The following is a 144,179-nucleotide window of genomic DNA, read 5'->3' as shown; positions in this document are numbered from 1 at the left end:
ATTTGGGTGGGGCAGAGTGATGGAGAGGTCAACCCAGAACTCCCACCAATGTGCCTGGGCAGTTCTGGCCTGTCCTGTCCCAGCCAGCACCAACCAGATAAGTTCCAGTCATACAAGGGTTGAGATAGCTCTGCACCTCTACCACATCACAGAGGTTGCTACTGAATATTACATAAAAATTGCAGGAGAGTTTGATTGTGTCTGATGAGACCTTAGGAAATCATAATAGTGCTCTATTCATTTTAGCACTGAAAACCCAAACCCAGGGCTTTAGGAGAGCTGTGTTTATGGTTCCGTCAGGCATTAGAACTGACCTGTGTTCTATTTCCCCCATTCTTTACTATTCCTAGCTTAGCAAAAACTCTATTTTTCACCTAACTAAGCCTCCTGTTGCATTCATGTAGGCTTTAACCTTTGACCCGCATGCACTTCTCTAAATTGTTTTTTGCAATCCGATGAGGATTCCCCCATGGAAAATTCTTTTCCAGCTGTGAAAGAAAAGCAAAAAGAAACACACACCCCTTTGCATTTGCAAATGGCTGCCAAGACGTGAGGACATCTGTTTCCAGTCGAAAATGTGGGCTTTCTTCATTCCTGCTCTAATGTAAAGGATTATTCCGGCTATGCTAGAAGAAGGTCAGAACCACCAGCAACATTTATTTCCAGAGCAACTGCAAAGCACACACATTCTTTGCAGTTTTTTTTTCATTCACTGGAAATATTTTTTAAGAGTTCACACAAAAAAATAAAACAGCACTACTATGCCTCTGGATACCAGTCACTGGGGAACAGCAGCAGAAGGGGGCTCATGTCCTCATATTCTGCTTGTGGGTTTCCCATCATAGGCATCATAGACCAGTGTGAGAAACAGGAAGCTGAGCTACACATGACTTTGCCCTCAACCATCAGGGCCCTTCTTATGTCCTTATAAATAAAATACAAAAAAGAAAAAAGAAAGACCAGATTCAGTTACTCATATTCCAAATGACTATCTTGTTGTACAGTATAAACACATTGCTAGATTCCAGACATCCCTTCCCTGGTAGGTTCATATTTGCAAGAGCTTCGACAGACCATGGCCCTAACCAAGGAAAGTAAACCTCATAATTTTTGGAGCTATTGAGTTTATTTTTTATTTGTTATAAATTTATTTATTTGTTTTTCAGATTAAAATTTTACAGTCACATATTGAACATACAACATAAAAACAAGATTCAAAGGAATCTCTTGGAATTCCCTCCTCCCCTTTGTAGGTCCTGTTAGTAATCCTTTCCTCCCACATCTTTTATGGTAATCCAAAATCTTTTACCGCTTCCATTATCTCCAGAATTCAGCCTTAAAGTACAAGTGATATTCCAATCCTGCTAACGATTTTAACTGTTTACAATGGTTTTTAAGATAGTGTCAGGGAACTGCCATCGGAGAGTCAGGTGGTGGAAGGGCTCCAGGAGGCTAGGAGACCCTCGGATGCTGAGGAAGGAACCAGCAGGGGGAGAGAGAGAGTTCCTGCAGAAACTCAGTCGGAGGGAGGGCTCCAAGATACTTCCAGTGAGAACAGCGGAGAAGTCTCAGGACCTCCGTTGGGGACGCCTACTCCGCGCAGGAAACTGTCACGCAGAGAATCCAGAAGGAGAGTTTCCGTTAAGGAACTCTTATGTTGGCGTAAATTCCGGAAGCGCCCACTGACGGATTCTGCCAGCGATTGAGGTAGCCATGCACCCATGGCTCCGTGGTCTGGGAGAGTTTTAGAAACTGATTGCATGAGTTGAGAACTCAACCATTTACGCACAAGCAGCCCCTTAACCCATAATAGCAATCCGTCAGTCCTTGACGCTGCATGTGCGAAAGAGAGGCATCATGAGCAACCCAACTGGAGACGGAGCAGCGGGAGGAGCTGGAGCGTGACCAACTCTGGAGGAGAGAAACAGAGCATTGGAACACCAGCTGGCACTGCTAACGGCGCGTCTCGAGGAGAGGAGAGCTCAGGATTCACAGCCCCATCGCAAGGAAGGTACCGGGGTTGGTACAGAAATTCGGGGGGGACCCAAGAAGCTACCAAGCCTTTAAGACAGAAATGCAGTACGCCCTGAACCTGCAGTTTGATGATTTTGCCGATGAGGAATCAAGAGTGGCTTTTGTGATTGGGCACCTCGAGGGAGGAGCTAGAGAATGGGTGAGGCCCCTGATGGCATCAAACAATGATGCCCTAAAAGACCTGAGGAAATTCTTTATCGCGATGGACTTGATGTTTTCCAGCCAGATTGAACAGGGAGCGGTACGGAGACAGTTAATGGCTTGCAAACAGGGGAATCAGTCCGTCCAAGAGTATTGGACACAGTTTACCATGCTCATACATAAATTGGGGTGGGACCTGTCTTCTGACCCGATTCAAATGCTGTTTGAAGAAGGGCTAGCCCCGGCGGTGAAAGATGAACTTTCCCGTGCGCCCCGTCCGGAGTCCATGGATCAGCTGACCAAATCGGCGCTTGCGATTGGAGCGCGCCAAGAGGCAAGGGCTCTGGAGAAGTGGGAAGGGAGAGGAGAGCGTTGGAGTGATTTCTGCATTCCTGAGATGCCGGAGCAACCTTCCCCGCCAGTGGAACCAATGGAGATTGGGACTGCGCGCGCGCGCGGAATTTCAAACGTCAACGAAAGGCGGAAGAAGGAGGGGAAGAGCGCCAAAAAATGCTTCCTCTGTCAACAGCCAGGACATTTTGCCAGAGTGTGCCCACAAAGGAAGGGATGGCAAGGAATGGTGGGGGCTGTTGGGACTGAGGAGGAGGGGGTTAAGGAGCAGGTAAAAGCCAATGCCTGGCTGCCAGCGACAGGGCACAGCAGCCAGGCCACGGATCAGTGAATGTGCCCAAGCCTGAACCCCCAAGAGCGGCTCTAGTCGTAGAAGTGCTGCTAGAGCTACCCAATGGACATCCACTCACAATAAAAGCCCTGTTAGACTCAGGCAGCTCCTGCAATTTCATGAGTAAGGAATTTGCATCAGAGCACCAGATACAGACGCTGCCCTTAAGTAATTCCTTGCAGGTGACCACGATTGATGGGAGGGAACATCTGGGAGGGGAAGTGAGCCAACAAACAGTCCCCATGACAATGAGGGTGGCAAGGCACACGCAAGTCATTGCATTTCACGTAGCCACCCTGGCGGGGCCGCCCATCATATTAGGAATGAGCTGGCTGGCGTTACATGACCCGCTAGTGGGATGGCACCAGCGGACAGTCTCTTTTGGGTCAGCTCATTGCCTAGAACACTGCAAGGGAAGAGAAACTCAGGGGGTGGCCAGGGCAAGTCTGGCAGGGACGGTGGTGGGAGAAAAGGGAGAAATACCACCACAATACGCAGACCTGAGTGATGTCTTCAGCGAGAAGGAAGCAGATAGACTGCCCTCGCATAGACCCTTTGACTGTCAAATTAACCTACTCCCGGGAGCCCAGCTACCAGTAGGCAAACTGTACGCTATGTCGGACAGGGAGATGCAGGAGTTAAGGGAGTTCATAGACAAGAACCTGAAACAAGGGTTCATCAGGGAGTCAAGAGCGGTGGGGGGCAGCCCAGTCTTTTTTGTGGACAAAAAGGACTCGAATAAACCCAGGTTGGTCGTGGACTTCCGGGCCGTCAATTCGGTGTCAGAACCAGTGGCCTTTCCCATGCCCAGGATTGACGACATTCTGACCAGGGTGAGGAAGGGAAAGATTTTTACCAAGCTGGACCTGAGGGGGGCATATAACCTGATATGGGTGAGGAAGGGGGATGAATGGAAGACCACCATGTTCACCCCCTTGGGGGCCTTTGAGTATCTCGTTATGCCCTTCGGATTACAGGCGGGCTCAGCATGCTTCCAATCCTTCATGCATCACGTGCTGGGACCTCTGCTCTATAAGAACTGTGTGGCCTTCTTAGACGACGTGTTAGTCTACTCAGAGAACGAGGAGCAGCATGTCCGAGATGTCCGGGAAGTCCTAAGCAGGCTGCAGGCAAACCAGCTGTGGGTAAAACTGGAGAAGTGCCAGTTCCATACCAGAGAGGTGGAATTCCTGGGGTACTGTTTGTCAGACAAGGGATTGGCCATGGATCCCAGTAAAGTCCAAGCGGTACTGGAATGGAAGACACCCAGAACCAGGAAGGACGTGCAGAGATTCCTGGGGTTTGGAAACTTCTATCGGAAGTTCATCAAAAACTTTGCCCACTTAACGGCGCCCATCACCGATTGTCTCAGTAGTAAGAAGAAATTCGTCTGGACGGAAGAGGCGCAACGAGCTTTTGAACAGCTAACAGGAAACTGTCACGCAGAGAATCCAGAAGGAGTGTTTCCGTTAAGGAACTCTTATGTTGGCGTAAATTCCGGAAGCGCCCACTGACGGATTCTGCCAGCGATTGAGGTAGCCATGCACCCATGGCTCCGTGGTCTGGGAGAGTTTTAGAAACTGATTGCATGAGTTGAGAACTCAACCATTTACGCACAAGCAGCCCCTTAACCCATAATAGATAGGTTATAAATTTCCCCCATTCCTTATTAAAATTTTGGTCTTTCTGATTTCTGACTCTTCCGGTCATTTCAGCCATTTTGGCATAATCCACCAACTTGATTTGCCATTCTTCTCTGGTAGGGACTTTATCTTCTTCCCATTTCTGGGCTAATAACATCCGCGCAGCCGTGGTCGCTTACATAAATAGTATTTTCTGCTACTTTGGGATTTCAGCACCTAAACTTCCTAAAAGGAAGACTTCAGGGTTTTTTTTTTAGAAAAGGTTATTTTAAACATTATTATTTTTTCATCTCATAATATATTATTTCCCAGAATGAGCTATTCAGTTTCACTTGGTTCAGTTATTTCCCATATTTCGCCAATCCTGCTTGGCTCCACTGGAAGCTGGTCTGTTTCAAGGCACGATTCAAAGTGCAGCTTCTCACCTATAAAGCCCAACACTGCTTAGGTCCAGGCTATTGGAAAGACTGTATTCACTCATAAGAACCTGCCTGGTTTCTTCAGGGATGGCCCTTCTCTTGGTCCTGCAACCCTCACAGGCATGCTTGGGGGGTGGGGAACCAGGAGAGGGCCTTCTTGGTGGTGGCTGCTCCCAAGCAACTTAGGAACTCCCTGCCTAACTAACTCCCTCCTTGCTGTCCTTCTGACAGCAGGTGAGGACCTCCTTGTCCCAGCAGGCTTTGGGGAACTGGCTGCTTTTAATGAGGGGTGGTGCCATGCTGTTTTTGTTGTAATTGTATGCTTTTAATAGATCATAGACATATATATTAATAGTTCTGATTCTATTAATGTTTAATTGTTTTTTAAAGATTGTGGTGTGTCCCCCCCCCCCGGCAAAGCATGCTGGCTGGGGCAAGTGAGGGTTGGAGTCCAACAACATCTGTAGGGTCAAAGGTCCTCCATCCTTGTGCTTGTTGTCATTGTTGTTTAGTCATGCCCGATTCTTCGTGACCCCATGGACCAGAGCACGCCAGGCACTCCTGCCTTCCACTTCCTCCCACAGTTTGGTCAAACTCATGTTGGTAGCTTCAAGAACACTGTCCAACCATCTCGTCCTCTGCCATCCCCTTCTCCTTGTGCCCTCAATCTTTCCCAACATCAGGGTCTTTTCCAGGGAGTCTTCTCTTCTCATGAGGTGGCCAAAGTATTGGAGCCTCAGCTTCATGATCTGTCCTTCCAGTGAGCACTCAGGGCTGATTTCCTTCAGAATGGATAAGTTTGATCTTCTTGCAGTCCATGGAACTCTCAGGAGTCTCCTCCAGCACCATAATTCAAAAGCATCAATTATTTGGCTATCAGCCTTCTTTATGGTCCATCTCTCACTTCCATACATCACAACTGGAAAAACCATAGCTTTAACTATACGGACCTTTGTTGGCAAGGTGATGTCTCTGCTTTTTAAGATGCTGTCTAGGTTTTTCATCATGTCCTGAAGATGCTTCACAGATCCCATTGTGAAGGCAAATGACCCAATTGTGTGACTGCACAAATGAGCTCCCGAAGAATCAGGTAAGCAGCCTGAATTCACTATATTTAAATATACATGAATTTAAAGGCTAGATTCAAAGCTGTCGGGAGCTTATTCTAGTATATTAGTTCTACATGAGAGGGTGTTTATAAGGACTTAATGCTTTCCTGTGTCCCAGAATATGAGCTGGAAGATTATGATCCATCTCTGAAGGAGATGAGTTACCAAGGCAGCAAGAAGTTCAGCTGGTTTGAGTTACAGTCAGGGCAAGCCCTTTCATTATGTGCAGAATTGGTATTTACAATATGTCATTGTATAGGTTTTTTGTTTGTCTTTTACAAAACCTGCCCCATAATAAACCTTCAATCATGATCCACTGGAAGTATGTGTATCTAATTACGGTGTATTTCAGGACATGGTCTACAGGCTCATGAGGCAGCCACCTTGGTGAAGCCAGGCAGCTCTTGGTTTGGACAGTGTCTAACTGCTTGGGGACTCTGTGTATGCCATCTGGGGCTTTTAAGATAGAAGATAGACAGAATATAAGTAATATAGAGAAACAATAAAATAAAAAGTAAAACTTGGATTTGCAACATGATGTATAAAAGGGTTCTGACGCATCCTTTTGTTTACCAAAATGCTTTCCCTTATGTAATTTTATTCAGTGCCACACATATTTCGAGTTCTTGAACCATAAAAAATAAAGCTGAAATATTTGGGCTTTGGTGAGTCTGTTGAGGTACAGCAGCAAAACAAAACTCTGGTTTTCTTTGCCCCTTCTGGATTCTATTATCTTAACTCATGAGCTCTATTAGTGGAAGGATCAAGAGGAAATGACTCATTTTTCTTCAATATTACAGTTGGCATTTTTGGATCATGCAATGCTTTTTTCTTAATCTGATACACACCTAGCAAGAGGATAAATTAAGACCCATCTAAATGCCATACCAGAATTATCATCTGTTCCCTTAAAGAAAGCTGTCAGGTGACTGGCAACTTATACTGTTCATCATTTAATTCAGAGCTGGATTTTCCTCGTGACTGCTGTGAGTTATACATTTTGCAACATATGCATAATTAGTGTTGCATACATGCATTTCAAAAATATGTACACTGGACTCTCTTATTTCATTGCTTGTACGTGAGACAGTACATCATACAATACTTGGCTTTCCCCCCCTGTGCTCTCACACACTTTCTCCAATACAAATATGAATATAGAGCTCTCATTATTAATTTTCTCCATGCATTTTGCTGACCGTCAGGAATGTAGACATTCCAGCCAATTTAGGCTTGTCAGTTTTTTGTGTCTGAAAGTCTTTTACATTCCCTCTATAAGACAATAAGGTTTATTGCTTTTGCAATTGTGATTATTGTTCTAAATATAAATGTAACTTTTTATATAAATAATAATAATAATATAGATTCCCTGTGACAATGTTGCATGGAAGTTTAGCCCTTGATTTTGCAATGCAAAATGAAAGAGCTGGTTTGGAGGGAAATACAGTGGTACCTTGGTTTACAACCATAATCCGTTCCAGAGGTCTGGCTGTAAACCAAAACAGGTTGTAACCCAAGGCGCGCTTTCACCAATGGGGCCTCCCCCCCAAAATTGGTTTTAATCCCCCCCAAAAATGAGTTGTAATCCCCAAAAAGGGACACACACTTCCGTTTTTGATGTGGTTGTAATCCAAAATGGTTGTAATCCAAAGCGGGTGCAAACCAAGGTACCACTGTAAAGCAGAAGCATGTTAAATAATTGTTTTCATTTTTTAAATCATCCGCAAAGTCACCCCCAATGTTTCAAAATGGAACAAGGACCTTGGTTCAAAGCAGAAACACCAAAATGAATGAAATCAAATCCAATTTGAGAGGGAACCCCATGACTTTCATTGGATCTTTGCACATCATTTTAAGTATGACTAAAATTAGGCTAAACCACCTAAGTCTCTTAACAAAATAATAGGAAATAGGGATGCAACGCTGTAAGAAAGCACGGACAGATATTTAGAAGAAATCTCTTCATCTTATAGCACAGAACAAGGCTGACCCAATACATTTTGGCACCTGAGGCAAACCACAAAATGGTGCTCCCATGCCGCAACCAGGAAAGAAAGTGTATGACAGAAGATCTTCATTGAAACAAGGGTGGGAGGCAAGCAGCAGCGCCTCCTATTCCCCAAGACGACACTAGAGAGGCTGCCAAGGAGGGGGCAGATCCTGCCTCCATGAAACTGTTCTTGACACTGCAACAGCAGTAGGCCATGCATTCAGTGAAGGCCAGATCTGCTGCTCTGTGGATCCTGCTTCCTGATACAGTTTCCTCAACTTGCTTCATAGGTGGGGCCGGCCCTGGTTCAGAACTAGTTAGTAGCTGAGAGGACAATCTGAGCCCCAGGCACTGGCATCCTACGCTATGCCACTGAAAGCACAAAAGGGAGGGAGAGTGACTTGTGCTCAGGTCCTGCTTAAGGGTTTCTCATAGGTTGGGCACTGTGCAAAACTGGATGCTGGACCAGCTGGGCCATTGGCCTTATCCAGCAGGCTCTTTTTTATGTTCTTGCGTTCTTAATAAGGAAACTTTCCAGTGCGGTAAGCTGGTTTCCTGGGTGTGTCAGGCAAAGCCACCTAGAGGGAAACAATGCAGAGAGCAGCAATTCCCAGCATAATAGTTGTGAGAAATCCTTGACATAGAAATTGCACCCAAGAAAGTACAAAAGGGAAAATGTCAGTTGAGTGAGTAGATTCCTTGCCTGTGGTTTATTGTTCAGCATTCAAGCTGAACACAGACTGTTCCGAATACACTGAAAGATGTTATGTAACCCGGAGACAGTTTGACTAATACCTCTATTGGAAGTGTTTATATAATCTGTTTGTCATATTGCACTGCAAGTCCCGGGCCTTGTGTACATCTGTCTATTTTGAGCACAGAAATGCTATTGGCAGGCCTATTGTTTGCAATATCCCCTCAGCTATTTGCAATACAAAGCCTGTGCAGAAATACTGTATGAAGCATAGAGGCTGCAGTGGGGCATTGCAGAAACCAATAATCCCTTTTAGGGAAGCAATGCATTGGAGAGGAAAGCAAATAAATCCTGGTGGGGGAAGCTGGTTATTCTTATGTAAGAACAATTACTATACTACCCTTTGGAAGAGATTCCAGGGCACTTTACAAGCACACGCACAAATAAAACATAATACCATGTTTTTGTTTTGTTTTTTTTTAAAAAATGCATTACTTTACATGCACTAGATGAAATCTTGGTGGCATAGACGAGCTAGGAATACTAAGGCCTGACAGATTGTTTTTACTAAAGAACATTAACCTATTTAAGAAAAAGGGGACTTTGGGATCAGTTCCAGATTCATTTAGCTTCAGCAATAACCCTATGATGATGATCATTATTACTCACATTTTTTTGGATGGAAAATCAAGATTGAGTAACGTGGGAACCAGGTATCTCAGTGTGCCTGTGGCACTGAGTCTAAATGCCAATATTATATCACACGGACTTGTAATGACTCCTGGGTGGTATTAGTGTACTAGTTCTCAAGTGAATAGCTTAACTATCATCTAGTCTTTTGTTTACTCTTAGGTAGAAAAATAGGTTGCCTAAATGACTAGCTAAATATATTTATTGTGGTTGTTTTTGTAGCATAGAATCATAGAATTGTAGAGCTGGAAGGGGGGTCCCCACAATTTAAGAAAGATATCGACAGGCTGGAATGTGTGCAGATGAAGGCAGCCAAGATGATCAAAGGTGTGGAAATCAAGCTTTATGAGGAACAGTTGAAGGAGCTGGGTATTTTAGCCTGGAAAAGAGGGCACTGAGAAGAAGAAGAAGAAGAAGAAGAAGAAGAAGAAGAAGAAGAAGAAGAAGAAGAAGAAGAAGAGTAGTTTGGATTTGATATCCCGCTTTATCACTGCCCTAAGGAGTCTCAAAACGGCTAACATTCTCCTTTCCCTTCCTCCCCCACAACAAACACTCTGTGAGGTGAGTGGGGCTGAGAGACTTCAGAGAAGTGTGACTGGCCCAAGGTCACCCAGCAGCTGCATGTGGAGAAGCGGAGATGCGAACCCAATTCACCAGATTACGAGTCTACCACTCTTAACCACTGCACCACACTGGCTCTCAGAGGAGATATGATAGCCATCTTCAAATATCTCAAAGGCTGACACATGGAAGAGGGAACAAGCTTGTTTTCTCCTGCTCTGGAGGGGAGGACTGGAACCAATGGCTTCAAGTTACAAGAAAGGAGATTACGACTAAACATCATGAAGAACTTTCTGACAGTAAGAGTTGATTGACGGTGGGCCAGACTCCCTCAGGAGGTTGTGGACTCTCCTTCCTTGGAGATATTTAAGCGGAGGTTGGGTGGCCATCTGTCATGGATGCTTTAGTTGAGATTCATGTGTTGCAGGGGAATCAGACTAGATGGTCCTTGGGTGTCTCTTCCAACTCTATGATTCTATTAACAACCTTGTCGTTGCAATAGGATTACGGAGGAAAACACAGCCAAATACTCTGATACCAGAGTCACTACAAAAAGGCAGTTGGTGGGGAAGGGCAGGGGGATTAGCAGGAAAACATTCAGCAGCCTGGGAGCAGCATCTTCTGCCAAAGGAGACCATAACTGAAACCACATTAGCAACAGAAAATGATGTGGCCTTATTAGGTAGTCTGCACTTGCTCACTCAGAAATAGATTGGATCCAGCAGCGTAACTGCTTAGTGTTTGTCCATAAATCAGGGGAAAGGAATATGACAGAATGAGGAAATACATCTATTTTAGGACATTGCTGCCAAGTTTGAGAGCAGTCGGCTCTGCTTACACAAGATGGTGAGGAGCCTAGGTAAACACCCTGGCCAGAATTGGGGGGGGGGGGGGAATTATGTGGGAATGTAAAGACTCTTTTATTTACCTGCAGTTCTTTGTCTTTGTTACATATGGTATCATAGGAAAGCCTCAGTTCAATAAAGTCATTCATTTGCAGTGTAATCCTATATTTCCCTAATCAGGAGGTTTTTTAATGTTCAATGTTGTATTTTGTTTTTGTATATGATGGAAGCTGCCTATGGTGGCTGGGGCAACACAGTTAGATCCATAGGGTACAAGTAATAAAATTATTATTATTATTAGCTATTGTGGCTATTCAGAAGTAAGTCCCACTGAGTTCAATGGGGCTTACACCAAGGTGTAGTACTGCAGTCTAGATTGGTTCACTAGATGGAAAGCTTATTTTTACTTCACAGACTGCATCTTCCAAAATCCATCCAGATTGATTGTAGAGCATATTTTAAGTTCCTCGTGGAAAATTCAGATTTCTAGTGGAATCTTTTTATTGTACTTTCACTACTTGAGGTATGATCTATGGCTGGCCATGGCATCCGCACTACAATCCAGCAATCAGATGGTAACAAGTGAGAAATGGGTCCCCGAATGCATGTTTGGGCTAAAAATGGCTTCCTAGTCTGAAAAGGTTGACTACTACTGAACCACAAGAACATAAAGCTGCTCTTGTGTCCTAAACAACAGCTTGATCTATAGAGGTTAGTGGGAGATGTATTGATCCTGTCTTTCTTCAGTCTGTTTGCAATGATCGTGTCCTGGAAGAAGATATTTCAAGAAATTCATCATGCATTATCTGTTTTGGGGACCGTGAGGACGGCATCATATGAAGCCTATCAATAAATGTCTTGCTTTACAATGCTGCCACTTTTGGGCAGCTTCCAGAAAATTAAAGCAGTAAACACAGTAAAGCATCAAACATTTAAAACCTCCCTATGGGGGGCTGCCTTCAGATGTCTTCTAAAGGTTATTTGTTACTCATCTCCTTGAGATCTGATGGGAGGGCGTTCCACAGGGCGGGTGCCACTACCGAGAAGGCCTCCTTGCCTGGCTCCCTGTAACCTCACTTCTCACAGTGAGAGAACTGCCAGATGGTCCTCGGAGCTGGACCTCAGTGTCTGAGCTGGCCAGTGGGGGTGGAGACACTCCTTCAGCTATCACTGTACTGGGTCAAAGCCATCTAGGACCTTAAATGTCAGCAGCAACACTTTGAATTGTGTTCAGAAACATACTGGGAGCCAGTGTAGATCTTTTAGGACTGGTGCTATATGATCCGTATCTGATAGATCAGATAGTCTGTTTTACTGTGAATATGAATATTCACATTAGTGCCTGAATATTCTGCAGGCGTAATTACAGAGCTGGGGAAGGGCCATAGCTTAATGTCACAGCATCTGTCTTGTTTACAAAAGGTTCCAAGTTCACCTCCTGGCATTTCCAGGTAGAGTTGGGCATGAAATCCTGGAGACCCACTACCAGTCAGTGCAGACATACTGAGCTAAATGAACCAATAAGTCTGACTCAGCAGAAAGCAGTTTCTTTTGTACCTATCAGTTTTGTTCACTAAGGTGTTTTACTCAACATGATCCAGCGGTGTTTCTATTTGTGGGACCAGGGTAAAGAGGATACTTCCTTTTAAGAGGCAGAATTTTGTATCTGTGAACTTTGCATCCTTCTTGTGGGCAGGTGGGAATGTTTCTCTACCTCGGGGGAAGGTGGGAGGCCCAGGCACAGCTAATTAGCTGGGAGGGAGGGAACAGATGAAATCTATTAATATTCTAGATGAAGGCAATGGAATTAAAAGCCTGGCTCCTCAAAAGGCTGGAGATGAGCTGGATGAAACTGGCAAGGAGCCCTAAATTCTGGTGAAAGCCCCAAGTCCTGACAAAAGGGTATATTTGTATAGTGCTTTTCCAGAGAACTTACCAAAAGTGAGTTGCTGTCATTTCAATATTGTTCCACTACCCTCAGAAGCTTGGAGAGGTGGCCCAGGAGAGGGCATTTTCTGTGGTAGCCCCTAAACTGTGAAATACCCTCCTGACAGAGGTGTACCTGGCACCTTCATTATACAGTTCTCAGCAAATGCTAAAGACACATCTCTGTATCCAATGCTATCCCTCTAGAAAAAGAGGTGCCAGAACTCACTGGAAAACCTCCTTTGTTCTCTTAGAATGGCAATGGTGCCCACCTGAGAGGTGCCGGAACTGAGTTTCCAGTGAGTTCAGGCTAAGAAAAAGCTCTGTCTGTAGGTATTCCAGTTTTTGACAAGTGAGATGTATAGGGCTAGGACCCACCTTATTTCTATGATTGCTAGAAGTTGTGTTAAACTGTTGTTGTTGTTTAAATTTATATACTGCTCATCATCTGAGGATCACAGGACAGTTTGCAGTATAAAAACACCAAAATACATAGCATAATAAACATTGCAATGACACTCCCTTCCATACACACACAGTTCAAAAGGCCACAGACCATGTTTTAATTGTTGTAATCCACCCTGGGACCTTAGAGTCAGGGGTGGGAAAGCAACAAGAAGAGGAGGAGGAGGAGGAGGACAATGAAACAACAGAAAAAAAGCAGCCATAAGACTAGACTGTGACTTGTTTCAGGGGAAGGTGTTCCTGATCTATGGTCCTAAGGAAAATTCCCTCCAGCTGCTCTTTGACCTGTGAGGGAAGCAACCAAGATGCCACCAAAGACCAGCTTCCTGGAGCAAAGCTTTCAATCTGTTCTCCCATGGAGATTCTGGCAGGGCTCCCTATCGTGCTGCTAGAGCTAGTTTAAAATTCAAGTTACACAACACCAAGTGATGCGTTTCCCATCACCTGTAGTTTGGCTCCATGGCCCGGTGCACTGGTTGAACTGTAGCACACTCGGCAAATGCAAGTTCAAGCTATTATCCAACAGAAACCTCTTATCTGTCTTTCACCAAAGTCACCGCAAGGGTGGAGTCGGCAGAATAGTGCTCCGGGGCTTCCTCTTTTTATTGCTCTAGATTTCTATATCAGATCTTGTTAAGACTAGAACAGAGCTAGCTTCTGACTGAAAGGAGGATGTGAGGCTGGGGAAAGCTTGCCAAATGTCATTGTGATGAGCACAGGCATCGTATTATTTTTGTACCAATTAAATGAATTGCAAATAATACTCATGGAAATGAGTTCAAAGAACAAACTCTGCAGTGATATTCCTCAGAACCTCTTTGCAATTATGCCTTCAGTTACTTCCTTTTACAATCTGCATTCTCATCTGTCATCTCATGGCAATACACACAGGGCATCGCCCTGATATAACAGCTCGGAAGTACATGAGCATAGCCTGGTTCTTTAGTTGGGGATATGAATTTCCACCCAGGGTTGATCTAGATGCACATATGGTCCACACTCAGGCTGCATTCGGATGCGAAGTTTATTGTGCTAGTTTTCCTGGTTATTCCATCCCAAAGTCTAACGCTGCTCTTACACTGCAGTGCCATTCTCAGAGTCCTTAGCAGCCAGGGAACTCTGGGAACTGCAGCTCTGTGAGGGAAAGAGGCATCTCCCAGCAACTCTCAACACCCTTAACAAACTGCACTTCCCAGGATTCTTGGGGGGAGGCAGTGGTGTAGCATGGGATGCCAGTGCCCAGGGCCACATGGAGTGTCATGGGAGGGAGGGAGAGAAACGGAAAGAGTAGACATGAGCATTCAACTGCCTAACAGCATCTGCGTCACCTTGGAGATCACAGCCACAGAGGTAAGAAAAGAAGAGTTGTTCCATTGTCTGGAGAGGTAACTTCATGGTTTGCATGGAGAAGCCGTTTTCAACTGAACTGTGACAGAAGTGCGCAGGTGTATTGAGGCAGCACCAGGTGTTTTGCTCCCCTCACAATTTTGCTGCTGGGTTAACCGCACCTGTGTCCCCCTCCCCCATACACGCTATGCCACTGTTTGTGAGGAGATGGGACTATTTAAAGTGGCATGAGGAAGCTTTGACTGTATAGTGCAGTCTCTGCAAAACGTCCAGTGACACTCTTCCTTTTCTAGGGTTCCTTGGGAGGTAGGAAATGATATCCCAGTCCTGCTTCATGTTTCCTAAATTTCTGCTAAGAGCCAGCTGCCTGACAGGGACGTAAGGTTAATAGGAGTAGGTAGTTGTCCCTGTTTCTGAACCATACATAGACCCAGCTCAAGAGATTTTGCTGCCTGAGGTAGAACAGCGTGTGTTGTTCACACACATACAACCAAAAGTACACAGTACCCAAAGCCTAGCCGAGGTATTTTGGCACCTGAGGGAGAAAATCCCACAGAGATGTCTCCCTGTGGCTAAAACTACAGTAATAGTAAATTCATAATTGTTAGCCTAATGTTAGGCAGCCTAATGCTAGAGCCGGCCCTGTATTCTTTGAAACCCCAAAGGTCAAATATATGATGGCAGGATGCCTGGGGTGGTTGATGCTCAATCTGATACTTACATCTAGCAGCCGGTTACTGGAGAACTGAAAAATGTGAGTGTAGAAAACACAGCAAATGTGTAGCACAGAATTGAACATGCTTGCTGAGGATTTTCAGCCACTAGAGCTTCAATCCTAATCCCACTTTCCTGGGAGTAATCTTGTGGAATTCAATAGGATTTCCTTCTGAGTAGACCTCATTAGGTTTGTGCATTGAGTCAACAACAGTGCTGTAACTTGAGCTGTGTGAATTTCCAGGGTGTCTTTCCAGTTCAAAATGTCGCACAGGAGTGAAAATGGTTGGGATGGATAGATACCTTTCCTTCTGTGTGGTGCATTAGTTAGGCCCAGAGAAATCAGAAATGGAAAACATATTTTCAGCCCAGGCATGCTTTTCTGCCAATGGCAAAGCTCCCCCCCCCCCCAGAGAGAAATATCAAGTGCTTAGCCTTATCTCATTTTAAAATTGCTTCTACTACTACTTGTTCCAGAAACAAATATTTCTTCCTTTGAGGAAATATTTTGATGCTATTCCAAGGAGAGTGTCTTCATTCTGAAATTCATTTGAATGCTTTGATGAACCATTTTATATAACTTAATTATCCTGCTCCAAAAATTCCAAAACCTTCTACACTGGCCAGGCTGACATCATCATCATCATCATCATCATCATCATTATTATTATTATTAAATTCATATGCCACCCTATATCCAGGGGTCTCAGGGTGGTTCACAGAACAAAATCAAAATATAAAACCTCAAAATATATAATCCAAATAAAACACACACACACACACCCCCAAAAAACCCACATTTTAAAAGGTCATAGGATGTCAATCAAATCCACCAAAGGCCTGGTTAAAAAGGAATGTTTTTGCCTGGCCCCTAAAGGTGTAAAATGAAGGCACCAGTTGAACTTCCCTGGGGAGAGCATTCCAGAGACGGGGAGCCACTGCAGAGAAGGCCTATTCTTGTGTTGCCACCCTCCGGACATGTCGAGGAGAAGGCAGACAAAAGAGGGCCTCAGAAGGTGATCTCAGGGTCTGGGTAGGTTCATATGGAAAGAATCGGTCCTTGAGGTATTGCAGTCCTGAGCCGTTTAAGGCTTTATAGGTCAAAACCAGCACTTTGAATTGGGCCCGGAAACTAATTGGTAGCCAGTGTAGTTGGATGAGGATCAGTGTAACTGTCTTGATCCGGTGAGCAACTTGGCTGCTGAATTCTGCACTAGCTGAAGTTTCCCAACCCTCTTCAGAGGCAGCCCTACATATAATGCACTGCAGTAACCTAACATTGAGGTTACCAGAGCATAGACAACAGTAGTTAGGCTATCCCTGTACAGATAGGGGCATAGCTGGGCCTTTGGGCCACTGAGGCCACCTGAACCTCGAGTGACAGCGAAGGATCCAGGAGTACCCCCAAGCGACAAACCTGCCCCTTCAGAGGAAGTGTAACCACGTCATTAACTTCTAGAGACCTGCCAAGTTTACCTTTTCCTATCAAAATGCCCACAAATTGTAAGAATGTGTCAGGAAATGTGGACTAGAGCCCCTGCTATAAGAAGCATCAGATGTTCACTCCACATTTGTGAGGGAAATTTCGGGGTGATGGCCCCCTCGTTGTACTGTTTCAGACACCTGCAAAACAACATCTGTCTTAGGAAGACATAGGCTGTGTGCACACCATGCATTTAAAGGACACCCCTATACTATGGATAACTAATTTGCATCGTTTTCATGTTCAACCCTTAGGGCATCCTTCAGGAACCAGATGGTCTCCTGATGTGTTGGGCTACAATTCACATTAGCAGCTGTGCTTGCTAGGGCTGATGGGAAGTTCTCATCCAAAACATATGGAGCAACCAGATTAGCCAAGGCTGACTTAGGTATTTTTTTTATTAAGCAGCTCATAAATCCTTCCAAATAAAATAAACAGAGCAGCCTTCCCAACCTAATGCCCTCCAAATGTGTTGGATGAGACAACGCCCATCATCTCTGATTATTGGCCACACTGGCTGGTGCTGCTGAGAGTTGGGAGACCAAAACATCTGAAAAACACCAGATTACGGGAAGGTTGGGTGAAAGACGGGTGGTTTTTTTGCACAATGAGCAGGTTTTTATTTTATTTGTATTTTTTTCCGCCAAACATTGGTCTAGACGTTAGTAATTCCCCAAGTTCTCCACAGTTGTTCAAGTTGTGCTTTCAATTAATAATTAGGCTGGTTGTTGCTCAGCTCTAGATGATTGCCTTCATTCATGTCTCAAGACTTCCAGGGATGGTGTCCAGATCAAGGGAAGTATTTGTACCATTCTGTTCTGTCTTGGACAGACCACAACTGGAATACTGTGTCTAGTTCTGGGCACCACAATTTAAGAAGGATATAGACAAGCTGGAATGTGTACAGAGGAGGGCAACCTAGAGGATCAAGCGTCTGGAAACCAAGCTTTATGAGGAATGGTTAAAGGAGCTGGGTATGTTTAGCCTGGAAAAGAGGAGACTGAGAAGAGGTATAATAGCCATCTTCAAATGTCTCAAAAGCTGTCACATGGAAGATGGAACTTGCTTTTTTCCCCTCCTGTTCTGAGGGTAGGACTGGAACCAATGGATTCATGTTGCAAGAAATGAATTTCCAAATGAACATCAGGAAGAACGTTCTGTCAGTAAGGGTTGTTTGACAGTGGAACAGTCTCCCTTGAGAGCTTGTGGACTCTCCTTCCTTGAGGATTTTTAAGCAGTGGTTGGATAGCCATCTATCCTGAATGTTTTAGCTGAGATTCCTGCATTCCAGGGAATTGGACTAGATGACTCTCAGGGTCCCTTCCCACTCTACAATTCTATGATTCTTTGGCTCTTGGAGAAAAGGCAGAGACTTTCCTTCTTTAACACAGGGTGTATTTACTGCTAAGCAAACAAAGATGTCTGAGAGGAAGGTATCAATTATTATAATTCAGCCTTCTTCAACATGGTACCTTCCAGTTGTTTTGGACTTCAACTCCCATAATCCTTGACCATTGGCCATGCTGCCTGGGCTTGAAAGGAGTTGTAGTCCCAAACATCTAGAGAACATCAAGCTGGGAAAGGCTAGTATAATTTCTCTTGAGGTGACCAAAATATGGATGGATTCCTTTAGAAAGGAAACATGGAGCTATTTCATGGAAGCTCAACTTATTCAGCCTCCAGTCAAACGGCTCAGGGGCCTGACACCTGCCAGCAATTAGAAGAGCAGATGCCAACTAATATACTCCAGGATGAATGTCACAAAAATATAATTATTTTGCCTGACTTTGAACTATCCCAAACTGGGAATGAATCAAATGGAAGAAAGTACTTCCTTATTGCCCAACACTGTCATAGAAATGTCTGCAGCATCTGCTGTGTCCCCCTTTGGAATGCTAAATTCAGAGCATAGTAGTGGGACATTGACCACGTACAAAAATAGCCATACAGTTGTGGAGTTCGTGGCTGTAAATAGATGATGCAAAGAATGGTAGCTGGAGGGAGGGAAGAAAGTACGACAGTCAGAAATTTGGAAGACGGAGGAGGAGGAGGAGGAGGAAACAGATTGCATTCTTTTTTTATGGATGCACAAAGTGAATCTGAGTAAGAGTGATTTCCAAGTGACAGCTGAATAATGTAAATCTGAAGTGTTCACATTATCCAACAGAAAGCAACCAAGTGGCATTAACAAATAAATAGTCAGCATGCCTCATGATCTAGCCTGAACATGAACTCACATAGGCTGGTCACAGCCACACCAGACGTGTCAAGTACATTGACAGTGCATGGGTTAATTCTGGAAACGGTAGTCTGTTAAGGGTGCTGAGAGCAGTAGCTGTGTGAGGCATAAACTGCACTTCTCATGATTCTTTAGGGGAAGCCATATGCTTGAAATGTATGGTGGGGATGTGGCCTGGGAATTCTCCAACTGTATATGACGAAAATGCTGCTGTTGACATCTGTTATGAAAGAAGAGAACCTTGTGAGGAGCACTCCCTGACTGGATATTATTGGCTGGCGTGCCTCTTTCGTATCTGTCATTCTGATCTAAACACATCTGAACTGACTCCTGAGGTGAAAGGGGCTAAAGCAGGAAGCAAAACAACATGCCTTGATGGAATTAGATCAAACTTGTGCTGTTTAGAAAGGCCATGCATGGCAGGGGTTTCCCTTAGCAGAATGCAAAGAAAGGTGAAATGTCTTTCATAAGAACCAAACATGGACCATGATTTAAGTGTAGGTTTTCTGCAAATCCTGCTACTTGCTATTTAATTATTGTTGTTTCTGTTTTAACTAGTTATTTGTGCTTTTATCTTGTATTTTTATATTGTAAACCGCCCCGAGATCTTTAGATGAAGGGGTTCCTCCTCCCAGGCCCCATTTACACTCTCCATTTAAGGCAGTATCATACCAATTTAAACTGTCAGGACTTCCCCCAAAGAATCATGAGAAATGTAGTTTGTTAAGAGTGCTGAGAGTAGTTACAAGACCCCATATCCCCCTCACAGACCTACAACCCCTCTTTCCAGGAAACTCTGGAAAGCATAGCTCCATGGGGAAAATATTGGCCTCCTAACAATTCTCAGCACCCTTAACAAACTGCAGTTCCCAAAATTCTTTGGGGGAAGCTATAGCAGTTTCAAGTGGTATGATACTGCTTTAAATGTATAGTGCAGATTGGGTCTTGGGGTTTAATTTTGTGTGTGTGTTGATCTGGGACTCAGTTTATCACTGCCTGCTGTGCTATTGCTCATAATACCAAGTTTCAGGAGTTATTTATAACATGAGCACTTGAAGTTCTCTGGGCAGGGGCAGGGATGAGGGTTGTTATGCCATCAATTTTGCCGTTGGGTAAATTGATGCTTTGCCTAATCCACTTTGAACTTATAATATTATTTAAGGTAATCATGCAACGTTAAAGCAGCTATAGACTGTTTGCCTTAATGCCAGGGGTGTGGCTTGCTTGCTAAAGAGTTAATTATAACATTCTGGAATGGGTCTCAATGCATCAGCACACAGGATGAGGAGATGAGTTTGACATTCCTGAATCCTAGCAAACTTTCCCCGTAGATTCAGAAGTGCTGAAAGAGTGCTGCAACAGTAACAGAGACCTGGGACTCAGCTATGTTAGTAAGGAAACAGCGATTTGAATGCACTACACACATGCAAAAACAGGTGGCGCCAGAGAGCAGGAAATATTATAACATGGTTTTCCATAGAGATTTTTTACTTTTGTTGTAACAATCTAATTTCTGATTTATTTATACTGGGAGTTCCCAACCCCCCTTGCATGTAGATCCACCCCTGATCTAACCATGCATCAGATTCTTGACGTGATAGAAGGCATTGGTACCCCTCCAGACTTCAGGTTTGTGTTGGGGTGAGGGGTTTTCTAAATGCTTTTCTGAATATAAAACCACCTTTCAGTCAAAAGCTGGTGCAACAGGGAGCAGACTGCAACAGAACCTCTGTCCCTGATGCACTGGTTTCTTTACATGCAAGGAGCTGCTGTTTTTACAAAGGAGAGCCTTAGGAAATGGCATTCCGTCACACGCTATGTGAGGTGCAACCGGCCATTTTAAGACTTTGGGATTCTATATCACGCACCTCTTTTTTACTGCTGCATGTATAGTCCAGGCCAGAGTTTCAAAACAGAAGAGAAGCAGAGAGAGGAACAAAGGAGAGATTGTATGTCATAGGAACCAGTTCCTAGGGGCTGAGGTCCCTTTGCCCCCCCTCCATAAAATATTTGAGCCCCCCCCCCAAGTTGATGGGCATTGCTGTTCAAATGGTGAGTGAACACCACATCTTATGATTGATTACGTAGGGTGGAGCTTATTCAAGTTGGTACCCCGTCATATGGCGAGCCTTCCCTCAATTTTAGGGCACGTCATCCATATATAATTGGATAAGAGGTCACAAAAAGGGCAATGCTATTTATGGTTTGTTTGTTTGTTTGTTTGTTTAATTCCCCCCCCCCTTATTTTCCCTCACAACCACACTGCGAGGTGGGTTAGACTGAGAAACAATAACTAGCCCGAGTGAGCTTCATGACTGAGGGGGGATTTGAACCCTGGGCTCCCAGGTCTTAGTGTGAGACTCTAACCACACTGAGAGAGAAGGATTGATTCTACTAGATATGGCCAAACTTGTAGCCAGAGTAGTGGATAAAATGCCACACTCAGGGATTTATTTTTGCAGCCGGAGCTCACCAGAACTCAGTGGGCGCCATTTCCATTGTAAGAGAAGAAGGGAGATCCATGAGGACCTCTTTTTTCTAGAAAAATAGCATTAGCAACACTCATTATCAAATTTTGCCTTTTCATGCAACTTTCAGGTCCAAGTCAAGCATTTTCCTTCCAGCGTCATGCAATATGGTTGATGATGCCTGAAGTTCACACAGAGAGGACAGAAAGCACTCTTTCAGAAGTTGCATACGATGTTTCCTTGCCTCTCCCCCTTTAGGTTCTTCAGCCGGCAAAGTGGGTCAGCCCTGCTGAGTCACTTTTACTTTGAAGCTGGCATCCACTGAAGTCCTGAATGTGGCCAGAGATGCCTTGCACTAGCAGCAGCTGGGCCTGCCCTTTTTTTCTGACTGCAGCCCTTTGATTAAAGAGCGACTTTCTATTGAGGGTGTATCCCAAAGGTGAACCAAGCAGAAGATTCCTGCACAAAGAGATTAAATAAAAACTTGAACTTTTTGGATTGCAAAGGTTCAGCCAGCTCCTGAGCCAGCAGCTCTCAGGGGGAAACCACAGATAGAATTTTGTCCTGAGCTTGATGCTATCTAAAGCTGCACCTCTCCATTTCATAATGTTTAACCTATAATTAGGTGGCCATTACAGACCTTCTAAGTGTCCCTAGTTTCTAGGGACAGTCCCGGATTTATAGAAGCTGTCCCAGATTCTGATTTGATCCTGGAATGGCCCGCTTTTCCTTAGGATGCCCCTATTTTCATCAGAAAAATGTTGGAGGATATGGAATAGGACATCCCCTATTTTAATTGGAGAAATGTTGGAGGGTATATCATTAGCGTGGTCAGTGTTGGAGTTGTTGTGGTGTCTCAGGAATGGATTCAGAGAGAGACAGGGGAAGACTCTGCTCATTCAAAGGGTCTTTGTGCCCAGACCTACCTATATGATGAGCCAGACAACAGCAGTTGGGATTTGTTAAAAAATGGGCAACCATTTTATTGAATAAACATTAGGATCTATAAAGAGTAAAAGACCAGTAATTATTAATGAACAGTGGGGGCTCCTATAAATCTGTGGCACATGAAAAATAAATCACACATTAAATGACATTTTTATTTTATTCTGAGAACAATCTCTAATGTAACTCCAAACGAACCGTTAACAGACCTGTTTTACTACTCAGCGAGTGGAGCCTTTGGGGCAGAATCTGATAAGGATCTGGTCATTTCCAGGGTCTCTCTTACGAAATGGCTTCGTTGGCATTGGCATCTGCCTCTGGAGGGGACTGTGCCACCCAGCTCTCCACTTCGCTGGAAAATGAAATCATGTTTGGAGCGGTTGGAGTGGGGATTCATCATTCTGTGAGCTTTTTTCTTTTCTTTTGTTCGTTTTTACTGTACTGCGTTTTGCACAACATGTTTTATTGGCTGCACTTGACAACCATACAATTACACCTCATGCCACCAACATTTATTTGATGAAAAGAGGGACATCCTATTCTATTATTATTATTATTATTATTATTATTATTATTATTATTATACTATTTATACCCTACCCATCTGACTGGGTTGCCCCAGCCACTATGGGTGGCTTCCAATATATAAAGAAGTATAATAAAACATTAAACGTAAAAAACCCATTTCCTATACAGGGCCATCTTCAGATGTCTTCTAAAAGTTGGATAGTTACTTATCTACTTGGCTCACAGGTCACATAACTCCATACCCTCCAGCATTTCGCCAATGAAAATAGGGACGTCCTAAGGAAAAGCGGGACATTGCAGGATCAAATCAGAAACCAGGACAGCTTCTGTAAACCTGGGACTGTCCCTGGAAATAGGGGACACTTGGAGGGTCAGGAATAAGCTCATAGCTTAGGATCAGTTTGAAGAGAAGGCCCTGGTGTTTTATGCCCTCAGGCACTCATATCCCCTTTTTTGCCATTTATAGGAAATACCTGGTGGACTTTGAGTCACTTCTTTCTAGTGGATAGGTAATATGATGTGCTCTTGTGGTTCCTGAAAGGTTGCCCAGAAAGAAATGCAGTCTTGAAAAAGGTTCCATACCCCCATGTAGAACGATGAGCAGAGGAAACGACCCCATTCTCCTGGCATGTCATTCCTGCTGAACAAATTACCAAAGCCACAGCAGTCTGGAAGTCCGCTTTCTGCTTTAATTACCGGTAGTCATTTCACAGCACCCGCCATCCTCTCCAGTGTTAGTCAATATTAAACTATATCACAATTACCTTTTAAGAACATTCATATATTCTGGACTTAGGGGAAAGTTGCCTCGCATTAATGTTGATGGAACTGTTCCTTCCCCATCACCTAGTATTATTGGGTGTGGATTTTTGCAGAAGAAAGCTTTTATTTATTAGACAAATTTAGAAAATGTGTGTGCCCGAAGTATCCAGTATGTAGGCTGATGGGGGGAAGGTCCTCTGGATCTGTAAAAATTTTTGGAGGTTAAGGGCTTCTGTGACTCAAAAGTCAGCCGGAAAGTGATTCTTTTGCAAATCCTATGCCTTAATCTTGTTTGAACTTGGACTCTGATTCCAATGCACACCACAAGTTTGCTGTGAATAGCTGACTATTGGTTATTCATGCGTGATCGGGGGTTGTTGACTTAGCATAGCTTTAACTGATTCTTATCAGCCGAGAAAGTTTCCCCCTGCAAGCTATAGAGGTAGGAACTAGGAAGCGAATAGAAGATAAATCATTAACTCCCTTTGAGCCAAGGAAAAATAGACGACAAATTCTTAGTTCCAATCAGTCCCTTTAATCCTGTATATACACACTGTTCCCACAACACACCAAGGATGTGGGATCTGCATCGCTGGAGAAAGTTATTAAAGTAAGATACTTCCGCCGCCATTTGCAAGTCAGCGAGATCTGCTTGCTGCTCTGACTTTCTCTTTTTGCAGAGACTAGGGTGGGAAAGCGTAGCCAATTAATCCTTCTGCTTCGTCAATTAAAAGCTGTTGATCCATTTTTTTAAAAAGGTGCTCCAGGCCAGAAGATAGTTGAAGACTTCTCTAATGCAAATGCTTACAATACAAATGGGACGGTTTGCACATAACGCAAGCACTCTGAGCCCAAGCGAAGCCTCAGGCTGGAGCACTGCCTGCTTGCTTCCTGGCTTGTCATTATATACCAATCAAGAACTGTGGTTTAAATTAAATGCTGGTTTGTTAAACAAGCCAGCTTTATAACCCATGGTTTGAAGTGAAGCTGAATCATGACTTATTCCTCCTTCTGACCATGCAGGTGGAGCAGAAAAGAAGGTGGGATGATTGAGCCTGAGGCTTTGCTTGAGCTTGGAGAGACTTGTTCCCATAATGCCAAATTTCGGTTTGGTGTTAAACAAAAAACAGACCTAGGAGTGGCTGGAACCACCTTAAATAGACAGCCCTCTCCTTCTCTTGCCATGGAGAGAATGCCATACCCTTCAAATGTCCTAATTTTCCAGGGACAGTCCCAGAATTTACAAAAGCCATCCCAGCTTCTGATTTGATCCCAGAACATCCCTGTCAGGGTGCTGTTAGCAGCTCCTGGGCTGGTTGCCCAGTAAAGTATAAAGACAAGGAAAAGTTTCTTACAGTCCATTTTTATTTCAAACTTTTACAGAGAGAGGCTATAGAACCCAACCTTTTGTATAATGGCATTGTCCCAAGTGAATCTCCACACCCCCCCCCTTCTCTCTCACTTCCTCATTCGTCATCACCATCACCTCCTCTAGGGGTGATGCTAAGTGTCCCCTGTCTTTGAGCTCTTTGTTCGCCTACTTTTAAGGCTCACTGGGTTCTGGGAGATGGAGGGTCTGGAATGCTTTCTAATGATGATGTGTCAGCCAGCCACTGGTCCAGCTCTGCCTGCTCCTCCTGTCCCATTATTTCCCAACTTTCCCCCTCATCTACCTCTGAGCTCTGACCTCCCACAAACCCCTGTTGTAAATCTATACTGTCTACCTCTTCCTCCTCCCTGGAAGGGTCAGGATGGGGAGGCCGTCTCCACCACTACTCCTCCTCCTCTGCCCAGTCCCTGACAGTCCATATTTCCTCTACCAGTGCTGCTGCTGCTGAGCTCAGGGTGAAGGATGAACTGGCGCTTGTTCTGAGCAGCAGCAGCAGGGAGCATCCCGTTGCCTCTCTATGCTGCTGCTGCTGGCCTCCTCCCTTGGGCAGCTCATAGTGGCTGCTGGAGAGCAGGTAAGGAGCAGGAGAGGCTACCACCACCAAGGTCCTGCCTTGTGTGATATGCCAGCTCTGAGGGGCAGGCAGAGGGCAGGGCCGCCCTGGACAGTAAGAAAGGGGGAGCAGAACAGAGCACAATGATTCTTGATTTTTTTAATTAAAAAAATGCTTCAAGTGTCTGCATCTAATCTTGCCACTTTCAAAAATCGATTTATTGGTGTGTGTTGCAGTTACCCCAATAGCACAATAAACTTCTTAGCCTCCCAAACCATTAAAAACAGGATAAAAATAATTTCAAAATCTTTACACCGATATATCTGATACTTATTTTTTTGCTTCACATTCCTCCTGAGCATTATGGTTGCCCTTTTCTGAACCTTTTCCAAACCGATAGCATTTTTTATTTTATTTTTAGGTAAGGTGGCCCCCAAAAGTAGCACTGTTGGCCATTTGCACCTGAAAAGAACAAGGCCATGATCTACTCACAGGAAGAAGGCAAGCTTGCCCCAGCTCACACTGCACGGGGAATAATATTTTTGAGCCAATTCAGAAACCTCCTGTACTCCAAAACACCATTCGCACTGGCCCCTTGATCCCCCCTAAAGACCTTTCCCATTGAAGGCTTACAGCAGTAGCATGTGGGGAGAGGAAAAGAGAGAGATGTTTTCATTTCTCCTCTCTTTAAGTGTCCTGATGTGGTGTCTAGGATGGAAAGCTTGGTGACCAATGAGGAATGCAGTTCTCCCAAGGGCTCCTGCAGAATGGCATGCCAGGTGCCATGGCATTTTCTCTCCCCATATGCTGCTTTCGTTCCTGCCGAGGCCAGGGAAATCGTTTTAAGTGGAAGGATGTTCAAGTAACCAGAAGGTAGGCAAAGAGCATGTTTTGGAGATAGGTGAAAGCTGGGATGCCTTCCTCAATTGGACTTTAGTCCAAACCAGAGAACAATTTGGGGGCATAGAAAGCTTACCCCGTCTCTGAGGAAAACTTCATGAACCCTGGAAACCTGAACTCCAAATATTTTACCAGCTTCTGTAGAGTGTATTGTTAGATCAGCATCAGAGCTGCTCTTTTGAAAACCAAGAGATAGCAAAATGACCTCTTGTTTTCTGATGTGTTGAGAGTGTGGAATTTTCATTTTGAAATAAAGTTCAAAACGTAGGCACACATCACAATACAAATAATAATAATAATAATAATTTATTATTTATACCCCGCCCATCTGGCTGGGCCTCCCCAGCCACTCTGGGCGGCTTCCAAAAGAATATTAAAATACTATGATACATCAAACATTAAAAGCATCCCTGAACAGGGCTGCCTTCAGATGTCTTCTAAAAGTCTGGTAGTTGTTGTTCTCTTTGACATCTGGTGGGAGGGCATTCCACAAGGAGGGCGCCACTACCGAGAAGGCCCTCTGCCTGGTTCCCTGTAACTTGGCTTCTCGCAGTGAGGGAACCGCCAGAAGCCCCTTGGTGCTGGACCTCAGTGTCCGGGTAGAACGATGGGGGTGGAGACGCTCCTTCAGGTATACTGGACCGAGGCCGTTTAGGGCTTTAAAGGTCAGCACCAACACTTTGAATTGTGCTCGGAAACGTACTGGGAGCCAGTGTAGGTCTTTCAAGACCGGTGTTATATGGTCTCGGTGGCCGCTCCCTGTCACCAGTCTGGCTGCTGCGTTCTGGATTAGTTGTAGTTTCCGGGTCACCTTCAAAGGTAGCCCCACGTAGAGTGCATTGCAGTAATCCAAGCGGGAGATAACCAGAGCATGCACCACTCTGGCGAGGCAGTCCACAGGCAGATAGGGTCTCAGCCTGCGTACCAGATGGAGCTGGTACACAGCTGCCCTGGACACGGATTTAACCTGTGCCTCCATGGACAGCTGTGAGTCCAAAATGACTCCCAGGCTGCGCACCTGGTCCTTCAGGGGCACAGTTACCCCATTCAGGACCAGGGAGTCCTCCACACCTGCCCGCCTCCTGTCCCCCAGAAACAGTACTTCTGTCTTGTCAGGATTCAATCTCAATCTGTTAGCCGCCATCCATCCTCCAACCGCCTCCAGACACTCACACAGGACCTTCACCGCCTTCACTGGTTCTGATTTAAAAGAGAGGTAGAGCTGCGTATCATCCGCATACTGATGAACACCCAGCCCAAACCCCCTGATGATCTCTCCCAGCGGCTGCATGTAAATGTTGAAAAGCATGGGGGAGAGGACAGAACCCTGAGGCACCCCACAAGTGAGAGCCCAGGGGTCTGAACACTCATCCCCCACCACCACTTTCTGAACACGGCCCAGGAGGAAGGAGCGGAACCACTGTATGACAGTGCCCCCAGCTCCCAGCCCCTCAAGACGGTCCAGAAGGATGTTATGGTCGATGGTATCAAACGCCGCTGAGAGATCCAGCAGAACTAGGAAACAGCTCTCACCTTTGTCCCTAGCCCGCCGGAGATCATCAACCAGTGCGACCAAGGCAGTTTCAGTCCCATGATGAGGCCTGAATCCCGACTGGAAGGGATCCAAATGGTCCGCTTCTTCCAGGCGTGCCTGTAGTTGTTCAGCAACCACTCGCTCAATCACCTTGCCCAAGAATGGAAGATTTGAGACTGGGCGATAATTGGCCATCGTGGCCGCATCTAAAGATGGTTTTTTAAGAAGTGGTTTGATAACCGCCTCTTTCAGCGGGTCTGGGAAGGCTCCCTCACAGAGGGAAGCATTCACCACCCCACGAAGCCCATCGCCCAGTCCTTCCCGGCTAGCTTTTATAAGCCAGGATGGGCAAGGATCAAGGAGACAGGTGGTTGGTTTCACTCGTCCAAGCAGCCTGTCCACATCCTCGGAGGTAACAGATTGGAATTGATCCCATGCAATTTGACTAGACAGGACTCTAGCACTCTCCTGCCCCGGCCCTGCTCCCACGGTGGCGTCTACCTCTTCCCGAATCTGAGCGACTTTATCTGCAAAAAACTTTGCAAAATCATTGCAGGAGATCATGTGGCCCGTACTGGGCCCCGATGTAGCAGGTGGTTCCGCTAAATTGTGGACCACCTGAAAAAGTTTCCTGCTGCTGTTTTCTGCAGATGCAATAGAGGCGGTGAAGAAAGTCTTCTTCGCCGTCGCTACCGCCACTTGGTAGGCTCGACATTGAGCTCTAACCTGTGTCCGGTCAGCTTCAGAATGAGTTATCCGCCACCGGCGCTCTAGCCGTCTCAACGATTGTTTCATTGCCCTCAGAGCCGTGGAAAACCACAGGGCTCTCCGGGCTCCATGCAATCGGAGAGGGCGCTTCGGAGCCAAACAGTCAATAGCCCTGGTTAACTCCACATTCCAGCGGGCCACCAGGGAATCAGCTGAAAGGCCATCAACATGGGATAAAGCATCCCCTACCACTCTCTGGAAACCATTTGGATCCATTAAGTGGCGGGGGCGGACCATCCGAATCGGTCCCACCTCCCTGCAGAGGGGAAGGGTCGCGGAGAAGTCCAGTTGCACCAGGAAGTGATCTGACCATGGCACTTCTTTTGTTTCACTTTTAGTTAGTGTCAGGTCACCAACATCCGTAGAGGTAAACACCAGGTCCAAGGCATGTCCGCGGCTATGGGTTGGGCCAAACTTATTCAGGGACAGCCCCATGGAGGCCATGCTTTCCATGAAGTCCCGAGCGGCCCCTTGTAAGGTCGTGTCGGCATGGATATTAAAATCCCCTAGGACAACCAAACTAGGTGTCTCCAGGAGAACATCCGCCACGACCTGAAGCAGCTCGGGCAGGGAATCCTTGGTGCAGCGGGGAGGTCGGTACACCAAAAGGAATCCTGTACTGCCCCTATTGCCCAACTTCCAGAACATGCACTCAGAGAACTGGGTCTTCCCAATAGGACGCCTGGTGCAAACTAATGACTTCCTAAAAATCACTGCAACCCCCCCTCCCCGCCCACAAGGCCTGGGTTGCTGTGCGTAAGAGAAACCTGGTGGACAAGCAGCAGCAAGAACAGGCCCATCCGCTTCATTCAACCAAGTCTCTGTTACACATGCCAGGTCAAATCCCCCATCCATGATCAGGTCATGGATGGCAGTGGTCTTATGAATCATTGACCTGGCATTGCACAGCAGCACCTTCAGGTCATGTGGGTATCCCTTGCTGATTCTAGTATCCAAAGTCACCCACTGATGAAACTCCCGAGTACGTGAGTAATTAATGCTTATGGGACAACTCTTTTCTGCTCTTCTGTGTTTCTGGGTCAACACCATAGCAAAGAAGAAGTTTTAGGATTGCTACTGTTTTTTAACTAGGTAACTGGATTAGGGAAGCAAAGCTTGGTTCTCTACTGCTCTCTAGTGTGTGTTTTTTGTAAAAATCACAAAACACAAACATTTAAATCCCATTGATTGAAGGCGAGCATGGCTCCTTGCTTGCTGTTGCTTGTGGTTGAAAACTCACTTAAAAAACAGCAGGTTAATCTCCCAACACGGGCTATTCATCAGTTCCTCAGGCTGAACAGCTTTCTCCTGCCGCCACCTCTATTAAATACATTCTCAGTTGGTTGGATAGTAATTCCATACCGCCAGTGATTTGAAATGTTTGCAGCTGACAGCAGGTGATGCCATGTGAAATGCAGATGGGAAGGCAAATGTTAATTGAGCTGAGCAGCCTGCAACCTTCTTGAGGGCTGCGGATGCTGGAAAACGGTAGTCTAGTTCACAAATCTGCTCCCCCCCCCCCACTAGCAAACGTGTCGAGGAATTTGGCCATGGGAAATACTGAATGTGCTATAGTCTTAAGAATCCTAAGCATGTAAAAACAACAACAACAACGGAAGGCAGGGATAGCACAGAGATGTGTAAGATTATGTGTGTCATGGAGTAAGAGGAGTTTTCCTCCCTCCCTCATAATACTAGAACCCAGGGCCATCCCATAAAGCTGACTTCTGGAAGATTCAGGACAAAAGAAATTCCTTCATCAGACATAGTGAAACTATGGAACTGACTGCCACAAGATGTAAGGTAAAGGTAAAGGGACCCCTGACCATTAGGTCCAGTCGCAGACAACTCTGCGGTTGTGGCGCTCATCTCGCTTTGTGGGCCGAGGGAGCTAGCATACATGTGGCCAGCATGACTAAGCCACTTCTGGCGAACCAGAGCAACACACAGAAATGCCATTTACCTTCCCACCAGCGTGGTACCTATTTATCTACTTGTACTTGATGTGCTTTCGAACTGCTAGGTTGGCAGGAGCAGGGACCGAGCACCAGAGCATTAGCCTTGTCCTCTATAATCATAGAATCATAGAGTTGGAAGAGACCACAAGGGCCATTGAGTCCAACCCCCTGCCAAGCAGGAAACATCATCAGAGCACTCCTGACATATGGTTGTCAAGCCTCTGCTTAAAGACCTCCAAAGAAGGAGACTCCACCACACTCCTTGGCAGCAAATTCTACTGTCGAACAGCTCTTACTGTCAGGAAGTTCTTCCTAATGTTTAGGTGGAATCTTCTTTCTTGTAGTTTGGATCCATTGCTCTGTGTCTGCTTCTCTGGAGCAGCAGAAAACAACCTTTCTCCCTCCTCTATGTGACATCCTTTTATATATTTGAACATGGCTATCATATCACCCCTTAACCTCCTCTTCTCCAGGCTAAACATGCCCAGCTCCCTTAGCCGTTCCTCATAAGGCATCGTTTCCAGGCCTTTGACCATTTTGGTTGCCCTCCTCTGGACACGTTCCAGTTTGTCAGTGTCCTTCTATAAATCTTTCTACCTCTACTCAATTGCCTTCAATATGGGGGCTGTAACACAAGAATGGATTCTTTGTGACATCTGTATATTGCATTTATTAAATAAGCATGAGGACAAAGGTATCCCATCAGGTGTTTGTGGAATGAACATTTGCACCTGCTTGCCATTCTGTTGCCCACCTTATCCTTACAGGAACAACCAAGACACCTGAAATCTCACTTGTTCACCATAGATAGCTTCACATTTATTAAACTAAATCTGCATTTAAACATAAACACCATAATAAAATATCTGTACACTACATCTGTTACAAATATAGAGAATATTTCAAGTGGTTTCACATACGGTAAGGTAGGTATAACACACTCTAAGCTGTTAGTACATACAAGACAATGATTCAACACTGATTGTTTCCAGTTACAGTATAGTACTTTACGAAGAGTCTCTCTCACTCTACGCCCATGTAGTATCTGAAAGTAATTAATGATATCAAAGGACTTCTTTTTAATTAAGCTGCGCTGAGCTACCGGCTAAGAATGTCTGAGGAAAATTCCCTAATTTTATTTTTCTCTTATTCTGAGAAAAAGTGAATGTATTCCTAAATATTCTAATTCAGGTTTGTTTTTTAAACTGTCTGTGTCATAAAGTAGCAACAATTCAATATCAACAGCCTTCTGGCGTTTTCTTGAAATAGTGGAAAACAGAAGGAACACCTGTGCTCTTAAGATGTATGAACATCTCCCCCCCCCTTTTTTTTTTGCACCAAGTGGTTTAACGTTGCTGCAACAGCAAACACAACATACTGCTTCAGGAAGAGAACCTATTTTTTTACCATTTGAAATTTTCTGTTACACACATTACGCTTTACCTAACTCAGCTGTAAAAGTTGCAAAGTTTTATTAAAGTGTAGTGCAGAACCAAACGTTCTTTGACAGACATTTCCAGTGTGAAAAGGGTGTTTTGCGAAGGTGAGCAAAGTGTTTCCTGAAAGACTTCTAAAAGCTATTTTTTAAAAATGCTAGTTCAGTGCTATTCATTGCCCCAACTAACTGCAGTTGCGGTGCAAAATTTTGCTTTAAAACTAGCCTTCCTTTGTAGTATCAATAACGTCAATGCACAGCCAGTTGATGGGGGCTGACAAATCTAATTCAGAATTAGCAGTACTTCCGGAATAGGAATTTCACTCACTCTGAAGCAGCTTCCTTGCCTCTCAGTAACATTACAGAGCCAAATCAGATTTTATGCTTCATGATTACATTGTTATTAGGAAGGAAAAAATGCCACTTTCAGGCAAGGTGTAACAACAACAAAGCCGTAGACCAGGGATGTCCAGCAAGTCAATCACGATCTACTGGTAGATCCCGGCAATGTTTTGTTAGATAGCGGTAAATTTTTGGCTCCCTTTCCTCTGCATTGGTAAATCTGACTCCTGTCCTGCCCCCTCGTGCCGCCCTGCATTGTTGTTTGAACTCAGGAAGGGAAGACGAAGCTCCGTCTTTGTGACTGTTTTCATCCATAGTGATGTGAGTGACTTAACCCCTACTTCCCCTTCCAAAAAGCAGACCTCCCCTCCCCAAGAAAGCCTGCACCTTAACCCCCCCAAACAACCTTGACCTGACCCCCCACAAAAACAGGGCCTGCCTTCCTCCCAAAGAAAGCTCAACAACTTTGAGCTGAACCCCTTAAAAAACAGGGGTAGATCATTGTCAGATTTTAATTATGAAAGCAGATTGCAGTCTCTTGGGAGGTGGCCACCCCTGCTGTAGACCATGGGTAGGCAAACTAAGGCCCGGGGGCCGGATGCAGCCCAATCACCTTCTAAATCCGGCTTGCGGGCGGTCCAGGAATCAGCGTGTTTTTACATGAGTAGAATGTGTGCTTTTATTCAAAATGCTTCTCTGGGTTATTTGTGGGGCATAGGAATTCATTCATCCACCCCCCCCCCCAAAAAAAAATCGTCCAGCACCCCACAAGGTCTGAGGGACAGTGGACCAGCTCCCTGCTGAAAAAGTTTGCTTAGACTGTGAAAGGGCTTGCAATGGAAACATTGCCTAGACGTGGAGCGGAACTGAATGCATGGTGGGTGTTTTCCCCTCTGCAGTGTCTCCCCCACAAAAAAAAGAAGCCTACCCACCTAAAATCTCTGAAGGGGCAGCATCTATCACAGGAGGAAAAAGAGGTTCACAAAATGTGAACCTTCCCTGCTTGGGTGAGTGGACAAAGATATTGGGTGATGGAAATTGGAGCGCTATAGGAGAGGCCTTAGAGGGTGGGTGTTGTTAGAGGAGTAGGGAATGTTTTGCAGGCTACAAGTATAAAGACATGAGAGAGTAGTCCTACATATCTGCTCAGAAGTAAGCTCCACTGTGTTTAATGGGACTTAACTCAGGCTTAAACTTAAGGTTTGGCTTCTGAGTTATAACACGTTTAGGATTGTGCTAGCAGATCTTTATTTACTTTTTACCTGATTCATTTACCTGATTCTTCCTGATAAATCCTCCATCCAACAAACAGCAGCTCCTGTTTGTAGACTAATGCATGAGTCTTCCTTGTTTACCTTCAACATCCTAGTGCTACTCTTTGAGCGTTTCTCACACTTTCACTCCCCAAAACTGTGGGCTGTTTGGGCCGGTTTTGTTCACATTGCTCAAAGAACTAAATTATGATCAAGCATTCAACATCATGGACAGTGGCAGGGATTTGGGACATTACGGGACATTTGTTCATAGGAAAGTTAGTACAACCTCTTATGAAGTACTACTTTCTGCATAAATAAACTCTGAAGCAGAGCAGCAATTAAGAACAGTATTCATCTTTCAAGTACAGGGTGTACCAGATATCTGCAGTATGTTCATGTATACACAACATAAAAACAGCAGGCATGGGCAGACTTTAGCCAATCTAATCCTCTATAAACTCAAACTGGATGCGACCCCTGGATTTTTCTACTTCTGCTGGTGGGAGCAACAACATTCTCAAACCACTGCTGCATTTTGCAAGTTTTCCCTGTATTGCAGATTTCACAGGTTCACAAGACAAACTCTTGACAGTGAAAGCATGAGATCATAGGGCTGGCAGGGACTGCAGGGACCAACTAATACAACCCCTTCCCAGAAGCCTCCTCCAGCCTGACTTGCTGCCACACATTGGCCCATGTCATTAAGACCACTGGGTATTATAAAGAGAAAGCAGATGCCAACAAGAAGGTGGTGGCTGGCTATATGACTCCATTTTGGCTCACTGTTGGAGGAGCTCAATGGCAGTGCAGATGCCTTGTCCAAAGAAAGTTTCAAGGTTTAAATGCTGGGGTCTTCAGTTAAATGGATCCTAGATTGAGGCCCAGGAGAGCCACAGTCAGCACTGGCAGTATATGATTGGATGCACCAAGAGTCTGACTTAATATGAGGCATTAACTTGGGGCTGGGGGAAGACATCCATGGTGGCCCTCCAGCCCCAGGTCAGAGATGTGAGTAGTAGGGCCACAGGTTTCTTACCTGTGCCTTAGAGCCTAGGCAAGTGAATCAAATTCACATGCTTCAGAGGCAAGGAAAGCTCCAGGTCTGCTAGTTCATCTCAGCTGCAGGAACATCCTTCTTAAGCCCAAATTCCAATCATCATGAACAGGTGTCACCGTGGCTCCTACAGAGAACTTAAGTACAGCAAAGTAGCAAGGGCAGTCCCTTGTTTCCTGCAGAAACTGTGTTGCCCGGGTGCTTCTTGTACCCTAAGAGGCTCCCAGGCACATGTGCAAAGACATTACGCATTTGGAGTGAAGACTACAACCGTTCTGATAGACAGGTTTACATAGCAGCTAACTAACTGCTTTGATGAAATCTCTTGAGATGGAAAACATTCTTGTAAAAGATCAACATCTCATTCCTTGATTATTTCTGGAGTTCTGGAACTCCGCTTAGAGTCTTGTTAACTGTGGCTGCCTCAAACACCTATTTGGCATGCCGCTATACATACTTTCTTAGTTAGGCTTGCCAAATATTCTAAGTCAGGTGCCACAATGACACAACTAGGTATTTCCAAATCGTTTCCTTTAAATTTGTCTTCTAACAGGGTGGCGGACCTTAGCATCTCAAATTTCAGTGGCACCCTGTGCATCACCCAAATACGTGCCGCCGTCGCCTCTCACTTTCCATTGGAGTAATACTGGCATGCCTGCTCCGGCACCCTGAAAGCTCAGTGCACAGTGTGACCATCCCAGTTGCCATACCCCTAGAGCCACCTCTACTAACAGCAATACAGTCAACTTTCTCATTTCTCTCTCTCTCTCTCTCTCTCTCTCTCTCTGCAACCATATACTGAATGCTTTAATTTTAAAATTAATTAAGGATTAGCAATTTCCATGATGACTGTTAGGACATGTGTTTTATAGGGAGAGTTCTTATGGAGGTTTATTACACTCTGAGACTTAATAAATGAAATCTGGAGCGTGGCATTAAATATTGAGAGCCCCATTTAGTTCTGTGGGACAGAACACACAGCTACACCACTGAAAGGGGCTAAAGCTACCCCTCCCCAAAGTCTATACCTCTGATCCTGGACAGCATTTCTATCACTGCCAGGGATTCCATAGGGAAGGGAGAAGAGTTGCACTGTATCTTTGCGACTTTTGCAACAGACAGGCATTGCTAGCACACACATATCCTATTCAGTGATTGACGTTTTGATACCATTAAAAAAAGGCCAGGCAGTCCAATCCAGTCTTATGATTCTCATGAATATCCAGCAAGCTTCCAACACGACCCTTTTAAAAGTGTTGCTCCCTAGCAATAATATTGCAGAAAGGAACTTGTCTAAGTTTCACAGATGGACACAGCTAAAGAACAGTGGTAAACTTAAATCAGACTGACTGACACACAGCCTTGAGAGGTTCCTTTGTTGTCAGAGGTCATGACTGGCTAGCTGATGTTTGGAAATTTAACGTTGCCAAAGCCAAAGATCACACATTTTCGGAATTTCAGAACATACCCTCCCAGCCCACCATCACACATCAAGTGTCTCATAATTACTTTATCCTTTTTCTCCTTTCATTGATTCCCTCCCCTTTTGATTCTATTAGTACTGCTCTCAAGTTCCACTGTCCTATGCTACAGAAACCAACCTCTGTACCTTGACAGCAAGAAACTATTTCTACTGCGTATAAAAATAAGATCATTTGTTGTTGTTGTTGTGTTTTCCACCTATGATGTCAAACAATCTGGCAGCTGCAGTAAGCAAGAGAACAATATAAGCATTTCCATTCTCTTTGCTGTGTGGAATGTGGACAGAGTAACTGTGCTGACTCGAATTTTCGGGGAAGAGGGTTCAAGAGAGAACAGTCAGGGTCACCGTTCCCTTCGTCCTTTTCAGAATAGCCACCGCTTCTTCGTGTGTGATGCCTTCCAAGCTTTGCCCATTGACGGCAATGATCTGATCCCCTCTCTTCAAGCGCCCATCTTCTGCTGCCGCACCCTGAAATTGAAAAGCAGCCAAGTACTGGATTGTGCCTGCAGCTTACTGCAGCACCAGTTTATACAGCAATTAAAACAACAACAACACACACACAAGTTGGGGTGATTGTTTTTGACCCACGAGTAAATTAGAAAAGATATAAATTGAAATACAAACTGTATTTCTGTATTTGAAATGTTAATTCCGAGAAGTGGGAGTCATAAATTTAAACTAGCACGGGGACAAGCAAAGGAGGACAACTTCACCCAGGTGTGGTACACAACACAAAAAGGCAATGATCTATCCCTACACCAGGCACGTCCAACTCTATAGAGACTGTGATCTACTCCCAGTATAATAAAACAGGAAACAGGGGGTGATCTACCCACTGTCATTGCCCATAGTTGTTGAGCTTTTTTAGGGGGAGTGAGTTCTCACTCCTTCACACACTCTGCCTGCAGATGCAGGGAATCAAGGCATTCACAAAAGCACCGGTGGCAGCAAGGGGAAATAGCAACGAGGGCGGGGCACGTCATGATCAACCAGGATCATGTGATCAACCAGTAGATCATGATCGACCAGTTGGACATGCCGGCCCTGCACTAATACTATGCAATGGAACGAAATGACAACCCCCCATCACCCTCCTTCTCTCTTTCTTCCCCCTTTCTTTCCTCCCAACCGCAAGAGGCTTATGACACTCACACCAAATGTGAACGAGCTGTGAAAAAACCTCTATGAATTGAAAGTGGAGACACTATATGTACTTCTCCTTGTTTGTTTGGTAACGCAATAAAATCTTCAGTAACAACTTAATTAAAGCAAAAATTTGATCTTGGCGCATACCTTTGCAAACACAGTCTTAACATAAATTGGCAGATCTCCATGAGGACTTCCATACCCGCCTACAATGCTGAAGCCCAAGCCATCAGGTCCCCGATCCAGAGTGATGGTTTTATACTGTGGAGGTCTGTAAGGCAAGATGCGGAAAGGTGAAGTCCAGCAACAGCCACTCTGAACCAAGGATGGGCAGATCTTTTTGCTCCAAAGGTCACATGAAGAGGTGACTGGTTGGTCACGGGAACATATGCCAATGGATGGGACCATTCCCCCTCCCCCCGTTAAGATACCAGTTTCAGCATAGCCACTCACCCCAAATCATCTTGAAAGATGCTGTTTGTTGTTAGGCCAGCAAATGAAAGGCTAGATGTTGGTGGATCTTGCTGCTGGCTGGTTATGACACTGACATCTCCACCAGCTACGACCTGCAGGTTCAGTTAAAATATAAATGAAACGAGTACACAGATTATCACATGAAAACGGCATGCAGAGAAGCCCCACAGTTGTTATGGGCAGGCGAGAGAGCGTAGGACATCAGAATTGGTGGGAGAGTTGTGCTTCTTATATTCTCACTTGCTTCTCCTCCCTGCAAAATCCAAAGGATTGACCTGTGCATGTTCCTCAGAGGGAGAAGCCCAAGGAGCTTGAGCACTTCACTGGGAGAAGTGTGCAAGTCTCCACTTCAGGTGTTGATCAGGATCTGAGGCTTTTGTATGTGCTTGCAAGGACATTTTTAAGATGCAGATGGAAATATGAAGCACTTCCTAGGTGATTTACAAACACAATAGCAACATTACTGTTTCTGGTTCCCAAGCCAGACAAATGGTGCCTTGCTTTGGATATGGACAGGGTTGCTCTTGTGAGAATGCACAAGATTTTGTAGCAGGAAATGGACTAAAACAGATGGGGCAACATCAACTGAATGTTTCTGTGTCCTTCATTGTTTTTCTACCAAATGCACCCCGAGAACTATATAGTGTCTGAAGCCACACACACTTCGCCATATGTTTCCGATTATTGTTTTCTTTAATTCATACATGCTTGTTTCAGAGACAGATTTGCACCTGTTGTTCCACTCAGAACCATATCTGGCAACTGTTCCCATTTTAAAAGGGAAATCCCCTTATTCCTCACAAGGATTCCTCACAAGAAAAGGGAAAAGTTGACAGCTATGTTCAGAACTCAGAGCAATTGCTCTGTTAAGACTCACAGATACACTGCCTAAAAACATGAGGGTCAGTTTGTGCTTGTGTTTTCCTTTGGAGCAAGCTTGGCTTTTTCTCTTACCAACATGATTTTCATTTCCTATTTGGTCCCACCCGCATGCTTCAGACAGGTTAAATTTATTCAAGTGCTTTGCAAGTTTAACATTTCTTCAGTGCCCTCTCCTTTTTTTTTTTTTTACCGATCAGGTGTTTTTTTAAAAGTTTGAAACACTTTTCTAGAATAGTGCTGGGAAGCAACTTTGCAACTGCCACAAAGGTAACTTATAAGGGCTGTGTGCAGCTTCTGTGGCTGCAAAGAGGAATAATGCATCTCAACTGAGCCTGATGCTTAGAGGTTGCACATCTAACCACAGCAGGCTCACACCTATGCACACCGAGACCCTTAATGTCCTGTGCTTTATGTGGAAATGTCCTAAAGCAAACAGGCCTGAATTTGGAAAGAACTGACAAGTTTCCAAGTGTACCCATGGCTTTTGGACCATCTGATATCTTGAATGCCCATGAAGATCCAATTATGGCTTGCATGTGTGACATAAAGAAACTACCTGGGCTCCCATGGCTCAGAAAGTAATATTTGTGCTTTGAAAGCTGTTTAGATTTTTTCCCCCTCCTGCTACCAGCCACACAGTGGACTGGGCAAACAGAAGTTCGCACAGTGGACTGGGTAAAAAGCTATTCCCTTTAACAGGGAATCGCTTGCCTGTTCATCCATGCGATCAGCTGCTAAACACCTTCAGTTATGCTTCCAGTTCTCCCCTATGCATAGCATTGCCTATAATTGCAGCCCAAAGCTGTTTCAGGAAACACGTTGATTACAAACCGTGTGAAAAACAACAACAATGAAACATTGTGGCTACTAACCGTTCATCAAAATGGATAAACCATTCCATGGACAAAATATATTAAATTACAGCCACTGGAAGCTAAATTCTCCTCAGACCCTTGAAGGCTATAATTTCTGTCCTTGAAAACAAAGTTTGAATAAATGTTCTGAATAGCTCTGCGGGCAATCTTTATTTTTGTCTCTGTTGTGGTTTTTTTTACCTGTATTTCAATAGTGCCAGAAGCATTTTTTAACAAGCTGACAGCCTGAGAATGAGTCATTCCTTCGGTTGGTGTTCCACAGATGCTAACGATCCTATCCCCTACCTGGAATATAAAAGAGGGAAGGGTGGGGGAAGAGAAGTCAGATGTCAATGATATCAAGTTGGCCTCTTGAAAGTCACTGGGCAAAGAGGACTTTTAACAACCCCCTTCCCATTTCAAGGCAGGTTTGAAACTGCTTCCCTAAGTACAGATCACCACAAATACACATTCTGCATTGCCAAGTGCTTGCCACAGAACTGTAGCTCGGGAAAGCACTTTATGTCTGTACCATTAAAAATAAGGTATTGCTCAGGTGGTGGTTTATTTTGTGATCAGCTTCTCCTGTCCATTGCAAATACAGATGGAAAAATTCTCAGTAGTGATTCCCTTCTTCCCTTTGTGACGATGCTGGAAGCTTCATTGTATTGTGAGGGTTTTGAAGATAACAAGGGACAAGTGTATATTTCAAGGGTTTTTCAGCCTTTGCTGATTGCAGGAATAATAGCAAAAATAAAAAATAAAAAATAAATGAGAACTTGCTCCTGCCTCCGGAATTATAAGCAGGCAAGGAAGATGGTCTTTAAAAAGGTCACTCATGAAGAGTATAACATGTGGTGGAATAGTAATGTAATAAAAAATATATAAGGGAAATGATATATAATGAAATGGGGAAAAATGTTTAAAATAACCTTTGTTAAAAAAAACAGAAGCTTTTTTACTAGGAATTATAGGTACCGAGATCCCAAAAGACCAGAGGAAATTGTTCATGTATGCTACAATGGCCGCTTGGATGCTGCTCACCCAGAGATGGAAGGAAGAGACAACCCCAACCAAAGAAGAATGGCAAATCAAGTTGATGGACTATGCCGAAATGGCAAAATTAACTGGGAAGCTCAGGAACCAAGAGGACAAGATATTTTTAAAAAGAATGGGAAATGTTTATAATGCATATGCAAAATCATTGCAGACAGGTCAAAACATGAGCAGGATTCTAAATACAACTTGTAATATAACAGAAAGTACAGATAACTTAGGAAGATGAAAAATATGGAGAAGTATTGATATTCAGTTGAAAACAGAATTAAGAGGACCCATGGATGGGATGGGGGGGAAGTCAGGTGATTCAGAGTAATCTTGATATGTGAATTCTGTATGATCTTTGGATGTATGTTTATTTTCTTTTTTCTTTATTTTTGAAAATCAAATATATATATATATATATAGAGAGAGAGAGAGAGAGAGTATAACGTACGATCTGGCCACAAGCCAGGTGTTTGTGGGTTCACAGACTACATCCACAGGTGCTTCCCTCCCTTGGGAGCCTATTTCAGTGTCTGCACCATGAAAAACTGCTGCTTCGGCACAAATGCCCATCCATGCAAAAGACTTCTGAGGCCAAAGTCCTTCTCTAGCAACTTCCCTGAATGCAGCCCGTCAAAACCGTGCTTGTGAAAACAAATGACATACTAGCAGCTGGTGTGCGTAAACAAAATTGGGTTGGGGAGCCTGCTTGTGAGGGTGTGGCGGAATCAAGTTGGGGAGTCAACCTGAGGTGGATCCACCTTCATTCTGCTTGCACCATCAAGCACCCCTGCTTGAAATTTTCATCCATCCATGCTGTGTCTTAAGATTTCTGAGCCAACCAAGTGGGAGGGGTTCACAGGTTTCTGCATTCGACACCATCCTTTCTGAGATGTTCAATGTGCTCTGCAACTGATGTAGTTTCAATGTGGGAACGGGCCAAGAAATGGAAAGACCCTGCCTTCTTCCTTTGAAATGAGTCTACAGCCTTTCTGGAATTTGCCACACCATTTGCTAGACACCCCCACCCCCCAAGACACCTATTTGAGGGTGAAAAGCAACCACTGAAGTTGTTATCTTGAAGTTAGAACATTTCATTTTCAAGGTTTTGTTTTACTCTTTTCTTACCCTCAATTTCTGAGTTTGAGCTGCAACTCCATTAGGATGCATCATGGCTATAAAAATCGGAACGTCTCCAAGAGGGCTTCCGACGCCACCAGCAATACTAACTCCCAAGGAATCTGAAGGGCCCTGTAACACAAAGTCAACAACAACGAAAGAAAAGCTGCTATTATTCAACACTCGAATCATTTTGTGCAAGTTCTAAAATCAGAGCTACAACTCCCTTCATCCCCATCTACGGCCAAAGGCTTCCCATCTAAACTCCCACATTATTATTATTATTATTATTATTATTATTATTATTATTATTATTATTATTCTGTCCATCTGACTGTGTTGTCCCAACTACTCTGGGCTGCTTCAAACAGCTTGACATAAGACATAGAAACTTTACTTGCATCAGCCACTAGCCATAGCAATAAAATAAAATACAATATACTGAGGATAAAGCTAAATGCTTAGATATGAAATACGTTCTAGACGTATCATCAATACAAATGACAGAACTGATATATAATCTTTTAACCACAGTTAAGACATGTGAAGCAACAGGCTTTCTTTTGACCTGAGCAATGTTAGAAAGTTGATCAAATAATATATCTGAATTGTCCCTACTTTTTTTGCAGTTTTTGCTGTCACCTGGTTATCTTGATAACAGATTAAAAACTCCCCTATACAAGGCTGCCTTCAGATGTCTTCTAAAAGGCAGGTAGTTGTTTATTTCCTTGACATCTGACAGGAGGGTGACCCACAGGGTGGGCGCCACTATCGAGATTCCCTGTAAGTCCACTTAACGCAGTGGGGGAACCACCAAAAGGCCCTCGGAGCTGGACCTCAGTGTCTGGGCCGAACGATGGGCGTGGAGATGCTCTTAAGGTATACAGATCAGCACCAACACTTTGAATTGGCTTGATTCAGCCAAGTTAGCATCTCATTGTTACCTTTGTTCTATTCCTACTGCCCTAATTCTTTGTAACCAATCCAATGAACCCTAGTCTACTGTACAGTGGTACCTCGGGTTACAGACGCTTCAGGTTACAGATGCTTCAGGTTACAGACTCTGCTAACCCAGAAATAGTACTTCAGGTTAAGAACTTGACCTCAGAATGGGAACAGAAATTGCATGCCGGCGGTGCGGCGGCAGCGGGAGGCCCCATTAGCTAAAGTGGTACCTCAGGTTAAGAACAGTTTCAGGTTAAGAACGGACCTCCAGAACAAATTAAGTTCTCAACCAGAGGTACCACTGTATAAACAAACATACCCACATTTATCAGTTCACCGTTATCTGCAATACCAGTGGGTTTTTTAAAATGTGGAAGTAAAAATGAAACAGCTATATAAAGAAAACCAAGCTCCCTCTAGTGCTTCTTTGCACATATAACGTCCAATCTCTGAGCCTGCTGAGGGGGAATAGCACGGCAATCTGTGAATCTTGCACTTTGTTTAATGCTGCCTTTAGCATTAAGTATTTAATGGCTGCAACTTTGCACAGTCTAATAGGCTTGTTTTCTGTGAGGTATTTTCGCTGCTGCAACTGTATCCCACATCTTCTGTAGGAGCTCAACTTGATGCTTTATTAGCCATTGTGTTCAGCTCAAGGATTTTAACGTCAGCATCTCAAGGCCCAGATGGCGTGGGGCCACATTATCTGAGCAGCTGCGTCTTCCTGCATGTTTCATAGCAACTGCATTGCAAAGCAAGCATTCTTGTCAGTTAAAGTTTCCACACTGGAGAGCATCGCTTGTCTAGTTTTATTCCCCTTGCTGTTTTGTGCAGTTTAAAACCTTTATTTAAAAGTTCATCGCAGGAAGTGGAATTTGAACACAGCTCTTGCACCTACTTTATTCTCTTCCTGTTATGAAGCTCAGTGTTTGTGTTTTGAAATGATCTGAAGATTCCTGACAAAGATGAGGATAAGGAACAGCTTTGTAAATAGATGTGCATGATCAAGGGAGATTTGGGCTTGTGCTTCTTCCACAACACATCCATCTCCATGCCATTTGGCAAATTGTTTCTGGAACAGAAGGTGCTTACAAAGGCAGCTAGTAATATGGGATTATTTTAAAGTAGGAAAGCAACAAAACCAACCTGCCCACTGGGCATGCCTCAGCTTTTCAGAATGCCAGCAGGAGCTCTCTGGTTTCCAACCAAAAGCACGATATAAATTCATAATGCAAATGGCGGTATGTTTGTAAAAGGAAGAGATACAAAACATTCTGAAGATTCAGATTCTGCAATTCCTAAGTAAATAAGACTACTGATAGGTTCACCCAAAAATCAGGCAGAGAAGCAATTTTCAAATCTCCAAACCTAACTTTCTTTCCTGGGATAAATAATGGGAATTTGTGTTATGTAGCTTCAAAATATGTGTGAGAGGTCTACTGATGAAAAAAACACAAAACTAATAAAATATAATGCAGTCGAAATCTTCCATTAAGCAGAATAGCCAAATTGATGCATGATGCAATCCTGCATCTATTCAAGTTAGTAATCAATTCTCCTTAATTTTATACCAGCTTCTAGGTTCTACTTACCTTTTTTATTTCGACTGTTCTTAATCCTTGTATTTCAGATGCTACTGTTAAAAAGGGAAACAGCACTGTTATCACTGGTGTTTTCCACTTTGAAACATTATTTTCCATGCACTCCAGAACATTTTTTTTTTTTATCACTGTTAAAGCTTACATTGTTTTCAAAGCAATTTAAGGAACCTGGTAGCGCTAGTCTCTAGGTTTGCTTGTTTACTTAAAAGCAAACAAAAATTATAAATTTTTCCTTAAGCACATCTCCCTCTTTCCTTCATGACATTTGTTTGGTCATTAAGTTGCTGCTGGAAAGTCAGGGTTATGTGCTACATCAGAGGCAATGGGGAACTTGCTTGATTTTTCCCCACAGAAATAACCAGTGCTTTTTTTGGGTAAAATAAAAATAAAAAATGAAGTGCTGCTACTTGTATCTTGATAAAAGTGTTGTGGGTACCAGCAAAAAAATGGCTGCCCCGGCAACAGAAAAAGAGGTGGCAGTACTCCCATACTGTTGAATACTGCCACAAGAAAAGCTAGTTCTTGATTGTTTCAATTAGGGGGGGCAAAAGAAAGATTGGGATCTACTCAGTGCTGGATTTACATATAAGCTAAACAAGCTATAGCTTAGGGCCCCACTCTCTTGGGGGGGGGGCAAAAAATTAATCACAGTCTCTGGTTAGTATATCTGGTAGTTCTAGTCAAAAACAAAGTAGATCAAAATCTGCCCATCATCCCTGGCTTAAACATTTCATTCCTAGAGGGAAATTTTAATCAATGGCCAATAAACAAGAAGAGAGTTTTGTTTTGTTTATTTCTGAAGTCACTGAGGTTCTGTCATGAATATCGCTTTCATCCCCAGTGCACAAAATCTTTTTATATGTATACTTTCAATTGATAAGATAATTTGTTATATTTTCATACAATAATGAAATATCAACTGTTATCTGAATTGTATGGAGGCAAAATAAATAGAAGGAAAGAAATACCATGGAAACAATACTGAGGATTACTAAATTACCCACAGTAATGCATATGGATATACAATGGTACCTTGGGTTACATATGCTTCAGGTTACATATGCTTCAGGTTACAGACTCTGCTAACCAAGAAATAGTACCTCAGGTTAAGAACTTTGCTTCAGGATGAGAACAGAAATCATGCTCCGGCGGCATGGTGGCAGCAGGAGGCCCCATTAGCTAAAGTGGTGCTTCAGGTTAAGAACAGTTTCAGGTTAAGAACAGACCTCCGGAACGAATTAAGCTCTTAACCCGAGGTACCACTTTATAGAATCCCATACTTTCAAATTCCAATACAGTATGAAAATGCCCCATTTCTCAATCAATTGGTTTTCTTTTTGTCTACCTTCTCTGACTGGCCAAATTTGTTAATTTTATCTTATATATAAATTATCCCACATTCTTAGGAAATAATCTGATATAAATGGATTATCTTTATTTTTCAAGTTCTGCCTTCTAATGGAAATTCCTACTGTTATTAAAAGGTGAGTAATAATTCCTTATTCTTCCATTGGAACTACTGGATTTCACAGACACAAGCACAATTAAGGGATCTAATGGCAAGTCATAGCTCGACATTTCCTGCACACAGCCAACGACCATTTTAGAAGCATCCAATTGACGTGTGACTGCCGACACACAAATATTTTTTAAATTTTGGAACATGACCAATACACGTGAGCATGAAAGCACAAAATGCCATGTGATTGCTGGGAGAACAGCATGTATCTAACAGCACAGAAATAACTGAGAAGATATTAGTTACAGAATTTGAACAGCAACAGCTGAAACTTACAGGAATTCTTCTTCAGAGTACTTTCATAACTTTCTGGTGGGTTGGATCCCGAACCTGGGAAACTGAATGATGACAGGCTGCCGCTTCCCTCGCTGACCTTAAAGAGTTACACCACTGAGAATTACTAGAATCCCTTAAGTCCAGTTTTCTTTCCACATCAACAATGGCATGTTCAGATGTCCAGCTTAATAATCCAAAATACCAACAAGCTTCGTGCAACCACACTCAGCTAGGTCACTCCTCTCTTCATACAAGCCAGGATATGAAACCAAGGTTTAAAGTTTGTTTAATATCCTGATTTCTTTGGAAGCCATTAACCACAGTTTCCTAGTGAGGATGCAACAGGAAACTATAGCTAACTTGTTTCCTGGCTTTCTTGCAGAGGAAGGAGCAAAGTGGCTGCATGTAGCTTGTTCATAACTTGGCTCACTAAGCTGATATTTCATCATCCAAGTACAACTACTGTCTCATATTTCGTAAGTAATATTTTACTTGGACCATGTCTGCCAGTTGTGCTCAAGGACATGGTCCCCCCTATGGGAGTGAAAGTACAAGTATGAATGGCAAACTATGCAGCATATTAGAGCAGTCAGAGCAAGAGCTTGGCAGAGTATCTTGTTTGGCGTAAAAATACTGTGTACCGGTAGAAGGAAGCACTTTTCTGGAGTGAAAGAACCCTCCAGATATGTGAGATATTGTACTCTCTTTCCCTGCTAAATCAGACTTCTCAGCAGCTATCTTGAATGGAGATGTAACCAAGTTACTCAGAGAGAAAGACAACGGTCAATTCTGTTCCCTGTGCAGAGCAACCAATCAGGCATGCACAGCCCTCCTACAGATGCAGTACAGCTGCTAACAGTGAGAAGAGGGGTTAGCACCAGAACATCCCTTCAGGCACAACATAGTACATGGGAGGAGACAGAAAGGAGGGGAGGGGGACTAGATCATACCCCAAATGTTTAGTTGTGACAGCAAAAATCATACAGTTAAATCCCAACTTAGTTTTCAGTACATTTGTAGATGTGCCTTGTCTTACACAGCATTGGGAACAGGGCTGTGCTACACAGCAGCTTTGAGGATCTAAGCTGTTAAAAAAAAAAAAAAAGCTAGAATAAACCCAATATGGCTATGGGTACATAAAACTGCCTTTTATGTACTTGACTTGGAGTTTATTCATCTCTGTTCAGCCTCTACAGAAAAATCACTGCCACTGCGAAATCAATTCCTTTTTATTTGCTTATATAATTTTAACAATGCTTGTGATGGTTCCAAATGAAGCCAATGCAAGCAATTACAAACCTGGCTGCTCTGAGACGTTCTCCTCTCCGAATGGAATGGGCCTGCCTTTATTCTTCCAACTTCTAGTCTGACTGTACCTAATGAGCACTAGAGAGCAGGCATTATTTGTAAGACACAGATTCCTTAACCCAGAGTATAATGATGTCAAGGCATATCTTAGTTAAAGGAAGATCAAGGGCCATTTCACACAAGTCTTAGCTGAACCTTCTGTAAGTGTTGTCCATTGTGTGATTACACCCGTGCTGAGAAAATTGCATGAACCTTGTCTAAAATCACAAAGGAGCATGTAGATTGCACATTGTCCATGCCTGCCAGTTGGTTCAACAAGGACATAGAGGGAGGTCCCTACAGAAGCAATGGCATAATAATGATGGTACATCAGCTGTATTTCACAGCCAGCTATGCCCATTAACAAATTGCTGTTTGGACAAGGTAACAAAATTATACTTTGAGTGCTTTAAGTGGGAGAAGCTCTTCTCTAACTGCAACATCGAATGGCATGTGAGAAGAATAAATTCCAAAATACACAGAGAATGAAGATGTATTCACCAAATAAGGAATGCGACCTGAAACCTGTTTTGGAAAACCAAGCAAAACCACCTTCAGCCATTCCAGGCTTTGCTTCTGTACATTCCAAGTCCAACAGAAGTTTGCATTAGTCCCTACTTTAACCCTCAGCAAGGACATCCACTATTGATGTCTTCAGTGACCCCAACGTTAAGTGGCTAAACCTAGCCCTTCTAACATCTAGCTAGCATTTCTTTTCTGCCCAGAGTATCACATAACCCAGTGCTAATGCTCCCCCCCCCCCTTTTCATCCCCATCTATGAAAACGCCACAGCAACATGATGCTTGCAAGTTGCTTCAAAGCACAACGTATAATCCTGACTTTGACAAGTAGGAACGATAAAGGAACTTCATTTAGAAACAGTAGCTTTTGTTTCCACTGCTGGCCATGCACTGCAGTGCTAAATCAGAAGTAGCAGCATATTTTAATCCCCCGGAACAAGTGAATATCTTTTAATCCCCAGTCTGTCGGTTCTGTATGTGCTGAACGCAACAATGAAAGCAGGGTGGGTGGGTGGGTGTGCAAACGTACCTAAAAGGAACTGCTTAACTTAGGCCTTTCATTTGCTTTACAAATATGGAATGTTAAAAAATGCCAACCTTAGCATCCCTTAAGAAAATAACAGAAGAGACCGGGAATGATCAGTAGGGGTGGCCTCCCAGCAGCAGAGTCACTCACACTTAAAGGAATGGTGGTGGGGAGGTTGATACCCTCCTACCAATGTGCTGTTGTAGTGCCAACCTTCCCATCACCCTCTCTTCCAAGAAGTAGCAGCAACTCCACTGCCAGGAGGCCCTTGTGCACAGTGGCAACCTCTCCTCACCAACGCCGCCCCCCCCCCCCCCCCCGCACAAGACTTGTCCCTAGAACTACGAGGAAGTCCCTGTTACATCAGGTAAGAGGCCCATCAGATACCTATGGGAAGTCCACAAGCCAGATGGGAGTGCAACAGCACTATTCCCGTTTGCGATTCTCGTTTTGGAAAAAGAGAGGACCCAGTATCCATTTATGCAGTTATGTTTTTCTCTATCATTCTGCCATTACCTTTAACAAAGCGGCCACCGCTTCCTGGTTAGCATTTCGAACATCTTCCCCATTCACCATTAATATCTGGTCTCCCTGCATCAGTCTCCCATCCAGATCTGCTATGCCTCCTTTGACAATGTCTGATACAAACACTCCAGTGTCATTCCTGCAAAAAAAAATAATGGAAGTATATTTTGTTGGGTTTCTTTATTTAAAACATTATATATTGCCCTTCAAGAAGACATTTCCAAGGTGGTTTACTATGAACTTATGAATGTATTCATTACATAGTTACCTGGTTAAGAACGAGCTTTTAAAAGCAATGATCAAACAAGTATTTTGGTGGGTAACATGAGATTTCAGCACTTTCTTATATATGCATACAACCTAACAGGATGGATTCTCATATGCAGATCTTACAGCAGAATATGGTGTCCTGGTGAATAAGGGAGACCAAGGTAACAATGCCGTAGACACAATTGCTCCTTACGCCAAATATGAATTTATTTCTGCAGTCATAAAGTGTGGAAACTAAGAATGACAACATGCTGAATTTAGTAAGAATGGTTCGTGTATGTCAGCAGAGGGGACTAGTGGGCCAGATTCCCTGGCAGGCCAAGTCTGACAGGTAGAAAGGGTTGTTTACCTGTCAATTATCTGATGTCACGATGACATCAGGTGATGCTGTGCTTTGAAGTCCTTATTGTTGGAACTGGTGGCTCAAACAAGAACCTGTGAGTCCTGGAAGACCTGCTCCCTGCCTTGGAGGCCTTTTCCAATCTGGAAGGAGGGTATGGCTCTGACTGACTCCAACTACAAAAGCTGAAGCTGCTTAACAGACTCTAGGGCCAGGGTGTTGTTCGGAGGTTTTTGCAGTGGGATTATTGAGGATGGTTTGAACCGATGGTTTGAATAGAGGAAGGGCAAATAAAATTGTGTGTGTGTGTGTGTGTATGTGTATGAGCCAGGGAGTGCGAGGCTATCTAAAAGTGCTTTGCCAAGGCAGCTGTTTTTCTTCTTTCCAGATCACCTGATTGGTGCATGTAAAAATGTTATGTTCCAGTGGTTACATTTGTGTTAAGAGACTTAGGAGTAATGCATCTATCAATAGCTTCTTCGTTCTTGTGGGGTGCTGAAGAAAAGGATCTTCTTTGTCTTGTCCTTTTCTGAGCAAGTTTGCTATCTAGTCAAACAAGGAAGCTTAGAGACTTAATAGCAGATGCAGTCCCAAAGGGGACAACATTTCCTCACCCCTAAGCAGTAAGGGTAGACAGCTCTTATTTTAGTTGTACAAATGAGGAAGTGAAGCTGACTTGCAGCATGGCTAAGCAAGAGGTGAGAGGTGCGTTGAAACGATATCTTTGTTGGGTCTTATCTTGGATTAGACAAAGTGAATATTGCATTTATATAGCGGACAGATGTATAATCAGAAGTTCTTTATTTTCTGAATCTTATTTTTCTATCTTTCTCTTTTAACCTCTTTCCTACTCTTTCTATTTATTTATTTATTTTTCTTTCTCTATTTCTCCCCCCTGCCTTTTGTGTTTTTATTGTATCTAGATACTGGTTCGTTTGAAAAAAGCAAGGGGGGGGGGGAGAGATATTAAGCTTTGTATTTTTCTCTATAAACCTTAATATAATGCATTTCCAAATAAATAAATAAAGGTATTTCACATTTCCAGAAAGAAAGAAAGAAAGAAAGAAAGAAAGAAAGAAAGAAAGAAAGAAAGAAAGAAAGATGAACTATATCTCCCAGGTCAAAGTTGCACTCACTAACAACATTAGTGAGAGAAGGTGAAATAAGAATTCCCTCCCTTGGCATTAGGTTCAAATGCTAAGGGAGGCGATTCTTATTTTACCTTCTCTCAGCAATGTTGTCTCTGCATTAGCTTGCACACAAACAGGGCCGGATTTAGGTTTGATGAGGCCCTAAGCTACTGACGGTAATGGGGCTCTTTAAATGTCCTGCTCTCCTTTGTAAACAACAAATTGTCGCTGTTTTGTGTTGAATATATGCTATATGGTAATTTATGGACCTAATAGGTATCTAAAGCCCTTTGCACATAACAAATAGGATCCTACACAACACAAACCACTTTTGCTGTATGTAAGGTAAAGGTAAAGGTACCCCTGCCCGTACGGGACAGTCATGTCCGACTCTAGGGTTGTGCGCTCATCTCACTTAAGAGGCCGGGAGCCAGCGCTCTCCGCAGACACTTCCGGGTCATGTGGCCAGCGTGACGAAGCTGCTCTGGCGAGCCAGCACCAACGCAGCACACAGAAACGCCGTTTACCTTCCCGCTATAAAGCGGTACCTATTTATCTACTTGCACTTAGGGGTGCTTTCGAACTGCTAGGTGGGCAGGAGCTGGGACCGAACGATGGGAGCTCACCCCGCCACGGGGATTCGATTTGCTGTATGTAGGTTTTACTTTATTTGTTATTTATCTTATATTTTGGAAATGTACATCCAGGTTTTTTTCCGCTTTAAATTATTTTGGGGACCCCAAGAGAGTGGGGTCCTAAGCTATAGCTTGTTTAACTTATACGTAAATCCGGCACTGCACACAAAGACCAAACCGACTTCCAGAGGCTCTCCTCATGTACCCACCTCTTCCCAACAATACTTAATCCAAGGCCTTTGCCTGGCTTCTTCTGTAGCTCTATACTGAGCACATCATACATGTCTTCTTCCTTATACTGGGCTTCGTCCCTGTAGACAGTGAGGCGGACTTTCTGAGGCGTCTGTCTGAGAACGTTTATGGCCTCATCGTGCGTTGCGTTCCTTAGGTTGATTCCGTTCACCTGGGATTCAATTGTACAGCAGATGTCAGAAGCATATAGGCCCCCTCTACTCTGCCTTTCTCCTTGCCCCCCCCCCCGCCGCCACTCCCACTTTCAGAAGTATGCAATGTAAGGATGGCTTGTACGTTGCACAATGTTATACCTCCAAGATTTGATCACCAGCCCAGAGCCTTCCATCTTTGGACGCTGCTCCTTCTTCATACACCTCATGGATAATAATTGCGCCCTGTGGATTTAAAAGCAAAATATAAAACTTGCTAGACCTTTTCGTTCATCATTCAGTTCAACTATTTTGAGCCTAAGAAAAGAATAAAAGGGGGTTTTGTGGAGATCTCAAAGGAATACAGATGAATCAAATTTTACTAAGGAATGGGAGAAAGTACGTAATGTATCTGAAAAATTATTGTAAAGGACTACACACTTTAGGAGGTTTGACAGAAATCTTGTAGTAAAAAAATTGAATTATGGACTGATTAAGGTTTTATAATAATTGGAATTAATGAGAAGATGCAGAAGGAAAACAATAACAAAAGGTACCACAAAAGGGGGGGGGGAGTCCAAAGGGATACATTGTTTGTATTCTGTCTTTTTTTGGGGGGAGGTCTTTTTTTGTTAGTAATTGTAAAATTGAAAACGCACACACACACATACACAAAGTAATACACATGAATAGTGGTGCCTAGAATAATTCTGGTACAAAAGTAAAAATTGTATTTAAATAAGTTTTCATTTGCTGTCCTGATGAAAGTGTGTGGTCAAGAAAAACAAAAAGAGGGAAAGCACCAATGTTTGTGTGTGAGAGAGTGAATGAGTGAAATTTCAATGGTGCACGGAAATAAAGATTGCATTTACATACCGTATTTTTCGCCCTATAGGACGCACTTTTTCCCCTCCAAAAATGAAGGGGAAATCTGGGTGTGTCCTATGGAGTGAATGCAGGCTTTTGCTGAAGCTTGGAGAGTGAGAGGGGTCGGTGCGCACCGACCCCTCTCGCTCTCCAGGCTTCAGGAACACATCCGCAGCCTAGGCAGCCCTGCGGGAGGTCCCGCAGGGCTGTCTAGGCTGCGGATAGCAGCCTGCCGCCCGGCGCGAGGAGCGCCTGGAAGCAGAGTGTCCCGCCCGCCGGACAGACATCTGCAGCATGTTGGAGCCCTGCGGGAGTTCCCCGCAGGGCTCCCCACACTGCGAATAGCAGCCTGCTGCCCGGCGCGAAGGGCACCCTGAAGCAGAGCGCCCTGCACGCCGGATAGACATCTGCAGCGTGGGGAGCCCTGTGGGAGTTCCCGCAGGGCACCCTATGCTGCGGATAGCAGCCTGCCGCTCGGTGCTCGGGGCGCCCTGAAGCAGAGCGCCCCGCCCGCCGGACAGACATCGGCCAGCCCCACAAGCTCGGGGGACGGCAAGGAGGCGCAGCGCCGCCATCCCACTGTTCCTCGACCTGGTTCAGTTTCCCTGACCAGGTTTTTTGGGGGAAATAAAGGGGGGGGGAATTCCTTTATTTCCCCCCCAAAAAACTAGGTGTGTCCTATGGGACGGAGCATCCTATGGGACGAAAAATACGGTAATACATTTCAAAGCACCCTTCTTCGGGAGCACTACAGATTAGAACAGCAACATTTCACACTTCAGAAAAAATGTTAAAATGCTTATAAAACATAATAAGGATGAAACCCATTATTTAAAATGTATTTTATGTGGCAAGTGGCAACAAATACATTTAAAAACTTTGTAACACTTGTACGGATGCTAAAAATAATGCTCCAATACACACACACACACTCAAACAAACAGAATTGCGGGGGGACACCCCTGCCTAGTGCAATTATGGACATAAATTTTATCCCCCAACTTAGAGATCAATTGTTCCCATCCATTTATTTGAGTCGCATTGTATACTGTATTTTTCTGTGTATAACGCCCTCTTTTATAAGATACCCCCTATTTTTGGGGCTCCAAATTAAGAAAATGGGAGAGGGGGAGATTGCCCAGAGTTGCTAAACTCTTTTGGGGAGGATTGCCCATACTTGCAGAGCTTTTTCGGAGGAGATTGCCGAAATTCACTCAACCACCAGACTTCCAATAACACACTAACAATCTCTGGCTCTCGGCAGCAACCAACCCCACGTTCCCCCTTTTCACTATCTGTGTATAAAACGAGCCCCAATTTTTAGTATGATTTTTATAGACAAAACCCTAGTCATACACAGAAAAGTATGGTATGTCAAAGAAAGAAGCATTTTCCTTCTTTAGTTTGGGGTTATGAAAGGCATTCGTTACAAACCAGCAAAGTATCGGCTCCTCCTACTATGCTCAAGCCAAGACCGGTGCGTCCCTTGGAGATATCGATTGTCGTTTCACAACCCGGGATGATTGGGCATGTAGCTGGGTCAGATATCAATGTGGCTGGAGTTGAGGACCTGCTTGTGTCTAGAAACAGAAAACCGACTAGTTATAGCTATAGCTGCTCTCCTCCTTAAAAATCCTTGTCTACTATGGACCTAATCCTTTTATTCATTAAGGTGAAGAAGGCTTTTATTGTCCATTCTCCCACCCCCAACAAATGCCCACATATACGGTTCGCCTCAATGCACATAAGAAAACCTGTGATGAGCTCTGGCCCCAAGAAACAGAGATGCCACCTGAATTCTTGCATGCTTCTTTCTCTCCTGCAAAGTCTGAAATCTCTCAGAAATACAAAGTTATGTTTACAACTTATCTGAGAGAAACCATCTCTTCTCACACACACATTTGGCTGGATGCATCAATGTTGAAAAAACTATAAAATGGGATGGTTTTAGATGTTGTTTTCAACTTTTTCCATGTGGGATGTCTGCCACTCCCACTTTGGCTGAGGGCACATCATATTTTGTTTGTAGGGTCTTTAATTACTTTATTCAACTGCTTTGGCCAAGGGTCAGCTAGTGTATGCTTTTGTTTTGTTTTAAAAAATGCAACCTATGATTTTTCTCTTATTTTCCTATTCCTTAATAGACTACTTAAATTGGATTTCTGCAGTGATCTAGTCATGCCTGCTCATTCAACCAGCTTGGACTCATGCCATAAACTGGTGAAGTGAAGGGCACTAAAATCACAGAGTTACATCCAGCTGATGATAAGTAAACTTCCCTACTTGGAAGAAAACTAATAATTTATAAGTGCCTTTGGCTTGCTAGGCAAAATCACAGGTATGCAGGTTCCCTAATAATAATAATGTCACAAAGCGACTTACAGCAATATATAAACATTAAAATCAATTACAACAAAGCCAATTAAAAAAACACATTTATACAGACAAAAGACAGGTCTTACAGTATCTGCCACACTAATGGAGTACTTAGAGTAACTCATATTAAGGCCCCAAAGCCTGGGTAAAAAGGCAAGTTTTTGCCTGCTGCATAAAAATAAAGATGGTTTCTGACAAGCCTCCATGCAGAAAGCCTTGTTCCTGGGCTTATGAACCATAGCTTGTTTTAACAATGGTTTGTTATTTTATCTAAATGTAATAGCTTTGCTTAGACATCCTTTATTTGGCCATCCCACCCTAGACACTCACTAAGGGAAAGAGGCCCAAGGAAACAGCAGCTTGAAAACAAACCAAGCTTTGGAGAAATAAATAAGCTGTGGTTTCTAGTCTTCTCTGCACATTTGTCTCGTGGTTTGGTGAACAAAACCATGGCTAAAACAGACAATGGCTTAGTTCTACGAATGAATGTCACTGAATTCTTTTCCAAGACTTGGGGTAACTAGAAGATTCTTACTTTTAACCGACTCTGGTTCTGGTGATTCAGAAGGTGAAACAACGGCTGATTGTTGGATATTAGTTCTCTCACCCGAAGTAGCACTGTAAGTCGGTGTTTGTGGCTGAGCAGCTGTCTGACTCTCCTCTTCAGCTGAATTGATTGTGAGTTTCACAGTGGGCTTTGATGTCTTCAGCAAACTGATAAACTTGAACAGTAAAAAAGAGCAAACTTTCATGTAACAAGCCAATATAGATACATGATTTTTTTTATCATTCTAGAGTACAGAAAATCGTATAGCAGGCATATTGTAACAGATTTCCAAAAGCATGCATAGGAGTCAAGTCCCGGGGACTGAGGTCCTGTTGGCTCCCCCCCAAATCTGAGGGGGCCAGGGGCCCCCAAAGTCAATGGACATTGCCATCCAAATGGTGCATGTGCCACATCTTCTAACTGATTATGTGGGGTGCTGCCTCCCCCCATATATTTTATTAAAGTCATGGTAGACACCGCTTCTTTCAACACATAACTTGAGGGGTTTTTTATATTTTAAAATGCCCTGTGATCCTCAGGTGAAAGGCAGTGTAGAAATTTAATAAATAATAATGAAATAATAAATTCAGCTGCTTTAAAAAGGGAGCTGGAATCCCTGCTCTGCCCTTCCCCTCCAAAGAGCTGATCACAAGAACTGCAGTTAATAGGCTAAATACACATGCAACCATCAGTGCTCCATTTATTATTATATATACCGTATTTTTCACTCTATAGGATGCACCGGACCACAAGACGCACCTAGCTTTTAGAGGGGGAAATCAAGGGGGGAATTATCCCCCCCCAACCCCAAAAAGCAGTGGACAGGCTGCTCGGGGAAGCCTGGGGGGAAGCCCTTGGTTTCTTCCCCAGCCCCAAAGGGCAAAGAAGCCAAGACAGCAAGCGGGATCCATCCCTCTGGCTGTCTTGGCTTCTGCCATAGCCACGCAACCTCTCCAGCCGGGAGCTAAACTTCTCCAGTGAGGCTAAAGAAGCGTGGCTAAAGAAGCCAAGGCGGCGAGTTCAATCCATCCCGCTCGCTGCCTTGGCTTCCTCTTTAGCCTTGCACAGCCTCTCCCAGCTGGAGAGGCTGCGCACAGCTATGGCAATTCCCCCACCTCCTGCAAAAGCCCACAGGAGCCACGCACCCTTTAAGGAGCGCGCGGCTCCTGAGGGCTTTTCTACGAGGAGGGAGAAGGGACTGACTGTCCCTTCTCCCTCCTGGGGAAAGGCCCGCAAGAGCTGCGCAAAGCTTGTGTGCAGCTCTTGGGGGCTTTTCCTGCCTGCCTCACCCCCTGCATTCGTTCCATAGGACGCACAGACTTTCCCCCTTAGTTTTTAAAAGGGGGAAAGTGTGTCCTATGGAGCGAAAAATATGGTATATGTTTATTCTGCCCTTCCTAACAAAGGACCCCAGGGCAGCAAACAACAAAACAGGATTAAAAACATTTAAATATCCTCACAGCGAAATAATATGCCCCACAAGCCACTTCAGCTTCCCAAAAAACCCAACATAAAGTGCTATTTTGGGTTCAGAAGTGTGACAGGAAAGAATGAGAAGAAAGAGAAAAGATTTAGCAACCCTCCTGAAACAGACAGAGCATCCCTGGTGCCGTAGCACCCTGACCAAATGCCTAAACAGAATCCTGTTATCTGTATTTTTATGCCCTTAAATGGTTGTATAGAACAGGCGTCAGTAAGTCGCATGCTGTAAGGAATTGCTCAAGTACCTTTTCTATAGGATACCCCACAACAACTTCATCGTCCACTGCCAGAATCTGATCTCCAACTTTAATTCGGCCATCCTGAAATAAAAATAGCAACACTGGGATGGGATGGGGGGAGGGGCAGAAGGTTTTCCCATCTATTCACTTATTACCTTATTCTCTGAATGGGTCACAATTTAAAAGCCTTACCTTTCCTGCTGCACCATGCTCTGTTAAGCTCTGAATAACCACACCGTTAAATGTGTCTTCTTCACCAATGGCAATACCTATGCCTCCTTGATCCTAAGAAATACAAAGGGACACCCAGAGGTATAGATGAATGTCAATCAAAGCTGTCTTAAGTATGAATGCTTGAGGAGTGCTATCTTCATTAATTTCTTTAAAAGATGGCCCAAACGATCTGCACCACTCGAATGCATTGATCAAAACAAGTTCGCTCCTCTGAAACTTGTGGCACCGTCCCTGGCAGTTTAAATGTTGCAAGGTGCATATTAAATACTTATTTCAGAAAATACACATTAAAAAAGTGAGACAGAGAGACTGACTGGTGGTGGCATTAAAGCAGAGATTAATGCAGAAAGGACAGAATTATGGAACATATTCAGAGAGACCATGTGCATCTATATGGTTTAGACATTTGTTGCTCTTGAGTATTGGCTCTTGAATAAATAGGGATTTTTTTGTATGCTTGTAATTTGTTTGATTACAGTGGTACAGTGGTGCCTCGCAAGACGAAAAGAATCCGTTCCGCGAGTCTCTTCGTCTAGCGGTTTTTTCGTCTTGCAAAGCAAGCCCATTGACGGCTTAGCGGATTAGCGCTATTAGCGGCTTAGCGGCTTTTAGCAGCTTATCGGCTTAGCGGATAAGCGGCTTAGCGGCTTAGGAAAAGGGGGGGGGAAGGGGGGAAAAAACGCAGGAACTCGCAAGACATTTTTGTCTTGCGAAGCAAGCCCATAGGAAATTCGTTTTGCGAAGCACCTCCAAAACGGAAAACTCTTTCATCTAGCGAGTTCTCCGTCTTGCGAGGCATTCGTCTTGCGGAGCACCACTGTACCTCTGGTTGCAAATCGGATCCGTTCCAGAGCCCCGTTTGCAACATGAGCAGAATGCAACCTGCATCTGCGCATCTGCGATTTGCCGCTTCTGCACATGCGTGTGACATCATTTTGAGCATATGCGCATGCGCGAGCGGCGAAACCTGGAAGTAACCATAAGTAAGCCGCGGGACGTATCCTGAAAGAACGTAACCTGAACCAAACGTAACAAAAGGTATGACTGTATTTGTTCCTTTTTAAAACACACACACATTTGTATACCACTTTATACCCGCAGTTCACAACACACACACACACACACACACACACACACACACAGAGAGAGAGAATAATGTTCCTAGGTAAATCCATGCTTAGCATAAGAGTATGCACTTCATAAAGCAATTCAGTTAAAAATATATTCATTGCAGATAAGTACAGGTATAGAGAAAGGCCCCATTTGTACAAAACAAAAAAAGAGTGTTTAGTATTACAAGAACTAGCCTTGAGCACTGAGTTCCACACAATAAACTGTGGTTAATCTTAATTATAGTTAGTTGAAACAAGGGGCTGAAGCTAGGTTGTTTTAACAAATCCTAGTTATCATTTCCCACAGCTTTTCTAAATCTAGACAATAAAGCAATATGTGGTTAATCTAAAATTAAAGTAAAAAAAAAATTCCTCCACACCAGAGGACTGATGAAAGAGAGAGTGAGAGTGTGAGCCCGAGGCCTGCTACAACTCATTTTCATGGTTTAGTTATGTTTTGAATGAAGCCAAACACATTGCTGGATTTTGGGAAGTCTAAGACTATGCACCAGCATAATGACCACACAGATAACCCCATGCGATCCAATATAAAATGGGAAAACACGTGAATCTTGAGAATGAAACTGAGTGTTGATTATAAGATTGAAAACTGAGACCATTAGAGAAATTTGTTCATTCAGAGTAGGAAATGGTCCCTTCCCCTTCAGACTAAAGAAATTACAGACAGAATTCTGTTTGGGGCCATTTGCATCAGCATCTACTCACTTTAGGCAATTCCACATTTTTAATATTCTTATATAAACTCAAATCTATAGGAAAAATAGAGCTTGGATCATTCACTTCACCCTGAAAGAAAGAAAAATATTGTATCAAAATTTATCAATACAGAAAAACATAACATGCCATGTTCGTTATAGAGGTCACGGAACCAATACATCTAATGATATCCCGGCAACAACCAATTTACGCACATCCAATTGACATGTGACCATGCACATGTCAAAAAAGGTAAAGGTAAGGTAAAGGACCCCCGGACTGTTAAGTCCAGTCAAAGGCGACTATGGGGTTGTGAAGCTCATCTCACTTTCAGGCCAAGGGAGCCAGCGTTTGTCCACAGACAGCTTTCCAGGTCATGTGGCCAGCAGGACTAAACTGCTTCTGGCACAACAGAACACCGTGATGGAAACCAAAGCACATGAAATCACCGTTTACCTTCCCGCTGCAGTGGTACCTATTTATCTATTGGCACTGGCGTGCTTTTGAACTGCTAGGTTGGCAGGAGCTGGGACAGAGCAACGGGAGCTCACTCTGTTGCAGGGATTTGAAATGCCAACCTTCTGACTGGCAAGCCCAAGAGGCTCAGTGGTTTAGACCACAGCGCCACCCGCATCCCTTCATGCGCACGTGCATTGCGGCAAGCTGGACGTGGCAGGGGAAAGGGGCAGGGCAGAATGGGTTTATGTGTGCTTCGTCGTTGCACACGATGACCCAAAACACAATCCCCACGCAAATTGGGGGTCACCTGTACTAATGGCAATCTCATTTCTCTGTGTGCCAGCCCTTATGGAGCCAAAATGTCACTGTCCACATAGGATATAAGGTATTTGAGGGAGGGGGGAAGAAGCCACTGGGCATGTTCATTGTTCAACAAGCTCTTAACTGGCTACTAGGGACAAAAATGAAAAGCCAGGGTGGGAGGGGCAATGGAGCAGGATATTCTGGAAGCAGCAGTGCTCTGTGCAACAACATTTTGTTTAACGCAAACTTCCCTCCCCACCCCCAATTTCAGATTTATATTAAAGTACCTCTGTTAAAACAAGTCTTGCTAAAATCTACCTTGATCCCTCTTGTTTAGAAGCTATTTACAACATACTGAAGAGTATCTCATTTTTCCCATCCCTGCCATTATTAATTCTATCACATGAAAATAAATATGAAATACAAATTGTACCTCTTCATACTGAAGTAGCCCAGAAGCAGAAGGTGAAGTCTCTGTTGATTTCCCAGGACAAACGGCCATCTGTTGGACAGCATCTTTGTTTCTATAATATAAGGAGCAGAAAGTTTTCAAATCGAACTCTACAATACTTTTGACACCTAAAGCATTTGCTTTTTGCTTTTTGAAGGACATACCCACAATAGTGGTAAATCCTGAAAAGCATATATATCATTCAGGGAAGCTTTTAGCAATGCTTCAAAAGTTGAATTATATGGGGAAAGATACTGTTGAATATGCATTTAGATATTACAAAATGTTAAAAATAAATACAAACATTAGAGGTTGCTTACCTGATAAATATGATTTTTACTTTAGAAGGTGCACATTTTATTATTGAAGATGCATTCTGATGAGTCTTTCCATAGAGAACTTGTCCATTTATCTAGATAAATCAGAATGGGATGGATACTTACTTTAATTATGAATACCAGCTTTGTTCCACAGACAAAAGCAAACTTGATTTCTTTGTCACTATTGTTATTAAAACTGCTATTCAACCATTATGGTTGCAATGCACTAATCCTGTATCTCTATACTGCAATTGTTATCTCCTTTTTGTAATATATAAAACAGCTGCTGGTTTGTATTTGGCTCTCGACTAGCTGAAATCGTCCTTCATTAGGTTGCAGTGGGCTGGCTGACTTTGGGAACATCATTATCAATTTCCACTAGTGATTGATCACCTCGTGACTCACTGTTTGTCAAATGGAAAAAAAGGCATGAAGACAGCAGGTTTATACAAGCAAGTAAAGGTAAATCAGCCCACTCCAACCAGGTCATTTTGTAAATGAGCATGGAAATGAAAATAAAAGGTATTTTATGCAGTCCCTGGAGTGCACTGAAGTCCCCATTGAACAGAGTAAGGATTTGCTTCTGATTAAACATACATGGGATTGTTCTGCTATTGCATACTGTGTCTAAACAGTGTGCTTAAATCCTCAATATGAGGCCAGAAACACTTTTCACAGCTTTTACAAGTGCACCAATCACACCTGTTCCTGGAAAAGGGAGATGTGACCATGTTCACACATGCCTTGGTCACACTGAAGTTTAGTGCAACATACTCTACATGGGGCTACCTTTGAAGAATATTTGGAAGCTTCAGTTGGTTATGACATGTTCCTGCCTGTCTATACTGACTAGCGCCCATTGTTTAGAATATGTGACCCCCCTATTTGTCCAAGCTCCTAGACCATTTCTGAGCCCAATTCTAAGCATTGGTGATGATTACCCTGAGAGCCCTAAATGGCTTGGTACTGTGATATTTAAAAGAATGTCTTCTGAAAAATCCACTGATGTGTATTGGAGTGCTGCTGCTCCATGTATCGCTTCTGTTCAAACAATAGCTGTTGGATACACAGGATGAGGCCTTTTCAGTTGTTGCCCATGGACTGTGCCCCACTCCCCCGCCCCCGACATTTTGATAAATAGTTAAAATATATATAGTTAAAATAGTATCATTTCACTGCGGTTTTGTTGTACAAACTGAATGACACTGCTGGCTCCTGAACACTTGTTTTCCTACCAGTTATTTTTAATCTTGTTATTTACTTTATTTTAGATGTTATTTTTTTGTTGTGCCTTTCAACTACTGTCATGAGCTATCTGGCTAGGGTGTGTCTCCCAATTTATGGGGCAGAAAGAGATATGCATAAATCTTTTGCTTTAAAATATATATATATATTTCATAAATAAACACACCCACACCTACATAGTTAACCTGCAGTATTTATTTACTACAATACGTGTGAGAACCATTGGCCTACCTAGTTTTTAAATAAGGGTTAAACAGAATTGTGGAGGCTAGCTCAATCAGCATTAGCCAAGGTAGCTAAATAAAGTCTCGTGCTCACTCTACCTCTGAATATACAGTACTGGTGGCAGACAAATTGTAGAGGGGGTAGCTTCCATGTTGATACCCTGTTTGTGAGCTATAAGAGTAATCAGACTGGCCACTGATGGAAACAAAATGGTGGGTTGGATAAACTCTAGATTAAATGTACTATATCTTAGTCCACCTCTTTTTCTATTCTAATCCTGTTATATTCTAACATTCAGCACTAAACATCCTATAGGACCTAGTGCTGAGTACTGAATACTTCAAAAGCTTCCATTTTCTTCTATCAACCCAAAGAGTAGTCCAATGAATGATAAAATGAATTGTGTATCTTCCTTCATCTGAGACTATGAAATCTGAGATGATGTTGGCTACTTCTGTGACATTAGTCCTGGTATAACTTTGGAGACCATGAAAGGAGAAATGGAGTGAGACGTCAGACAACCAGACATAACTAAAAACCTAAGGGGAAAGCTTCAGGATGAATGACAACATATTAGCAGTACAACCCTATATATAAATCCCATTGAGCTCAAAGAGGCTTACTCCCAATTAAGTGGAACAGGACCACAGTCTTGCTGTTTCATTAAATCATGGCTTTCTTTCTCTCAAAACCATAGCAAAGGTACGTACTTCTCCTGTTTCACAGCATCTATTTACTTCTTCAGGACTATTATAGTTGGAAAACAATCCTGACCACAAACATAAAATTTATAACGGGAAGCCAGTATGATTGTAAAGAAAGGCAATACTGATTAAAAGAATGTGCTGTTAATTAAAGGCTGCATTTTGCACCAATAATCGAATGTCCCCACCCCACCCCCCGTCCTTAGAGTCAGCATGTTTCATTTTAAGTATAATTACTAGACACTTACTTCCAGTAACTCGTCTGCAATCTGCAGTCTGCCATCTTTTCCAGCTGCTCCATTTGGATCAATTCCCACTACAAAAACGCTCATCTTGGACCGGTCTTTGTTCCCAGCTAGGCTGAGTCCTAAGCCAGTCTTCCCTTTCTCCAACTCTATCATGTGCAGATCTCCAGACAGATGCCCATACCGCTGACTGATCTTTCCTAGTCATAAGGAGAGAGAAATTGGGTGGCAAGGGAAGAATTTATCTCCGAAAACTTAAGAAGAACACAAACTTTGGAAATTCAGCAGTCGTTGTCATAAACCCATAATCTCACACAGACTGAAACAATTCAAATAGGAATCTATGGTTCTTTTCCAATAAAATTATCTAACTAGAAGAAAATGCCTCCAGGCACTTCAATTTATCAGAATGGAAGAGTAGAAAATCTCTCCCTCACTGCTCTATACAGTCTGCCTCTCTCTCTGTGTGTGTGTACACACACACACACACACACACACACACAACTCCCACACATATTTGTGTTTTTAAGATGTTTTCTAATAGCAGCAATTATCTCACTTGGACTATAATGGAAAAGACAACCAGAGAATAGAGCTTAATATGCTTGTCCATTATGCAAAAGACAGAATCTGAATTCATACAACAAAATGTACATAGCAAAAAATAATGTTGTTTCCACAAGTTATTCATGCAAGATAAAAAAAAAGGAAGATGACCTTCACTTAGTATATGAAGATGTAAACAATTGTGAAAGGTTCTCTCAAGAAGCAAACTTACTCCAGCTGTATCCGAACTCATCTTCCTTATCCAGCTCTTCCAGGTATTGGTTGCTGGAACGCTGCAAAACTTCACTGCTCATTCCTGGAGACAGTGAAGGAGGCGGCAGAAGCAGGTTACAAGACGAAGTCTTTTCTGGCTCTGAATCTGACTGGCTAGATGCCTGTGGAGAGTAAGGAAAATACAGTGGCTGGGAACGTGCAGACTGGCACTGGGCAAAGAAAATGCATGAAGTGATGACAAAGAAAGGGCTGGGCCTTTGAAGTTAAAATACTGTGCAATAATAGAACGGAAAGGCAATCACAGATGGAAAAAAAAACAGCATGGTAAATGAAGGTTCAAATGCACTTAAAGCAAAGCAGTTACTAAAAGCCAAATTCAGTGAAGGTTTATGTGCTGGGTGGCCTACATACCAAGGACTTACATAGACGTGAAAGTGTATTTCCAAAACAAAAACAGCATCATATAAGGAAGGAAGGGAGATAATTTTACTATTCCCAAAGAAAAGTGGCGAGATGTGTTGTTTTGAGGATTCACACAGAAAAGTGCCTTTGTTCAAATGGTGGGGAGGGGGAGAAGTGAAACTCACACAAAGCTTTAGCAATACTAGTTTGGATCCAAAGTTCCCATGTACAGAACTCTGCTCACTGTACATGCCTACTTCTGTGTCCCTGAAGCCCTCTTGAAACAAGGCACAGAGAGTTGGCGGACCTCTCCAGAACACAGCAGAAGTTGGTTTGGGAACCTGCATGAGAGATTGTGGGCATTGTCTCCTCCCCTCTCCTTTGGGAGCTTCCATTCGCCAAAGGGACACTCTGGAAACAACTCTGTGTGTGTGTGTGTGTGTGTGTGTGTGTGCATTTAACTTTATTTCAATACTTAGCGTGTGCATATATAATAACTATATGCACACAGCTTCAGATTTTGTGCGGCTGAATGTTTCCGAATACAACCGAAAACCAAGGCGTGACTTCCGATTGGCTGCAGGAGCTTCTTGCACTCAATCGGAAGCTGCGGAAGACGTTTGGCTTCCAAAAAATGTTCACAAACCAGAACACTCACTTCCAGGTTTGCGGCGTTCGGGAGCCAAAATGTTCGAGTCGCAAGATGTTCCAGAACCAAGGTACGACTGTAAAGAGTCTGGACATTGTTTAGTCTTTTTAAAGAAGCTATTGATCACCTAGAAGAGTTATTTGGCTTCCTAGCTGTAAGCTACATATCATCAACAATTTACACACACAACAACAACATCTTAGCCCTCTTGTATGCAGAGGTATGGGGCCTAACTGTGGCAAATGGTTTCACTAAGGTAACATAGGAAGATGCCCTATAAGAGTGAATGGGAGCAAAATGATTGGCTTCGGGGATCTGAACAGGGAGTTCTTAATAAGAACAACGGTGACCTTAATTACGAAGAGTTGGCTCTCCAGGTATTGCTGGAATTCCAGCAATGATACCTGACGGTCGACCAAGCTGCCTGGGGGCTGATGGGAATTGCAGCCTGACAACTTCTGAAGAACCACAGCCCCCCCCCCATCACTACTATAAAAGATGCAGAAATAAATACAAATGTGGCAACTCCCGAATCCTTCACCGTAGTATCCTGTGGGTTTCAGACAACGAATTTGGGAGACAGTAAATACAGAGAGAGCAGCATCACTCTGAAAGAAGCAGGTACACTTGGAAGAAGCACGTGGTCTTTTGAAATGATCAAGGGGGCAAAATGGGGGGTTGAGGACAGACAGCACACAAGGAGTGCAGTACATACACTGACTACAATAGTTAACTACAAATTAGGACAGTAACCGTGAATTAAAACAAACCTTAAATGGTGTAGGAGCAAAGGGGTTACATGGGGAGCAACTGGTGGTAAATCTAATTGGATTCTGCATATCCTATGGTAACAGAAAACATCAGGCTGTTTATTACAGTATCCTTGGAAGAATGCTACTTTTTTTACTGTACAAGTATTCTTACATAGGGAATGGGTTTTATATAAACTTTATTTTTTTTATCACATCAGAATGACTCTACATTTCTTAAAGGGCCTAACATGGCTTATCATTACCAGTCATAGGCCCTATCCAATATGTATTTGCACAGGCCTTGGAGCAAAAAAAAAATCCTTCTTGGGAGAAAATTGACAAAGACAGTTCTGCAACCTGAGAACAAACATTTATGCATCAATTCACTTTTGCATGCAGATGTACATGAAGTGAAATGCCATAACAGCCCCTCCAAAATCTGTTCAAGGGGAACCCCCAACTAGATTTTGAAGGTGGCTCAGGGGCTGCAGGAGGGAGGAGAGGAAAGGAAGTTTAAGTCCTGTTCTGTGAGCAAAAGTGGCTTCTACTCACAGAACAGCAGTACTGGAGAGAACAGCAGAGAACCCCTTGTCTTTTGTTTGTTTTGAGAATCTAAGCCATGGGTAGGCAAACTAAGGCCTGGGGGCCAGATCTGGCTCAATCACCTTCTAAATCTGGCCCGCAGACGGTCCAGGAATTAGTGTGTTTTTAAATGAGTAGAATGTGTCCTTTTATTTAGAATGCATCTCTGGGTTATTTGTGGGGCATAGGAAATTGTTCATTCCCCCCCCCTAAAAAAAAAAAATAGTCCGGCCCCCACAAGGTCTGAGGGACAGTGGACCAGCCCCCTGCCGAAAATGTTTGCTGACCTCTGAGCTAAGCTGTTAGCTTATTAAAAGAAAAGTAAGTTTACTTCTATTGCCCTTACCTATATCACCAAGTAGAGACAGAACGCTTGCATTTAAGCAGTTATGTGGCACCTTGGAGACACAGGAAGGTGCCTTATAGTGAGTGAAACCACTGGTGTCTAGCTCAGTATACTGACTGACAGCAGCTGCCCAGGATTTCAGAAGGTTTTCTTTTCCCTCAGCTCAGCCTAAGAAGCCAGAGACTAGGCAGAGGAACTTCTTGCATCTAAAGCACATGTTCCACCACTAAGCTTCACGACACCCCCCCCCCCATTTTCATGGCAACAAATAACAGATAGCATAAAGTATCTGGGATGGGAACCTAAGGTAGAATTGTAGAATTGTAGAGTTGGAAGGGACCACAATGATAATCTAGTCCAACTCCCTGCAAGACAGGAATACAGGAATATTTTGCCCAGCATGGGGCTTGAACCCACAATCCTGAGATTAAGAGTCTCATTCTCTATCAACTGAGGCATCAATGTTAGTTAGATCTGTAGCCTGAATTCCCTTGCAGACAGCAGTGGTCTGCTATTGACTTTGTCAGGATTGATCACAGAATTGTCCTGTGACTAGGTTCTGGCGGCGGCAATGCAACCAGTGATACAAGAATGCCTCTAGACACAATTTATTTACAGTCCACTCTGACACATGACTATGTCCCACTGATATCAGTACAGCTAGCTTCCAGGTAAGCGATTACAGAACTGCAACCTTAGCTATTTGTGCTCTGTATTCTCCACACCATTCCTTAATATTCCTAATTCACTGGGGGCAGGGTGGAGGGTGGGGGAGGAGAAGAGCCAAACTATTTCTGTTAATATTCTCAAAAAGATTTGGGAATGCGGTCATACTGCCAATCAATTTTGCCTCAACAGTATATACGTGTGTGTGTGTGTGTGTTTAAAATCCTAACCCACACCAATTCATGTAATATTTTACAATGAAGATTCATAGCTTTAGTGAGCAGTTTATCTGTTAAATACAAAGCATGACACAGTTGCAGCCTCTGGTCTTTCCCCAAGCAACAGTCTGTCTCTCTGTCTTACTATGATTGTGGACCAGCTGGTTCAACGGTCAAATGAAAGCTTTTTGGGTGAGTATGGTGGACATATCTCTGATAAGGAGAATGCTTTTCCTCCAGTAAGACACTGGCTTATTGATGTTTGTTAAAAAAATATCAAGTGAGGGAGAGGAGAAGGAGCAGAGAAAGAGAGGAACACATAAATTTTCACTGAGTCCATCGCAAACATCCATGCATCATCCAACCTTGTTAGTGTTGAACTGTAGAGGCTCAACAAAGGGGTTAGTGCTGCTGAAGGCAGGAGGCTTACTGAAAGGGTTGTACTGCAGGTAAGGCATAGGGAGGTTCTACGAGAAAAACAGAAAGGGGCTTGCTAACCAAAAGGCAAATACATTAGGGCACTTCCACACAAACATGACCATCCATTGGCCAACATCAAATCCAGGGGTCAGCAAACTAAAAATCCTGTGGGCCGGATCTGGCCCAATTGCCCTCTGGATCCGGCCCGCAAATGGTTCTGCAACCACCACTTGGATCGGCGCGATTGCCTTTTCCCCCCCAATTTTTTAGGGCACCATTTTTTGGGTGGTTTTTCCCCTCCTTCCCTCACCATGGTGGCGTCTCCTCCCTCCCTCCCTCTTCCTGGCTTCTCCCCACCCTGCGGAGGAAGGGGGCTGGGCTTTGATAGGAAGCCTCGCCACCCGCCTGCCAGCCTCTCCCCATGGGCTGGAGCTTGTTGCACCTGCTGGCGCCTTGTGCCTGGCACCCAAGAAAGCTGGCCCGAAAAGGAGAGGAACGGTCACCACCACCGGCTCCCAACCGCAGGCAGAGCAGCGGCAGAGGTAGGCAGGGGGAGGGGAGGGGCTGTGGGAGGCGGGGAGAGAGAAGCCCCCTCTGCAGTCCACAGCCACTAGGTCTGGGGGACGGTGAACTAGCACCCTCCCCAAAAAAGTTTGCTGACCCCTGATCAAATCCATGTGTGAAAATGGTGGTCATGGATCCAATACCACAGAGTGATTGCAAAGCATTTCAGACACAATGCGTTTCAATGACAATTCACACATTCCAGCTGAGAATCACTGATAAATAAGGATGTTGAGTGTTGCACCTGCATCCATGTTTGTACCACCTTTTATGCATGAGACCTCTCCATGGTTTTAAGCATCTCAAAAAGGAACAGGACTCCACCAAGATTGTTCCAAATATCCCTTCATTATCATTGCAAGTCCAAATTAGAAAAGCAGGTGCACACATCCATAATTTATATTAGTGCAGTGGGGGGGGGCGAGTTGCCTCTTAGCGCAACCACAGCACTAGCTGTGATCCAGCAAAGGTAGCTTGAAAACAATATAAACATATGCCTGGCGCAAAGCTGCCTGATGGATAAGGGATTAAGAAGAGGACCTCATGGTTACCGCCAAACCACAGTTTTCAGCCATAGCTGGAAGTAGGTTGGAAGCTGTGGTCTTACATAACCATGATTAGCACCGCTGTAGAGGTTGTCCTATGCAGGGTGAATAAAAATCAATGATTTTATATATATATAGGATTTTTTTTTATTTAAATCAGATTTTTTAAAATAAAATGCCTTTGAAGGAAAAACCTTTCTAAATATAGTTTTCTATTTAAGTTACATTATAGTCTAAAGGCTATTCATCAGGAAATAAGGATTTGTTTTAAGTTTTTCATGCGTGCTAAAACTCAGTGTAAGGTTTTGTGTGCTTTTTTATAAAAAAGATTAACCACATCAGTTAACAAACATGGATACATATTCTATAACGTTATTGTTTTAGTTAAATAAATTGTTTAAATTGTTGTGAAGGAAATGATTGTTTTTCTCCTTCCAATAAAGTACAGCAGAGAAGTTGTCCAAATATAAACAGTTATCAAACCTCACAATAATTTCATAATTATCTGTCTACATATTTTTAATAGTAAAACCAAATCAGTAATTTCTGATATACGTAACTGTAAAAACTGCTCTGAAAATATATTATTCCAAAAATAAAACCTTCATCTGGTTGTAAATATTAAGATTATACCAGCTAGAGTGAGTCTTTCTGTAAAAAAAAAAAAAAAGATTTAAATCAAGTCTTACTGACTAGTTTTAATCAAGTCTTACTGACTCTGTTTTAAATCAAATCTACCCTGGTCCTATGTCATCGTTAGCTCAGACACTGAACACAAGGGGAAATTTCCATGCAAGATGTGATGAAGAAGGAGTGCACAACACAAGGGCAACAGATAATGAAAGCTTCAAAGCCCATAGGGCATTCCCAATCTACCAAATCCTATGCCTGCTTATTTGGAAGTACGGTAAATTCCACTCAACTCAGTGGGACTTACTTTTAAATAAAAAAGGACAGGATCAGAATGCACAACTGTTGCCACTGTTGTTACAATTAACAAGGCGAAAATATTACACCAACAGACAATAAATTACCATATTTTTCCATGTACAACATGCCCCCATGTATAAGACACCCCCTATTTTTAGGGACTCCAATTTAAGAAATTCCCACCCTTCACTATCCGTGTATAAGAAGACCCGCAGTTTTTCACATAATTTTAAAGTAAAAAAACCTAGTCATACACGGAAAAGTATGGTATATACTTTAAATATTGATAAAAACATAGTGGTAAGCAGAATCTGAAAAGGCTTGTCAACACGACTCCCATCCTTTGCAAATAAGTTACCGGGGGGAAATGCACAACGGAATACTTAACTTATTAAACAAGCAAGTTAAGAGTTGTTTCAAAACAATATATATAACTGGCCACAGTAATCATTCATATCCCCTAGGTAACACTTAGCCATTTCCCACCCACAACATGCACTGGTGGAACGTGTTAAATTGCTGGATACTTTTTTTTCTTAACAAAGCTGTATTAAAAGGTAACTCTCATTATAGGACCCGGTTAGTTCTGTGGGTTACTGTCTGTGACCAAAGACTGGAAATCCCCTTATAGGATCTTGCTCTAAAAACACAACGGCGGTTTTCAAACAAAGAGCACAAACTAGAAGCGCTGCTTTTCTCCATGCCACAGCAAATGCACAAGCCTCAAATAGCGTCTTGCACACAATCACCAGTATTCTGCAAAGCTACTCCATGCGAATTTACCTGCGACGACTGGTGGTAAAATGGATTATTAGGTTTCTGCCTGTTGGGAGCAGAGGATGATACAGAGCTATAGAGAGATTCTGGCTGGGAAACAAAAAGTTTGTGAAACAGCTTGTAAATCAAGACATGCAGCTTACAGCGAATCTACAAGGAGGAAGTGTCGTTACAAACAATGCAAGCTACTATATTAAAACTATTTTGCAGGTGTTTGTGTCGCCCATGCAGCGCAAGTTACTGAAAGTGTGAAGTGAAGCAAAACGAAACAGGTCCCTCTGCATACTTGAACGGTGCATCTGCACAGGAAGTTTCCATCCCTCCTGGTTAATGCTTTACAAGCGTTGAAACGAAAAGGGGCATTTGGGTGCAAAGGGCGTTTGCAACTATTCTGCCCCATGCAGATTGTGCAGGCCATGCACAGCCCACAGCTGTCTCCAGCTGCCATGTTTGACGAGCATGTAATCAAGATGGGATATACACAGGTGCTCTGGGGCAGGAAGGTCTCAGTGCACTGAATGAGCAGTCTCATAATCTCAACAATTGCTTGGTGTGGAAGAGCTGTTAGAACAGTGTTCCTCAAACTTGGGCCTCCAGCTGCTTTTGAACTACAATCCCCATCATCCTCAACCACTGGTCCTGCTAGCTAGGGGTGGTGGAAGTTGTAGTAAAAAAAACAGCTGCAGATCCAAGTTTAGGAAACCCTGTTTTCAAACTTTTCCACAGTGCCTAACGAAATGTACATATATATTTTTGGTTGCCACCACTCGCTTTGATCCAGAAACCTGCACTGTCTTACAAATCCATTCTAAAGTAGGTTTTCAAGGATTGGTTTTTTGTTTAGTTTGCATGTGTGTGCTAATCACAACCACTATGAATCCTACCCTTAGCTTTGTGGAAATGTCCTCCCCAAAATAACACAGCCTTGGATGTTTAATTTCTCCCTGCATATTTTGGTTCTGCAAATCTTTCTTTCACAGTTCATATGCTTACCCTTGGTCTGTTTATAATGCTTTGTACCATAAAGACTACTGGATTGCCTGCTCTTCGTATGGCTTCCACAGCTTGTTCGTGGCTTGCATCTCTGAGGTTAATTCCATCCACCTGAAATCGTAAGGCCTAAGCTTAACACAATGGTACACGCAGCTAGAAAAATAATAACGCAGCAACTTCTAGAAAATGTATTTCACTTCTCTTTGTCATGGTGAAAACATAACAAGCAAACAAGCAAAAAACTAGGGGCAGTCTTTTCTGACATAAGGCCTTCAGGATAGTGCAGTGTTAAGGAGACCGAGCTGCAAATAAGGAGCCCGTAGTTCAAATCTTGTTCCAGTCATGAGCTTTAACCTTAAGCAAAGCGCTTTATCCAAGCCTGAGTACTGTCTTTCGCAATATGAGGGCAATAATCCTGACCTACCTTACAGGGCTGCTGCAAGGATATTGAGACAAATGTATGTGAATCATTGAGAAAACTCAGGACTCAGATACACTCATCAACTATATCATTATAACTGCATTAAAAACATGTGACACCAGATGGTGTTGTAGAGCTGTGATCTATCGCTAGTGGGGTTTTACACTAACAGCTTTTATAATGCATTTTTCTGCAACGCGTTTTTTTTTAATGTGTATAGATCCAGCCTCAAATTCAATGTATTATCAGTCCACAGCAGACAAACCACCTGTGTATGTCAATTTACATGTGTACTTACTTCTTTTTTTAAAAAAAGAGAGAAGTCTCAGGATAGGTTATAATTTGTAAGCAGCGAACAGAATTTCTAAAATGCTTCTGCAAATAAAAAATTGAAAATCGTATTTTCAAAGCAAGATTGTGTTTACATGCTTCATTGAATTCCTGCAAGGCTCAATTAACATGCGTATAAAGTACAACCTTCATTTTAAAGGGAGGGGGAAGGAAGGGAAAAGGTGAGACACTGCCATTTAGACTCCCTCAAGAGCTGCAAAATGCAGTCTTTCCAAGAAGGCTAAGACTTAGCACTTCCTGAAAGGGGGCTTCCACTTGTGCAGATGTCTAAGACAAGAATCCAAAGGCTGTTTTGGCACCTGAAGAAAATGAGGTTATAATATTAGTGTTAGTAAGTTAATTCGGGTTTTCGGTCACTATTGAAGCTGGAAGCCAAGGTACAGCATGCTAGTGGTTAGTTGCAATTTTAACATTAGAAGTCTCATGGGAAGAGCTCTCTTTACCACTTTAGTTTTTATGAGACGACTGAGAATTAAACCATCCACTATAAAGCATGGAGAGATGGGCAAACGTTAGAGTTTGTAAACTTCCAGAGGTGGAAACCATGGTGCTTGCAGGACACAAACCATGGGTACCAGAATGAAATACTTAATTCAAATGTACAGTAGTAATAGAAATCATTTCATAGAATCATAGTTGGAAGAGACCACCAGAGCCATCTAGCTCAACGCCCTGCAATGCAGGACTCTTTTGCTCAACGTGGGGACTCAGACTCATAACCCTGAGATTAAGAGTCACGTGCTCTACCAATTGAGCCCAACAGATCTAGTTCAGTCATGCCAGAAGCTGTTTACAACATGCATTCTACTTCTGGAAGTCAATCTTCTTAGAACAACCAGCAGTCCCATTAAATGTGTGTAAGGAGGTTGGGGGCTTTAACTGTGGGAAAGTGGAGGGTGATGTACTACCTCCACTATTCTATCTCCAGTTTTCAAGGTTCCGTTTTTGCCAGCAGGGCTGTCTTCAAGAATGTGTTTGATGAAGATTCCTCTCATCACTTCGCCGCTGCTCAGTCGGCTTCCCATTCCTCGTCCACCGACAATGCTGATTCCCAGTGACTTGCTGGGTTCTCTCCAGAGTTCAACCCTATAATTATAAATACGTTAAGAAATGCAGCGCATCTACATTACAGGTCTGCAACTTTTACAAATTGCATCTCAGCGTGCTTGAACTTAGGGCTGAAGAGACTCTTTGTCACTTTCGGTTGCTATTTAGGATTGTGCCATTTTGAGTCGAGGGGAGAATCTTTCATTAAACAGGAAAACAAATATGGGCAAAATCAGAAACTGTTCATTCAAGCGCTTCACAATGCAGTCACCTAGGAGAGAGCTGGGCTTTTGTTTCTTGTAACAACAGGGCTGAAATTAAATAGGCATGTCTCGCACAACCTTACTAAGATTTAAGTAACAAAAACAACAACTTCCACTGACAGTTTCTTTTTCTTTCTTTCTTTCTTTCTTTCTTTCTTTCTTTCTTTCTTAATTTTTTTATGTATCGGCCTTCATTAAAAGATCCCAGGGTGGTTCACAGAATAAATAGCAAGATAAAACGCAGTAAATAATTAAACCAAAACAATAAAACAGCTAAATAATAATAATAATAATAATAATAATAATAATAATAATAATTTATTTATACCCTGCCCATCTGGCTGGGTTTCCCCAGCCACTCTGGGCAGCTTCCAATAAAACACTAAAATACAATAACCTATTAAACATTAAAAGCTTCCCTAAACAGGGCTGCCTTCAGATGTCTTCTAAAAGTTTGGCAGTTATTTTTCTCTTTGACATCTGGTTGGAGGGCGTTCCACAGGGCGGGTGCCACTACCAAGAAGGCCCTCTGCCTGGTTCCCTGTAACTTGGCTTCTCACAGTGAGGGAACTGCCAGAAGGCCCTCGGCGCTGGACCTCAGTGTCCAGGTAGAATGATAGAGGCCTGGTTGAAGAGGAACATTTTTGCCTGGCGCCTAAAAATATATAATGAAGGCACCAGGCGAACCTCCTTGAGGGGAGCATTCCACATATGGGGAGCCACTACAGAGAAGGCCCACTCTCATGCTGCTACCCTCTGGACTTCACGTGGAGGAAGCACACAAAGAAAAGCATTGACAGCATGATATAGAATTGTGCTCACACAGTGGTTACTCCCAGGGGTGACAAACGGGTGCCTGATTGCAGCTTCCTTTTCCTCCTATTGTGTCAGTGATGGCAGGTGGTAACAGGGCCGGATTTAGGTTTGATGAGGCCCTAAGCTACTGAAGGTAACGGGGCCCTTCATATGTCTACTGTCCTTTGTCAACAACAAATTGTTGCTGATTTTTTATGTTTGAATATATGCTATATGGTAATTTATGGACCTATTAGGTCCATACACAACACAAAACACTGTTGCTGTATGTAGGTTTTTTTTTTTTTATCTTATATTTTGGAAATGTACATCCAGGTGTTTTTTTCCTTTAATTTTTTTGGGGGGCCCAAGAGAGTGGGATCCTAAGCTATCGCTTGTTTAGTGTATATGTAAATCTGACACTGCTAATATTACACAAGTTAAGAGCTCTGTGGAGGACTGTCAAAGACCAATCTAGGAATTCAAGAGGTCAGGCACAGATGTAATTCTGCCTGCCTGCCTGTGATGATGATCAGGCACACCTCTGCAGCTCCAGATCTCCTCCCACCTTGTCTAAGGATTTCTCCTTTGCTCCTTTCAATTTGTAGGAAGTCCTTTCAATTCCAAAGCTGAGGGCTGCATCCAGCAATGCCACTCCACTTACACAATAGACTTCTGCTTGTGCAATAAAACCTTTCCGTTCCTGTCCTCTTCCTTGCAGTCCCTGGAGCACTTTCAAAATCTGCTCCAGAAGGTTTGAGGACAGATTCTGGCAGTGAATGAGGAGATGAAAGGAATGGGGTGGGCGTGTCCCACTGCACAAGTGGTGTGTTGGAAACAAACCTAAGTATGGCGGTCATTCATACGTCATTATTACAGTTGGCACCAACTAGAATTCCCAACCATGATTAGAAGCACTCCCAGTTCTCCCGACTACAAATCAATAAACTGCACAAGAAATGAAACTATCCAAATTCCATGTCCACGTCTTCTTTGTTTGGCAATCACTTGTAGCCAAGTTAGATTGTCTTCCATGAACATGGTCTTAATAATGAGTCCATAAGTGACTGTGGAGGCTAATTCTGGATCCACACGTCTTTCCATAGGTGGGGCATAGGTTTCAAGGCAAGAGTTGATCACGGTGAAGATTTGGTAAACATGCCTTGTGAATTAACTAAGATATCAATTTATTATGATTTCCAGTTATCCAGGCATTCTGGCATTCTGGCTGTGCCCCCAAATCAATAAAATGTGAGAAAATGGACATTGAACCAGAATAAACTGCTAAGAGGGTTATCTGAGTAGCAGAAACACACATACCTCCTTGGTTGGTTCCAGTTACTGTAGCCTGCATTCTGAAGTTCACTTTCTTCTCCTTCACCTTCTTCCCGTTCTGGTAGTTCTGGAATTTCTCTGGTAATAAACAAGGGCATGTACGGCATGCTTTAGTAACCTACAAATGGCATCTCTCACCATAGCTGTCAAGTGTCCCTTATTTGAAGGGACAGTCCCTTATTGCAGTGCCATGTCCCGCTGCTGTCCCTTATTGATGGATGTCCCTTAAATCAGTGTTTCCCAACCTTGGGCCTCCAGCTGTTTTTGAACTACAATTCCCATCATCCCTGACCACTGGTCTTGCTAGCTAGGGATGATGGGAGTTGTAGTCCAAAAACAGCTGGAGGCCCAAGGTTGGGAAACACTGCCTTAAATGTCCCTTAAATGATGTCCCTTAAATTTTAAAGGAAGCAGCCTGCCGGCCAGGGAGAAGGGAGGCTCCAACTGTGTTGCTTGGCTGTGTTGCTTACCCAATAAGAAGTCTAAGAACGACTGGGGGGTGGAGCTTGCATGCCTTGTGTGTGGCTAGTTAATGCAAGCTGAGGGGGTTTTTTTGAATGCTGGACGCCATTTTGTTGCACATGCTGCTGCAAACTTCGCAGTGCAAAGCCAGGCCAGGGAGCCATCTTAAGTTGAGGCTGCATAGGCCTTGGGGTGCATGTGATTCAGATTCTATTCAGCTGAAACTCTGGTTACAAAGTTGGTTGGACAGTGTTCTCGAAGCTACCTTTCATGAGTTTGACCAGACTGCAGGTGATGCTGCAGGTCCCTTATTTTGGCTGCTGGTCCCTTATTTTCAAATCTGTAAGTTGACAGCTATGTCTCTCACCGTCCTGAAGTACTGAAGACAGAGGGTCATAACCAAAGTTAATTCTACTCAGCGTAGACCCATTGAAATTAATGAGTGTGACTAACTCTAGTCCATCCATTTCAATGGGTCTACTCAGAATATAACTTAACTGAATACAATCCAGGATTATAGCCTTGCTCCACATTTTTTAAAAAATCAAACAATCTAAAGCACTTTCCCCAGTCAATCAGACTAGAAATGGATACAATTTCCAGTTGCATTGTTTTTTGAACTCTTGGGGCTTTTGGGAGATAAAAAAAAATACAACCTTGCAAGCAAACTGAGAAAATAAAAATACAACAAAGACAATAACTAGGGCACAAGAATAGGAAGAAGGATAAGAAATGTATAGGAAATGGAGGTAATTCTATATTCTGTATATCAATCAAGATCCAAAAACTGCAGGTTGTATTTTATATCTACATATGGACTCCTCCCCCTCCTCACATCCCTGGTATTCCAGAATAGCACTCCATGACACACAACAGCCTTCCATTTTCCAATTACCAGTTGGACAATACGGTTCACAAAGTCACATTGACAATTTCATTCAAAACTGATATCCATTCATAGCTTATGCCAACCCAAATCCAAACTGTGAACATATTGCTAAATATCATTCTTGCAATTTCACAATTCCTCTGGAATAATCCTATTCTCATTTGTAGGAAAAGTCACTGGCAGGGGTTAAGAATGGGGGGCCGGGGGAAAGGAAGGCAGAATAATGACTAGTCAATTAACTGTTATTTTCTCTTCGGGAGGAAAACCATGATTTTTGTTGTTGTTTAGTCATTTAGTCGTGTCCGACTCTTCGTGACCCCATGAACCAGAACACGCCAGGCACTCCTGTCTTCCACTGCCTCCCGCAGTTTGGTCAGACTCATGCTGGTAGCTTCGAGAACACTGTCCAACCATCTCATCCTCTGTCGTCCCCTTCTCCTTGTGCCCTCAATCTTTCCCAGCATCAGGGTCTTTTCCAGGGAGTCTTCTCTTCTCATGAGGTGGCCACAGTATTGGAGCCTCAGCTTCAGGATCTGTCCTTCTAGTGAGTACTCAGGGCTGATTTCCTTCAGAATGGATAGGTTTGATCTTATTGCAGTCCATGGGACTCTCAAGAGTCTCCTCCAGCACCATAATTCAAAAGCATCAATTCTTCGGCGATCAGCCTTCTTTATGGCCCAGCTCTCACTTCCATACATCACTACTAGGAAAACCATAGCTTTAACAAACCATGATTTATTATGCTGTAAACGAGCTGGTCCCTTGTCCCATCATGCTCTGCCTTCGCTGTGACAGTCCTGGCTTTTATCAGGAACAGTTCCCTATGAAGCCCACACCAGTAACTCTGGTTTAGTACAAGCCAAAATATTTGCACAATGGTGAACAACTTTTCTGAAGCAAATCATTGGCTAGACTGAGTATTTCTTTGTCTGTGCTTTAAAAAAACCCACAACCACCATATTATCGTCTAGAGTAAACAGACGCCAGACATTTGCCTATCGTTTTTTAGTAAAAGGTTTTTGCTTCAGCAAGCATGGAGGTAGAATTTTCATGCTATTAGCATATGTATGTGTAAACAGAGGTAAAGGAGAGGATTATAGCAATATGGTGTAGTAGATTACCTGACAACATGCGAAGGAAAAACATCTAGTGGCATTCTTCCTTCTAGCTGCTGCCCTAAGCTGGCCTGGTACTCTTCAAACTGCTCTGCTGGCACATAGGTAATGCTGCAATATAAAACATAAAAATAAACCTAAAATGCTGCAGGTGTCTGAGGAATAGCTCAGTAACAAGCAGTCAAGATTTTAAGGCCTTCTCCATCCGCACTACTTGGTTCTTGAGCCAAAAGTCTCTCTTTGAATTAATGGGGTGTGCAACAATTCAAAACAAGAGCACGATACCAAGATCTAGGCCATGATTCAGAACCTTTCATCTTATTGGATGACCTAGAAATAACAATGAATGATACATGCTGGGCTCTAAAACTGGTGAAAATGCTAAAAGCATGACAGCTAAGATTCAGAGGTGTGGTGACATAAATACGTGGATCCAGTGTTTACTTTCAGGAGCTGCTTCTCTCTGGGTTGCCACCAATAATAGTTTTGTGTTGGAGAAAAGCACTTCCTCTCACAGTACTCACTAATTCTCCCTAAGTACTGCAGCCCACCCCAGTCTGCTAAAAAAGAAACTGCTCCTGAAGGTTGGAAGGTCCTCTGGAACAGCAGGGAATGAGCCACAGAGGGCTTTAACACATCTTTGTGTGTGCAGTGGTAGGAGTTTGAAAATTGTGTTGCCTTGCATGATTGGAAGCAGTTTCTACTAGTGAAAAACTGCCACTAGCTACACACGTCCCCTTTCATATCAACTGATATATCTTTCTTCTGGGTACTATTTTCCTCCCTCTGAGAGTAGGTGGCTTGCAACTCAAAGCAGGATAGTCTTAGCAATGGCACCGCAATTGTAGAGCAGTCTCTCCAAGAAGGTTCTGCACACACGACAGGAAGGATGAAAGCGGCTAATGCTGCTGAGGTTTTTTGTCATTTTAATGTTTGGAATATTCATAATTGGCTTGTTTTTGCTTTATTCCTTGTACCTCAACTTGGGTGCTTCACAAAGGCAATCATAAATATGGAAAAGTGATTTTAAAAAAAAAATGCTAAAACAAAAATTCCTTATGCCTCATTACTGTTCCCCACTGCCAATCAATATATCAACCGTATCAACTTGAGTGTGATGAAATTACCCCTGCCGTTTGCAGACATCCATTCTGGCTAAAATGCTGCCTTGTTGTTTCGAAGTTTATCCCTTTAAAGTGCTCATTTTAGAGAGAAATAAGTAGTAGTAGTCAGAAAGTCTGGAGAGATGGTGGTATTTATGGAGGTAACATGATTCTTTTAAACTGTTAAATGCAACAAAACACATGATTGTAACTAGGGGGGGGAGTGAATAAAGCTATGGTAACGTTAGAAATGAAAATGGTATCACATTGATAAATAAATCACATGGATAAATAAATAAAAAATCTAGCACTATAGAGAGAGATTCCAGAGCAGGGGAAACTTCATTCATACATTCAACAAAAAAATTCCAACAGATGTCACAAATTCAGATCTTTAGACTATATGGGAAATGAGAGTAGAATTGGGTAGTTGTACAACATTCTTTTTGGTTGAAAGACAATTTAGGAAGGAGGATATGATAAAAGGAGAGATGGCTCACAAGCCCATCCACTTTAGATTCCATAATTGGCAGGAAAGGCTGAAAAACTGAAGCTGGAACGGACTAAACTGACTACACATCAGCTCGGCACTCAGAAAGTAAGCAAAAATAAATAAATGAATGAATCATATCCTGCGCTAAATAAAGTCAGAGGACAGTGGTGTAAACGTGAGGCAGCATGCAATACTAAAAGAAATCAACTGCATGCTTGATTCTATAGCCACACAAAAAAGCCTTCTGTACATACTATGATAGGAAATATACCAAATAAAGAAATCTGTGATCACATTCAGGACAATTTACAATACAGTCAACAGGCTTGGCAACTAGAGTCTTTTGGTTACACAGTGGAGAGAGTAAAACATTAGTGTCACAGAAAATATGACAGTGAGATTAATCCAGATATCAGTACATCCATGATTGTATCAGTAACTAGCACCTTGGGAAAGAGTGTTCAGGTATCTTTACTAGTGTTGCGATACACAGTTGTATAGCAGCGCTGAAAAACCACAATATATAATCAGATTGAATGCACAAATGCAGTGAGAAGGAGCACAGTCCTGTGCTATAACAATTGCTGAAGTGTGCTTTGCAAAACCAAGCCATTACGACTGTAATCCTATATACACAATTACCTAGGAGTAAGTCCTACTGAATTCAAAGGGACTTAACTTCTGAATGCACATGAACTGAATTACGCTGCATATTGCATGTATCAAACCACTCTCTATGCCTATCAGAAGAGGAAAGACTCCGAGCAATGATTCTGTATTTCCCTGCCAATACATCATCACAAGGAGAGGAACAAGGATGCACTGGGAATCCCAGATGAAGCTGTGTCACAGACGACTAGAAAAGCATCATTGTTTTTCAGAAAGCAAAATCCTATACCTGAGTCCTGACTGGGCAAAGTGGAATGTAGGGTGCTGAAACTAAAAGCAGTACAGGCAAACCCCAATTTGCACAGAGGTTGCGTTCCGGGTCATTGCACGCTTGTGTGAAATCGTGTGCAATTCAAACACCCCGTTCCACCACTGCCCCACCCATTTCGCACCTTGAGTGACATCTTTTATGATGTTTCCATGTCACTTCCAGGTTCTGCCCTGTGCACGTGTATGCGATTGCACACATATCTGTCACACCAAAAACGGGGGTTGCCTGTACTAATGCAGCTATCCAGCGGTTGAAAAGAAGATAAATTACACTTAACCCCCCCAAAAAACTATGTGAGTAAATATATGCATGTTTAACTTTTTAAACACAGGATGAAACGTGTCTTCTGTTTTAGTCCAGAAAAATACTCTGCACCGTGCCACTGGTTAATACTTGTCAGTTGGCAGGCTGACTTGTCTAGTAAAGGAAAACTGTGAACAAACTCCCTCTCATAAATGGACCTCTCCCCTTTGAAGATGAATCCCCCCCCCCCGATATCTTAGTTTACTGTGCTATTTAAGAAGACAAAACAAAGTTATCTTTATTAAATACCTCCAAAAATGCCAGTATACTGTAATGTAATTGGGTAATGAATCAACTTGTCAATTCTAGTAACAGACTAATTGGATGAAGGCAGCCATGTAAGTCTGCGTACATAATGCTGTACCTATATCTGGATATATCCCAGCTACTTTGGGTGTTATGAAAGCATGAATGGTTTAACAGACAAGTTGCAACACAGAGCTATAATGAGCTTTTAAATCACCGATACTCACACATAAAAGGGGGCCTGATCATCAGCAGGTGTTGGAGAAGATCTAGAATGTGAAGCATACGACGCAGCATCTTTTTACAATGGTGTTAACAAATGTCAGTGACTTGTGCTGAATGCACGATGCGCACACACGCCATTAAAAGTGTGCACTCCTATTCTCTCTCCTCTTCTCCCCTTTCCACCTCCATTCTATCCACACCTCCCAACAGAAAGCATCTGCTCTTTATTGGGAGTGTATAGCGGTGATTATTAACAAGCATGAAAAATGGAACCGCAATCAATCTTTTATTTCCTTGATCAGAGATTCATCTCCACACGTTCGGTGAAGGCAGGTGAATTCTGAATCAGCTCGGTAATTATCTGGCAGATGTTACAAGCAGCTGTTACGACTGCTGCTAAAAAGCAAAGCCCTAGATATTATTACAGAAATTGTAAGGTGGAGTGAGAAGTGAGGCCACACATCTGCTTGTCTGCTTAGAAAAAAATGTACATGTTTGGATAGATATAGATTAGATAGATAGATAGATAGATAGATAGATTATAGATAGATAGATAGATAGATAGATAGATAGATAGATTATAGATAGATAGATAGATAGATAGATAGATGATAGATAGATAGATAGATAGATAGATAGCTGATAGATAAGACAGGCGTGCCCAGAGGAACTGAAATTTTGGTCTGCTTCTGATTGGATAGGATAGAAAGCTAAGGACCCTTATTAGGAAGCGAGTTGTGCTCACCTCAATGTGTAAAGAGGATTTTTTCTATTCATAAAGGGCCTACAACATGCATTCACCTTCCGCCATTGACTGGACTTAACCATTCAGGGGTCATTTACCTTTTACTATATACATGCAATTTAAGCAAATGACCAAGATACCACTAATAGGTCCAGGAAGTTACAGGTTACACCAGTTTGTTGTAAATGACCTGGGTTACCTGAAAGCATCTTGTGTCTGAACACCTGACATGCAGTAAAGATAATACACCTGTTGCTGTTGTCTTAAAAGAGTAAGCAGGCGGCAAACTATTTCAATTCAGTGTATTTTATTTCTAGGCTTTAGATTTTTGTTCCTCTTTCAAGTAACAAGCTACCCTGCCTCTAAGTCTACATGTGTGAAATACAAATGTAGAAACAAGATAAACTGCTTCCCTGATATTTGTCAAAGATGTACTGAGAGTTATACTTTAAAACATTATTCTTCTGTCTTAATGCCATGTGTCATAGTTTCTGTAATTAGCCACTTTTTCACTACTGAGATTTTTCTCAAAGAAAAGAATCTTTGGCAAACAGAGAGTAGACTTCCCTTATAAAAATTCCAACATTTTTCCTAGTTTATCATCCTGAGCAAAGGTCTTCAGTCGCAGGTGGTGCGCAATCCAAGTTTTCTCCCCATCAAAGAGCAAGGAGCTGAGAGGCTCTTCTTGCACCAAGCATGCACACAGCACAATATAACAGGGCACAGCTCTCTCCACTCAGAAAGACACTGCATAACTTGGGTCCCATGGGAACATGCTTGCATCTGCTAGAAGCTGGAGGAATCTGTGTGAAAAAGGAGTGGGGGGCTGGGACACTTGCTGCCTTGTGAGGGTGAAGGAAAACCAACAAGTGTACTAGTGAAAAAAGGAGCCCTTCTTGGCCATGTAAGGAAGGCAATCTGATGCTGATCTGATGCAATCTGATGCAAGAGAACATAAAATGTTTATGTCAAACCCACCTAACAGGTTGAATCTGAAGGGATCCCAGAGTGGGAGTAAAGAAAGAAATGTACCCCAGGGAGGACTGGCAGATTTAAATCAGACTTAAATCTTAAGGATGCTCATTAAAAACTGTAAACGGGTCAGAGCAGGCCGTGCTGAGAATCACAATCTTGAAATTTTCTTCCTGGACTCACACTGGCAATTTTGAGTTATTCTAGCCCAGGCACCCTCACACTCGGCCCTCCAGATGTTCTGGGACTACAACTCCCATCATCCCTAGCTAACAGGACCAGTGGTCAGGGATGATGGGAATTGTAGTCCCAAAACATCTGGAGGGCCGAGTTTGGGGGTGCCTGTTCTAGCCATTTAAATTCTGAATTCGGAACATAACTTCAAGGTAAGTGTGGAATATGATGTCCTTCAAGATTATTTTTAAAGTAAATAAATAAATAAATAAATAAATAAATACACCAGACATTGTTCTTGCACCAATTGACTCTACATACTTTATATCTGGTCCGACGAGGGAATGTCTCCGCAGCATAGCTCGTGCCTGTGCGTTGGTTAAATTAGTGGTAGGTTCCTCATTGACAGACAGAATGCAGTCCCCAACACCAATGCGCCCATCACGACTTATGGAGCCCCCATGGATAATGCTGCGGACTATCATTCCAGAACCATCTTTATTGGAACTTACTGTCATCCCTTAAAGGAGAAGTAGAAGAAAATAAAGAAGATAAATTTGCAGCCAATATTACAGGTAATATGGTAGCAAATTCCAGCCTATGAGAAGACCCAAAAAAGAGTCAACTTAAACCTTATACATAGGTGTTTTTGCCAATAGCAGATATGCATCCATAGAAGCAAACCACCACCTACAACCTCCCCACTCACCCACCCACTCAGAATAAAAAATAAAACCACATGTGAAATTTGATAATATTAGGATAAGGCCGTTTTTACAGAATCATTCTGAGCAAGATGCTGATATTTAAATTTATGCAAAGCTGCAAGCATGACCATGACTTCTGTTTCTTGACAGCTGTCTAGCACAAACTCCATTCTGAACATCACACTGATATATTGAGGAATGGCTATTTTTACAGTGTAATCCTATTCAGAATGAAGTCCCGTTGACTTAAATGGTCCAGCTTCCAGGAGTTATACACTATGCAAGGGCCTAAGAAGCTTCACTGGGGTTGTGTCCCAGTTGTGGAACACCCATCACCTCTCAGTTCGGCATCAGATCAAGACATAGTTATTTACTCAAGCATTTGGAAACTGTTAAGTGCTCAGCTTGAGATTTTTATAGATGTTGCTCTATAGTTTTATAACTGATGCTAATTGCAATCTGACCCACTCTTGCATCTGTTTAATGGCTTTGTGGTTTTAGAATGAGTTTTATTGTTTCCCACAGGGAAATCTTGTAATGAAGGGCAGGATATAAATATTTTAAATAAATGGGATTTGCTTCCAAGTAACAGTATATATAGGACTGCAGTCTCAATGTGCTGTTGTTCGTTCATCCTCTGAAGAAGATTAGACAGTCTTGTGAGGCTTTACTCAGTGTCATGGTTGCGACAACTCTTAGCTGAAGTATTCGCTAAAAGATGCAAGCAATAAATTCTATTAACTAATTCCAATAGCCCAGTGTCAAACGCTTTGGAAAGGTCTTGTTGGACCATGTTTCCCATAATTTCTCACAACTAGGAATGATGGGAGCTGAAAGCCAAAAATACCTTAAGGGCCATATGTTTCCCATCTCACTACTAATTACTAGAATTACGTAGGTCGGTTTGATATTATTGACTCACATTAAATCTCATGCCATATCGTGAGCAAAACAATAGAAGGAATTCCACCCAATTAGCAAAACAAAACAAGGCACCTGTGTTGAAATATCTTCCTACTCTCCTGGGAAAAACATATTCCTGGAGACAGCACCATGGACCTGAAAAGTTGCAGATTGCCTACACTGCAGCCACACTCTCAATGGGTTTGTCTGTTGTTGTTTTTCATACCATTACACAGTTCTATTTGGGGAGCAAGTAGGCAGAAATTACAACAACGGCAGAAAAGGTGATGCAGATACACTACCTAAACTTGAATTGCCTTTTGCAATAGTAATCGTCTTCTCAAACTTGTTTTTGTTTGTATTTAGGGTTGCAGAATACCTCCCAGCATGCGTTAAGCTGTTATTTTCCATCAAGAGTACGTGATCCTGATAAGAAGAAAAACAGTGTCAGTTTATAGAGACAAGTAACTGGAGAGCATTATTGGATTCCGTGTGATTTGCCAATTACAGATGGTTTCCAATCTGCTAGGCATTCACGTAATAAGAAAATGTGTAATTCCTAATTTGTTTACAGAACTCTTGTTTCCCTTCAAATTAATATGACTGCGCTAAAAGGATAAAAAAGAAGTAACACGGTGGTTTACTGCTAAAACATCAGCATTTGTGCAAGTTCCTTGGCAGCAAAGCAAGAAAATAAAGCAAACTATCTTCTTCAGTGCAAGCAGCAGCAGCAGCGTGCTGGAGAGGTAGGCAGGAGTATAAGCCTGATTTTATGCCAAAGTCTTCCTGCTCTGTCCAAGAACAAGCTCCTGCTGCGTGCTTGTGCTGCAAATCAGCCTGACCTAGAAGAACGAGAGAGAGAGAAATGCTTTGTATCCCTGCACCCTTTCACTTTGGAGCTCTCTGCAAACTTAGCCCTTACTTACTATCACTCAGAACTGTTTTACAGAACGGATGCTATGCTGACAGTAGTAGCACAACCCTTTGAAACAGGCCTAGGCCATAAATTGATCACCAACATAGCCATCTTTACAACAAAGCCAGCCACTTCAGTCGCCCTGAACAAGAGGAACCAGCACTGCCAGAAGGACACCTGGGAGATATACCATGTTGCAAGGGGAGCCTGTTATTCCACAATTCAACCAGGCTATCAAGGCTGGCAGAGTTATTAAGGGAGTTCGTAAGCACAGTAATATCCGGAAGGCTATCAGTTCCGTTTTGTGATCTCTGGAAATACTGGCATTACTGCACAAACATACGCAATGAAACACTTACTTTCCCAGTAGCATCAGGGTTCAATCTAGAAGTTAAATTTGCATTGTGTGAGGCTTCAGCTGTCCAAGTTCCTGTGCTTTCATGTTCAGCTTGTTTCTTAGGAGAATGTGTTACTGGATCTTTTCTTGTGCTCCCAGCAGACTGTTCCACACATACATCAGCAGAAGATCTGCTCTCTCCTCCCCTTTGCATTAGATCCATGGTGTACAGGTTTTGCTCCAGTAAATGGTAACCAACTGAGGCATTTGAACTTTCTTTGCAAACAGCCTATTATTTAAAAAAAAAAGTTTTTAATAGTTTATTTGACTTTTAGAGGTTTGGGTTTTTTTGAATAACAGCTTGGTATGTTATTATTTGAGAAGAGAAGAATCCCTGGAAAAGACCCTGATGTTGGGAAAGATTGAGGGCACAAGGAGAAGGGGACGACAGAGGACGAGATGGTTGGACAATGTTCTCGAAGCTACCAACATGAGTTTGACCAAACTGCGGGAGGCAGTGGAAGACAGGAGTGCCTGGCGTGCTCTGATCCATGGGGTCACGAAGAGTCGGACACGACTAAACAACTAAACAACAACAATGTTATTGTTCTGCCCATCTCTTGAAAGTGAATTCAGCAAAGAATAAATGCTTTTCCAATCACCAAGATAGAACTAAAACCTCTGCTCGTCTACTCAGAAGTTAAGTCTCACACAGTTCCGTGAGACCTACCCCCAAGTAAGTGTGCATAGAATTACAGCCCATCAGAGCAAAACCGACACATGTTTACTCAGAAGTATATCTCACTGTGTTCAGTGGGGCTTGCTTCCAGGCAAGAGCACCCAAGGGTATTCAACCAGATTTTACTCCAAATAGTCCTACTGAAATTCATAGACCTAACTTTGTCGTGTTCATTAATTCCAATGCATCTACTCCAAGTAAACATAGCTGAATATCACCCTAAGGATACAACCTTACTATCCAGTTTCCTGGGAGTATGCTCAGGACAGCACATTTTCAAGTAGACATGATACCAAACTACACTGACAATTTCATAAAGAGCATGAGACATTTCAGACAGCATCAGCATTCCTGAACAGCGCCTACTGTTCTGAACATGTATGTAGTTAAAAATCTAGGGCAATAGCCACTCTTCCGTCTCCACTAACGCAACAGACCTGTACAAGTAAGACAGAGCTTTCCCTCCGTGCCTGCAGCCCTCCACACATCCTCCAAATCAGCTGGAGTTGGAGGACTGGGGGGGGGGAGGAAGGAGAGGAAACAGAAGAGGAAGCCACAGAGTCACGCTGAGGCTTAAATTGTCCCAGGCCACGCCCCTCCCCAAGTGACCTGATTGGCCACCTGGCAACCTGATGTTGCCGGGGTTTTCCCCAGCATGACGCAGGATGCCGTACCACCCCGACGCTGAGAGGAGTGGCTAGGTGGCCGGACCACAACCCGGCCCCACCAGGAAGTGGACCTGATCTGCCACTGCAAAAGGGTAATTTCACTGGTGCTGCTTTTGATACAACCCTGCGACTCTGCTCCTAATGGAGCACTATTTGAATGCATGTCTGTCAGAAAGGGAGTTAATGTCTCGCTCGTTTCTTAACCCATCAGTGCTTTAATGTTCCTCTCAAACTACTGTATCTAAGATAAATTACCCAAAAAGCTTCATTCTGCAAGTGTGAAGAAAGGCTCCAAAACATGTAAAATTTGAGATGAACTTTTTCCCCTCTTCAAAATAATGACTGTACTGAAACTCCAATGTGTCTGTCATCTGGAGTTGCAACTGCCTGTATTCCAAACTTTAGATCTATGACTTTGAGGTCCGCATGTGTGGGCTTCCTGTGCTCTTCTAAGGATGAAAATGTTTTTTAGGTGGATATTCCCTACTTCACATGTCCCTCTGCTTCTAGAAGAGTATTTTAATATTATGTTGGAAGCCAGCCAGAATGGCTGGGAAAACTCAGCCAGATGGGCGTGGTATAAATAATATTATTATTATTATTATTATTATTATTATTATTATTATTATTATTTATTACCTCTCCCTGTGTGAAGAGAGGTCGCTGGCTCATTTGAAATGGTATACTGCATTGCTTTCTGTGTGGCTATTTTTATCTGGGCAAAATGAAACGTGAATTGCTACCAAGCTTTAATGTTAGCATTTTGCTCTCGGGTTGCAGTCTTATAAGGACTTACCTGGGAGTAAGCCCCATTGAGCTCAACAGGACTTATTTCTGAGAAGACATATATAGGACTGCATCTGGTAGATGTAAAAGGAGAGACAGAGACAGAAAGAGAGTCTTTGGGATCACCAATCTGATGTCTTCTGTAAGACCAGATGTGTTGCAGAACATACATTTCCCAGCATGCTCTCTGTCTAATCCCTTTAAGTAACAATTACCAAGTTAAACAATGCAATCTGTCTCATTGGCACAGCAAAGGTACATTCTGTTGTGGATTAGGAAATTCCATTATGAGATGAACTCCGGCTGTCGGCCCCATGGCCAGTAAGACTGAAATACATTCCAGAAGGGATACAGCCAGCTGGTGAACCTCAGGTGTGAAAGATGAGCAACTCCTTTTTTCAGGAATATACACTGCAAACCAACCAAGAAAACGGATCGACATCACCGGCAATGATGATGCCAGAACTACCATGAGTATTAAAAAAAAACACAGGAAATTATTCAAGCTTAGGCGAAAAAAATTAACAGGTTGCCAAGAAATGGAAGATGGGAAAATCTTAATACGGGGAAGAAAATGTAAAAGATGCCATCATGCTAAAGAACAGGATTGGGTATGGGATCAAAACATTTTTAAAATATCTTGCTCTTTATGGTTAAATTGAATGTCAACATGTTGATGCTATTTTGCTGTTGATTTAATTTTAGCCTAACTGTGACATCACATTTACTAAAGGGATATAGTAACTAACTGACTACGATTAAAGATACGGAGAAAATGAACAGTGTCTTATATGGTGGAAATATTATTTTTTGAGCAATAGTTCGTTACTCTATGTTAACCTTTTTGAAAATATCCCACAGTATTATTAAAATTCATTGAAACCATTCTTCTTCTTTTTAAGAAGCGAAACAAGAGACCTCAAATCGATGTTGTCCTCCTCATATAGCACAAAATGCATTTGGTCTCCGAAAGGCTGAAAGGTGTTCAGTCAACACTACCTAAATGAAATTGCTCTTTAATCTAATAACAAACCTACGAGCAGATGGAACCAACCGGGGCGACATTAGTCATTGCTACATCCAATACAGCAGCCAAACGCAAACATCTTCACATTCAGTGGTGCTTCACCGCAATCAATAAAATGATACATATTTTTCTTTTTACCTTGGGAGTTGAAGAGGGTAGTGAGAGGTTATACTTCAGGTCATCGGCACAGGAGCTGCCATGCAGAGCTGAAACTGAAGACTGGAATGTACCATCATTGTCTGGGGAATAGTGCGATTCGAAGGTGGATTCCTCCACTAGATCTGCCTCACTTGAATCCACCTAACAGCAAAGGCAATTTAATCAGTCCGGCTATCTGCTGCATTCGTATCACATAAGCCCCAAACATTTGCATCTGTGGATGAATACTTCTTAGCTACCGTGCCTTGTTTTAGTTTTCTTTTTGATTTCCAACATACAAAATCTTTTGGACACACAATGAGCCCATTTCCATTTTCACCTATGTCTCCATATCCTCAAATTCAATGATACACCAGTGTTATCTGAGAATATTATGTAGATCTGAATTTGCAAGTCCATCAAGTGATAAACAGGTGATGTTTGATGCTGGGGCGGGGGGAATGACTTCCTATAATTTTCTACCTCTGGAAAAAAATCTCATCTGCTGTCCCACTGTTGAATTTAAGAATGTGGTGCACTGCTTAAGTTTGTCTCAACAGGTCCATTAAAAAAAAAAAAAAAGTTTAATTATCTTCATGATACAAAAGCTGCCTACCAAATCTCTCATTTTATTTTAAATAATAGGGTGTATATATATATATATATATATATATATATATATATATATACATACACACACATTGTCCAACTTCAAAGCTAGCATACTTTTCACTAATCTTTAAATGACTGATAAAAACGTATCCAGTATGTTACAAATCCTGCACTTATGTGATATCACAAGTGCATGCATTAAAACTTCCTACTGAAACTTAAAAGTGATTAGTTTGCTTGAATGATGGAAATTGCAGCCAACTAAGAATCCATCAAGCTTCTAAATAAACTGTGTGGTGATGATATAACATGACCTGAAAAACAGCAGCAAAAACCTCACTTTGTAATGTGGTATACACATCCCCTTAACTTATTCTTGTCAATACCACTTGTTTTGTATAAGTGGTTGACCACCCAATCTTGTGTTTCTACCCAGAAACAAATACCTGTGAGTCTACTAACTACTTCTACAGAAGAGCATAGGACAGCAGCCTTAATTTCCTTTTCCTATATTGATGTACGATTCTCAAAACAGGATAATGTGTAAACACTGAATTTATTTTTGAAATCCAATCCAAGTTACTGTCTCATTTTTAGTTTTAGTTTTTCCACATGTGGCTTCTCCATTTTCCTTTTTTTTTCTTAAATAAATCATGATATAATAATTGGTCATGTGTTGCTGTTCGCCTGAGTGAAGTTGTATTTACCTAATTCTATGACCTGCTAAGGAACAGATTATTGTTATTATGTCCTGAAATGTAAAACCAAAGAGGGTGTACTTTCTTTTTCTCATGACTGTGGGTGTGCGTTTGTGGGCTTTTGGTTTGTGTGTGTGTGTGTATTTAGATATCAGCATCTCGACCCAATAAAACAACCTTCTTAAGCCCTTAAAAAAAAAGAAGTTAAGCAAGCATTTTAAAATACATCTTTACGTTACAACGTCAAGGCCGTTTCTCCATTGACGCTAGACAAAATTTTGTTTGGTATGAAAACATAAGATCAAAAGGGTTTTAACACATTATCATGGAAAGGAAGTGGCCACTAACCAGAGCCAGCTCAGCATGGAAGAGGGCTGAATCAGCTGGCCCTTCCTCCTCAAAGGACTGGGCAGTGTAGAAAAAGGAATCTTCCTTAGCAGAAACATAGCCCTCTTCTGGTGAAAGCTGCAGAGAGAATGAAGCTCTTGAGATGGATAGTGGCTAATGTTCACGACATGCAGCGTGAGGGAATTTTTAGAAAGGGGAAAGAATGGGAGCCTCCAAAAGAGAGAGCACTGCAGGTTATTCTTATAGCCCTGAGCAGGTGTAATGGTTTACAAGGCTAGGAAAAGCACTGAAGAATGAAATGCCCATGATATTTTAGTAATATTTTAGATGGGAACAGCGGTAGTATCTAATACTCCAGTCCCGGCACCTGGGAATTTGGAATCTTTTCTCAGCCCTCATGATTTATATTTACTTTGCTATATTTCCCAAAAGAGCCCGATTACCAATGTAGCTGAGCATAACAGATTGGATTTAAACCTATTTTGCCCCACAGACTTCAGTCCCACTTACTCTCAGAATCTAAACACAAATGTTCATCAGTAAGCTCCATTGAACTTAAGAGCACTGAAATAAAAAATGCTGTGTTTGAGGTTAGGAAGAAAACCAGCTTTAAACAAATTCCTTCTTGAATTTTCTGTAAAACCAGGATGGCCACTCCTCTTCCCATTACTATGCCCAATGTATGCTATTCCCAAATGAAACTCCATGGATAGGGTCAAAACAAGATGCTATTGAGTAAATGAACTGCCCTGATGTATCTGGAGTACAGATTGCTATTGAAATGAAAATAAAAAATAAAAAAAATCCAGTAGCAGTTATAGACCAACTAAGTTTGTTTTGGTATAAGCTTTCGTGTTCATGAACACTTCTTCAGATACACTTCAGATTGCTATTGTTTTATTTATTTATTTTTGCAATCAGACACACTGTGGGCAGGTTCACAGGTGTATGCTTATCACTTGACGGCAGCCAAAGCCACATCACTTACACATGTGTGAACTGACCTTTACGGATGAAACTCCACAGACGGAACTTTTTTTTTTTTACATCACTTTAAAACAAAACGAGATTAGTTCACACATCCACAGTGAGTGTCGTCAGCTGCTGGGTCAATAAACGAAACACATGCATTTGCGGACAGGCAACCTGTATGGTTTCTTGGCAAAATAGGAAACCCCAAACAAAATGTGTAAGATTTAAGTTCCTTACAGGCAAGGGCTTTGCGACTCCTATCCTAACCGTTCCCATCGGCGCTCCTTTCAGCGCTTGCACAGCTTCCTCCAGACTGCCGTTTTCCAAGTTGATGTCATTCACGTACATAAGTCTGTCTCCGGGGAGGAGCCGGCCATCTTGTTCAGCCACCCCCCCAGAGACTAGAGAGCGGATCACAATCACCGTATTCGCAGGATCCACAGGGTCCTTTTTAAAGAAGAGGAAAGTGGGGAAAACATATTCTCAATAAATAAGGAGCCCATGCAAGTTTTATGCTTCTTTTCAAGGTGCAGATGACCCAGCCCTAACCCAGTGAATGGTGAACCCCCACTTTCATGAGAGATGTCTGCATTTACGTAGCAGCTGCAAGCAGCCATTAGATCAAGCATAAGCAAACTCGGCCCTCCAGATGTTTTGGGACTACAATTCCCATCATCCCTGACCACTGGTCCTGTTAGCTAGGGTCCCAAAACATCTGGAGGGCCGAGTTTGCCTATGCCTGCACTAGATTATTTCGATTGTGCTTTGTGCTACAGCAAATAAGAGGCTCCATCAAATAATATAAGTAGTGCCCACACTGCTTTATTCTCCTCTTTTGTGTTAGGCATGGGCATATGGAATATCTTTATGTAAAAATCTAAAACTAAAACCTGAGAGTTTCAGGCAGTGATCAGCTGAAAGACTTCTAATGGCTATGTGCTTCCCTATAATTAAGCATATTTGTTTATGCCAACTCAAATTATGTCAGAAGAACCAAGGGGGAAAGATAGTATTCTTTGATCCCTAACATGTTTATGTAAAAGCACTGGGGAATACACATTTCAGGAGGCGCTTTATTCATTAATGAAAATAAAAGCAGCATATTATGAATAAAATAATGCCAAATCCTCTTTATCAATCTAGACAAAAACGTTACACTGGCTTCTTCAATAGTTCAGGAATCCAAGCCAATGGGAGCTATCCAATGACAGTTACACTCAGAGAAGACTCACTGAGATTAATGGATTTTAGGTCATTGATTAGTTGGATATCCCTCCCCCAAGCTCCATTTACCTCACGTGGAATAGAAAGTTTCACTATTTAAACATCTTATGAGAGTTGTGGCATACCAAAAACTGCCAGTATACTGGGGCACTGAAGAGGAGAGGGAGCACTCACACCCTCCAGGACCCAATATTTAATTCCTACGTTTGTAGAGATCACTTTCTTGTATATATTCAATCTGAATATTTTATCCAGGCCCAACATGACATAACACTGGGAGATCACACTGTGCGATATAACAGCTTATGATTCTAGCTCAGGAGATTATTGAACTTCTTTAATAAAACAGGATTCTGCCACTTCAGAATGCAGTGGGGACTGAAGATTCGAATCCTTCCAGCAATTCGGAAAGTCCTAGCACGTGGAAAGCTAGAACGCTAGGGTAGAAACCCGACTTAAATGCCTCTCTAGTGGAATAGCATTCCAAGTACAAGAGTTTTAATGTGAAAGCAATTCCCCACTAATGTGGCACAGTCCAATTCTTTTATGAATGTTTACATATTCAGACTTTTACTAACCAAGCTCTGCAGCATTAGGAAAAGCAATTTCACTGTTAGCAAGCATATCTGTTTCACACTCCTCTGCAGCTTTGTAGGTCTATTGCAAGACTTTGTAGGTCTTATTTTTATCAATGGCTGGGCATATGCACATTCGGCTCAAAGGAGAAAAATTGATATAATTGGTTTAATTATATCAATTTTTCTCCTTTGAGCTGAATGTGCAAATGTCCAGCCACTGATAAAAATAGTAATAATTCTAAAAGAAATAGAATCAGACATAAATGGCCAAGTACATGTTTGTACCAGAGGAATGACCAAATCAGAGTTGAAAATCAAATCAGTTTTTCTAATCTGTGGAGACTCATGCCAACAATTCTGCATGATCATCTTAATAAATGTTAACTGCTTTTTATTGTTATGCAATGTGTAGATTCTTCCTGAATCATAGCAAAAGACTTTATGCAAGTTGACCTGCTGCAGAGATCACTGTGCCATAGAATTAGACTGAAGTCCCACAAAATGAATGATGCTCCATAGAATTAGTTCGACAGATTTGTTTACTTAATGCAGCATGTTTGAGAGTAGCATTTGGAAAGGCCTGGTAATTGACATTACATTGCTTAAAGGGACAGAATTCCCCTCAGTAAGTACTCCCATTCTGCAAAATAAGCAGTTCGGACATTACCTGGTAATCTAATATGCTAAATCCAAGTCCCATGCTCCCTTTCTCTAGCTCAATTTGCTGTATGTTTGTCTCCCACATTGCCAAAGGAGATCCTTGAACCTCATCTGCACTCTGGCCCATATTATCCATGTCCAAGTTAGCATCCTCTGTCTCTGAAGAGCCAAGGAGTCCACCAAGATCAAGAACAGACTGCAAAATGAAAGAGATTCACTTCCATAAATAAAACTGAAAATCCTACATTTTTTACTGAAACTCGATTCCAAGTAGATACACATATAACAAGAGACCAAAAGGAACTCTGGACATTGAGAGATGGGAGAATGGCAAGCATGACTGACTTGCTTTTCTTATTCCCCATGCATCTTTATAACATCTGAAGTCGTCAAATGCAGAAGCTTAGATGGTGGGGACAGGCTGAGAGACAAGTGCAAGATCCACTTCAGATGGTACAAACATACAGAGAACAGGGAAGTCATTTGAACTCTCTATTCCAGCCTTTCTCAACCTTGGGTCCCCAGATGTTGTTGAACTACAACTCCCATCACCCCAGCTAGCAAGGCCAGAGTTCAGGGATGATGGGAGTTGTAGTTCAACAACATCTGGGGACCCACAGGTTGAGAACCGCTACTCTATTCTCTCCACATTCAAAACATCTGAAGCCACTCTAAGGCCACATAGGGAATTTTAATTTTGCTTCTAACTATATATTTGTGTCCACACTGCTCTGCAGCTCTAACCAACCTTCCTATATTCTTAATAATGAGTTGTTTACACAGCACTTCTGCTTGACAAGCTACCTCTAGCCTGCCCCCTTCACAAAAACCCTATGAGGTAATTGCTTCATTGTGAAAAACAACTATGCAACTAGTTCTGTGTGTCTAAAGGACTTTGGACTTGAATTTCTTGAATGTCAACATCTTCTTCCCCCCCCCCCCCCCAGGATAAGGAACTAAAACGATTTTATGGCTTTGTGGGAGGAGACATTTTTTACTTTTCCTCTGAGGTAACCACACTAATACGGCCAAAGCCACTTTGAGAATCTAAAGTAGGGATTTAAACCAGGCTTTGTAGGTGGAAATATTATCTAACATTCCAGTCACTGGATTGGATCGGCTGAACCATATATGTATATATTATATATTTCATTCATCCAAACTTTTCTGATTGAATTTTCCTTCTACATCAGGTCTGCCTTCATATACCAACTATCTCTCCTCTGAATAGTGATGAAAGGCAGAATGGAAAGTGTTAAGAAGTAAATGGCGAGTGGGACTCCCCACCACTGAAAGGCAAACCAAAAGGGCATGTGTTGAAGGCAGCCAGGGGAGGGAGTGCCCCAAATGCTTTGCATGGTGTTGTGTGCCTTGCTTCTGACTCAGCTACTTCCAACAGCCACCCATTGGTACAGATGTGGGCTTCCCCTCCCTCTGGATTGTCCTGCCTCATCTTATTAGCTGCCATTGGTGTTATCTGATAAGAAATGAATATTTTGTTGAAGTTGGAGAAGCGAAATTTTTCAAGTCTCAACTGTGGTGCTTTATCAGTAAAACAGACTGCTCACACAAATTGAGCATCTCTGTACAGTGGTACCTTGGGTTAATTCGTTCCGGAGGTCCGTTCTTAACCTGAAACTGTTCTTAACCTGAAGCACCACTTTAGCCAATAGGGCCTCCCACTGCCACTGTGCCGCCGGAGCATGATTTCTGTTCTCATCCTGAAGCAAAGTTCTTAACCTGAAGCACTATTTCTGGGTTAGCAGAGTCTGCAACCTGAAGCGTATGTAACCTGAAGTGTATGTAACCTGAGGTACCACTGTAGTGGGATAAAACTGTTCTGTTGTTCATTCAAGTGAATGTATGTGCTGGCAAGGAAGTGACAAGCCTGCATGAACTTGCATGCAAGGCCTATTGTTGTATGTCCTTACAACAAGATCCCACATTCACTCAGCCAAGAAGAAGGACTGCTAAGGTCCCACTGTATAGTTATGTGAGAGTTGCCAAATTGGTGCCTGTGTGCACCCACCAATACCTCCTGTGGCACCCACAAAAGGTTTCTGCAAGTGTCCTCTCAAAAATCTGCAATGCACAATGCACTCTTTGCTCTTCCTATTCTATTTTTTTACACTAATCCAATAGGCCCCTTAAATATGCTGACATGTCTTTGGATGCCAGATTTGGACATCCACCTTTCCTTCTGATCAGATTAGAGAAGAACAAAGGGCTTTTTTCCGTGAGTGAATGTGGTAGTGACTGATGTGCCTTTTCCCCCCACTGATATTTTTTTTTTTTTTTTGGAGGGGGGTTGGGGTTGGGGCAGGGAGGGAATGCTCACATCATTTTGTGTCCTGTCCCTTTTTTCTGCTCTTTTTCAATACGGCGGCCATTTTGTTTTATGTCACATACCCCACAGCAACCATTTTGTGACTGACACTTCCTCAACATCCCAAGTGTGCCCAGAGGCCCAGAAACATTGGCAATGCCTGAAATAAAGCTCTCTATTTCAGATTGAGCACAGAGTGGAACCTTGAACAAGGTATAATGGGAGGAGGGAGAGAGAGAAAGAGTGCCTGTAAAGATTTTCTGGTTGTCTCCATTTGCCACAGGGTTAAGAGAGGCTGAAACAGCCTTGCTTAGAGTCAAGTGATCACCCACTTTCTTCACAGCATCCTACACATACAAGACTCACGCCTTTGCTTTGATTTACCTGTTCCATCATCTGATATTCATCCATTAACAACTGACTATTAGGTGGAGCTGCACGGCAACACACCATTGTTACTTTGATGGGCAGGTCTTTTAAAATATTTACTACATCCTTGTGATTTTCTCCAAGCAAAGATATTCCATTTACCTGCCGACAGAAGACAAGATATTATACAGAAATATATATATATTTAAAATGAAATTTGTAAGATGCACAGTGCACCAGAATGACACAAAACACAATGCCCTGCAAGAATTGCAGGCACAATGCAGAAAGCAGGTAACACAAATTCAAATGTCAGCTGGAAAGGGTTTCTGAAAGCCACATCTGTTTTTACTATTATCAACAATCCTTTGGGAAATTTTCATCCTCAAAATGCCGCTGAATGAGGCAGGGCTTGCTCAAGGGTGCAGATCTGCACAACTTCCACTCATATGAGGTGGGTTTACACTGCAAAAAAAATTACAGTGTATTGTGCACCATTACAAATTGATGCATACAATTAGCCAATGCAGGATTTATCCATACAGTTTTCATGCAGGAATTTCATATGGTAAAGTATGTTAGTATCTATGAATACTGGAAATCCTCAGCAGAATCGCCTTTAAGGAAGGATCAGAAGTAAAGCAGAAATTATTTCATACTTCTAGTAATTCATCTCCGCTAAACAGCTTGCCACATCGTCCAACTGGCCCTTCCGGCAAAACAGATCGGATGAAATGATGTCCCACTGTAGCTTCTAAGCTGATCCCCAGGCCACTGCTTTCACTAAACTTGTTCACGTGAGCTACCTAGAAAGAAGGAACACAATGGCTCTTCAGAACACTGGAGGATTAGTTGTTCTCAAAATTGCACTCGGACCCACGGACAAAAGGGACAGTAGATTTAAAAGCAGCAACCCTAACATTCTGCCACAGATGCTCTACTTTCTAAGCTACAAGCTCACTTCTTTCAGACATCATCCATGCCCATTGATTTCTCACATCAAGACAAGATGGAATCGCAATGTAAGCTGAAAGGGGGCAGCCAGCCGTAACGTCCCATTCTCCTTTGCAAAGGGGAACAGATGCTGGTGAGCTACAGCTGCCCCTGAGATGAAAGGCGGCCGGAGAAAGCCACAAATAAATGAAACAAATGCCACAATCAAAGGAATCGCACCTCCCGTTATGCAAGAAGTCAGCTTCCATGGGTGCCACAGGGACAATGGGTAGCAAAATACAGTGCTCTAAAACGGAAGTGTTTCTGTGCAACGTAAAAAGCCCTGGATTCCAGATTCGGTACATGCTGCTGTCACCCTCTGGGAGCAGTCAAGCATGGACCAGATGCACACCTGGCAATATAATCCCCCCTGGCTTCCTAAATCCCAGGTGGAGGAACAGCTGTGCTAGTCAGTGATTGAGAACTGTAGCTCTGACTGTGACCCTGAATTATATTTAAAATACCGCCGCCACCCCAGAGTGCCATGTGTGCTCAGGCAACTGTATCGCTCCTTTGGACGATACAGAGCACAGGAAATGTACTGCACCGTCCCCTGATCATCAACCAGCCATGAATGAACAGCAAAATAAATAGCTTAACTGGCTAGTTAAGCATGAGACAAACACATAATAAAAAACGGAGAATCATCAACCAGTGTAAGAGAATCGTGGGAAGGGGCGGAAATCAGACCAGTCCAAAAACAGGAAACAACACCATTTTAACCATCAGACAATTGGATTTTGTGTGAGGGGAGTGCTACAACATAAATGGCTTTGTTCTGCATCCTTGTGAACCATATCCGTGATGCCAGTGTGATCCAGTGGGTGAGCAGAACCGCATGAGAAAAGGTATAACTACATGCAAAGAAGCTTATAGAGCAAGGTTTTACTTGCTTATAGAGCAAGGTTTTACTTCGAAGGCTGTGTTATGATGAGCACCATATGACGTAAGGGGGTGGATTGACTAACAAGCCACTATGTTTTAATCCCCAAAAAGCAGCAATATGGGTACAGTACTTTTGCTATAGCACTGCCCAGTGTGTAATAACATCAATAAGCAAATGCTGCCCAGAAAGTTGGGATGATGCTCTGTTGTCAGTTGTAATCATATGAGGATTGGACGCACTGCAAAAAGCAGCACAACAGATCGCAAAAAAAAATGTTGTCCTGAATTTCAAAATGAAATGGCAAATCACTCTTGTTTTACCGAGTTTCTTAGTTCACTTATATATAATTTATAATCATGTCAATTAATTCTATAATGTAAATAACAATAATTAGTAAACTAAAAATAACTGGGTTTCATCTCCTACCTTTCCCCTTACTTCCAGAGCAGGTAAGAGCTACTTCATGTACACATACCATCCTTGCAAAAAAAAAACAATGGGAATGCAGTGGTAGCTTAGTTTAAGAACAACTTAGTTGATGAACAACTTGGATTAAGAACGCTGCAAACCCGGAAGTGGGTGTTTTGGTTTGTGAACTTTGCCTTGGAGTAAGAACATGTTCTGCTTCCTGTTGAGTGTGTTCCATTTGTAAATTGAGTCCCCCGCTGCTATGGGAAAGCATGCTTTGGTTTAAGAACAGACTTCCGGAACGGATTAAATTCGTAAACCAAGGTACCACTGTAAGGGCATAGCATCTGAAAGTGATCTGAAAATAAGGGTTGTTTCACTTCACTGTAGCTTAGTGGCCACCTCAAAATGAATGAAAGCAGACACTAATTCATTTCACTATATATAAATTTTTCAAGGCACACTTCAGGTACTCACTTCATGTTTGCATGGTATAGTTGTGGCAAACAACAACCATTTATGTACTTGGCATAGCTTGGTGTACCTACAGCATAATATAACATACCATGAACTTATGAATCAGTCAAGTACCAAGTTTTCCTAAGGACTACAGCACTTTATGAACTGTTGTTTGCCCAGAACATATTTTATTTTCTCATCTAAAGCATACATAACATGGCATTTTATGCTTATTTTTGAGATTTAATATTCTGAAAGACAAATACATAATGTTTACTTCCTTTGGAATTTTGCAAGGACAGCTCTTCCACCCATTCCACACACACACACACTATAAACAGCAAGCAAAAGTTTACCTACCACCACCTCATAATCTGCTCCCAAAAATGACTGCCATTTGTTCTGCAATGATATTTCTTCATTGGTGGAAGTTAGCTGAAAACCTAAAAGATGCAGTTTGGCAGTTAACTACAGAAGAAGAAAAATCCCGTGTGTTATTCTTAGCCTTATTTTTTATATACAGTAAATGAACTGTGACAAAACGTGTTGTGCATATCTATCTGCCAGTTTATTTAAAAGGGGGGGGGGGGGGGGAGAGAGAAAATGCCATTAATGCACACAACCTGTTAATGTAGAAAAATAAATGAAAATTTGAAATGGAAACTTCAATGTAACTCCCACAATGTATTTTTTTCTCAAATCAAAGTAGGTTGTACGAAAGCTCTCTGAAACTTTTGTTGCTGTTGCCGTTGCTTTACTGCATCTGTAGCAACTCTTAGCAAGTCGCAAGGCGAACAGTTTATTGTGGGAGCACTTTTGTATCACCTTGAGGATCAGTCTTTTAAGCACTTATCCTGGCTATTCAGATGAGAGTTGTATTACTGCAAGGATCTTCTTTCATCTCCTCTCTTCCAAAGAATGCTAATTGTACTTGTCTAGCTTTCTGAATAATTAGGTTTCTCTCTGGCTACCCTCTAGTGCACTTTCTCCTCTCTGTGAACGCAGAAATTGCGTGCAGCTTCTGTATTCATCTGGCAGAACTGTTGTCTAAAATACTCCATTTTCCCCCATTCGCCATCGTATTAAATTCCTGTACTTTAAGAACCATAAGATAAAGAGATTTTTCTGGCTGTAATCAGTGCTTTTTTCCTTTCTTAAAAAAATGTTTAGTCTCTTTTTCCTACTCATATTGAAATACTGCCCCTCAATGAGGCCATATGATAAATACTTGAGGTTCCTGGTCCCTATGGTTGTAATTTGTGGGCAATCATTTAATTTTATCCTGATTCTATTTTTAAGCTGTATTTTAATTAACTGTTTGATTGTGTTTTAATGTATTTGATATATGATGTTAGCTGCCCTGAGCCTGGTCTTAGCCGGGGAGGGTGGGGTATAAATAAAAAAAATTACTTACTTACTTTACAAACTTAGATTCACAAAATGTTTAGGGATATGCATACCCCTGCATCCCCCCAGAAAAAAAGCACTGGCCGTAATGTTCTCGATCAGTTCAAAATAAGAAGTGGTATCTTTAAAAAATACAGCACAAAACATTGACATAGTGAGGTTTTGTTTTTCCCCCAAAACTCTTTATCAAAACAACATAATAAAAGGTCTTGGTTTTTCTTTTTAAAATGCAACTACCACTTAGCATTTATGCTATAACAGCAGGTATGTTGCTAGATACTGTTAAGTGACCAGTTTTACAAGAGCCAAAGCAACACTAGTTCCAGATTCAATATCTGGCACACAAGTTATAGTTATACAATTTCACAAACTTCTTTGGTGATATTAATATACTTAAAATTGGCTTGTCGTTGAGTGATTATAGGCAAATAAATAACCTTCTGCTTACAACAGAAATGTCCTAATATAAAACGCAGAGAGACAGCCAACATTCTCTCGATATGCACGAATGATTTGAGATTTTAGCACTCAAAAGTTTCAGAGGCTACTATTGAATTATGGTCCCTAGAGGGCAGTGGAAGAATGCAAGTTCATAAACATATGTGCACTTCTAATAGATTTAGCCCATGGAAAAAAATAAGAAATATGCTGCTGTAGTGTAGTACTACAACATGAAAGTTTCTTTCGCTCTTTTTTAAGATATATTTTATTAGATTTCCAGGAATTTCACATAAACGTTCCAATAAGAAATAGATTTTTATTTTTTATTTTTTTACTTCCCATCCCATTTCCCATGGTGATTTTTATTTCTCCTCCTTGCCACATCCTATCTTCTGTCTCTTATACCATAACGATAATTTGATAATCTCTCATTCCTTCTGTTGCTCATAGTTCAATCCTGCTCACGAATTCATAATACTATATACAACATGAAGGTTTCTTCGGAAAGATGATAAGGGAAGTGAGGAAATGCTAAAAGAAATGTGTCAGGAAAGTAAACCTGGATGACTCGAAAGAGTTTACATCAAGGCTAAAGAAATACAGGAGAATGCGCAGTACACAGCCAGTGCCACGAAAAAGTGCGAACATTGCAATATTTAACTATGACATGAATATGAAATGATCTCCACAAATGTGATCATTTAATAATGGAAATCAAACCAGCACAACTTATAACCTATCACGCCAAAATATGGTTTACCAGGTATATAGTGTATAGCAGGAAACCAAATGTATGGCAACACCCACACCCATTTCTGCAATCCAAAGCAGATAGTAAAACCAAAAGATCTGCAGAGCCTTTGGTGGGCTGCTATACATTCAAGTTTCCACATCAGAAATAGTGCATACCTATGTTAAAGCAAAGACATGCTCTACCATGACCACCCACAGATGTGTGAATACTTCATGGGATACAAAATGGCTCTATTAAAAATCAGTGGGCATTTTGCCACCAGATTGTGTGTGTGTGTGTGTGTGTGTGTGTGTGTGTGTGTGTACTCTCCAGATTGCATGTTTTAAAAGCTACATCATTCAAAATGACTTATGAGTTGAAAGTGTAGAAAGCTGTTGCTAGTATAAAACAAGGGTGCTTTTAAAAAGCATTTATATATATATAAAACCAATTGTGAGACTTAGAACAAATGTTTTAGTGAAACTTTCTAAGAGACCGTTAGTCATGTAGCACTGACAAGAAAGAACATGTGTTAGAAGAAAAATATTTAGAGAGAACATGAAAGGCTGTGTCTGAAGCCACTCAACTCAAATACTATTAGAAAATACAGAAATGAAAAAAATGCAAATAAAAACAGCTTTTGCTATTATTGTAGAAAGCAATGTTAAACATAGAGATTAGGCCATCACAGATAGGAAGTTAGAAAGTTCCCAAAGAGCAAAATAGAAAAAGCGGAGATTACATTGAAGAAGTTAGGATAAAGCACCGACCCATATTAATGTTTTGGAAACTTGCTTCTGTGAATAAAAGTTCTATGGAAACATAACCTCTGAAGGATATTATGTATGGTGCTTATTTCAGTTAAAAAAACAACAACATGTTATAAAGGTAAATTCTAGAAACAGCTCCAGACTTTGTCTGTTGTTCTTTCCAGTGAGGTTTTCACAGATTTTTAAGGCAGAGGATGCAAACGCAAACACACACACACACACACACACACACACACAAAGGCAAAAGCTGAGATATGCATGCCAGTGTGTTTCCAATGGGTGGGTGGGGGGAATTTTATTATAAATTCTCAATTCGGACCTGATTGTTCTGGACCAACGTCTTCTCCAGTGTGAATCACACTGGTACTGCATGACAATGTTGGAGGCTCCTGCTCTCCTTCACAGCTTTCTGGAAAAGAAGAAGAATATTCTGAGCAGCTTCTGTGCACCCCGTTGTTCTGTGATATGCAATTAATACGTTCTCCTGCTTTCATTTTTTGTTATCCAGCTTCATGTTAGAGCTCCCTCCTGGACCAAATATAGGGTGTGTTTTTCAAACAAGAAATTGTGTTTGTAGAGGTGTATAATAATGAAAGTAGCTTTTTATTTTTTTAAAAAAAAAATAACGTACTGCATTATCACTGTAGAGTTTTATACATGAAGAACAACTCCCCATAATAATCTAAACATTAAATCTTTCTGCCATGAAGAAAAAAATGTATGCTATCAAAATAATTCATACTATTGGCCTTTTTTTTCTTATTCCTTTGTTTCAGATAAAGGGGAAAGAACACAGACCTCTGAGGTTTCTAATAATCACTCTACCTATAAACGTTTGCCAAATCACTGGAAACAATAAATCTGTTCTTCCACCGTTTCTTTAACCACTAGACTGCTGTTAAATACTGTGGATACATAAAGTTGGCAAATACTCTTCTTGTTGTATATTCAATCTATGTCATCCATAGAGAGGGGAGTAAGTGGAGGTTACAGGTGGGAAAAAGTTTTGCCTGTGCATTATTTATTCTACAATGGGAAGAATCCTTCCTGCAATTGCCTTGACCATGCTTTGAAAGACAGAGGTTCAAGTCCCAATCAGAATATTTAAAAGGCTGCTAGTAAGCATAACTCAAATAAGTCCTCTGACGGCCAATTTCTCACATTAATATGTGCACTGGGCAGCAATTCCGTGCCCACTAACTAGGAAGTAAATCTCTCTGAACTAAACAGGCCTTGCTTCTAAGTAAACATCTGTAAGACATGTATAAGATTGCATTCTTAATATTTTTATTAGTTTCACTGAAAATTATAAATCTTGCAGTTGCATTATCCATCAATAATGGTTTATTCTTAATGAAGAAAAAATGACCCGTAAGTTTATCTCTCTCACCCCAGCTTTATGGTGAATATGTCTTCTTAATTTGTGTGTTGAGGTCCCCAGGGCCACCCCAATAACTCACACATCACACAGAAATTTTTGTTTAAGTTTTTTTTGGCATAATTTTGGCCACAGCTTTATTACAATACAAAAATGTGAGTGGTTGCTTAGGCATTGGTTGCGACTACCTGCCCCCCCCCATGGGGGACAGATTGACATTCCGCACGCCTGCGAAAGTCAGAAAAGGGGAATACACTTGGGGGTAGCGACGGAGCAGGGAACCTGCCCTCAGCCCTCCCCAAATGCAACCAGGGGCTCTTGCGTGGCCCTAGCCCCTTCACAGGGTGGACAAAAGCAATAGTGAGCCCCTGTATTCCTTTAACGAAATCCCTTGCAGCAGCAGCATTAGAGGGGCAGGCACAGCCAATCCACACCCCTCAACCAACTAAACCATAAACCAATGCCTAACCGCAACCTTACAAGTTGTGACGATTTTCTACACAGTAGGCAAAAACCAAATGACCCCAGCCAATCAGCCAGATGGACAAAATTCCTACCGGGCCCCTGCCCCAAGAGCAGACGACCCCATGACAGGCATAGCAAGGTCAAAGCGAACAACTCTAAATATAGGGAGGGGGGACGAGCAATCCGATGCACGGGGCGAAAAGAGGAAGCTCTACGCCTCGTGCAGGGAGTTTTAGCATTTCTGGCTGTCAATCAACAAATGGCAACATTAACTTCTTCCCAACAACAAGGGAAGCACAATCACAACAGTGGCCAATGATCAATTAGCCCACCCCACAACTTTGGAGTGTCCTGTCAGCCCCCACTGCAACACATGCTCTCCATGAAGGAGAGATAATAATAATAATAATAATAATAATTTATTATTTATACCCCGCCCATCTGGCTGGGCCTCCCCAGCCACTCTGGGCGGCTTCCAAAAGAATATTAAAATACTATGATACATCAAACATTAAAAGCATCCCTGAACAGGGCTGCCTTCAGATGTCTTCTAAAAGTCTGGTAGTTGTTGTTCTCTTTGACATCTGGTGGGAGGGCATTCCACAAGGAGGGCGCCACTACCGAAAAGGCCCTCTGCCTGGTTCCCTGTAACTTGGCTTCTCGCAGCTTTGTCTGAACCTGGTGATATGTAACATACTGCAGAAATTATCAGAAACTCAGTACGGGGCTTATTAGCTCTCAGGAAGTTATCTCATGGAGTTAAAGCCAGAAGGAAAAAGTCACCACACGAATGCTACAAGAAATTCTTACTTTACGGCGATATTATCAAAATTAAAGTTACTTATTTGTTTTCAGATATTTCTTAAGCACCCTTCACCAAAAGATTGCAGGGCAGTTTACAGAAGTGTGGGTAAACACAAACCAGGGAAATACAATTCAAAACCAATGATTATAACAAAATAAAAACCTGAAAATCTACAAACACAATAATTAACACAATTCCAAAAATCTACACTCTAAAATAGGAAGATATCCAGAGTCTGGGCACCACCACAAAAAAGATCTTCTCCTTCGCAGAAGCAGTGTTCCTCTACTAAGGAGGGTACTTGGAGACAGGCTTCTCCAGAGGATTTTTAAGACATGGAAAGGCTGATGTCTTAATGCCTCAGAGAGTCTGATTAGAATCCAACAACATATTTCCATGCAAGACCTTGTCAATGTCACATTGCAGCATTTTAAAGCCTTCTAGGATGAAGCATATTGAGCTTCATAGACCCTATATAACCACAACGGGTTTACTTATGTTTTTTGTGGGAGGTAAAACTTCAATACTTGGAGACTCAGGCAGAGGTTGAACAAACAGCAACAAAGTTGGTAAAACAAATTATTCGTGAAGCAATAAAGTTATTTCAGGAAACAGTCAACTATTAAATAATTACCGGTATACTAAAACCAGTGGATGTTACAGGCTTCTAACAAGGTAGCAAAAACAAAGCTTCTTTTAAACTTCAGTTGCTTGTTTTCAGTTAGATGTTACAGGTTTCTAGACTAATTAGTAAATGCTTGGCTTATTTCCAGCTATTTCACTTCAGTTCCTTAACTTAGTTGTACCATAGGTTTTACAGCTTAATACTTTGGTTCTTAAGCAAGGTGGGACTTTCTGTCAGATTCCCAACCTTCTATCAATCATACTCCTGATATACTTCTAGCATTATAACAGACCCAGGGGATCACCACATCCTTCTTAAATATTTATTGAATATCTCTCCCCTCCTGACTGAAACAAGACCAAAGTATATCACCCTCACAGCTTCTACTTCTCCTTCAAACTCAGCCCTCCAGTTAACTCTTGTCTGAATACTCTTCCAAGCCACTTTGTATCTAAACTGAGAGACTCCTTTCTATAGCTGTAAATATTCTCCTCAGAATGGATCTGACATGCTGACTAGGGCTGGGTGATATATCAATACATTGTCCAAAACCGGTTTGAAGTTCATATCGTGATATAGGTTTCATAATTTTTGACCTGGCAATATATTGGAGATCATGGTGTATGTGTGTGTTTTATGCAAAAACCATAATGTGGGAAAAACCATGAAGCCAATCAGTGCCTCTACATAGCTCCATCCTTCTTTCAGACATCATGATATATTGGGAGATCACAATGTTTAACTGGTGAGATATCATGATGTCAAAAACCAGATATCGCCCAGCCCAGAAGCAACTCTCAAGTCTCTCCTTTCTCTCTTCCTCCTGCTCTCTCTTAAACCATCTCCCTATCCTAGCACTCTCTCTGAAATAGCTCCTTTTATCTGCCCTCCCAAAGTGCTGGCTCCACCCCTCTCTGGTTGGCTGTCTTAGTAGCCAATCAGAGAGAGGCTGCAGCCCTCTGGTGGAATTCTAAGGCACTGCATCACCAGCTCAGCTGTTTGTCACATATACAGTACAGTTGTTTTACTTGTGAAGTAGTGGAGAAAGTGTTTTAACTTATCAAGTTCCCTATATTGTCGACCAATCAATCCATTTGGTCTATTTTGACTGATGGCAACTTTCCAAGATCACAGACAGTGGTGCTATCCATCCATCTAACATAACAAAAACACCGCTATATTCTCCTTCAACACTAAGAATAATCTCCAATATCCCATTGCTCTATCCATATCTTTGCTGACTCTCTTAAACAGGGAGCTTCCTGCTGACACTTTATTTAGCTCTGAAATTCCAGGAGGAAAGCTTTATAAAAGCTATGGATGAGAACACAAATCCCTTACATGAGAAAGCCCTATATGATTTTTTTTAAAAAAATGAAATGCAGACTCTAAGGGCAAATTTAACCCATTTTCCCCAGTTTTATAAGCTGTAGAAAGAGAAATAAAATCCAACTCATTTGAAGCAAAGCCATTCTTAATTACCTTTGCCTGTGCCAACATCCATCGTTTGGAAAATTAAATCCTTTTCAACAGCACCACTGAAGTCCTCATGGGGTTGAATGTGATTTCCCTGCTTAAGGCCTCTTCTGACCAACGTGAGTCCAACTGTTTGGCCAGTATGCCGCAGAACCTCCACTGCTTGCTGGTTGGTAAAACCCTGAAGATTTGTTCCATCCACCTGAATGATTAAATGTGTTTTAATTTCCAGCAGGCCACTATAAAGAAGATAAACGTGCAAGAAGTGTGTAATTCAAAATGAGCCAAATCTCATCTTCGCCACTTGCAAAATGTCATATCTTATTTTGGTCTCCAGCCACTTTTATCTATTACTGCTTTGTTGTCTCCGAATATGAGCATCCCAGAAAACCACATTCAGATTCATTCAGCTTTCAGTGTTTAGATTTATACAAAGCCACTGTGAAAGAAAAGGACTGGATTTATGTAGCTTTGTAATATCATAACCAAATAGTCACTTTACTTCTTGGTTACTACTGCTGAGTAACAGTCTGGTGTTATAAGTGTTCACATGATAACCAACTACAGCACTTTGATATATTCGTGTCATCAGTGACAGCTGGGATGACCAAATGATTGATACAAGAAAAACTGGAAGAACAGAGCAATTGTGTTTTCTCTCTGTATGGGTACAGCTAATGTGGTTGCATTAATAACCATGTTTCCAAGTGCAGATCAATGAAAGCAGGCATGCAAAAACCTGTCTTTGGAACAGACACCTGCATTTGATGATGGAGCTATTACAAACAGGCCCGTGTGAATTATCCATTCCAGTTTCTTTTATGCAGTCTATTCATAGCAGCTTCAAACACTGAATCTAATCAGCCTTCTGCTGGACACATGTCTCCACACCAAGGAGATGGCCCAATCCTATGGCTGGTATTCAATGTTTAGCATAAGTTGTATTTTCTGTTAGACAAAAGGTATGTAAGGTTCTAAATAAATAAATCGTTTTGGTCAACTGTGCCACGGGGTGGGATGGGGATCATAAAAGTGAGGGTAATAAAAGCAAGTATTCAATAAAATCACTCCTCTATGATTACTTACTGCTATAATTTGGTCTCCAACGTGGATTCTACCATCATGTTCAACTGCACTGCCTTTTGTGATACTCTTTACAAAAATACCAGAAGGTTCTGTGGTTGAAAAGGGAAAAAACCTCATGCAATTAAAACTACTTTTCAGCTCTTGCTACATCAGCACCTAGGACCCGAGTCCAAAATCCCAGACACAGCACAGAGACATTTCACTGTTCTCTATCATACCAAAAAACACCCAAGCACTTAACCTTAGTACTATGATGTAAGTCCAAAGTCTCATTGAAGACGTTTTCCCCTAAGGGTTGTACCACGCATTACAGGATATAAGCTTACATTTTAATGCATAGATGCATACAAGGAGGCAGCCCCAATTAAATGCTGGCTTCTTTGAACATGCACAGCCTCCTATATACATAAAACTGTAAGGCTGTCATCGTGCTGCAGTTCACACAGCCACCAACAGGCAGTCATGCAACTGCAGAGCAACAACAGACCGTCAGGCAAGCAAGCAAGAAAGCAGCTGGTAACCCAGGTGAGCTATTTAAAGAAGAGTGGGAGGTGCTTTAGAGAGCAGTTAAGCAAGCTGCTCTTTAGTGTGTCTAACCCTCTCCAGCAGTGGGGAGGTTCCTGGTCACCTTGGATGCTTGTAATGGTCTGGCTACCTTCCCCTTCAGCTACTAGTATTTTAATGGTACCTGAAGATGGTGCTTTTGAAGTCCCGCTTGGCCCACCATTAAAGAGCCTGAAAATTGGTTAAAATAGCCTGAGCCCTGTCCATAATGACTGTCAGTAGCTCTCCAGGGTTTCAGTAAGAAGTCCTTTCCACCCATACCTGGAGATACCAGGGATTGGACTCTAAGACCTCTTGTGTGCAAATCATGGCATCTGCCACCAAGCTATAGCCCTCCACAGATCTGGTCTTAATATTACCTGAGGTTTTGTCTCCAATGTAACCAGCAATAGTTATTCCTAATCCTTGGATGTTTTTTGTGAGTTCCACATCAAACATATTTCCATTAGCATCATTTTCAACTTGTGTCTCTTCATCTCTCTTAGAAAAAAGAAAACAAAAAAACAAATGAAATAATGCCCCATGAGGGACAAAAATTTTGGCACGTATTTTCCAAACCAATTCAGGTACCAAAATTGCAAATAGATAGCATGGAACTGGAATGATAGTTGTACAGATGGCAACCCTCCAAAATAACTGCTGAAAATGTTAGTTTTACTTGTCTTCAAAGTACCTATTTATACAGCTCAATCCAGCTATACTGATGTACTATTCTGATTTACAGATTTATGATGTATTCTGCACTTGTTTTATTGATGTTGTTTTATTGTTGATTTTATGCTGTTCACCTCCCTTACATTTGTTAAAATGTTATCCGTGAAGAAATGTTTGCAAATAAGTAAGATAACGAAAATAAATAAACAAAAAATTTTGCGGTTTGGGGCTCCATGAAGTGTTTTGCAGTTTTGAGGTCCTTCAAGATTCAGTTCCACAGATATTACTATCATGCAAGGGAAGTAAACTAAAGGTCAGGGTAAATTTTATTATTACTGAAATGTTTCAAAATAAAAGATACGCACACAAATATTAAAATTGAAATAACAAGAGGATATGTGATTCAGGCAAATAAAATGACAACTTGGTCCTGAAACTTTCAATTCAGGAGCTAACACTTAAAGACAAAAGGGTTGTATTCAATGTAGTGCTAAGCTCGGGTCCCGTCAGTCCAAAAAATTATCAAGAATCCAGCAGGACTGCCAACCCTCTCTTTCACCCCCCCATGTGCCCCCCTAAAATCTGTTGCAGGGGTTCCCATACCCCTCTGGAGCAGATTTAAGGAGAAGAGGAACTCCTTGTGCTGGTAGAGTTAGAATATGACCAAATTGTTTTACTGTAAATACCATAAACAAACAAATATTCAACAGAGTAGCTTTAAGTGAAAGTGGTGAGTAGAAGTGTTTGAGTTTTTGCTTACTGCTGCTTTCATATCTGATTTTAACATCGCTGTCATTTGTATTTCCATTGTGCAATTCACTTTTAGACACCTGAGTGCAAAATATGCCAGCAACAACAATAATAATAGCTGTCAGGGAACTGCCATCAGCTCAGAGGTGAGAGGTGGAAGGGCAGCTGGGTTACAGGGAGCCTCCAAAGATCATGAGAAGCAGCACTTCCTCCGTGGAGGAGGGAAGCCCTGCCTCTAGTTGGGAAGAGATGCAGGGCTCAGAAGATGCAAGAGAGAGCCAAGACATCATGCATGTGCAAAGTGGGAGGGAGGCAGGTCCCCCTTTACCCACGCTCTCTCTGCACAGTAGGTTTACACGCAGAGAGGGGAGGCATCGGATGGGGGTCAAGAGACTACTCTGCTGGGGAAAGTTTAAGGACCGCCCACTCTCAGATTCTGCTAGTGACTGAGCAAGACATGGAAGTGAGACGTTCTGCACTGTAAATATTTTTGCACCAATAATAAAGCCTTTTGAAAAGACCAGTGGGGATCTTGCCTGTTCACTCTCGAGCAACCACACCAGTAGGCATAACAATAGCCATAATTCCTGATACTATGAAAGTCAACAGGAAACAGAGCTAAGGTTCGCCTATAACATATGGGTTGAACCCAATAACATCCAGAGACGTTCAAAACAGATTTGGTAGGGTGGGGTGCTATAGATAGAGAACAGAAAGGTCCTGTTGCACAAGCAGAACTCTACTTGTTTGCACCCAGTGTGGTACAATGGATCTGCTAAAAATATCCTCCTTTACTAATAATGATACCTAAATGATGAGCCATGATTTAACAGTGTATTATACAGAAACCTTGCAGGTGACTTATGGGTAACATACTATGTGTGCTAGAGAAAGGGGAACACAAAGGATTCTAGGGGCAGGGAGGGGGGAAGGTCACTGAGTAAAACTGAACAAATGCAAATTCTACTTGGCAAAGTAAAAACAACTTGAACTGGGGCATGTAACAATTAATAGCAGCTTTTTTGTGATGATTTCAGGGAGAGCCGATAGGCAAAGCTACCGTGCTGCCTACTCTTTGTCCCTAAAAATAGCTATTAGTATAAATTCAACTAACTATTAAGGGAAAGAAAGGCTTCTTTATAAACTAAAAGACTGTTTCCCAACCTTACGAATATGATGAGAAGCAATGGTTCAAATAATCTTTCAGGAATTCTTCCTGAAAACTGCAGGGGGAGAAAGTGCAATGAAAAACTGTGAGGTCACTGGAACAAGCCATGCCTCCAGGCAGAAAGGTTTGAGCTTGATGCCCTCTTTATTGCCTTTATTTATTTCAGTATACAATTGTGGCAGTCACAGTTCCACTGAGTAGCACCTCATTCTGCTGAATAAAATCAGCTCATCTGATGCATCAAGTTCGACAGCTGTCAGATTATCTGTACAGGGTGCTGAGACTCTCTACATGTTACTGTATATTTTTTTCTTTCTTAAGATGCAGAAAAAATACATGCATTGTTTTGCTGCATGGTATTTCTTTGTTTCCGCACACCCAATGCCTCAGATTGCCTCTCCCATTTCTCACATTACTAACCGCAATCTTGCTTGGCATCCCTTTGGAACGTTAAGCGAAGGACTCGTTTGTGAGTCAGGGAGAACGCAGAGGATTTCGGGGTGGGGGAATTAAGGAAGCCTTTCAGAGAGCAAAGAAAGAGAGCCAGAACAGCAAAACAGAGAAGTGAAGGGTATACAGCATGCAATGAAGGTGGCAGCTGGCTAGCTGGCACACGGCTAGCAGCAGCTGAAGTTGTAGCAGCTGACCTAGGTGAAGAGCTGCAGCTGTGTGCCGGCTGGCACAGAAAGGAAAAGGCTAATGGTTGCTGGGGGTGATGAGGTGGGTGGGGGAGGCAGGAGGAAGAGAGGCATATTGGGAGAAACTGTTTTAATAATCCAGCTGGACTGAAAGGGCTGCCACAGAGTAAGTGGGAGGTGTTGCAAAACACTGATTGCTCAGCTGTTGTTGAAGCATCGTTCAAGTGGCACATTGAGGTTAGTGGGTTAGAAATTATTTGCATGTTTTTATGTCTGGCTCCTCAGAGTTCCCAGTGCACAGATGCACTACTGACTACCGTGAGGGATTGATTTATTTTTAAGTATGTTGATAAGTACACTCTATTTATATGCCTTTGGATTAAGAAAATAGTGAGCCATGAACTCTAAATAATGAACCACCACTGAAGTCTCTATTGCCGGTGCAGCTTCTTAAATTGACCTTGCCAAATCATTACCTGGTTATCCATCATAAAGGTTTGTACTGGTGTTCCTGGAGGAACTGCTGGTGGTGTGGGCTCCTCGAGTGGGCCTCTGGCTATAACCAACTTCACTCTGTTTCCACACTGCCTCAAGACTTGCGCCACCTGCTCGCTGCTCATTCCAGCCAGCTCTGTATCACCGATTTTCAATATGTGATCTCCACTGCACAGGCTACCATGCTAGATGAGGGAAAAAACAATTACTTTACTGGCAAAATATAGAGAGAGCACACATGCACCCCAACAAGAAATTACTATAATAATTATAATAATTTATTATTTATACCCCACCCATCTGGCTGAGTTTCCCCAGCCACTCTGGGCAGCTCCCAAATGAGTATTAAAAACAATACAGCATTAACAGTACTAGTAGTGCAACAATAATGATATAGGGGAATTCAAAAAACTTGTTTATACTCTAATGTATAATCTATTGTTGCAGCAGTAAAATAATAAACAAAAGTAAAAGTGATGCCAAGATGTCTAGTGTTTATATTTCAAAAAGTAAGCATAATACACTATTGCAATATACAGCCTTTTGCAACCCTCTGTGCCGCATCCCATACTGTTCCAGGGGTTCTTCCAACTCTTAAGAGCAGCTTTTTTTGGGGAGGGGGAATTGCAATGAGAAGAGAGTAGTGAAAATTGGGAGCATCTTTTGCACCTAGCACTGCTTGGTATGGTTTTAGTGAAAAGAAATGAAGTGGGATTTAGAGCAAACAACAACAACAAACCACAGTTTAGCATGTTGTCTAAACCATAAACTGTGGCCAATATCAGCTAGGATTTGTTTAAACAAGCCAGCTTCTTAGCCCGTGGTTTTAAGATGCTTCTGGCAAACAAACCTTCATGTTTGGCCATGGAGGAGGCAGCTGTAGAAGCACTCTCCCTTCTCATGGTTTCTGGTAGATGGCAGCCCAGCTGGAAGAAGAATAGGAGGAAACCTCCAGAGAGCTTGCCAGTCAGCGGGGTGAAGCGGGAAGGAGAGAGAGAGAAGCTGTGGCTAGAGTGGACCATCCCTTTTCTCTCTCCATCTCTGGCGGCAGCTTCAGCTGGGGGAGTCATAATTTTGCAACAGAATCTGCGCCTGCTGGATCTCAGCAGTGCTGTTCTTGGATGGGTGGTGGCACTGAGCACAGCTCCAACCACTTCCTTCTTCCCTTTTGATATGTGCTTATATTGTTGCTGTTTTTGGGGGTGGGGCAGTTCTTAATTAATGAAGCAGTTTTCCCACACAAAAATGTTAATCCCCTCATTTTACTTCAAGAAAATAAAAGACAGGTACCAATTACAGCCATACCTCAGAAGCCAAACGGAATACATTTCGGAAGTCCGTTCGACTTCCAAAACATTCAGAAACCAAAGCTTCCAAAAATAGTTCACAAACCGGAACACTCACTTCCGGGTTTGTGGCGTTCGGGAGCCAAAACGTTCCGAGAACTAAGCTGTTAAAAAACCAAGGTACGATAGTAGATAACATAATTATAAACTGTAATTCTATATCGTTCTGTGCTATAAACAAGAACATAGTTTGTGTACCTGATCAGCTATTCCTCCTGGAAGGATGGTTTTCACTATCACTCCAGTTGATTTTCCACCCACTATCCCAAATCCTAGACCCGATCCATCATTCACCAGCTCAATGGTCTCCACATGCTGCCAGTGAACCTGCAAATATCAATATTGAAAGTTAATTTCAACAACAACAACAACAACAACAACAACAACAGAGGACAAGCATTTGTCTTGTTTCTAGTGTAAGAGAGCACAGAAATGTAAACATGCTAAATATTGGCTGCATCCTCACTCTAGAAATCTTCCTATCAGTAATCACTATGCAGCGTTGTTCATTCTGAGCGTATTCAAAGGCAAATCAACAGTGTTTACCGTCTCAATGAATTAGCTCAAAATGGGACCAGGAATCAAAATTAAAACTTGTAGCTGAGAATGCATGTTCTTTTCTATGTAGGTATAGAAAAAGGAATTGAGACCCACTGCTCTGAAGCAGTCAATATAACAGAAAGATATAAAATTATGCATGCCATGGGTGATGAGATGTCTTTCTACCTCATAATCCAATGAAGCTCTGTGGTAGAGGTGGTAGAAGCTCAATGTGTATTCAGATATATTCAGTATGCCTCTGAAAATTAGCGTGGGGGAGAAGGCACAGGTTGGCCAGCGGTTGCATACAGCTGCCACAATTCCTCACTGCCCATTTGTTTGTCAGGAAAGGGCATCCAAGAGGGGAAATGTCAGCTACCCTAACATCCTCTGCATGGCTCACCCAGATGGGTGAGCTGGAAGAGGTGGGCCATAGCACTGGCTGATGTAGAGGGATGTTCCAATGATGCACTACACCAGCATATAGAAGGGGCTTGTTAGCAACTAAGAGGGACTAAGGTTCAACTTGCAAGTGGCAGACTGCAGCCATGGTGCTGTTAGGTTTCTGTTAGGTGCATCTAGGTGTGTGACAGAGCCCTGAAAGAGACGGTCCATCCTGGCTGGGAGAAAATGGCAAGACAACTGTGCTAACTACAGGATTGCCAAGAACCAAGGATGTCTGGGACAATGAGGCACCTGAAGAAAGGAGACAAGTGGTGGGCAATATTGGATTGCAAGATCTTCTCAATGTACTTGTCAATTATAAGAAATTCAGGACAGAATTTTTGCAACTAGGGGTAGTATTCAGCTAAATTACTGCACCAGCAGAAGCCACCACAATGATTCCTGCTATCTGTTCTGGAGGGTTGGAAGAATCTCCAGAATAGTATGCAAGGGGAGAAGAGGGAGATGAAAAAGATTAAGTCAAAGCCTAAGCACCTTTCTTCTGGAGAAATAGGTTTAATAGCCTCTATCACTATTAGGTGACTGATGACTTCTTGCATGATTCGCTGTACTTTAGGGAGTGCTATGTCGGTGGTGGGTGGAATTGGTCTAGAGGGCAGTACTGATGTGAGTTCTTTGCTGCTGCTGTGATTCAATGTAGACGCTTCCCAAAAGGGTAGAATGCTATGGAATCTTGCCCACAATCCAAATGGGTCTGATACCTTGACTGACACTTGGTCATCATCCTTGGAGCCTGAAGGCATGGGCTTCTTTCCATCTGTGGATTCACCAAGTCTACTCTACCCCAAATAACCTGGAACTTATAGGGCACTCAAAGCCAGGTGGGAGCAGCATGTGAAGAGCCACAAATTCTGCACCTCTGACTTTCCTACTGAAGGAACATTGTTGCCTGAGCACTAGGAGACAAATTGACAGCGCGGGAAAACTTCGCTTGGAGATGCAGTTTGACTCAACCGCCTGCTTAATGTTCAGGGAGAAGATTATGCATGACTATCTTGACCTTGAGGCAAGAGGTGATTAGTCTACAAGACTATGGAAAACAGCATTTAAACTGCAACCACCGACAAGCTAAGAAAAAGGAAGGCATGCTTGCTTTCAGTGCTCATACAATGTACTCACTGGATTGGAGTGGGCTGAGATTGTACTAGCAGCTGATGGGGACCGAGAAATCACCGGGCTGATAAGCTGAGGCAAGGCGCCCCTGGCCACAACCAGCTGGACACAATCCTTTGCTTTCTGTAGGATCCCGATAGCCTGTTGGTGCGTGATGGTCTGGTCAAGGGGTTGCCTGTTAATAGCGAGGATTTGATCGGCTTCCTGCAGCCTTCCATCTCTATCGTAGGCAAGCGAAGGGTAAAAGAAATGATCAAAATTAAGTGCCACCAAATATTAGTTTGTCAGTTTTTCCAAAATAGTTTCTTTTAATCCTGTTTTTTTCTGTTTCCCCACCCAAACTTTTTTTTTTAGAAAAAAATCTTTCCCTACAGTTTTGCTGTGAGCAACTATTTTGGCACCCTGGTGATCAGCTTTCTTTGAAGCTAATCCCACTGCCACTGTCTCCTGGCTTCACCCCACAGCTAGTTCCTTCTCCCTGCACCCGCATCCGAGACTAAGCATATTACAAGTGGGTTGCTTCCAGCTCTTCCAGCTATAGCCTGGGAACTTCATTCTTGACTTTGAGCCTGCTGCTTAACAGAGCATGTGCTCTACTTCATTCACGGTACAAGTACTGAATATTCATCAATCCATACAGTTTACTTACCAAACACTGCCATCAGGTGTGTAAGAGGGAGGTGGGGGAGGAGACTAGTTTTCCTTCTTTAAAACTGAAGAAGGAAACTACTTTGGAAGGGACATCTTTCTGCTCTTAACTTAATCACGAAAGGGATTCATTCATTTGCTGGTGGAGAATGTATTTTCAGGGAATCACATAATCTGCCTTTCTTCAGACTTGAGTCAAAGTAAGCTGAATAAAAGTAAGCTGTGAGCCTAATCCACGTTTCTTTTTAGGATCAATAAATTTATTATTAAACAGTCTTTAAAACCTATGTGCCCAAAACATACTGGTCCTGTCAAGTGTCACTGCTTCCAACGGGAAAATGAAACTCATGTTTAATTCTCTTCTGCTGAAATCAATAGAATTTTAAAATATTTTTATTTTTATTAATTTATATGCTGCCCTTTAAACCAAAAGCTCCCACAGCAGTACAAAACCTGCAGAATAAACACATCAATACAGAAGAATAATGAAACAAAGAAATATCAAGAATCAAAGAAATTATAGAAACCAACATTCACTATATTAAAAAAAGAAAAACTAGGCAGGGGAAGGAGTTAACAATGTATCAGGCAAACAGTATACTGGTTGCAATAGGACAGAGTGTGAGAAGTGGAAATAGAGGTCATAAGAACTTAGGAATATTTATTTATTCATTCATTCATTCATTCCCCAGCCAGTCTGGGCAGCTCCCAAAGGAATATTAAAAAGGGTGGGAAACTTTCTGGGCAGTCCTTATCCTTTGCCATATAACAAAGGAAAATTGCAACAAGTATAAATGAACACAATGATTAAAAAATAGATAAACAATTTGGAAAAGGAACAACTTCAGAAAGACCTGAAATTCAAACTGTACATGAATGGCATGAATATTACAATCTTTATAACTTCCAATGAGCTATCACTCGTGAGCAATATATCCTTTTGTAGCTGTTATACTATTGCTCATGACTAAAAGAGGCACGTCTCTTACAGATTTCTTCCCATCTCTAAAATCTGACTAAGAAAGTGGTTCCTGGCAATCTCACCTTTGTGCCACACTTCCGTCTTGAATCTCCTGCACAAATATTCCCAGTTCACCTCTATATTCACTCTTCAGGCCAACTACACTGAAGCCTAGACCACCGCTTAGAGGCTTCACAAGTTCTATGGTTTCAACAAGGCGTCCCTGTAAGAAAAACCAGCACCATTTTGAAACAAATTCAGAAGCAATATAGTTTCAAAGTTTGTGCATGTTTAACAAAACAAATTACAAATAAACAAACCAGGCAGGCAACAAATAAATCCAGTAGGGGCATAATGAACAGTGCCAAATCACAGTTTGCAACCATGCAAAAGTCGGTTAGGAACTTGCGTTTAGGGTAACTACAGTTAGTGCTAACATTTGGGAGGCAAAGCTCATAAAAATCGAGAAAACGTGTGGTGGTGGGGGAGAGACGATTGCACAGGGTTGATGAGCTTTTTTAGGGGGAGAGTACCATGAGCTGTAGAGCTATTTTGGGGGACTAATGCACAGGGTTGTGGAGTTATTTTTAAGGGGGGTGCCATAACTCGCACACCAAACAATCCACAGCTTTGAAACGCACACAGCAACAAAGCCAACTTTCATCTCCCAAATTGCCAGCAGCGGGCACCTAATGACTGCCTAAGGGGTAGATACATTCATTGTCCACTACAGTTGAATCCCTTTTAGGAATAGATTAGGAATCCATGATGGACCACAATCGACCACGATCATCCAGGGATCTACCTGTAGATTGCGGTCAACCGGTTTGACATGTCCGCCCTAGCAGAAGGCCACAGTGCCAGATGGTTAATTCAAGTTATGAAGTCCTACCTGTGCCATATTTCTGATCAGTAGTTCAAAGTCATCACTAGCAGACTTCACAATAATCTGAGGAGATCGGGCAGCTGCTTCTAGCCCACTAGAAAGACTGCCATTCTGCTGAGCCAACAGATAGGATTCATTTGGGAGTGAAGTTTCCACAATAGCAGCATGATGAGAAAGCTGTAGGAGTTCGCCAGATGAGGAGATCGAAGGTGCAACATGTACCTAAAAGATTATGCAACATTACTGGATTTTAGTTGTGAAGAACACAAGAACAAGCAGCTACTGGGCAAAACACACAAAACAAAATAGAAAAAGCCCACACATAATCCAACATTGGAGGTTTATCATGCCCTTAATGATACGACACGTGTTCAAAACAGAGTTAAAACACTACAGAAGTCATGAAACAAATCAACAGAACACTGTATGATAAATGTTGTACACACTGGTGGCTTAAGAGTCAACTGTAATTGAAATTTAGTATAACCACACATTGACTTTCTTAGTGGCAGTTAAGAAGTTATCTCGGGGGGGGGGCGGACATGAGGGCACAGAAAATGGCATGTAGACGGTAAGATTTTTAGAAGGAAAACAATAAAGGGGCTTTTGGCAATAGTTTGAGAAGAAATATAAAGAACTGATGGACAGAGAAACCTGAGCTGGAATGGCATAAAATTTATAACCAAAGACTAGAAAACGTAAGTGAACATTACCAATTGCTTTACCACATATATTGAGAAAAGTATACACTGGGTGTTAGGACAAAGACTTGAGGTGTGGATCCTCAAATGCAGATTTGAAGCCTATCTGGTGGTCTCACCCATTAATAAAGAAATATTGGGAAGAAGTAATCAGATTAATCACACTAATGACCCTTTAGGTTATACCATTAAATACTGGGACAATTTTGTTGGGCTATCTAGATGATCACATTAAACCCCAAATAACTGGTGTGGAATTTATTAACTGTTGTCAATCTGTCAGTAGCTCAAATATGCAACAACAAGCAACCACTTATGATAAAAGAATAGCAGAAATGGTTTGAAATGGTCCAACTGCATCACAGAAAACAAAAAAGAGGATATTTTAGAAGTAAATTACTTCTGTAGATCAAAGGTATAAAAAACAGATATGGTATGGCTACAGAATACCATAACAGCTTTTCTGCACAGTATACTATACTTTCTGAAATTATATTGCTTATTGATTGCTAATAATTATTATGTAGGGAGATACGGTGCTCTCCAATTATTTCTGATATATGAACAGAATGTTGTATATTTATGTATTTGTGTTAGGTATATCTGGGGTCCCAAACCGTGGTGTGTCTGCATTTAACATTCATATTGATTTTCAATTATATTTTCATTGCTTCTTTTATTCCTTATATTATATTTTCCTTTATTACCATTTGAATTCTATGGAACATAAGAAATAAAAGAAGCAATAAAACTACAATTAGAAATCACATAGCATCTAGCACGACACATTAAAAATGCTATAGCCAGCAGAAACCAGCTGAAAGAAGTAGTGGTCCGTAGGATTATTTCTAAACTTTGGGGAATATAGCACCAGGAGAAGATCTTAGACATTACAAACGAATCATTTGGATAGATCATTCTATAGCAGCCTAAGGGCTATTTTGGGTGCATCCACTGTTAAAAGACAGAATGCTAGAAAAGATGGCTTAATGTTCTCATAAGGAAAACAAAGGCCATCTTTCTTGGAATATAAAATGGGGACAGGCTTCAATGCTTTTAACAAATCACAGCTCTTGGAAGCTCATCAAACTAATACTTCTCCCCTCTCTTAGGGAACAACGTAGCATGCTTCTGCTAATGCAAAAAAACTGCTTTAGAAATAAAATATTTATCTCTTACTACCCTTCCAAAGGTAGAATGGGAAAAAGTCAGGATGAATCAATGATTTTTAAAATATATATATTAAAAAATGATTATTTTTTTTTAATTTAAATCAGTTTTTTTTTTTTAATTTAAATCAATCTTTTTAATTTAAATTGGATTTTTAAAATAAAATGCTTTTGGAGGAAAAAATCTTTCTAAAGATAGTTTTCTATTTAAGTTACATTATAGTCCAAAGGCCATCAGGAAATAAGGATTTGTTTTAAGTTTTTCATGTGTGCTGAAACTCAGTCTAAGTTTTTTTTAAAAAGTTTAACCACATCAGTTAACAAACATGGATACATATACTATAATGTTATTGTTTGAGTTAAATTGTTTAAATTGTTATTAAGGAAATGATTATTTTTCTCCTTCCAATAAAGTACAGCAGAAAAGTTGTCCAAATATAAACAGATAACTTATTAAACCTCAAAATAATTTCATAATTATCTGTGTATGTATTTCTAACAGTATAACCAAATCAGCAATTTTTTATATAACTGTAAAAACTATTCTGAAAAATTATTATTCCAAAAATGAAACCTTCATCTGGTTGTAAATATTAAGATTATACCAGCAGGAATGCCGTTCTGTAAAAAAAGAAGAAAAAAGATTTAAATCAAGTCTTACTGACTAGTGATTTAAATTGTGATTTAAAGCAAATCCACCCTAGAAAAAGTGGAGCACAGCTTCCTAGTATGCCTTTAGATCAGCCGCAGAAGAGAAGAATGAAAACATAACCTTAATTCATCTAATTCAAGATCCTAAGACTTCTTCTTGTTTTTTTAATAACGCTTTAGTATAGAGTATGGTAGAGTTCTGATGTATTATTGACTACGAACTCGTCCATAGTAATTGATAGTGGCACTCCACTCTAATGATCTTTATTCTTAAAGCTAATTAAAGAAATTGAGTTGCATGTTCAAAGGGGATTAGCTTAATGTGAAAAGACTATGTCAGACAAAGTGGCTTCTGGTTACTGCATTACAGGGCAGCAGAGGGGGGTGGGTAAAACCAAACCAAACAGAAAAACGAGAGAGTAACTCAGGTGTATGGGGAAAAAAATATTTTAGCCACTGTGAATCCAATTGGCCAATAGTAAACAATTTAAGTGGCATGACAGCTTCAAGTCATGCAGAATGACACTCTTGTATAAATACCTGTTCAGTGAATACACCAATCGTTTCTGTAACACTTTCCAACATTCAGTGTGCCCTACATGTCTGGCCTCTTCCACAACCACCCTGTGAGGGCTGAGACATAGCGACTTGCCCAAAGCTAGCACATGAGCATCACAGTCACATAAGTATCTGAATCTTGACCTACTGTACTACTCTGGCTCCAGCTAGGATTAGCGCCTTTCCCTCAAGAAATCCCCAACAGCTTTAGAAATGAGAAGGAACTGAACACGTGCCATTTTTCTCTGCACAGGGAATGGGAAAGATGGTCTGATTAATTTCTGCCTGTTAAATTCACCAGTTCAGGGCAGAGGGCCTTCTGTCAAGGAAAAGGTGGCATTCCCTACTCACAAACTGATTCTTCCTGGCCCTATTCACATGCACTTGGAGTCAGGGGCACCAGAACCACACAGCTACAGTTTACATGTGAATACCTAGAAGGGACGCGGGTTAAAACACAGAGCCTAAGGCTTGCTGATCAGAAGGGCAGCGGTTAGAATCCCCGCGACGGGGTGAGCTCCCGTTGCTCAGTCCCAGCTCCTGCCAACCTAGCAGTTCGAAAGCACTTCAAGGTGCAAGTAGATAAATAGGTACCGCTCCAGTGGGAAGGTAAACAGCGTTTCCGTGCGCTGCTCTGGTTCGCCAGAAGCAGCTTAGCCATGCTGGCCACATGACCTGGAAGCTGTATGCTGGCTCCTTCGGCCAATAAAGTGAGATGAGCACCACAACCCCAGAGTCATCCGCGACTGAACCTAATGGTCAGGGGCCCCTTTACCTAGAAAGTAAAGGTAAAGGACCCCTGGATGATTAAGTCCAGTCAAAGGCAACTATGGGATGTGGCGCTCATCTCGCCTCAGGCCAAGGGAGTCGGCATTTGTCTCCAGACAGCTTTCCGGATTATGTGGCCAGCATGACTAAACCACTTCTGGTGCAACGGGACACCGTGACGAGTGCCAGAGCGCACAGAAACACTATTTACCTTCCCGCCACAGTGGTACCTATTTATCTACTCATTTTTGAACTGGTAGGTTGGCAGGGCATTATGGGAAATGATATATGGTGACATAAAAGAAAAGAGATGTTTAAAGCCAAAAAAACCTGACACTGCTAGGGACAGAAATTCCAAAAAAGATTGCTAAGTTGTTTATGTATGTAATTAAAGCAACTCGCATCCTTTACACTAAAAAATGGAAAAAGGAAGAAGTTCCTACTCAAGAAGAATGGATAAGCAAAGTTATGGACTATGTCGAATCAACAAAGCTAACAGCTAAAATAAGAGAATCAATTGATGATTTTTTGTTTTTATTTTTGGAAGAATGGAAGCCCTTTCCAGATTATTTGAACCAATATTATAATGTGAAGAACCCATGAGCAGGATTATAATTATGAGTAACAGAAAGAATTAGAGACTGTTGTATTAAGATTTTTGTTTTAAAAAAAAGAAAGAAGGAAAACAGGGTGCAGCAAGAGGGGGATAAGAAAAACATCTCGGAAAATGGGATGGGAAGTCGATAATATAAAAGAATATATTTTTAATATGTATTGGAATTGTAGCTGGAATTTCTGGAAGTTTAATAAAATAAATTGGGGTGGGGGGGAGAGAAACGCAGGTGTGTGCTCATCCAGATTAAGTATTTCCACAGGAAACAATAGGACTCTCTGAGTGTGTGTATCTGCATATGATTCAGTTCAGATGTGACATATTCTAAAGTAGCTCAGTGATCACTGCCACACAACAATAATGTCTTTTGTAGTTGTAAGTCATATTTTTCATTGCATATAAACTGTTCTGCTTCACAATAAAAAAAGCCACCGTTAACTCCATGACGAGGTAGCTTTATAGCAAAGTGATTATGTATATACTGTATGAAAGGAGCATAGCTTTGTTCTATAAATTGCCTTAAGCTAATTTGCCACAATTGCCTTTCCTTTTACTGTATATAACATCTGCAACATTGGCATAATTTGGAAGGAAACAAAAAAAAACCCCACCACCCTTCGATGCCACAATATATGATAAAATGTACATTTGGGTAACTTTCATTGCAATCAAATGCTACTTTCTGTATTTTGTTTGAAATGTCACCCAATTAAAAAAAAAATCTACTTCAGTTGCATTTATGGAATGTCAGCATTTTAGGCAACAAAATGAGAGCGAGCACTTATTTCAAAAACTTTTGCCTTAACTCGCACTGAAAGGAGCGAAGAGAAGGAGAGCAAGGGCAATAAAATTTAGGAGATCCCTGCTTGTTCTTTGTTCAAAGCACATTTTTTGGTAAAGCATTTCATCTGCAACCTACAGGAGCACAAGTTTTGCTAGGAAGGTGGAGCTAGGGTGTCAATGCATGTAGGAACACATAAAGATGGGGTTGGTTTCTGTGCTTAAAATGGGCACTAACACACAGCGCCACTTAACCTGAGCTCCTTTGTGCCAGGTTGCTGCTGCATATTGAGTTGGAGAGGGCAAGAGGTGAAGCAGTGATGAAGCTGGCATGCTGCAAGCAAACCAGGAGAGCCAATCCGGTGCTCCTGCTGGCTCATTTGCATTGCACAAAACTTACTGCCTCCTCGTGCTCCCCTCTCCCTCCCAGTATGCAGACGCAACTCAGATGAGGGGAGCTCAGGTAAGCGGTGCAGCCCCACTGTGCTGTCCACTGCTGAAAACAGGGATACTATGATCATGGTTGAATTTATTGCCTTATTATGTATAAAGAAAACTATGCAATTGGACTACCTGATAAAATAGCAATGGAAGTTGCACAAAACTCTTGGAAATTTGAACTGGTCTCAGAACCCAGTTTATATTTCTTTTCCAGCCTAAAAAAGCTGATGGCAACAGTGGCTTCCATGAAAGGTTATGCCTCTAAGGAGTACCATATTTTCCCATGTATAACATGCCCCCATGTATAAGACTAATGCCATCTAGTGTCACATTTGTATAATGCATGCAAAACGCACTTAAAACATTGTATTTGCAGCTGAGTCTTGTGTCCAGCACCTTCTACACTGACTGTTTATAATTTCCCCAAGGTGGAGAAGGTGCTTAGCACAGTGCCATGATTTTAACAGAGGACTTCTGACTTGTGATATCTTTCTCTGAGAGCTCAGTTTCTTAATTGAAGGAACGTTGGTACAGACATGGTTCTTAAAAGCAGGAAGCACTGAACCAAGAGCAATCTGTAGCTGGGTAGAAAGACAATGGCAAAAGGATTTGGTGTGATCCACGCTGGATAGTTTGGTGTTCAGGGTAATTAAGTAGTTCTGCAATTTACAGAATCCTGTGTAGGTCTACTCAGAAATCAGTCCTGCGTTCAATGGGTCTTAGACCCATGTAAGTAAGCGTGCATAATGCGACAGCCTTAGAGTAACGTCAGAACTGCCTGCAACAGAACCAGTTGGCCGGTTCTGCTGTTTTTCTTCACACATTTTCCCCCAGTGGAGCACAAGATGAGCTCCAGCACTTTTTTTTTTCCAGCTGGGGCTGTGCACATGCTACAAATCAAAGGAAAGCAAGCATAGTTACATCTCAATGCAACTCCGGTTGAAGCCATGAAAGAAAGGAAGAAAGAAAGAAAGAAAGAAAGAAAGAAAGAAAGAAAGAAAGAAACCACTAAGGAAGTAGAAACAGGACTTAAAAGGGGTGCACGTGAAGACAGGCTAGACCCCTTACACTGCAGTCAGTAATTTTCCACCCTGCAAAATCTATCTTCAAACTTGTATGAAAAAAATTTGAAGAATGTCACCCAGCCAAGGAAAGGGGTTTTTCTCATTAGCACAGCTTTGAGCTTTTCCAGTGGAGGAGGGGAAGCAAGCACTGTTGGAGCGAAGGCTGGATTGCCAGCACTGAGTGGTGGTTGCAGTTGTTTTTATTTGAATATTTAAATATTCCAAATTATAAACAAAAGCCAAATGAAGACTTAAGAAGTTCGTTATATCACAAGAGCAGAATTTATTTTTATTTCTTTTAGTTTTGTCGTTGCTCCCTTATCTTCAAACACCGGGCTTTTGCTATGGCATCAGACTTAGAAAAACGGACAGAGTGGGAATGCTCAGAGGGAAAATATGCGCTTGCTTTTAGCATGCTGACATGCAAATGAGTGCTGAAGGCTAAGTACCAGTTTCTCTCTCTGAAAGAGAGAATTGATTCAGTTTGGTTTAGTCCCTAGCTGTTGGGATTTTCTTCCTACTTATCTTGCTTACTTTGCATTTTAAAATCCTCAACATAAGCAACAAATCTTGTTTATTTTAATGAAAAGGCTTACAAGGCAACCTATCAACAGGCATCTGAGCACCAGTTCTAAAACATCCACGCTTAAGTGAAATGTTCTAAACAAATAAGTAAAAACTCCTTTAGCTTTGGTTCTTCCAGCCCTTTAGCATGCAGACAAGGAAGCTCCGTATCTCATCAAAGGAATTCTTTCCCAACTATGCCCAAAAATGCACATATGTTTTTTTTTAAAAAAATACATAGCGCAGAAGAGTAAAGGCACTGTAATAATGATAACAGAATGTAATAAGCCATGTTATACGTGGATGAGCAAAGATGCTGTTGCTTCTAGCAAAAGAAAAAATAGAAGTAAAAGATTTTAATGTTTTCATTTCTTCAAAAGGTGGCCAATGGCTGAGATATATAGCAGTAATACTAATGTTATACTAAATTTGTCATAACCCAGTCAGATGAGTGGGGTACAAAGAATAATGTTGTTGTTGTTGTTGTTGTTGTTGTTGTTGTTGTTGTTGTTGTTGTTATACTCGCTTCAGTGCACCAGATTTAACTAAATAAAACAGATGTGTGACAATTGCCTCTAGATTTAAACTATGACCAGCACCTCACACATTTGTGTTCCACTCATTTGAGTGAAAACCAGGCATGTTAGACTACAAGTCTACACTCACCTAACTGAGGATCAGGCCCCTTGAACTCAATGGGATTTACTTCTGAGTGGGCATGTATACTTCTGCACTGTTAGCGATTCATATTCCTTATGACAACTGCATTCCATTCTTATCACATTCCTGATAATGGCTGGAGTCAGGCCTTCATTACGAATGGCATGTTTCCACAGGCATGCGTCACATAACTCAAGGCAGGGCTTAACACCAGCATTCTTCTGTGTTGCACAAATTAGCAAACGGTTGTAACGTTTTTAGCTTTAATAATTTTATTTTTTTATCTTTTATGCAAACCACTTTGAGGTCTTTGCGGTATCCAAATTTTGTGAAATATATATATATATATATATATATATATATATATATATTCGTCTCACAATGTCAGCACAAATGTAAAACTTCTCTTTTATTTCTAACAGCTAAAAATAAGGTCAAAGAATGAATCCCCACAACTCTCAAGCTATTCTGACAGAGGTTAAATGGCACCGTTCTTCACAAAACACCTTGGGGGAAATAGTGTGTGATACCAGTTATCCTAATTTCAGTAGTAACAGTATTCCTAAAGTTTACAGGTTTACCTATAATCAGTATTCAGTGAGAAAACTGCATACATTAACTTTAAGAAGGCCAAACTTGCTAAGTTACAAGGAAAATTTTGGACATTTTTACTGTTTGGTGTCTATTTTGCAAGCTGTTCAGAGTGTTATCAGATAAAAGGATTTGACAAAGACGTATTGGCATTTCCTCTTTCCCCTGGAGATGTTACCATCCTACCTGATCTCTTGATTGTGGAAGAGAAGCCTGAAGGTTGAGGATTTGATTGAACAAAGGACTTTGCAGCACTGATTTCAGTAAACTCAGTTTCTCTTCATTTGCTGTATCACCTCGTTCCCGTAACTTAGCTTGCAGGCGTTCCACTGCCTGGAGGGCCCGGTGAGTATCTGAAAGAATATTCCCTATTACTTGGTACCCTTAATATGTGTATATACTGTTAGGCATAGATGCTTACATGCTACTTTAAAGGTACCCCTGCCCGTACGGGCCAGTCTTGACAGACTCTGGGGTTGTGCGCCCATCTCACTTAAGAGGCCAGGGGCCAGCGCTGTCCGGAGACACTTCCGGGTCACGTGGCCAGCGTGACATCGCTGCTCTGGCGAGCCAGAGCCGCACACGGAAACGCCGTTTACCTTCCCGCCGGTAAGCGGTCCCTATTTATCTACTTGCACCCGGAGGTGCTTTCGAACTGCTAGGTTGGCAGGCGCTGGGACCGAGCAGCGGGAGCGCACCCCGCCGCAGGGATTCGAACCGCCGACCTTTCGATCGGCAAGTCCTAGGCGCTGAGGCTTTAACCTTTAGCGCCACCTGCGTCCCTGTATGCCCCCACCTGCGTCCCACCATGCTACTTTATCAGCTCTTAAAACAAGATGGAAATGTGGATGTCTCCACACACTTTTTTTAAACATCCGGTTTAGTGAAAATTGCATCCAACTGCCCTGTCATAGCACAACGCCAGCAGAATATCCACTTAATTATACTTTTAAGTGACTGTATTTTAGCTTTCTACTGTTAACCCATTGCCCAAATGGATTCTGATTTCCTGAATGAATTTTTATCAGGGAGCTAACACAAAATGATGGATGCACCATTGTTTTGAAGCTCAGGAATGTATAGTCCTCCTTTCCAGACAATAGTAATCATATGGTCCAATCACTGATTGATGGATGCACCAATAACATTGTCCAATCATTCTCCTCTATCCATATATGTGAATGTCCTTCCAACCATACTACTTGAGACATGGCTTTGTTCCATCCGAAATGCCTTTGAAGGCCCCTGTTTATTTTGTCTTGCCCTTTGGCCTTCTGTTCCAGATTGAGCCACAGCTGTCTTCCACCTCCAGGGCCTGCTCACCTTGCTTCATTGTTCTACTATCTGCTTCAGGTGTTGGCTTAACTAATGAGATCAATTTCAGCTCTTCCTTGGACACCAACACACATCTGCAAGAGGCTATAGCTGAATATGCTTTACATGCAGATGGCTCCAGGTTCAATCTCTAGCTAAAAATTAGCAGCTAACAGGCAGTGTTTAAAATAAACCAAGCACCAGGTGCATTTTGCATCTGGCTATCGGTCACTTGCGACCCAATGAAGATGCCAGGGCGCCAGAATGTAACCTGGCATTTACACCATCTAGAGGTGCATCTTCACTTCACTTTCCCCACCCCATTGCCATGCTTTAGGTTGTCAAAGTTCTTAACCTAGTTCAAGGTAGTCATCTGAGCTAGCCAGATGTTTAACTGAGAATCAATCGCAGTCAGTATATCATTTGAAAAATGAGACACTGGAGCCGGCTTGCCCCAAAATGGCAACTAAACATTCCATTTTGGCGAATGTAACCTTGGTTTAAGGGCCATTTGTTTCTAACACTGCTAACGGGGCTGGTAAATAGCTCTGCCTAAGACCTTAGAGAGCTGCTCCTAGTCAAGAGTACTGCGCAAGATGGACCAGTGACCTCACTTGGCATAATACATTTTCATATAGATCTATAAGCATTTCTTGCCAGCAGTCTTAGATGTTATCTCCACCAGGACTTCATCTCAGTGAATAGTTTACCAATGAACGTCGCACGTATTTCTCCTGAATTTGGATAAACACGAGGAAACACAGTTCACCATAGCTCTTTAAAAAGAGAATGAAAAGGGTTTGTTAAGTATGTAAATGTGTTTTGGTATCATGTCTTACCTATTGTTTCAAACATGGCCTCCACTTGCTTAATTTATACTTCACCAAACAGCAGTCAGCAGCTCAAGGTCTTCCTACAGGAGAACTGTGGGAGGAAGAAAGATTTTAAACACTAAGCTGTAAAAACAGGAATTTAAAACTACTGTGTCAGAACCATACCCCCGCCCCGACTGACTGATCTAGCAGAATCTCAATCAATCGCTTCTTATTTCTGTATTAGTTGTAGTCCAAAAAGTGAACAACAAGCTAATTAGATACCTCATCTCAAATGTTTGCGCAGTTGTCATGTCACTGCAACGCCACAGTGATGTTGTGTTGTAAGAGATTGAACTGGCACCCTGTCCTGAGCAATTTACTAGCGCAGGCGTACAACAATAGCTTCTTTTTATTTAAATGCTAACAAACATTATGCTGCAGTATTCAAAATGCAGGTTCTAAAACCCACTATGCAAACTCTCATGAAGATATGGAGGAAAAGAGGGGCAGAGAAAGTGGGTTGCTGCAGAAATATGTAGTTGTAGAAAACAGAAGCAATATGGCTGCTTTTCTATGCTCCCCATAACCACTGGGCAACTTTTTTTTTTTTTTTGCTCGTTTTTCACCAAAAGAAATAATTCAAGGGAAATTATACACAGCTGCAAAGACAAACAGAAAGTGCAACACACACATAATATAAAGAAAACACCATCACTAATGAAGGCAGGGCAAATCCCTGGATTTTGCAACTCTGTTACCTACAACACACCATCCCATGCTATTTGACTGAACCTTCGGCATTTCGTTAAAAAGGCATGTATCCTGCAATTCCCCTCCAATAGCTGTGAGAATTCTTTTTGTACTTGAACACATAATTTCCAAACAGAAGTTTCACCGCTCTTCATTAAACCGATCCTCTTAATATTTCACAAATCCATTTTCGAATAAATACCTCGGGGAAACTATAAGGCTTACAGCATCAGATTAACAAACATGCGATGCCAAAGATAGAAGGTACAGTAACAGGCTTTGCCTTGCAGCCCTTACGGCAGGCAATGGCATTTCTCAAGCCTTACTGGAATTAACACTGACAACCAGGCCCCACGTGTTCATTAGGTAGGCTGGACTTCGCAGGGAAGCAACCTCCCATTGGGATGGAAGAGAGGAAGCTTTTTGTGTGCGAGTGCCACATTATCAATTTTACAGAGGCCAGCGAATGGCAAAAGGAACAGATTTGTAAGCTGATCACCCACACAAAGAGGAATGAACCATTCAGGCATTCACACTGAGATGCAAATTGCCTTACACACACAGTCAGACTTCTTTACCTGAGCCCCCATTATAAAATGAGAGGATGAAATTAGATATTAAGTGAGGCATCCTACTTATACATCCCTAGGATTCTTCTAGACAGAGCTACACAATATTAGGGAAGTGTGTGTATATTAAGCATCTGTGATGACACCATGTAAACACAAAACTTGGTATCTGGTCATCCAGCAGGTTTCTGCTGCCTTTTGTTGTTTTGTTTTAGAGGAAGCCTCTAGCCCTTCAGCTACAGAGATAAGTGATGGTGAGCTAAATAGCCGAAGACAGACAAATGACTGTGCACATCTTCTAAAGTTCAAAGGTAGAACTGTTCTAGAAGGCACACACGTGCTCCAGAACAGAACTTCAGAGAACGAGCAAAACTGCACAGGGAGGGGGAAATGGGCCCAAATCACCTCTTCCTTCCATTCAGGGGAATGTTCTGTGAACAGACCTCTGCTCACACATTTCTGGACCCAACCCACTGTAAATAAATTAAATCCACTGCGAGCAACACTTCCCCGTGAGTTCAAATGAATTCATACTATATATGAAAGCAAATCAACGTGCCTTTTGTGATAGGAATTTTATGGTCTTAGATATATGGCAATGTTCATAACCACACGTACATAGATCAGCACAGGAAAGCCAACCTGGAACCATTTTGGTTCCTAAACTGAGCAAATGTTTCTCTGCATGGTCAAAATGGAAAAGCCTCCCCATTGTCTCTTCCTTCACGAATCCTGTCTTAATCTGTGTTTGAATAAAGGTGTGAGCCTGTGACCTGGCCCAGGAAATAAGTATTTTACCACTACAAAAGAATGGCCAGGCTCCCCAGGCAATCCAATCAAGTAACCTGCCAGACAGGAGATAAACAAGGACAAGAGAAAAACAACATTTAAATTTCTGTGATGTAGGTGGGCTGTATCTGAGGGGTGGTCTTAGGTTACACCCCTTCTGTGATGTATGCATAATGTTTCTGGGGGTGGTCTTGATCTAGAGGATGGGAATTTCAAAGGTCTTTAGAAGCCCTTGCACAGCATTTTTGTGGGTCCTCCTCCTCTCCTGCGTGTGAGGGGAGTACCCTGTTGCAACAGATCAATAAAGATCAAGCTTACTAGCTGCTTTGCTTCTCAATATTGTCTGGTTGGCCTCTGTTATTTTCTCCTACCAATAGGGAACCTATGTAAGGACTCTATATGGGCTCTTGGATACCCCATAAGGGAAAAGGGCATATTTTTATTTACAACACTTTCCTTCCGGGAGATGCCCAAAAAGCAACACAAACATTTTGTCTGCCTTGTCAATCACTCTTTTGTAGTGTTAAATGCTTTCATGCAAATATATTTGGGTTGGCAGCATCAAGCCCCATTCAAGTGTTTGATCAACATGATTAACCATTTCATGAAGGAAGGGAGTGGAGCTGGGCCTGTGGCCACTAGCCCCACCCCAATGCATATGCACAGCAGCGGAGCATATGCCCGCACTGCCAGGGGTGGGCACATGGGGCAGGCTGTGGCCAAGAAGAGCATGTGGCAGCTTTGCCACTCACTCTCCCCCTACTCTCTGCTACCAGGTCAGGCCAGGCACGCCTCACTGTGGCTGAGGTGCAATGCTCTCTGCCTTGAATGGGAGCCCTATGTGATCAGCAGGCTTCCTGCCCAATGTGGAGATGGAGGCTGCCCATGCAATACTGAATCCTGATCTCCATAAGCAGAACAGAACCCCAAAGCTTGGATGTTGTTGCATCACCAACAGAGACACAAGGTAAGTTTGGGATCAGAGAGAGCACCCTTACTTTTCTCCCTTTTGCTAAAATCAATACATATTCTCGAGGACAGTACTGTTAATCCAAATGTTTCTCTAAACTAGGGTTTATGTCCAAGAAATCCTGGACATGTCCTCTTTTAGGGGGCCAACAGGTTCATCCTAGGTGATGTTTTACATTTCAAGGGAAATATTCAGGGTTTGTTGGTTTGTTTATGGGGTTTTTGGTGCAGGCACAGAGTAGCTCAGACTTGGTCTCAGGCGCCGCAGCCCTGTGTGCCTATTTCCCCAGCTCAGGCTGGCAGTGGCTCGGGCTGTCCTCTTTTTTTGCTCTTCAAGATATGACAACCCTACTCTAAACACAACTGAAATCTCAGAAGTTTTTCACAGCCTCCTTTTTTTATTCTCACTCCCACGCAGCTCAAATCACATTTTAGAAACCTTTCTGTGCATGAGTATTTGCATCAGGATGTGGAGACACATTAAGATGTGCATGCTATTTAAAGCATACTTTAGTTATGCTCCACCCACGCTCAGATGAGCATTCCCATCTGTGGCTTCAGCTGATGATACTCAAAAGGAAACTTGTTTAGACATATAGGTCCCCTTGCTGCATCAGGTTAAATTAATAAAATGATGACTATTTTACATCCAAAGTTAAGGCACATGCAAGAATATGATCTATTCTCAAACTGTGATGCATAATAACCATGAAATATGGTTGCTACTTTACCTGTTCAATACTGTAACTGATTGTTCCTCGCATAACCGTGGGGCACTATTTCTTTGTGTTCTTTAAACACACACAATATTCTGCTCATAACTAGCATTTTTGAGCCCACTATCTTGTTTCTCAACAAGCAATGCAACTTGGTCACTGGTCTTATCAAAGCTCGGAGAGGTTAAAGCAATGCAGAGTAAATGCAGTGATAAGACAAAGTTTATCACAGTTAATGGATAAATGAATTGCCTGAATCAAGTCACTATATTGGAAACCCAACTGCCTAAAAAGTGGGGGGGGGGGAGAGTATGAATTGTTTTACAGAGTGGTTGTGATGCTAAAACAAGATATGAACTGTAAAAGGTTTTAAAAACTGTTAATGGTAATTAATAAAAGCCTCACAAAAGTACAAATAAAAGATAAAAGACATGATCACTATTATTGTATTTCTTAATTTTATCAATACTTGTAGAACATTATAATTGTTATAGGAAATATTTTTTATTGTAAACAATTTATTGTAAACTCAAATTATACAGCCAATTTATTCCTACTTTTATATGCACTTTGAAAAAGTACACCAGGAATGTGACAAGTGCAGTATTTATATACGTAATATATTTATCAATGCATTTAACTGATCTGCATCTGGGGAAATCTGCTTAAACATATATCCACAAATACACAATTAAACTATGACACAAAAGAGTTCATACAATTACTATAAATCTATCAAAACCAGTAAAATTTTTGAAGGGCAAAAATTGACCATTTCCCCAATCAAATATAAAAGGCATAGGAAAAGGGTAAAAGCCTTGTAAAATTATTCAGTAGGCAAAGCTAAGCAAAACAAAACAAGTGTCTACATAGATTCCCTTGATTAGTAAGAGAAAAATCCATTGGGATTTATTCATTAAATAACCACTGATATTTAATATTCTGATATTTTGTATATTCTGTCCCTTTTTCTGGTATCTGTGACATCAACCACATGAACTGGCTTGTGTGCACTGGATTTTTCACCCATATGCTCTGTTTAAAAATGATGCCCACAAGTATCTATCCCATAATGTCAGAACTGTTTTACGAGGGCATGACACACTCACTTCAAATCTGAATAAGATTCAGTAACACATATCATCCAATCAGTGGCGTAGCGTGGGTTGTCAGCACCCGGGGCAAGGCAATTGAGAGTGAGTGAGTGAGCCAGGTAGGGGCAGAGAGCTGCGAGTGCGAGCGCCCCCCCAGATGTTGCGGCCGGTGTGGCCGGCCCCCCCCTGCACCCCCCACGCTACGCCACTGCATCCAATACAACCTACTGATAATTCAGTGCATTTGAAAATATCTGGCAAAAATTCCATGAAGCAAAACATGTCCATCATGGTATCATCAAACAGCAAAGGCAGCAGTGAGCAGTCTTGCTCCCGAGTCCTTGTGCAGTTTAGGGATACACACCAATATACTCCTGCACACCATTTAGAAACATAGTTGCATTACAAAACCAACTTTTCTGCTTTGCTTTTTTTATTGCTCTGTTGTTTTTGTTTATTTATCTGGCTTAATATAAAACAAAATCTGCCACCAAAGTAAAATTTGTAAGTAAAGTATCCTGTTGCTTCTAACTACCTGGCAAATAAAGCTGATCATTTAACAGCACTAACATACACTCATATTTGCAGAAATTCATTGCAGTTATTAATAATTGATTGTGCTAGCTATATTTCCTAACAGTTAATTTGGGTTACAGATAGGTAGCCGTGTTGGTCTGCCATAGTCAAAACAAAATAAAAAATTCCTTCCAGTAGCAACTTAAAGACCAACTAAGTTAGTTCTTGGTATGAGCTTTCGTGTGCATGCACACTTCTTCAGATTTGGTATCTGAAGAAGTGTGCATGCACACGAAAGCTCATACCAAGAACTAACTTAGTTGGTCTTTAAGGTGCTACTGGAAGTTAATTTGGGGTTCTGTAATAAATGTAAGACTGTCTTTACTACTGTTCAAAAAAAAACATTTCTTTAAATATTGATCATGATTTAACCAGTCAACATCTCCATTCACTTCTGACGGTAGAAAATAAAGCTGCATATATAAATTTCAGATAAATAAATAAATTCAAAATAAGTGAAGATATTTTTCTTATACAAACTAATAACCACACAGCACACTGTTGCTAGAAGCTCTAGGATCAGAAAGCAATAATGAAACATCAAAAGAATTCACATTAAAAATATTTAAGCAGCTGATTTACATAATCCAATTGATTTCATGAATACCATGTTAGAATTCTCATGAATACTCTTGTTAGAAAACCATAAGTGTTTGAATTTGAATTTTATTACTGCAAGCTGTGTTGGGTTGAAATAAACGACAGACGAATGACAAGTGTCATATGGGAGGCATCTCTCGAGCATGTCTCGGGGAGTCCCTTTTATTGAATATTACAGCATTGCCACATATGTACCTGTTGCTGATTGGTTAACACAAATACAATGCAAGGGTTGCATATAGGCATTAATCATCGATAAATTAAAGGTTGGGAAAGGGAACACAGAATTGGACAGGTATGAAAACCTCCTTATTAAACTATTACTAGTGATTGATATAGCATGACTTAAAAGAACATAACTATCGCATTCCGTAGATGTGGTTAACCATGCATTGAGAACAGGTCAGGGTACGATGTTTCATGATATCAATGTGAAGTAAACATTCTAGGGTGGGTGAGGAAGGAACGCTTCAGCTTAGAGCCTGGTCAAACCTAAATCTAAAGATTAAAGTATAATCTGGGCATTAGAAGATAGTAATCTACTAAACATTCAGACTAAATTGTCATAGAAAAGGTTCAGTGCTCTCATGCCTATGGATGTCAAAAAAAACATAGGGAGGAGACAAGAGGTAAAAGCTATCTATACCAGCATTCAGAGCGGCACTTTTCTACTTTCCTAAAGCTGATATTGACCTTGGCTGTCCTAATGCAGATTTCTATTTTAACCCAAGACAAGAAGAATGTATTTCAATTCTTTATGGGAAAGCATATCAACAGAAGGTCCAGGGCACGCATTCATCAAATTCAGTGGCATTCATAAATGTAAATGTCTATTTCTCTGTTAATTATAAAGAGCGCAGGTAACAACAGCAATCTAACAAAACATAAGTTTCTGTTTTGACACAGAATGGTTTCTTCACTTCAAACACACCAAGAAAAAAGTCCTAAACATTTCGCTAAAACTAGGCCTCCTTAATTTCAGTCTTCCTTTCTTCCCAACAAAACTCAACTCAAACCTACACTTTCTGGCATCATAGCTAAAATGAAAGCACAGCCATATTCTAAGTTTGCTGGAATTTTATAGCAAACCATTTTGATAAAGTGGCTTTCAAAGCAGTTTGCATGCCAGTTATGCTAAAACCCAGAACTTTCCCTCACCATCTACTACCATGGTAAAAAGCACCTGACTTAGAAGGGGAGCCAATTCACGCAATCATTTTGCCACACGAAACTGCCCCTTTGGCTTGCAAAGACACTGTAGAGCTCAAGCGTTAACCGTGCCTAATTCTGTTTAGGATTGGGGGTTTGGTATTATGGACAAATAACATCCTCCTGATCTTTGCTCATGCAGAAAGCTAACATGCTACTACGAATTTTTGCTCAATACAATACTGAAGGCAGGTCCATCTGCACGCATGTGCCTGTTTAACTTCCAAGTGCATGGAGCTTGTCCCTGTACAGGACATACCACTATTTGTCCTTAATCTGGACTTCTTACAACTCAGTTCTCAGAACTGTTTGCTGACCCAACAAGTCATTGCAAATAGGTTGCAACGCCCACCATCTGTGCAATGTGACAAAACATGTCACTGTAGAAAAACAAAATAAACAGTAAGATACAAAATGAGTTCAAGTCAACTACAACAGCCTAACTTGCTTATCAAAAAGGCTGCCTACCACCTTTCCTCCTTAGGTTTAGAGTGTAGTTTTGTCATCGGCAAAGAAAAGAAAACTTACTAGACCACACTAAGATCCATTAATATGCTGACATTCATTTCAGTGAGTGCACTGAATTGCTTACTGGAGAGGAAACTGCCATAAATAATCAAGCACAGTTCTCCAAAATGTCATGCGAGCCTTTCTTTAAAATAGGTGCTATATTATCAAGAAAATACAATACATCTTTGCTTACAGGGTCATGCTACGCAGAACCCAAGCCTCTTGTCCTCCTATCTGCAAAAACGTGGGAGACAAATTCTCGGTACCGCCATGCAGTATTTATACTGTACTATAGTTATTCACTAGTCCATAAAAGCCTTTGGAAAAACTAAATTAAGAAACACCACAAACAAAAACAAAATGCATCTACCATTTGAAGTTTGATTCTAATTGTATTGCACAAAACACCTACAGATCTGCATGATTTACTTGAAGAAAGAATTCACTCCTTATTTGCACTCTTGTGAATTATTCTAGATCTACACTTTAAAGATAGCCACATGATCTCCAGAGAGTAGCACAGAGATAGTTTGCAAGAAAGAAAGAAAGAAAGAAAGAAAGAAAGAAAGAAAGAAAAAGAATGGCTAATGATTAAGATAGATAGTGCATCACTTTAACTTAACAGTCACAATGTGAAAGAGAGTTAAGTGAACTGAAGTGCACTTCAGCTCTGAACTGGGTCTTTGGTGCTTACTGCATTAATTTCAAAAACACTGAAATGGTGTTTTCCATACACTACTTCTACTGACCCCCTCTTGCTTTGAGCAAGCGTTGCTGCATCATGTGTCCAGCAGAATGGGAACATGCCACACAAATATTAAGGGCAGTGGGGACTATGTTCACACACCGACTTTGATCGGGACCATTTTACACATTAGTTGTACTTTAACATAGGGGATTATATCAGTTCCCGTGCAATTAATATGTTGAGCAGCGACTGACGTTTGGACCTTTTCAGCATGAGATGTAAAAGCAGCTGGGTGTGCAGGATAACACCTATACCCGGTTGCTTACTTCGCTCCTGCATATACACAAAGCCAATACTCTTCTGCTCCAGGCTAATCCAATGTGGAGTAATGATCTAGTCCTTAACTGTGTGATCCCAGCAGACTAAAACCCTACCCATTCTAGCACACCAAAAGTGTGAGGATTGTGCATTTCTCTACTTTTTTTTTCAACCAGTCATTTTAAACACAAGGAGGGTGGGAATAAGCCTTGTTAAGCAACGCTTAGCCAAGGGAAATGATCCTGAGTGTGTGTAGCCGCAACCACAACTAACCCTCATTGTTCCGCTCCCAACAAGGGCAAAGGCGGAGTTCTCGGCTCGCTTTAGTTTAAGGTTACCAGATTATTTTTCAATGAATCCGGGGACACTTTTAAACTTCAATGGATTCTGTATGGGGGACTGATTTGTAAATCCGGGGACTGTCCCCGGGAAACGGGGAAGTCTGGTAACGTAACCTTACATTAGTTCTCTCCGGTTGCTTTCACAGAATATGAAATATGAAAGCGACAAGTCTGGCTCTTTCCGACTCAGGATGATGCTCCTTGGCATCCTCGCTCTCTGCCTGCTCCACTGCGCATGCAAACGGAGCGCACCTCTCTTTTCCCCCATCCCCGCATCTTCTCCTCTTAGCAATGCAAGTTCCTTTCCATTTGAACTCTCTGGGTTCGCCTAAGGGGAGAAGAGAGGATGCTCGCTGCTCCCCGGTGCCCACCCCCATTCTCCCCCCCACCCAAAAAAAGCAAAGGCGTCGCATTGATCCCGAGTCTTTCTGGACGGTAAAGGGAGCTGGGAGAGCGACGGGAAGGAAGGGAAGGCGAGCAGGGAGCGTGACCGCAGGAAACTCCTCGCCAGAGGAAAGGGAGGGGGAGACGGAGCCCAGCAGGCCAGGCCGGGGAAGGCGCGCTTTGGTGGGCCTCCCCATCCCTCCTCCTCCTCCTCCTCCTACCCGCGGCAGAGGCTGAAGCAGAACCGGCCCGCCGCATCCCTCCTGCTCGTCCAGCCGCCGAGTGAAGACCCGGACCGAGACCCGCCCCCTCCCCTCCCCCCTCCGGCAGGTCCCGCTGCTGGAACCGGGCCAGCCCAGCAGCTCCTGCCCAAGAAGCAACAGGCGGCCTTCGCTCCGCCAGCCGGTCTCCCCCCGCCCCACGCAGGCCAGGCCTGGCCGAGCCCTCCGCGGGCGCAGCGGCGCGCACGACCCCCCTTCTCTCCACCACCCCCCCTGGAAAAACGAGGCTGGCCGAGAGAGGCTGGCGCCCCCCACCCCCGCCCCCCTGAACGCTCCCGACCGAACCGGGATGCTCCCTTAGAGGGGAGGGGAGGTTCCCCAAAGACAGGAAAGAGCGAGATCCAAGGAGGGGTTTGCGCAGCGCCTTACAGTTGCAGCAGCAGCAGCAGCAGCGCCGGTGGTCGAGTGCGGGTCCCGCGAGGAGCTTGCGCCGCCCCTCCGGCCTGGCGAGCTGCCCCTCCGCCTCGCCCCGAGCCCGGCTGGGCCGAGGGTGACCCTCGCCCTCCCCAAGTTCAGCCGAGGTTGTCTTTTGTCCGCGTCCGGGGAGAGGCGGGTGTCGAGAGAGACCCGCTTTCTCTCTGCCGGGCAAGGCCCCCTCGGCTCCTTTTCCGCCCTCGGAGAAAGGCGCGCCGGCTCCCCGGACCCTGAATCCTGCGGCGGCAGTTGCCCTATTTTCCCCGAGACTGCTCTGGGAGGAACGAAGCGCGCGGGCGGCGGGAGGGAGGGAGAAAGCGAGGGTCGGATTCGGCCCAGCTCTCCTCTCCAACACGTGTTAAGAAGTTTCTTCATTCTCTCTCTTCCCCCCCCCCCCCGCGCCCCATTTCGCCATTAGGTGGGTAGCTACCGGGACCACTTTTCGGTCACGGTGCCTCAACTTTGAAACCCCCTCCCCAATCTTCTAGGGGCCAGGTTACCTTCTCCCCACCCCCAATGAGGGGGACAGACCCCTTCCCAAAAAAAGTTAATGGGCAAAGCCATTCAGATGCTCTGTGTGCGCGCCCTGTCATGGGATCTGTTATGCCAGCTGGGGCTTACCTGCGCCCCCTCCCCCCAAAATAATATTTTACTCAAGTTGACACCCCTGCCCCCAGTTTGCCTGGCTGACCAGAGTGTTTTCTTTGAAGCACCAGGTATATTTTTTTAACGGGATATTAATTGTCCTGCTAATTATGCAGCTGGCTGCTTGCTCTGCTGCTGCTTTCAACTTCCAGGAATCTTTCATGTTTTGGTCTTATGAGAGCCTCATGGCAAGATTTGATCAACAGGCAGTGATAGAAATCTGTTTTAGTGGATGAATGAATACATAGCATTAACTATGCCTGAAGAAGAAGAGGAGGAGGAGGAGGAGATTGGATTTGATATCCTGCTTTATCACTACCCTAAGGAGTCTCAAAGCAGCTAACAATCTTCTTTCCCTTCCTCCCCCACAACTAACACTCTGCAAGATGAGTGAGGCTGAGAGACTTCAGAGAAGTGTGACTAGCCCAAGGTCACCCAGCAGCTGCATGTGGAGGGGCAAGGAAGCGAATCTGGTTCACCAGATTACGAGTCCACCATTCTTAACCACTACACCACAGTGGCTCTACATAGAACAGTCTATGTAGGTCAAAAGGCTGCTTCCAGTATTTTTAGGATGTTAGGCCACCATGATATAGTGATATATCACAGTGTCTGAAATAAGGATGGAACTATGTAGAAGCATGGGCTGGCTTCACAGTTTTCCCCACGTTGTGATTTTTTGCATAGCATGCACACACACACACACACACACACACACACACACAAAAGCATATGATTTGTGATCCATTGCTAAAATTGTGAAACTGATGTCATGACATGGATTTCAAACTGGTTTTGGACAATATATCTCCAGTCCCACTCAAAACAACCCTTTGAGGTAGGATAGACTAAGAGATGGTGACTGGCCCAAGGTCACCTGGTGAGTTTCATGGCTGACTGGGGATTTGAACCCTGGTCTCCCAGGTCCTAGTCCAACACACTAACCATTACACAACACAGAGGTTATAATCTGGGGATTGCACCCAAACCCAAAATCCCATTCAATCAAAACACAATGAGGTCAATGCTGGGTGGGACTGCCAAAGTCTTTTTTCCCCCCTGGATGCCCTCCCACTTTCCATCTGCTTATTATTGTTGTTGTTATTGCTATTATTAATTGACAAGCGCTTAAACCTGAATATGCACAAAGTGAATGTGTATAAGTTGTGGGCTTACTGTACACCCCATTGAACTGTAAGGAATGTAAACATGTATAGGATTTTGCTGTAAAAGGCCTACATCAAAGAAAACCATGAATATTCTTGGGAATAACAGATATAACTTTTGATCTGCAAGATTTTCATATCTATAATTATGGTCCTTACAGGAGTTGGTGTTTTCATTTCAAAAGCTTGTGTTTTAGTTATAAAAAAGATACTGCAGAAAAAAAATGGAAATAATAAAACTATGTTCCCCTTTCTGCCACAACTTTTTCTACTTAATGTAAATGCAGTCAATGTGGTCTAATACTTAAAAGAGTGTTGGACTAGGATCTGGGAGACCAGTTTGAATCCCAAAGGGTTACCTTGGGTTACTTACAGTCTTTCAGCCATTTCTCCTTCACAGGGTTGTTGTGAAAATAAAATGAGGAGGGCGAGAATTGTATGCCCTACCTTGCAGTCATTGGAGGAAAAGTGGGATATAAATGTAATTAAATAAAAATTAATTAATTAATTAATTAATTAATATTGGTAGGAAACAGCTTTGGGAGGTATAACAGTCTCAGCATGCCTTGCCTTGTTGCCAATAAAAGGGAATGGTTTCACTTAATGTATTTAAATCATGTCACTGAAGCAATTTTCTTTTCTTGGCAGTATAAACTAGAGACTACATCAGTTGGGTATGACATGTGAATAACTACAAGAGTACAACAATTCTGCACCAGAGTACATATACTGTACGGTCACTGAACTCTGCATGTGAATACTGTACAAATGTACCCCCTAAACTGCTTGTGTATCCAGGTGCAGAGATTGTACATGTGTTGAATATAACATGTGAATACACCCATAATCTGGGCTTCTTACAACTCTTTGCTCAAACCTGTTTGCTGGCCCAACAAGTCAATTGCAATGGGTTGCAATGCCCACCACCTGTGCAATGTAACAAAACATGTCACTGTAGCAAAGCAGGATAAACAGCCAGATACAAAATGACTTCAAGTCAACTACAACAGCCTACGGTAACTTGCTTATTGAAAAGGCTGCCTACCACCTTTCCTCCTTAGGTTTAGAGTGTAGTTTTGTCATTGGCAAAGCAAAGAAAACTTACTAGACCACACTAGGATCCATTAATATGCTGGCATTCATTTCAGTGAGTGGACTGAAATGCTTACTGGAGAGGAGACTGCCATAAATAATCAAGCACACTTCTCCAAAAAGTCATGTGAACCTTTCTTTAAAATAGGTGCTATATTATCAAGTAAATACAAGACATCTTTGAAGACAGGGACATGATACACAGAACCCAAGACACTTGTCCTCCTATATGTAAAAACACTAGAGAGAAAGTCTCTGTACTGCCATACAGTGTTTATACTGTACT

At 42.3% G+C, this 144,179-nt stretch overlaps 1 protein-coding gene across 16 annotated transcripts; it reads right to left on the bottom strand.

Annotated features, from left to right (window-relative positions):
• Positions 1-31,578: 31,578 nt before the first annotated feature.
• On the bottom strand, positions 31,579-140,595 carry MPDZ (multiple PDZ domain crumbs cell polarity complex component). Of its 16 annotated transcripts, none has more exons than XM_079959048.1 (50): positions 140,517-140,595; positions 130,807-130,891; positions 128,840-129,006; positions 120,100-120,315; positions 119,291-119,430; positions 117,605-117,818; positions 115,679-115,807; positions 114,116-114,319; positions 110,789-110,909; positions 109,866-109,954; positions 108,786-108,981; positions 104,350-104,439; positions 101,040-101,122; positions 98,593-98,739; positions 97,949-98,095; positions 95,246-95,434; positions 93,014-93,223; positions 91,805-91,921; positions 90,147-90,308; positions 86,811-87,077; positions 85,838-85,961; positions 84,247-84,445; positions 82,037-82,078; positions 78,731-78,835; positions 76,244-76,336; positions 73,727-73,904; positions 72,047-72,157; positions 71,060-71,143; positions 68,183-68,284; positions 66,024-66,095; positions 64,201-64,363; positions 63,426-63,622; positions 61,004-61,095; positions 60,666-60,756; positions 59,480-59,560; positions 57,600-57,692; positions 57,414-57,488; positions 55,675-55,861; positions 54,198-54,343; positions 52,059-52,142; positions 51,723-51,916; positions 49,130-49,277; positions 47,518-47,604; positions 46,219-46,315; positions 44,415-44,458; positions 41,887-42,009; positions 39,916-40,020; positions 37,958-38,070; positions 37,652-37,775; positions 31,579-36,826 (listed from the first exon to the last, which is right to left on the bottom strand). In XM_079959048.1, exons 2-50 carry the CDS (start codon positions 130,820-130,822, stop codon positions 36,680-36,682), a joined length of 6,405 nt encoding a protein of 2,134 aa, XP_079815174.1. In that variant the 5' UTR covers positions 130,823-130,891; positions 140,517-140,595; the 3' UTR covers positions 31,579-36,679. The 16 variants fall into 16 exon arrangements, with proteins under 16 accessions (XP_079815174.1, XP_079815182.1, XP_079815185.1 ...); XM_079959056.1 differs by having other exon boundaries at positions 44,415-44,455; XM_079959059.1 differs by having other exon boundaries at positions 55,747-55,861.
• Between the last annotated feature and the right edge of the window lie 3,584 nt (positions 140,596-144,179).

The sequence above is a fragment of the Podarcis cretensis genome, assembly GCF_951804945.1.
Source record: "Podarcis cretensis genome assembly, chromosome: 17".
In the NCBI taxonomy this organism is placed as follows: domain Eukaryota; kingdom Metazoa; phylum Chordata; class Lepidosauria; order Squamata; family Lacertidae; genus Podarcis; species Podarcis cretensis.
The sequence above is the reverse complement of the archived record's forward strand: the minus strand, read 5'-3'. Positions and strand labels throughout refer to the sequence as shown.

What these genes read in the sequence shown, in the direction of transcription:
- MPDZ (XM_079959048.1), bottom strand. An exon ending in CTGGAGATAGAATAGTGGAG is followed by an intron (nt 72,158 to 73,726) that starts GTAGTACATCAC and finishes TTACGATTTCAG; the next exon opens with GTGGATGGAATTAACCTCAG. An exon ending in TTAAGACTGTGTTTGCAAAG is followed by an intron (nt 36,827 to 37,651) that starts GTATGCGCCAAG and finishes TTTCAATTTCAG; the next exon opens with GGTGCGGCAGCAGAAGATGG.